The sequence below is a fragment of the Nesoenas mayeri genome (assembly GCF_963082525.1).
Source record: "Nesoenas mayeri genome assembly, chromosome: 14".
In the NCBI taxonomy this organism is placed as follows: Eukaryota; Metazoa; Chordata; class Aves; order Columbiformes; family Columbidae; genus Nesoenas; species Nesoenas mayeri.
In genome coordinates this window covers 6,676,120-6,819,384 of record NC_137556.1, presented here as the reverse complement: position 1 = coordinate 6,819,384, position 143,265 = coordinate 6,676,120, and the positions used below count along the sequence as shown (strand labels likewise).

The following is a 143,265-nucleotide window of genomic DNA, read 5'->3' as shown; positions in this document are numbered from 1 at the left end:
TCAAAGCATTCCCTGCCATGGCCGCTCCAGCGATAACAGCCCCGACATCCCTCCGACCAGCGGACCCAGAAAGGGTTTCCATGGGAGCCGACATTCCTCTAGGCCTGAGTCATGGAAGAGCAGAGGGTTGTGGAAGGAGGGGCTTGAAAAAGAGTTTGAAAAGTTTATTTCTCCTCTTTCCCCCTCCCAGCACCGCCCGCATCCCTGCTCCTGCCGATGTGGCAGACAATAGCTTGGCTTTAGCTGCTGCGCAGAACGCGCCAGCCTTTTATTTCCACTTAAAACTCGCCTGATTGACCCTAACAAACAGCTGCGGTTTACTTTTGTCCTTTTGGAGGGTTGCTGAGTTTTTGGGCTGTTTCAAGTTGGTAATAACTGAATGCTGGAATCACTGGTGACCTTCCCAGTGCCTCCGATTTCACTCCAACTTGAAACTGTTGCTTTTCGGTCTGGGTGGGAATTCAGCCCCCATCCTGTTAAGTTTGCTTTTCTTGGCCGGATGCAACAGAGTGGAGGTTTCTCAGAGGAGGGACACAAAGAGCAGAGTTAGGCTACCAGCTCGTCACCCGGACGGGAAGGACAGCGGCTGCCTTTAAAGGAAACAAGCCCTCGGCTCTTCTGCATGGACCTAAGATTGTGCCTGACCAAGCCCAAGTCCTTTAAACTTAAAAACAAAAGAGCTTTGTTCCTCCTCTTCTGCAACCTCCATCTCTCTAACAACTGATCATATGGAGTTAAGCAGACCAAGGCAGCAGGACTTGAAACGGTCTCAAAGCCTGCTTGGAACAAAAAGCTGAGTGTCTTTTTTTTTTTTCCTTTTTAGGAGAAATAAGAGCAGCTGCACTGAAAAAGTAAAAATGCTGGGATGAAGTCAATGGCTCTTTTGTTCTTCCTCTAGGTATTCTGGTGAGTAAAACATCACCTGCCAACGCACCTCAGGCTGGGGCTGGTCTGTAACTAGATCTGATTTGCTCTGCAGGTTGGTTTGATGTGCCCAGATGTCAATCTCATGCATCTAGCTAAGGAAATACCCCACAACTGAAAACCCAGAGGGGAAAAAGGGAGGAGAGAGAAAAATTACGGCAGATTAAAGCTTTACAGTCAGATGACACTAAAGCGTTAAAGCCGGTAAGCAGTGAAATGCACTAACAGACTCAGTTTAGGAGCGAAGATGCTGCAAAGAGGAGAAAGAGCAGAAGTCAGGAGAGGTCTCTAAATGCATCACTCGGGGTGGGGAGGCAGATGCTGTGGGACTCCAAACAATGCGTTACTGAGCACCAGATGCACCCCACGGCTCCTGGGCCGGGGACCCCCACGAGTGTGGCTATAGAGACCCCTACGCCAGGAGAAACAGCACAGCAAAGGCAAACACGAAGGTCTCGGGCCATACCTCGCAGTCCCGGCAGCAGGGCTGAGGAAACTTCAGGAGCTTGGACAGGCTGGAGGAATTTGCAGGTTTTAGAAGGAGGCAGGAGGAAGCCAAAGGGTGGGCTGGGTTTCCCGCTGCCTCTCCTCCTCCTCCTCCTCGCTATCTTTCCAAATCGGTCTCTTCCTCTCCCTCTCTCCCCAGTGGGCAGTCCCACCCACCCCAGAGACAGGCTGAGGCACAGCCTGGGTCCAAAGGACAGACCAGAGAAATCAAGCGGGGCTGGAGATCTAGGGGGTCTTTGCCAGGGACAGGTCAGCCCCCAGCACCACCTTCCCAGCGGAGCCGTTGTCAGAGCAGCTGCCTGAACTGCTGCAGTAAGTTTGCCAGTTCTTTGGCTCTTGAATTACCAGCACTGGGGAGCAGGGAGGAACAGCATCTCTCTGCTTGGTTTGTGCACCCCCTGGCACCTGGCACATTAAGATGTTAAATGCTGTCATTTCACAGGGGAGTAGTTCAGTCCCTGAGCTGGTGTTTCGCATGCTCAGGGGACGCAGAGGAAAGCAGGAGTGCCCTCGCCCCTCCATCCTCTCTCCTAACACTTCAGCCGTTTGGGATTGCCTTGTGGGGAGGGAGAGGAAAGAATGATGCAGAGAATGTGGAGAGTTATGACACGTCTGAAATATGCTCGAAATAGGCAGAGAAGTGCTGGGCTGGGAGATGTGACGCTCAGCAGATTGGTCTCTGCCGTAATTATCATCCAGCAGATCTGAACTGACCGAGCAAAGCCCACAGTCAAAATTGCTGGTCAGTTGAATCCGATGGTCTCTTCAGACATCACTCAGTATTTTGACCTCACAGATCATAACTCTGCTGGAGCAGCTGCCCAGCCAGAGGCAGCCAGACAGCAGAGCTGTTTGGAGATGACTTTTCCCATCTGTTTCTCTCAATGCTTAGGGTGAAAACCCAGCTCCTCTTTCCTAGCATCTCACCATGACTGAGAGGATTTAAGGTTCATCTGCTCCCCTGGCAGAACCAGACAGCGTACCTTTATGCACAAAGCAAAACCAGCAGCCAAAAACAGAGACTATTGAATTACTGGAATTTGGGTATCCCTGAGGAGTACTTTCCTGAGCACTGCAGATAGTCCAGCTATTTGCAGCTTGTGATCCACCCATGGCACCAACCCTCACCCCAGCCAGGGTGATGTGATGTTGCTTTCCAGGGGCTGCTGGAAAGAGGGTGGCTGGTGCAGCCAGAGGGACTGAGGAGAAGTCATCTGGGCACCAGCAGCCTGATTGCAGATTCTGGGTGAAGGATACCCACAACCATAACAAAATGCAACATTATGTTTTGTCTTGGCTGCCTGGGGTTTGGGGCCATTGCTCATGATGACACACTATCTTTGTGAGGGGCTGAGGCACCAGTCTGGGTGCTTAATTCTTCCCACTGATGTTGCTGAGGATTTAGATGTCAACATAGGAACTGGCCTGTCCCAACGTGCTGGGCCGTGCTGGCTCCTGCTCTGTAGGGCTCCTGTTACTTTGTGGTTTGTGATTCTTTATCAGCACACTGCTCCTTTATCAGCTCACTCCTCATCTGGCTTTGTAGCACTTCTGCTGCATGTGAAAGAAACAGATGTAAGACTAAACATCCATATGACCAACAGAAACAAAAAATAAAACAGGAAAGGAAAGGGGAGGGGAAAGATAGGGAACCGTGAGAAACCATCATCACTTCCCAGTGAGATGGCTGATCTCAGGAGGCTGGTGGCAAAGAACAAGAGAAGGAAGTCTTCTCTACCCCTTTCTTTACTTGACTACGCAGCATTCAAAAGCCACCTCTGAGTGCTGATATGTGGATGTTGATATCACCCACAGAGACATCCATAAATACCCTGCACAACCCTCTCAGGTCCATGTGGAGGCCAGCATAGGTCCTTCTAATGCAGCAAACCACTTGTGGCAGCTGGAGCATCTTCTCCTCCCACAAGTGTCCATAGCTCTAACATACAGCTCAGTGCCACTCGCAGGTCCAGGTGGGCTCCAGAGGTCACACGTCCCCTAAGCCCATGTTACATGTGCTTGATTCACACCCTGAGGAGTTGAATACTGGAGTTGAATGCTCTCTGCGGTGGATTAGTCACGGCTCGCATTGAAATCATACAGCTGCTGGTACTTCTCCTAAGGAAAAAAAAAAAAAAGACATCTGGAAAAAATTTTAGGGAGGAAAAAAAATGAAGAAAAAAGAAACCACGTCTTTTCTAGCTGACAACGTGGCAATTGCTCAGTGGTCTTCACCGTAGCCTGAAGCTAAGCCCTCTTCTAAGGGCTTAGACAAATGACAGTGCGAGAAAGATAATTATAACAGGGACTTCTTTACATACGTGGCAGCTTAAACCCTGGTTTTGAGCCAAAGCAAAAAGCAGCCTGCTGTAGTGATGCAGTCACATCTGGAAACAGCCCCTGAACAGGGTGGTGAGCCCTGGGTGGGTGGGAGCAAGGGGTCCTCACGATCCTCCTGCCTGCTCAGGGTTACCCTGGACAGGAAAGGAGCGCTAATTCCTAATTTGCTTTGCACATGGTGGGGACAGCTGGGTCCTGTGTTTTGCGCGGGGCACGCTGCCAGGCCCGAGTGTTCTCAGCCCTGGGATGGACGAGAATCACATGGAGAAGGAAACAAGAGCCTGGAGCAACTGGTTTACTGCTCAATTTCAGCAGTTTTAAGAGGCTCCGTAAATGACTGGGAGCTTGCAAAGGAAGTCCTGAAAAGTCCTCTCCACACAAATAAGGCTTAGCGGAACTATCAAAGAGATTTTGGAGTCAGGCTGCCAGGGAGAAAACTGGACCTCACACATGCTTTGAAGGTTGTCTTATGCCATCTGGGGCACCGGTGCGGCAGGAGGTGGCCCAAGTGGCCTCATCAGTCCCAGAGTCCAGCTCGGGCTCTCCAACCACATGCCAGCAAGGTGGTTTGTGCAAAGCTGATGCTCCTGGCACTTGATCCCAGCTCAAGTGACCACACAAACTCCAGCAGAAACAGGACAAGACCCCTTAAGGCTTGAACTCAGTTTACAGCAAAGCCAAGAGGTTTGCAGGGCTGGGGTTTGAACTCCAGCTAACCCCAGTTCAAAATCCAAATTTCTTCATCCCGTCTTAAGCCTGGTTGGGCAGATCTGGGCTGGCACAGTTGAGAAAACCCCGGTGCTCCTCAAGAGGAGAAATATTGTGCTGCAGGAAAAGGAGAGAATCAGGAGTGAGCAGCTTGGGGGAAGCGATACAAGTGGGATTAATAATCCTGCTGTCTCCTGCTCACAAATCTGTCAGTCTAAGGAGCCTTGTCTTCTCTTTGCTCTGGGAGGGATTCTCTAATGAGTTTTTCTGGAGAGGATGTTTCTGCCTTAATCGCTGGTGGATACTGCTGTGAAACAATGAACCAAAAGTGCATATAAATAAACAGGATGCCCTGGAACCACTGCAGGAATGTCACTTACTAAGTCTTCATCACAGGGTGTGTGGCTGGAGCCTGGGTTCCTCACAGGCACAGGGCAGTGTGAGGAAAAGCAACTCAAAAAAAGGCAAGTGAGACAAGTAGCTACAGATCAGACAAGAATCTTCAGATCCCAGGAATGTCACAGCTCACCTGCTGTCTGAGAGTCTGTCAGCAGGTCCTGCAGAAGGATTTATTGGATTTTTTTTCCATATCAGAGGCAGAAAGGCTGTGATCTGTACACCTGCACTAAGCAGTTGCTTGGCCACTGGATGCACTGTCTGCACGGGACAGGATGAACCCAAACTGCCCAGGGAACCTGCCCGAGGGTGATTGTCTTTGTCACATATGGGGCAGGGACTTCTTCCCTGAAGGGTGGGACTATCCCTCTGTGCTCAGCAGTAGGACTGGTCTAGATGGAGCAGACTGATACCCCCCAAGGTCTCTTCCAGTGCTGGACCCAGAGAACCTGAGCCTCAGTGTTGTACGGGTGGACTGGAAGTGAGCTGGCTCAATGGGGCAATGCAGGCAAACAGGGTACAGGCTCTGTCAGAAGCAGATGGAGAAGAAGCAGTGGATGTCATTGCAGGTTTTCAGCTGTAAACCAGAGGTCTGCAGGGCGCCGGGGGGGGAAGGGGGGGAGAAATGCAGCTGTGCATGGCTCTATGGTGAGTCATGGCCTGGGAGCAGGCTCAGCTGCTGGGCTGGGAGGCAGGACGTGTTTGCTAGGGGATGGCTTGCTCTTGCTGTGGTGTGCCTGGGGTCTCACAGCTGTCCCCTGGGATCTTCCGTGGGTGGAACTTCCCATGCATCATGGGAGGGATGTCTCTCCTGCCTCTTTCAAACTACCCCTGCAATAATTGTCTCACTTGCTTGGAAACGTGTGGGGCTGCAGGCTTGGAAGAAGTGTATCTGTCCTTCCTGAAACCAAACTGAGCCCAAAGACGCAGGAAAAAAAGAAAAATCCCTCATCTTCCTGAGCCATGGTGCAAGCAGGGAGCTCTGTGTGCCGCAGCTGCCCCTACACTTCTCTGGATGCCTCAGGACTGAACATGGCAATTGTGCCTGTCCTCAGCTGCATCCAGAGCGGGTGACAGATATAACCCCTCTGGCCACAGCCTCCCTGCAGCAGAGACCCCTCAGTGCTGTCCAGAGCCGTCACACCAGGTGCCAGCGGATGGGACAAGTCTTCAGCTGCTTTTTGAAGCTTTCGCGCATGGTCTGGGCACATCCAGACTGGCTGGGCTTTGTCCCAGGCCAGTGCCTCCAATATCTGAAGGACCTCTTTGCCCTTCCTAAATGATTTCTCCCTTGCTGCAAGGGTTTGTTCTCTATTCATGCCGAACATGAGGATGTTATGTGCCTGAATTACAGTCTGATGTCTCAGCCTAACTTCACTTTTGCTTGAGACCTTGTGCTGCAGATGTGCCTATGACTTGCAGAAAATGGAATAAAGTTTCCAAGGGAGAACTGCAGCAAACGCTGCTAACTCTGGGCAGTCCCACCTTGCTCCTGGTGTTTACCTAAGGTGCACTTTTGAGTCCTCTTGGGCCTGATAGATGCGGCTTGGCAGCTTTTGAAGGCTATGAATAGAGCTGCTTGAGGAAATAAACAAGAATCCACCTTCAAGCCCCTGGACATGCGGGGAGAAGGAAGCTCCTGGGCTGCAGTGGCAGTTGTTTAGCATGGATAACCACAGCTTAAAAGTCCCTCCTGAAAGGCAGCCTTGATGAGAGTACCCAGGTGAAGCTGTGCCAGCTCCAGGACATCCAAATGCCATCTGGAAAGCAGTGGCAAAACCCACAGTCCAGGAAAAGACCCAGAAGGCAAATGCCAGAGTTCACAAGGCTTTCTGGGGCCAGCTACCTCTGTTTTATTTTGAGTCATGAGCATGAGGTCCTCTTAGAAAAGCTTACTTGTCAGGTGAGTTGGATGCATACTCCACAATCACTGATAACCACCCCCCTTTCAATATAATTTATTCAGCTCAACCTTATATCTTGGGAGTGAAAGCAGCAGTTTTCCTGGGCCATGTCTTTGCTGGGACCTCCTTGCTGGGACCTCAATTTGCTGTCTGTGGGAGCATGGGAGCTGAGAATGTGGGCTGTAAATGATGTCTGCCTTCGCTCCAGGCTTGTGCACAGCTGGAGGTGAGGAGAGGGATGGTCTTGGAGAGGGCAAGGCACACTGGTGACAGGGAGGCTGGACTGCTCATTAAATTAAACTCTGGAAAGTTTAGCAGTTCCCTGTGGAGGCTGAAGAACAGGACTTTATTGTCCTCCTATTAACCATCCTTGCTGGCAAAACTCTATCAAAATATCCCCCCTCCCGGCCAGCCCTGTCCCTCAGTGATTCAGTCTGTGTATGGCTGGGTGCTCCCAGCACCATCCCCTGCCAGCTGTACAGCCCAGCCGTCCTGCTGTTGCATAAGCCAAAACCCACAGCTTTGTGCCATGCAGAGGGATCCCAAGAAGCCACATCCCCTCTAGCACCTCTCATGGATGAGCTATTACAGCATCCCTGGGTGGGAATCGGACTGTGCTGGAGCAACAGGGGGTGCCTGGTGTGCTCAGGCCACCCCCAACTGATCCTGCACATATACACCCTGAGAATCCACATTTTTCAATCTATTGCTCTGACGTGTTCTGCTTGAGCTGAACTCCCTTCAGAACAAGCCCTGGCTTGAGATGTACCAGGTGAACAAGCCAGGCTGCTGGATGCAGGAGGGTCTGTAAACAGGGTGTCCCTTAAAGGACTTAAAATGGGATTGATTTTTGGCAACATGCATTTAGGGGGATCCCACATAGAGGAAAAAGCGAGTCACAGGCGAGGTCAGAAGCAAGCCAGGAATATACAGAGGAGACAGTAGTAAATGACTTTTGACAGCAAGGCTTTGGAGCAGGATGTCTTGGGAGACTGAGCCACCCCTGCTGTGCAGCAGCCTCATGAAGGGCTGTTGGGTGAGGGGAGGTCAGGCTGGTAGGGGCAGCGCTGACAACTGCTCGAGGATTTTAGCATCTCATGGTGCTGCGATTTACAAATACAGCCGGTCCAGGCCAACACCAAGGGTGAAAGCGCTGACCTCCCTGCTGTGTCTGCTTGCTGGCTTCCTCCAGGTCGTCTCCAAATGTGCTTCTGGGCCCCTGTAAACTCCCCTGCCCAGACTGGATTTTAACCTGGGGTGTTCAAGTCCCTTAAAATCTTCCTACATTGGGCAATTCAGATTTTAATGGCCATGCATGAATATTCAGTGAAGGAATAATTTGTTTCACCTGTCTGGAGTTTGATGGAATTTCATTGATCAGGAGGTAAAAGAAACCCAAGAGGACACAACCCCTTTAGCTGGATGAAAACACAGCTGCCATATGAGGGCATATGTAGAAAACAGCTTGTCCGTCATTGGCTCAGTGTGATGAGTTCTGGGGATCTCAATTTAGCCCTGAAACATGTTTACTTCCCTTCAGAAACCACTATCCTGTTTGGCCAGGGTTTGGCAGGAGCCGGCGCTGCGGGCAGGAATAGCTGGGCTTTGGGAAGGCTTGGAGCTGATGCTGCACCACGTCTGTGGGCTTGGGGCAAGGTGGGACGTGGTCAGCCCCAAAATAGCGAGGTCGTGCAGGGTTCTGAGCGAAAGCTGTGACTTTCCATCCCGTGCCTGGCCCAGAGCTGGGTCCTTCCTTTGGGACCTTCTGCTAAAATTAGCATTTCCCCATGCCGTATGCCCTGTGTCTGTTATCAGCAGCTGTTTAAGGAGATGGAGGGACCAGAACCACAGTTTAAAAAAACATCAGATTTGGAGAACTCCCTTTTAAGATTCTCTTTTATGGGAAAAACTGAGGGGAAAAAATTCTTGCCTGAAATAGAGCTCTGTGGAGAGACCCCTGGACCCTTTTTGCTGTGACTGCTAATGAACATTAATTGTATCAAGTATCTGCAAAGAGTAACCAGAAAATTACAGAGGTGAGACATGAGCATTGGTGTTGTCACCTCCCCCAGCCCCTTAATTTCAGACTTGCCAAAAGGTGCGTGGCGCATCCTCTCTCCTGCGCTGACCTGCCCGTGCTGTCCTGCTGAGTGAGCTCACCCAGGATTGATTAACAGAATTAATTGAATGGACTCTTCATGAATCTTCAAACAAAATTCTGTTATTTTCTTGGGAGGAAAAGGTGGAAACTGGGAAATTAGCGAAACACCAGCTTTCTTGACAAGTGGGATGGTGCAGGGAATTGTCCGGGCCTCTCTGCAGATACCCAGCTGCAAAAGAGGAGAGAGCATACTGTGCTTTGGGATTATGGATGGGCAGCTGGCACCACACCTGTATGGGGATGTTCACCTGTTTCCTTCGATACTGCACACAGAGGCTGATGCAGCTGTGGACACCAAGGGCATCCCTGCAGCGAGCGAGGGAGCTTGGTTCCCGCTATGCCCAAGGGCTCCTTTCCTGCTCCTCTCCCCTCTGGTTAACTCTAGAGACTGAAGGTCCTCGCTGCTTCTGGATGGAAAGGGAGTTGCAAAGGCTGGATAAGAAGAGACATCTCTTTCCTCCCCAAATCCTTTTGTGTTCAACCTTTTCCAGAAAGTGCATCCCTCCTCTCAGCTTTGCTAGAGTTCTGTGGAAGAAGGGAAGGACTGAACTAATGGGTGGCAAGATTTCCTCTCCTGGCCCCTTTTTCCCACCTACCTGGAGGGTGGTCCCAGGCTGACATATTGGGGAGTGGGTTTCAGCCGCTTGCCCTTAGCCCAGAGGGCCCATTTCAGCGTGGGATAGGGACACTGTCCCTCCCCTCTCTCCCACGCGCTGTGGGACTGAGCCCCTGCCCAGCCGGGGACAGAGAGATGATGCCAGGCGTGGGGAGCAGCACCTGGCTTTCATTTTCATGCACACACATACAAAGAAGTTTCCTTCTCTGGCAAAAACTGGCAGATCCTCTGTTACATTTGTAAATCTGGAAATAATAGCTGGAGTTTTTCTTTGTTATCCCACTCCAGGGGTGAATTTTAAAACCCTTCTGCACTGGGTTGCATTGGGTTGGGTCTATTGTTTCCCATGGCAAAGAGTGGTTTGTGTCCAGCTCCCCTTGCCTCAAAGTGGCTCCTCCAGCATCTATCCCAAGTGAAGCTCCTGCTGTTTGTTGGAGCACTGGGTGGCTCATGGGGGAATTTTGTTGGCTTCTTGCTGAGCTGCCTGGCGTTCTGCCGGGCACCCCCCGCTCCGCCGGCATGCTGAGACCCTGTCTAGATATGCTGTGGACAGACGGGCTCTGCCAGGATGGAGGGAAGCAAGTGGACAGCAGGAGGGGCTTGGAGACACTCAGCTGAGGTGGTTAGTGAGGTACAGGGCCCTCACCTTTCTGATTTTCCTCTGGACACACCAGGAATTGTCCCCAGCAGGCTCATGGTGAAGGTGGCCCGGGGTGGCCAGTGCTAGTGGCAAAGGATGTAGCCCCTCTTACCTGGGGCTACATATCCCTGTATTCAGTACATGGACCCTTGGTGAAGAGCCAACAGTGCAGAGCCTTTAAAGAGTCAGAGCTAGCCTCTTGGCTTCCTATGCTATTGCTTTCACTATACTTTGATATATTTTGACCTCAGGGCAGGGCAAGCTTGGAGGTCTGCTCCTGAAACTGGAAAGCTAAAAATCCCCCAGCAGTTGTAAAGCCAGCTGGGACGGCTCTGGATGTGCCACATCTCTGCTTTTTTGGCTTCTCCCCTGTCAAAGGACAGGCTGAATTCAGAAAGCAAATGCAGAGGAAACTGTGGAGAAATAAGAGCAGCACTGTGAGTCAAGGACGCTCTGGACTCAGTCCTGTCCTGGTTGCCCTGGAAATGGGATCGTTCCCCCTGAGCTGCCTGCTTTGCTGGCTGCTCCTGGGAGGGCACAAACATTTAGTGCTGCTAAGAGGCAAGGGAAGCAGGGGAGGAAAACATAAAGATGTAAATACTGGCACTGGGGTTTTCTCCGTTGAAGGAATACCCCAAGTTCTTTGCCCCATGCCTTTGCAGGCATGATGTGAAGAATGAGCCCCTGCCAGCTCAGCTGAGACACAAAGGCAAGGCAAAAGCCAAAGGACTGTAGAATCTTTGTAGTTCAGCAGCAAGAGCCTGCAGTGTGGCTCCTGTGCCAAGCCTGGGAGGTCCAGCCCCACGGACACCAGGACTGGTCCCTACACCATCCCAAGCAGGCAGCACCCCTAGCACTCCCCCACTGAGCCCTGTCTGCCCTTGAGACAGCCCCATGTCCCACGCAGACTTCTGATGCAATCAGTGGGATCACCCTGACAATAGCTGTGTGGGTTGGGTTTTTATAAAGCTGTGCACAACAGATTAAGCCAGCGGCCCTGTTGTGATTGCTGGCCATTGTGCTCTGTGCTGACGCTGTCTTCTGTGGGCCAAGCTCTGCCTATGGCTGAGCAGGAGCTTCAGAGGGGAGTGAATTTGGTTCATCTGAAATGGGGGAGGAGGGTGGATTCCTGCTGCATTTATTCGCAAAGGAATGAGCTGCATTAGTTTTGACATTTAGAGAGATGATCCTGCCCTAGGAATTTCATACCAGGTGGGAACTGTGGAGAATTCTGAGATGCTGCAGCATCTTGCTTCTGGCTGTGTCCTGCCCCAGTGAGAGCAGGGCAACCCACTGGCCTGAACTGGTGAGGAGGAAACTTGAACCCAGTTATATAGCACCCAGTAGTCTTCAGGGAGGTCCTCAGGAACAGGCATGATGAGCAGAGGGACAATAGCAGGAAGGGCCAGGCTGAAGGCTCCTGCCTGCACAGACCAGTTTCCCTTGTTCCTTCCAGGTGACTTGGGACAGGTCCATGTAGTAGAACAGTCACAGAGCAGATCTGCTCTCCCCAGAGCAGCCAGGGACTTTATATTGTGTCCTGTGTATCCCACAGCCCCTCTGAGTGAGCTCCTCACCCATGAGATCTGGCCCCGTACCTGCTCCCCATCACTGCCCCAAAATGCCACCGCCTGCAGCAGCTGTTGGGCTGTGAACCTCAGCTCTCCAGAGCCCAGTAAATTAAACCTCAGTCCAAAAGGGGCTCAGGCTGTCTTTTGCAAACAGAGCCAGCACAAAAGCTGCCTTTCTCCCTCTCATTTGACTTTGTTTTCCCTCCCTCCTCATGTGCTTTTAGCCAAATGGTTGAATAGCTTCAGTATATACTGTGGGAGGCTAAAGCCAAAGGCTGGAGGATGCAGAACAGCAGTGCCCTGTGGCCACTGCCTTCCGGAGGGGCTGGGAACTGTTTGCTACCCTTGCTCTGTAATCCAGCCTTGATCACCGTGCTGAACCCCTGTAGAAAGCAGCTCCGAAAGAAAATATTTGTGCTCTGGCTAGCACACATGTGCACACGTCCTGGTTGTGAAGTCCTTTATTAATCTTGTTTTTTGTTTGTTTTTATTTTTTTTTCTATTTATGCTGCCACAGTGTTGGAGGGGGAGTCTGTCAGGTCCCCGCATGTTTTGCTGTTTTGGAAAATGCGATGTGGAAAGATGCCTGTGGTGGTCCCACAGAGAATCTCCGTGTATCAACAGGGGAGTGGGAACCAGCAAGAGCCTTTGGGGTTGCTCTGTATGTCAGCACAGCAATCATCGGGACAGCTCAGCACATCACACGTTACAGAGTGGCCTCAATGCAACAATGAAGACTGGGTCTTTGTAGACCTTATTGACAAGACGCAAGACCAGCACATTCAGTTCAGAGCGACCACCAAGCTTTTTCCAGCGAGCTTGAGAGCTTGAGTCCCTCCAAGGAACCATGTTATCCACCTGTTTCACCACGCTTAGCCTCCATCAGCAGAGATGTACAAGCACTTAGGGTGATGCTCTTGATGCCCAGCCCAGTGCAATGGGGACCTCCAGGTCCGGCTACATGGCTGCAGCTCAAAGAACAGCTGGTCAGGGCAACATTGCAGATGGGAGCCTTGTCCCCAAGAGCTTGGGGGTACGATCCTGCCGGTAAGTCACACATCAGGCTGCTCATCTCCAGCTCTGCCGCTGCTGTGCCTGTGCTGGGAGCAGGCAGGCAAGCAAAGGTGAAAGCCTAAGGCAGATTTTTTCTTACAGCAAACATTTAAAAGCAGAATAAGACTAGAAAACCCCCATCTTTTGATAATGAATCCCCTGCATTAACAGTCTTAACACCCAGACACCACACGCCCGTGGAATTCCTGAGATTGTTGCAAACTGAACCCTTCATTCCCACCCTGAAATTCCACAATTTACCTCTCCAAGCAATCAGGGATCACCATTTGCAGGCACCGAGGGGGATCTCCCATCCCTTGTCTGCTTTCTGCAGCCTGCGGTGCTATTTTGGAAATTCTCTCATTTACTGGGTGGTTCAACTGAGTACAACTGCTCCTTTGGGTAAAATCATCCCCTGCCTGTCATCTGGTAATTAGAAAGCAGCGAAAAGCCAGTGGTGCTTAATGCAGCTCTGGGATAACCAAGGCAGCTTTTTCATTTGTGGATAAAGGACTGGGCTTTGGAGGCTGTAGACTTTTCCACTGAAATCAGATTTTGGTTTAAAAAGTGGGGAAACGTAACACTGGGTGAAAAACAACACCCAGACACACAGCACTACAAGAAGGGCAATGCTGCAAAAGTGATGAGGTGAGTGAGAAAAAGCAAATGCCTTCAGTTGGAAACACCACAGGGGGGAAAGGCAAAGATCATTTTGAGGCAGAGAAATGAAAGAACTTTTAAAGCTGGGCCATCTGGGTTTGCCCAGTTCTTACTGATGCCGCAGTTAGAGGCAGTTCATGGATGCTCACAGTTCAGCTAGAGCTGGGCTGAGAACCTCCTGAAGAAACCAAAGGTGAAATCCCACTGCTTGGAGGACTTTTTCATGGATGGCAATGCAGGGAATTGCATCTCACCAGCCACCTTGTCCTGCAGCTGGAAGGGCTGACATGTCCCTCTTCCAGCAAGTCAGTGGCTTGTCCTGCAGTGTCAGAGTGTCTGGGGTACAGGAAAGCTCTTTTTCCAAGTGCCACCCTTTCCTGTTTGCATTGCAAACTGAGCATTTCCTTGTCTGAAAATGGCCTCGCAGCCTCAGTGTCTGGCCTTTGTTTCCTGTGGAAATTATTGTGATCAAATTATCTCTGCAGGTTTGTTGGGGTCTCTCTCCATGATGCTCAACCTGGGGGCCAACTTCAGGCCAAGCTGATGACTGAAGATTTTGAAGGTCTTAAAGTTGGGCAGTGGTGGATCAAAGAGATGCTACTGAGGTGCTGTCTTATTCTTTTAGACACTATAAAGGAGTTGTTTTTTCTCCCAGAGCTCTTCCATAAGCATCTCAGAGAGCCACTCTGCAGGTCTGCTGCTGTGTTCAGACCTGACCATCCTTCCTTAACTCCCCAGCCCAGCTGCAATGAGCCCAAACCCAGGCCACACACCAAAGCAAGGGCTGTCACAGGGTGTCATTACTTAGCTGTGTGTTGGTGGGAGAGGTGGCCTTTTGTGAGGGACCCTGTGCTCCTGCTTCAGGAGTGCTGGGGCAGAGCCTCCTGCTCTCGCTGTCCTGGAGGCAGGACCAGCAGGTCATCTTCCCCAAACACCTTATCTTATCCCGAGGAAAGTAAAACAGGCAGAAAGAGAGCTTTCTGCAGATTGTCTGGTCTGGTTGAAATGTCCTGTTCCCCTGATAAGCCTGTGAGGTTGGTGGGGGAGCACACACAGTGCTTTCCTGCTGGGCTTTTGGTGGAGAAAACAAGCAGCAGCTTGGGCACCATCCTCCAGCCCTACTCTAACAGGCACCATCCTGGTTCTTTGGTATTTTCATTGAATGTGCCTGGAGTGCTGGGGTTAGCGACCATCACAGCGCTTCACTCTCCTCGGCTGGAGGAGGAGCACTTGTGGCTCCCTTCCCTTTTCCATAAGGCCAGGGTGAGGAAGAGGGATGAGGTGAGGAAGAGGGATGCGATGGGAGGGTCTGAGCACTGAGGCTGCTGAAAGAAGACTGAAGCCGGGCTCACAGGAACCCTTGGTGCTTTCCCAGCTGCTCATTCCCATCAGCATCCTCAGGGTATGGCACCAGCGGTGGCCTATGCAGACATGCCACCCCTCTGTCCCCTCTGCTCTGGGACATGAGTGAGGAGCAGCACGTCAGATGCCATGAGCCATCAGGTATGAAAGCCCACGAACGCTGCACACACGATCTCTAATGGAAATTAAGTGGCAGGGATACCTCAGCAAAGCATCTGTGGCGAGTCCCTGCCGTGCTGTGCCCACAGGGAAATTCTAGGGGCTATAAATGACACAGGGTTGTCGCTAGGATCTAATGGCAGCATGGAGCACAGCACCCTAACGCAATGATTGTGTGCTGTGAGGGACAATTAGAGACATTTCTTAAAGCCCAGGGCAGGGACCAGGAGGGGAAGGGTCCGCATCACTGTTCTGGTGGATGAAGACCAGCTCTGGGCAGGCTCTGTGAAGGGTGGCTCCTCTCTCCTCTGGACAGTGTGTATTCCCACCACACTCTGCAGCCAGCGTAGGATGACCACAGCTCATCACTGCAGCCAAGTTCCACCCAAAGCTGCAATGTCATTTTTTTGCAGCTGGCAGGACCTCACAGAAATGCCCAGCACCTCCATCCATGCTGAACAGTGGAGGGGAGGTCTGGGAGACTGCAGCCCTGCAGATTGGTGCTGAAACTTCAGGTATCTGCATGAACCTCCTGGCTGGCTGTGGGTAGAAACCTTTCTGTGTCTGGCTCAGAGATAAGTGGGCTTTAACCAAAACAGGCTTCAGCAGAGCAGGGAGAGGAGAGCAGAGCAGCTGGGGGAGAGCATAAGCTGCAGCCCAGACATCAAGGACGAGCAGCCTGGTTTACAGCAAGACAGACTGGGAGTTTTTCTCTGTGGGCACCAACATTGCTGGTCCCGCCTGCCCGTTTGGCAGAGAGCAAACGCCACAAGGACTGCTGGCTGCGAGTGCCACCATGAGCCATCCAGCTCCACACCAAACCCACAGCGCACATCCTCCCCCCAGCCCACTGCCCCCAGAGCAAAGCCACTGGGCAACCAGCTGCTGGTGGATGCACTGACCATGCTTGGGAGGAAGCTGAAAGCAATAAATAACTGACATTGGCAGATACTCAGATCAGCAAGGATGGGGGGCCAGGCAGAGATTCACTCACTCGCCTGGGACCCCCGAGGTGTCCTGCCATGCATCTGAGTGCACAGGCACAAGGCAGAAATAGGTTGTGGTTCTGGGCCTTGGCTCTGGAAACTTCCTACCACTGGGAGATTTTAAAGCAAAAAAAACCAATGCAGTGATGTTAGACTTTTATCCTTTAGCTTCCCTTAAACTAAAAAGTTATTAACGGTTATTAACAGTGTCTCCAGCTCCTGCAAGTGCATCTACAGCAATTAAGATCAATGGTAAAGAGGGACTCTGAGGTATTAAGCCTCTCTAGGAAAGAATAAATTGCAACAATGTCAAAAGTAATCTCAGTTTACAAGTGTGAAAAATCTCTTAGAGTAACCTTTTCCTTCAAACTTAAGCTGGCTTTCCTTTCTGTAGTCACAGCTCATATGTAACTGGTAGGTGTGGAAGGTGTCTCCCAGGTGAAACAGGAGACAGCAGACTGGGACGGACACACGCAATCCATTCATTGGGAGGAAACCTGAATTGAATGTAATACTCGTCACTGAGCTGAGAAATAAGAGACCTTGGAGAGAATCCCACATTCCTTCCTCCATCCCTTCTGCATTTCTCATCAGCACAGGGGTTCTCCTCTGTCTGTGGGTGCATGTAGCACTCGGTGATCCTGCCCAGCATCAGGGCCCCATGATGCTATTACTTATTTGGTTTAAATTTTATAGGTGGGCAGGGAAGGAGGCAAGAGGGACTGATCTGGAGTGATTTCTCACATGACATAGGTCATGCAGTGCCCTAAAAAGCACTGTACTAAACCTATGCTGAGTCCATGTTCCCTGTTCCTGCTTGCAATTTTGCTGGCCTTTGAGCTCAAACATGTTGCTGGAGTCCAGTAACTCATGGCCCCATCTAGCCTTAAAGGACACTTGCTTATCCTTGACCTACAGGGGCTATAAGAGTCCCTTCTTCCCAGCACTTGCATCCCAAATGGAAAGTTCACCTGTTTTGCGATGGAAAGACATCTGGCAAGACACAGATTCCCTGCATTTAAGCCATGTTCAAGCTCAGTTCTCCTGAGACGTGTCCCTCAGGCAGAGGTTGCAGTCAGCTTCTAAAGATGGGTGCAATTTCCTGGGAGACCTGTCTTGTGTGTAATGTGTAGCTCCCATCCCTTAGAGCCATCTCTTTTACAGAAAAACCACTTAAAGCATACAAAGACACACAAGACACATAGACATGCACTGAAAGATAGAAGCAGCACCTTGATTTACTGTGGGACTAGAAACAGTATATAACCTCCTTCTCTACATCTCTCTGCTTTTAAAGCCCAAGATACAGCTGTCTCTTCCTGCCAGCCCCCTGCTTTCCAACAGCTGGCAGGGTAGTAAAGGTCAAATGACAGAGCAAGCTGGGAGATATGCAAAAGCTAAGCCATCTTTTTGCTGAAGTCATGTTTGAGTTCCTGCAAAATAAATAAACAAAGAAATATATGTTAAAAATACCAAGGCACAGAGGAGATAACGTTATACAAAGATGCCCTCTGCCGGTCACAAGCCAAAGAAACACCATCCACCTGAGCTCTATGCCAGTGATTTGCAACTTCTGTCCCTACTTTCATAGGTGAACTCCTAAAAATGTTCCCTATGGAGGGAAATGTGGTGTAAAACTTAAATTCAGTGTTTTTTCCAATGACAGATGAAGTGTTCTAGCAGGAAACTACTAGCAAGGGCAGCCCAACCACCCGCCTCCTTTGTTTTGGATCTTATGACTCTTGGGTAAGTCAAATAGCTTTGAGTTAAAATCCAATAGGAAAACAAAAGCATCAAGAGAAACGTTCTGCCAGGTCGGCCACCTGAAATGACTCCCTAGCTGCCTGGATGTAATATTAGGAAAGTGGTGAGATCACAGGGCCAGGGAAAAAAGGGACACATCCCCATTATTAGAACCTAGCTTTGCTGTAATGGTTTACTTTGCAGGCAGCTGAGACACAGTCAAGTCCCTGCAAGTTGAAAACAGCTCTTGCAGTCAATACTATGAGCTGAAAACTATTTGAACCACTAATCAGTTCAGAGCATGTTACTCTCTCTGTTTTAAATAGCAATGTTATTTAATTAAAGCTATGACTTTAAACAATTTCTAAGAAGCACTGGGAGCTTGCTCAAATGATACAAATTGCAGATTTCAGACCTGTTAAGTCTATTAAAACAATGCAGATCTATTGCACATACACACACTAGTATCAGCTCAACTCTTTCTTGTATCAGTATAATTCCTGCTAGTGCAAATCTCTGATTTAATTTACTGACTGGGAATTAAATCAGCATGAACTGGATTCAGTGCATTTGTGCTGGGTATTTGTGATGATCAAAACATTTTGAAACATTTAAAAACAATGTCATTGGATTGGAATTCTCCACTGACAGAAACAAGGTCTTAAGAGACACAATATAATAATCTTGGACACTAAAAAACAGTGTTTGCAGTGAGTGGGTAGCCCTCTCCTTCCACTTCATTCTTTTCCACTGAAAATGAACCCTGTCTGCAAATGAACCCTTCACAGTCAGGGAAGAGCTCTGTACATGTTCTCCTAGTGCTGCGACTCCAGGAGAATTGACAGGCTGCAACAATTAGGTTATCTTTGGGACAGATGTCCTGCTGGCCAGGAACTCTCACCAGGAGCTATGCTGAAAACCAACTTGTCCATGAGGGTGCTGCTCTTATTCCATCCTCAAGTTTAGTGGAGGATTAACAGTGACATCAACAGAATCAAGTGTTGGAGGTTGTGCCAACAACCAACCCCCTGCATCATATACCCACAGGGGTCTTTGTGTCCCATCACCCTCCCTGGTATTGTTAGGGGCCACCGCGTGGTCTGATCAGCTGGTGAATATCTTTGGGATTTATTTTCATCCATGATACGCTCTGGCAACTCTAGGTTCACCTGGGAATGGCACAGAGACTGTGTTCTACCTCTCCACTACAGCCATGGCTGGGATCACACAAGTTTTGTGGAGTAGCTAAGGGGTCCCACACTGAAACGGTGCTGGCTGTACGTGGTCCTGCTGCTTCAGCAATATGAAGGCTTTACTGAAGCTGGACCTGCAGGTCTTTCCTAATTTGTGCTTCCCAGGAAGCAGCCTGTTTTACTGGGAGAGCTGGAAAAAGCTCAGATCTCTCTCTTCAGCATTTCATACACCTGGTATATACCTAGCCGCCTCACACCAGGCAAGGCTACTGCACAGACTTCTCCCCAAGGTAGGAAGCGTTCTTTCCAGTCTTCTTTAGGGTTTCCAATAAGGTGTCAATGTTGTGCTCCGAGTCAATGCACACCTTCTTGTTGGGCAGGTCAATATCAAACTGGACACCTACAAAGGAAAGTAAAATAATTTGGCACAGCTAGAAGCAGCCAAGTGGTGTGAGCACATGGGAAGCTCACCTTCATACATTTGTGCTCCCAAGGCCACCAGACAAATTTATGTGTGCCTGCTGCCAGCAGAGCCTGATGCCACCACCACCCAGCAAAACCAAACTGGCGTCCTGCCAGCAGTGGTAAGAAGGAAGCCAGATCTATAGATCTGCACCAGGCACCACAGCTTCTCAACTGCTTTTGTCTGCTCACACCACCTTGGATCAACACAATCACTCATGCAATAACCAGAATGACTTGGGTTTAAACCAACCACTATAATCTCCAACTAGCTCAGCCTGTGCTGTGGTTTAGCATGGATAGCGACTAATGAGGGAGTTAGCGTAGGGGTTAGGACAGGGTCAGGACAGGTTTCCTCAGTGGTGATACCAGCTAACAGCAGGAGGAAAAAGGCATTCCCCATGTGGATTTCCCAGTAGCTAATAAGGGTGAGCCACTCAGCCCAGTGAAAGGAACTGGACATGAAGTGTCTATCCAGCCACATATTTTCAGAAAACTCATAGGTATGTATCAGCTTTGAGAGCTCTGCCACATCATCACATGAGGCTGATGTTGGCCAGTGTGTTGAAGAGTGATGGAGGTGCTGACAACCACACACAGAAAAAGTAGGATCACCACAGTCTGATCATGGGGTGTGGAAGAAGTTGCAAGACCTTCACCTTGGTGACTGAAAGCTCTTCTCATGTGGTGAGGACAGAGGAGCAGGATGACAGGTCCTCACAACTGGTGAGTACAGGCTAGATCCTTCTCTCGGTAATGCCAGTGTAAAGGAGGCATGGGTTAGAATTTTCCAGGTGGTATTAAAAACAGGCTATGCAGGCAACCACCCAGTGCTCTGCTCAGCAGCTCTTCACTCTGACTGCTGATGACACATCTATGGAAGCACCACAGATACCCCAGGCCTCCTTGGGAACACCGCTCAGCAGGACATCCACCTCCCTTCTGGTAGCCTAAGTGGGGTTTAAGTGTTGTTCCCAGAGGGTTCAGGATGAGGCCCTGCTGAGTCAGAGACACCCGCAGCCATGGCAGCTCCTCTCTCTCTTGACATTCCTCCAAGGGTCACAAGAGTCCTGCTAACAACCAGCGACTCGTTGCTGACTAAGTGGCAGGCTTGGACCAGAGTGGGGAGCAGAGGTTTCCAACCAGCAGCTTTCAGCTTTCATCCACAGCACTACCCAGGGCGGTGACGTCCTCCCTGGAGCTGGCGTTGTTCCGGCAAGCTGGTTGTCACACACCCAGCACTGACTCACCTCCCAGCTTGTGTAGGACGCGGGTGACGGCATTGGAGCAGCCTTCACAGGTCATGTCCACAAAGAACTCGTGTTTCTGAAAAGTGGCAGACGAGGAGTCAGGGAAGGTACAGCTAGCAACATACCATGAGCACTCATCCTCCACGCTTTTTCCTTGAAGTCCTTGAGGTCCTCCCCGACCAAAAGGTCCACACATGCCACTACAGGATCCTCAGCAAAACCAAGAGCTCTTAGTGCTGCTCCCTATGGTGCCCTTGTGCTGTCCCTCACAGCGTAACCCCAGGGGTCTTTGGGGACTGCCTGGCCCCTGCTCAGAGCAGGACCACCATCAGCGCGGGTGGTTGGACTCTGCTGGACTCCCTCCACTTGCCTCCATCCTGACTTAGTCTGCAAGGTTTTTGGTGCTTGCCCATCCCATTCTTCATGTGTATACAAAGCCTCTAGTTCCCAACATAATACACTCATAAAAATACCAACAAAACAAAAAAATTAAGGAACATTAGTGCTGTTTTTTCATTCCTCCACTGGGGCCTCAGTGTTATCTTCATACTTGTGAGAGATACCAGGTCAACATTATGTGTTTGCCTGTAACACTAAGCGTCGCGTTCAACCTTTAGCACCTGATAGATCCTAATTTCCTTTTCTTGCACATGCTTTTTACTTTCCTTAAAAAAGAAAAGCTGTTTGTTTATTTATTTGCTTGTTTGTTACTTGCAGCCGATTATTTTTTTTCAGAACGACCTTTGCCCCCCTGCCCATTGAAACCCTCACTGGCACAATTCACCCTGGAGTTTGGGAGCGGCTCGTTGCCCATAGGATTTTCCAGAGTAATTATAATTTTTCTGATCTTTATTTCACAAATGCCCTGCGTGCTCTGGGGGCTGGTGTGCGGGAAGGGGGCGGCGGGATGGGGCAGGAGGGGTCCCAGCGCAGGGTCCCGCACCCCGGGCCGTCCTGTGCGCCCAAGCCCCGCTGGCTGGGGGACCCCGCCGGCTGCTCCCGGTACGGGCAGCGCCCTCCTGCCCCACCGCCTCCCCCGGCCCCACACAGGCCTCTCCCGGCCCCCAGCCTGCCGCGACGCCCGACCCAGCCGGGCCCAGGCGCTGTCCGGGGCCGGCCGATGGCCGCGATGGGCCGCCCCCGCCCGCGCCCCCCCGGCCCGGCACTCACCGGCATGGCGGAGCGCGGCGGCGGCTCCCGGCTCTCGGCGCGGCGTGGCGCGGAGGAAGGGGCGGGACGCGCCTGGCTCCCGAGCGCCGGCCCCGCACAGCGCCCCCGGGGCCGCGGAGAGCCCGGCAGCCCCGCACCGGCCCCAGCCCCGGGGCACCGCGCCTGCCCCTTCCCGCACAGCAGGGCAGCGGCGGGGCGGACCACGGCCCCTCTCGGGAACTCACACGGGCGGAACCACGCCGGCCGCCTTCATCTCCCACCCCGCGGCTCCAGCCAAGACGGGGTTTCAGGGTTTGCAACGCCACCCGTGGGCTCACCGGGGTGAGCTGCAGAGAAGCCCGGGCAGGGCAGCGAGGCCGGAGGCGGCTGCACAGAGAAGGTTTCAGCACACCAGGAGTTTTGGAGCCGGTGGCTTCTGTTTGCACTGACACGAATTGGCGTCAGCCATGGGATGCGGGTGTTCAGACACTCTTTGGCCTGTTCTTCACACTGGCCAAACTGCTTTTAGTAGCCTTTTGGGAATGGCGTTTAATTTTTAGGAGGGTTTTCTTGCTGAAATGCGGCCCCACTTCTCACGGTTGTGTTTCTCTTCCCATTCTGATCCTAAAATGCCGCCAGTCCTTGTGAGGAGATGCCGCGGGGCTGCGGCTGGACCTGTGCCTCTGGGTGAGGATGAAGCCCGAGGTGGGAGGAGGGCTGAGGCCATTGTAAGGTGTGAGATGCCAGAAAGGGTTAAGGAGAAAGTGGTGGAGGGTTTGTACCCGGTGTGGATCCCCAACTGCTGCCAGCACCTGCCCGTGCTCGGCTGAGGATCAGCACAAAGTGGCAGTGGAAGGTGGGAAGGCTCATAAAGATGGGGCATGAGGCTTGAGGGTTGGCTGGGCTGCTTCAGAAACCTTGTTACTCTCTTGTTTTTCAGGTTTTTGAGATTTACTGGCTTAGGAGAGCTCTGGTAGACTATATTATTGAATGAGGGAGGTTTGGGGGGGGTGTCTCATCTTCAGAGTAGGATGAGAGAAAGGATGGTGGTCCCTGAAGATGTTTGTGTGTCTGCTTTGAGGTGGTTTGTTGTGTTGTTGGTGGTGAAGAGCTCATAGAGCTGCTTGGGTGGTGGTATTTCCTGACCCTATGCTGGGCTTCAGCATCTTTCTATTAAGAAGCCTAATGTGTAGCAGGAAAAATAACTGGGGTGTTTCTGGTTATTTGCTAGCACATCAACTAGAGCTGCATCCTGGGATGTTGGCTGGCCTTGGCTAACCCTTCCCCTCGCACTGAGCTGATGCTGAAGAGGCTGAGCCCCTGCCAGGAACACTAAGCAGAATGGTTTCACATCCTGTAGTATTCTAGCTAGGCTGATGACACTGCTCTGCCTAAGATGGGACACATCTTTAAGGTTCCTAGTGTCTCGTCTCTGACATGGCCATGGCTAAGTTTTAGGGTAGAGATAAGAGAAGTGATGCTGGGTGGCTGTGAACAACATTAAAAGCAATTCTCCTTGTTCTTGATAGGTTTACGGATCATGTTATTGTGCATCCTCTTTTATCTCCAGAGTGCTTTTGGAATAACAAATCTGATGTTTCACTTGCACCTCCTTATCCTTGGGACCAATGTCCTCTTCTCTGATGCTCCAGTTCTGTTGGTCCCTTCTCACTGCAGGGGGCTGGACTAGATGGCCTTTGAAGGTCCCTTCCAACCCAAACTGTTCTATGATTCTATGATGCAAATGCCTTTCCTTCTGTTGCATGGGTGGAACGAGGCCATTCGTTTTCATGCCCATAGGGACCTTTTGTTGTACTGACCTTTTTATAAAAGAGGCATTACCCATTCCTCTGTTGCTCTGGGAAGAGGTGCCTGGGGTCCCCATGGCAAAGTTTATTTTGGACGGCTCTAGTGTTGGGTCACTGGTGTCATGTTAAACTTTGCAAAAGTTTGCGCTACTGATTTATGAACTGGCAGATTGCAATGTGGCTTAGTCTATAAATAGCTGGGGTGTGTGGGGTGAAGGATATTAATGCTGAGCATGGCCCCGTGCCAGTCCACTGTATCTCTAGCTGCAAGGCATAGCCAGGGGGATTTAGGCAGCATGCAGGGATGTGGTGGTGGTGGGGAAGGAAGTCACTTTTATAGGGTGATATACATCTCCGACTGCTTTGTGTCATACATTTGGGATGGGACGTGACACAAACAAAGGGAAAGCCATGGCCTTCTGGGAGCTGGCTGGCTCAAGCAGACTGCCTGAGTCCTGCCCCACATCTCTGCTTGGGCTTCCTAGACCAGCACCTGCTGGCAAGGAAGGATCTGTGACCCTCAAAGCCTTTCTCCTGCTTTGCAGGAACACTTCGGCATTGCAACGTGGGTTAGAAAATGTTCTTGCTTGGCTTGTCTTTCCTCTGAGGCAGATGATCCACCTGTCTGCTCTGCTCAGAAGTTGTGAAGGAAAAGCAGGCTCATGAGCATCCTGGGGATGGGCAGGGGAAGCCAGCCCGTGTTTCTCTAGCCTGGAGATGGTGACCACCATCTTCCACCTTGCATGAGCAGCTGGGCTTGTTCCTGGTGGAGGTGGAGGCGGCCTCAGCTGCAGTCTGCACAGGAGCCCTGTCGTGCGAAAAGCTCCTTTTATCCACCCCCACCGGTGATTTCTCTCAGGTCAGTTGATCAGTTCTGCCAGGACCGTGGCTGCCCTGGCCTCATGCTCAATGAGCACCCGTGGTGCATGTGAGGCTGTGACAGGCTGGAGGAGGCACCGCCATCAAGGGGGAGCCCATGGCCTGTTCACTGTCTCGGGCCTGCAGCCCCCGCCCCATGGGGGGCCGGAGACTGGCTGCCCCATGTTTGGGGATGCAGCAGCATGGTCCGCCACGCCACGCGGCCGCCATGTTGGGGACAGTCCCCTTCTCTCCAGCAGGGGGTGGTGCTGGGCGCGGAACACCGCCCCTCGTGGCGGGCTGCCTGTCCCTTTAAGAACGCTGGAGGTGGCCTGTCCGTCAGGACCCGCCGCGCTCTCCAATTGGCCGCCGCGCTCTGCGCCGCACAGAGGGGGCCGCCCCGATCTATAACGGGGTTTACCAGCACCTTCTCAAGGGCGCTGCCGTGCGGCTCAACCACACTACGGCGTCAGGCCTACCCGCCCTTCGCTCCTGGTAGCGCAGGTACCGTCGTCCTATTGGCTACAGAGAAATCCATCAGGTCTAGTCCCACCCCGGCAGCGGGAGCGCCACCGCCCATTGGTTCTGCTAAGTGTCGATCACTCTCACTGTCCCGCAGAGCCAGGCCGCATGGTTGGTAGGCTGAGCTGCCCCTCAGCTCTCCGCCCGCTGCTTTTCCCGCTGCGGACCAACTAGCATCCGAGTGAAGGCAAACGCCGTTCTCTGATTGGCTCAGCCGTCTCCCGCTGGGGTAGGCTGCGCGCCGGATATATCTAGCCGGCGGCAGAGCACGCCGTTGCGTGAGGTGCCTCTCGTCCGCCGGGCAGGCCTGTGTTGAAGCGACGCCTCTCGCTCTTGTCCCGCTCCGCCCGCAGGTGAGGTGGGGGGGGTCCGCGACCGCAGCGGGGAGCGGGGGGGAGCCCCTGGTGGGGTCGCGTTCTCTTGGGGACGGCTGCGGGTCGCACGCACAGGGCCTTGCCTGAGGTTCCCCCCCCGCGATGGGCCTCGGTCTGTGGGGAGAGGGGGCTGCCGTTGCGCCCCCGCGTTCCCGCTGCCGAGGCGGCTCCCGCTGCCCCAGTCCCGCGTGCGCGGCCTTCCCAGACCCGGTGTTGCTTTGTGACAAGCGCTCTCCCGTCCGAGCCCGGGGACGGGCTTTCACAGCCCCTTGTGGGGCTCTGGAGCGGGGCCCGCAGGCGGGAGGAACCTCCTGGTCCCGTGGCGGCCTCAGAGACTTCCGAGGCGGGCTGGGTCCGATGGCGCTGCTCGGGCAGCGGGTACTGAGGAGGGAGCGTTATTTGCGGGGTGTGGGGGGGTGAGGGGTGGCTGTTCGCGGGCCTTCATTGTGTGAGTGGAAATGTAGAGCTGGGAGCTTTGTTCTCGGCTTTACAGACTGTGGTGGGTTTTATCCGGGTTTTTTTGTTGTTGTTGGGTTTTTTAGGTTTTTTTTTTGGTAGCTGGACGTTAGGTATGAGACGAGCCAAAGCCTGGCGTGTAGCTGAAATAGCCCCTTTCAATAGTTGCAGATGGAGGGAGTAACACTGGGCGCTTACACAGGGAGGTCATCCTACCAGTGTATTAGATCGTAGGTGTCTCCCTTATTCTGGCTTTATAGATGAAGGGAGTTACAATTCGAGCAGAAGGAGAGTATGCATCTTACCCTGACTTACCGCATGACCTTGGCTGGATCCGAGATTAAGCCAAGATTTAAATGCAAAGCAGTGCTTTTATGAAAACTTTCCAGCCTCTTCTAAGGCCGTAGATAAACTTGCTACCCCAAAACACAGAAAAAAATGCCATACATATTTTAATTCTTGATCTGGATGTACTAATGTGTTGTTAATTCTTAACAGGCGTACCCGGTGACCTTTTTTGTTAAGGTTTGCATGCATAGAGTAAGTATTCTTTACAAAGAAAATGTGATTTTTTTTGTTTTCACACTAGGCTGAAAGCAGCCTTTGCAGCAAGCCGCCATGTTTCCAGTGGATACTATTTTTGTCTGGCCTGTGCTCTCACAGTCAGAAGTGACAGCTTTAGGAAATGTGGGCACTGCTATCAAGCTCTGAAAGCTAATGCTTCCAGGTGCCATAAATCAAATGTGGCGTGTGCGTGTTGGATTGTTTTTAGCTAACAAGACTTTTTAGATTGGTGGTTTAAAGAGAAGGGAGTGCAGAAACTGACAGACAAAAACTGCATTTCAAACCTTTTCTGAAATCTTTCCATTGACCAAGTGAAACTTCTCTCATTCCCTTTCTGTAAAGAATAATGATTTTGCTAAAGAGGTAGTTCTGTGATGTCGGTGGGAGGATGTTCACATCCTGTGAACTGAGCTCACCTTTTCCTGAGGTATCTCTGTCAGTAAACTTGATGTTGTGAAGTTGTGAGTCTAGCTTTAAAAAAAAAAAAAAGGCAAAAACCAAAAAGCTTAGTGCTTGGAACATATAGCTAAAGTGAAGCTTAGCTCTAAGTATTTATGTGCCTAAGGTCTTGTATCCTAATATTCACAGAGCATCTTTATGATGATGATCTTGCAACTTTTTTAGTAGCATCAAATGTTCCATGGAGTAGTTTGCCTGAAAGGCAGTGTTAAAACTTGGTAGCGAGTGTCATTGTACAAAACCTGTTAGAATCAAATCAACATTGGAACCTTTGTAATTGTGTATCTTATTTTTAAGTGTAAATCTTTTCTTAATCTTTTTTAAATGATGTAACCATCAGATGCTAACTAGAGATCTCCAGTTCTTGACTTATATGAATTAGGCAACCTCCTTTTTTTGTGATGATGTATTCTTCCAAGTGTGAATGCCTGAAATTGAAGGCCAGAAAACACAGTTAAATGTAAGGTAGGAGACCTGGTGGACAAGATTTCCTTTGTGTATGATGGTGAAGTGTAAATATCAGGATCCTTTTGTAGGTATTCTTCACATTTGCAGTCTAAGAAGGAACAAAAATACACAATAAGAGTTGATTGTACTGTGGTTATATAAGACCACTGCTCCACCGTTCATTTTGCTACTGCCACAACAGCAGCAATAAGTTCAACAAAACTGATACTCTTAAGTTTAAACATTTTAATTTTAAGCATGAAACATTTATGCACCTGATAAAAGAGCAAGTTCTTTGTTTTTTCAGAAAGCTAGTGGTTTTTGCTTTGCAAATTGTAAGGTGAATATATACAGAGGAAAACTTTTTAATGAAAGTAAAAGCAAAGATGGTGTTACTGTAAGAACATTGATATTGATGTTCATTAACAGTAGTGCCTATTGAGAGAGCAATTATAAGATTAGCATAAATGGCCTGTTTGAGTTAGAAAACATTAGAACTTGGACTACTTTGGCTAATGTGATGAGTGAAGAATCAAAGAGGAAATAGCAGTGGAGCAGGGCTGTAGTGGGGTGGTGCTGGTTGTTAGGCTGGCTGTGGTCTGCTGTGCTTGAAACAAACAAAAAGTGAAAACAATAGTTCTGTGTACAGGATACTTTTTTACAGGTGCCTGTATAAAATCTCCAGAGTTGAAGTAATTATTAACTTCTTGCTGAAACTGCTAATAGACTTGATAATCTCCTCCTACCTCATTGAGTAATTTAGAAAAAAAAAAGGAAAAAAGCCTGATCTTCAGCTACTCTAAAATAATCACTAAAACTTTGCAGGCAGTGAATATTATACTTGTCTGAGGTCCTAGTTTTGCAGTATTAGGTCTGGACCTCTTCCAGAAAGACATAGCTGATGGAGTACTACTTTTAAGAGCTAGAAGATTATGAACTGTCAGTTATGTGCAAATAATGGTATGGACCTGATTCCTTGCTGAGGCAAATGTGAAATACTGCATTTTAAAATGCTGGTGGCCATTTGCTGCTTTCATTGCTCTGTACTATTTTCTCTTTTTGCTTATGATTGGTATTAGGCTGACTCTCTGTTTTAAGTAACAATGTAACAAAGCCATGACAGATCAGCCCTTAGTGCTGGGATCCAGGCTATAAATGAGAATTCAGTGTCTTGCGTGGCTAAAATGGGTAGAGGTGAGAGAGCTGAGTCTATTTACAGGAACTGCTGCTTGGCATGCAGAAAATATTTTGTTAAATTTTAATCCTGGGGAATGAGCTTGAATTTCAGTGTAATGCCTATGTAGCTAGGTGTTCTAATCTGCCTCTTCTGACTGCTTATGAGTAACTTTTGCTTTTTACATTAAGAAACTGCAGTGGAGCCAAATGGAAAAATTTCAGACCTAAGAGAAGACTGGACCTGCTGCCAAATTCGAGTTGTTGGAGCAGCTCTTGGATGTCAAAACAAAACCTGTTCTAATGGCAAAATCATAGAGTTTAAGAAGCTACTTTATAATGAAGCAGTCTGAAGAGCAGTATAGGCATAAAGCTAATTGTTATTTTTCATTTAAAAAAATGAGTAAACAAACCATTTGGACCAGCACTTACCCTACCACCCTTTGACGTGGAATTTGCATGGTGAAAATGTAATTTTACAGAAAAACATTACTTCTAATTGTAGGGAAAATGAGGTTGGAATAGGTCCAGTTAGAAATTGGAAAGTCCTTCACCCAGGTGTGGGGAAAAGCCCATTTAGGATGATCTAATTTAGGAATATTAAAGAGTGTAGGAGTATTTCTGTGAATTCTCAAGACTTTGAGTTTTGAGAGAACTCAGTTTTTCAAGAGGAGTTAATTTTGGACTTCTGTCAAATTACAAGGGCCATTTTTTTCTGTAATGCTAATTGCAACATAGCTATCTTTTTGTGATGAGACTACTTAGGCTCAAAGCAGATCATCTTAGTCTAACTGAAGCAGGATATGAGCAATTCCCTGAACTGTTTTAGTCCACAAAGGAGAGGGGATAGGGCATGTTCCATTCATTTTGTAGCTGTTTACCTAACATACCTGGTTACAACTTCTCAGCAGTTGAGAACTTTACGTCTGGAAGTGCACATAGGAGTTTGTGCATGTACAGATTACTGTGACTGTCTTGGGGCAGCCTTTGTTGGAGGATGATCAAATTGTCTATATGTGCTTTAAAAATAAAAATATTGACTGACCTGTATGGCAAGACACACTGCAGGTGAAGCTGTCTCATGAAAAATCCTCAAATAGTGATTTAGCTTCGGGTTGTACTTCTGAGACTGCAGGTCTGTTTTTCATGATGGAGTCCTGGGACAGGAGGAATTTACCAGAGTAGGTATAGGTCCAGGGCTCTCTTGCCTTTTGGGCATCTAGAAGTATAAGAGATTAAGATGTCTAATTTAGTGCTTTGGTATTTTTTGGTTTAAGGCAATAAAGCTTAAATAATGGGTACTTAAATTTGTGTGTTCTAGAGCTTCCACCTTGCTTACTCTCTATCTCCTTTATGTAATGAGTAGGAAACTTCTAGTGACTTGTTGAGAGATGCAAAGCTGTGTTGAGACATCTGAGAAGACAAGCATTTCACTTCCCCTATCATAAATCTGTAGTGTACATTATTGAAACAAAAGTAAGTAATGAACTGCATGTGAAACTCTTATGTTTGTAACATATGAAGTAACTTGGATATGTATCTTCTAAGTTTGTGTATTTTTTTCGTGTGACACAGTACAGCAAAACTCTCTTAAAGGTAATGATGCTAAATACCTTAGCTGCAACCTAATGGGGAACTCCAGCTATTTGGCTACTGAAAGGTGACCCTTGCTGGGTCGTGGGCACACGGCAGCTGTTACAAACATTAACTTACAATAAAACCTGTTCCTTGCTGCTAATTGTAAGCAAGGATGAAAATGCTAACGCTGCTTTTGCAGAAATGCTATCTTCCCTTTGTATGGCTAGTGATTGTGCTGCTGAGTAGAAGTGATGTGTGATACAAAGTAGAAAACTGGAAGCCTGTAGAGACAGCTTTAAAAAGGAAGAAAAAAAATTTAAAAAAACAACCCTAAACCCACACCATAATAGACCCAGCACTTAGGGAAGGCTAAGTGTTTTCAGGGGAGAATCCAAGAAGAACAACTTGGTGAGAAATTCTCGTGATATCACTTACCTTTAATCCCAAATTTTTAAGGTTCTTCCAGGTCAGTTTCTTTTTTTTCTCCCCTTTTAAACAGGACTTTATTTGCCGTTTATTTTTGGATGGTAGATGGACCTTTATGCTGCTAGCTGCAGGAACAATATCTAGTATTTTTTGCCTTCTCTCTTGCTTGACAGAGCTGAGCAGTACAAGAAGCACTAAATTTTGTCTGCAAACTGACAGACTCTGTGGTATCCATCAACTCATGGATCACACTTGGGTTTATTAGCAAAAACATAGGCAGACTTCTAGAATGACAGCTCTTCTGCAGCAATTCATGGTTTATTTGTATTCTTGCAGTGTTTGAAGGGCTGTGCATTGCTGCTGAGTAAGGCTTCCCATCTGCCACTGGCAAGCAGTACTAACATGAGCAGTGTTGAATGTAACTCTGAATTATTTTTTTAATCTTGTAATGAAAGCTGTTTTCTTGTGCTTAAATTTGGATTGATTCCTTGGAAAATAGTTAAGCTTCTAATTTGTTTTTTCTTATCAATCTGTTGGTGTAACTCTAGCTTTTCTGTAGCATTGCTCATTGGTATGTCTCGAAGCTTCAGAAAGGAGTTCAGGTGTTGCTCTGCCGTTCTCCAACATCAGGATAATTTAGTACAGAGAAAACTGTTTGCCCAAGGATGCAGCGTTCCAGTTGCTGCGTGATTATTTTTTTGGTAGGATCCAGCTCCTTGGAACACCTTGAGTACCCCACTGCCTGTCTCTGTAGGTTGCGTGGTTGCCACACAGTAGACACTACTTGCTGTAGTGAGTGGAGAAACAGCTGTGGTAAGTTTGAGGATCCAGATCCATGTTTTGTTAGGTGCTGGTTTTGAAGATTATTAATAAAGGCTCCTTTGTCTGCATATGTCTAGCACTTAGCACTGCTCTGATTTTGGCTGGGGAGTACCTGCTTCTGGAAGTTCCTAGTGAATACATATTTCTTGTGGACTGTCTTAATATTTCCAGGAGATACTGGTTAAGAGTTCAGTGCAGGTAACCTCACAATCTGTTCCAATTTTATTTTCAAATATTTCATTGAATAAGTTATCCCATCATTTAGCTTTCAGGCTCTGAATTACAAGTGTTGTGCCTCTTGTGGAATAGTGCTGCCTTTAAGATATCTTATTTCAGACAATAATTTCCTTCCAAATCTGTCAAAATACAGAAAAGGTGAACTGTCTCTGACTGCTGCATAAAATACAGGCTGCATTGCTGTGATGCTGTTCCCAGTGACATTGTCTGCTTCTGCATCCAGTGGGAGGCAAGTAATGAGACCTGCTTTTTAAAGATTAGTGTTCTGTGACTTGTGTTACCTGTCAATTTGAGGTGCTTTTTCAGCACTTTGTAATTTAGGCTTGGGGTCAACAACTGGCTCTCCTTTTGTTTTCCTCAGTTTAAAGCTGTCTTACACCAAGATCTGAGATACCCTTCTTGTTTTATCTGATATCTTGTAGTGTTTTAAATATGCATTTCTTTCAAGAGGTTTACATTATTCTTCCTACTTGAGCAAGCTGGTATAATGCCATAAATCCCCAGCTGACATGGTCACTGGAATTTCCCTAGTGATGCAAGTTTAGTTTGTTTGGTCTTTGTTGTTCACTCTAATATTTCATATCATACTTCACACAGGAAGTACTTTTTTTTAGTTAGCAGCACTAGCAGATGTTAGTAATGTAAAATGTATGGAAAGTTGGAATTAGCTAGATTGTTTTGCTTCTGTTGTTTAACTTTTAATCTAGATGGTGCCTTTGGAGGCTTATTAAGAGTTTTTTTTTCTTCTCTAGGGCAGCAGTAGTAACTGCTTCTAGTGCTGGTTGCTCCATATAGATAAATGGTTTGTGGATTTGAACGTGCTCACCTGTTGCTAAGCAACTTGAAAAAATCCTAAATGACACTTAATTATACAATCCTATTAACTATTGACCAGACCTTTAATGTCTAGCAAACTTGTTGTCTGCCAGCTTTGCAGTGAGATGTGCTTAGATATGGACACCTCTTTTTCCATATGAGATTCTCACAGTGTTTCTTAAGTTTTCATAAAGCCTTTTTATTTTAAGGACTTAATTGATACCAAAATTACAGAGTAGAGTTGTGTAAAAAGTTTGATCTTCTGGCTTAGAGGGGAAAACATCTTCATGTGGGTAACGCATCAATTGTACTGTCAGAGTTGCTTTTGTATAGTTAAGTTGCAGAAATGAAAGATGTAAATTATATTTCATAGAAGCTAAGGTTGTTGGAAACAATGTAACAGCTGTGAGAATACTTTAGTTAAACCTGTAATTAAAAGGATGGAGGCATGACATGAGTATTTGGTATCCTGTAAACTATCAATTTATAGAGATGCTCAGGAATCTTGTACCAAAGGAGTCACTTTGTAGCACACGAATAGCCAAAAGAGAGTGTGTGAACTGCTGTGAGGTTTTTCCCTGTAACTGCTGTGTAATATTCCAGTCAAACAGAACTATAATGCATTGTAGTAACTTTGGATTTTTTGAAAATGTTTCTTGTATTGAAGTGCAAGTCAAAAATATGGAAATGAAGATGACAGAGAACAAAGGCCTAAGGATAATGGTAAACAAACTGTGGCCTGTTTAGAATATGCTTCAATGTAAATTTTAATTTGTATTTCCATTACTACTGACATTTTTGTTGACAGGAGGTGTTTAAAATTGCCACACACTTTAGGAAGTGAAGTTTGGGATTTTCTGACTTGCACGTTTTATTTCAGTGGAGTCTGGTCCTCTGGCTTGTTATATTAAGCTAAGTGGGTTATGCAGTCACTGTGTGTCCTGAGAAGCTGAACATTGTCTGATGTACACTAAAGAGAGGGGTTTTTTTTTGTTTAGGGAGTCTAGTAGAAAAAGATTAAGACTAAACTCCTTGTCTGCTTTAGAAATAAAAAAAAATTGAGACAGCAAAGTTTAGTTCACTTTCATTATGAGCTTGAGAAAATACTAACCAATGCTAGCTGTTAGGTGTTCTTTTGAGTCCATTTTTCTGAACACTAATATGCTAATGACTTCTGTGGACCTAAATCTGAATTTGCTAACACAGAATTTACATAAATGGCTCTAATTTACATAACCGTACTGTAGAAATTCAGTGCCTGGCATTGATTTTCTGCCAAGTAGGAGCATTGTAACAGATGGTGGAATTTTCCATCAGCCAGGTGATAACCACTGTAAAGGAGGTATTTGTCCTCCCGTAAGTCTCTTGGCTTAAGAAAAGGGCTCAGTTATGTTGCAGAATTGCTCTAATGTATTTGTTATAATTTGAATTATCCAATTTGTTTTACCTATATGGAGTAATATGAATGCACGTTTGAATGAATCTTCAATTATCTGATTTTTCAGATTTTCCTGTCAATTTTTACCCTTTCATCATTATCACAATTGACAGGAAAGTATATAGATAAGCTTTTCTCAGGAGTAATGTAGTGACATTCAAGCATTTGGTTCTATTATGCTCTGTCCAGTTGTAATGCAGTATAGAATATTTGGAGCTATTCTTAAGGAATAGTGGAGTAGTGAGTTGCTCATGAGTGGTAGGGAGGAAATATTCTCTTTGGAGATGCTTGGCTCCTGTTGTTCAGGTTGTGCTGGCTGAGGACAAGAACAGTTGGCAACTGGCAGTGTAGCAGCAGGTGCAGGAGGAGTAAAACCAGATTGTTGTCCTGTGATTAGGTCATGTAAAGGTTTTTCCCATTTATTTTCAGATCCATTTAATGAAAATTGGGTGTTCTATTCCTCTTTCCATTTTAAAAGTTAGTTCTGATTATTTTTTTTTTTACCCTTAGCACTAGGCAAGTCCTCTGATTTTTAGTGTTGTTTTTTATCATGTGAATATGACAGCCACAATCAGCACAAGCCACTTTACTTTCAGTGTGTCTTCAGTATGGTGTTGGCATGGCTCAGAACAGCATTGATCCCATGTGCTAGTGGGTTGATACAGGTGAGGGCTCTCACTGAAGAAGAGAAATCTGAAAGAGTTTAGGTGCATGAGCTGTTGAGATTTGAGTGCTACATACAGGTAAGTTCATCATTATGAGAGGATGTCAAGCTTTTTACGTCTGTATTATAGAAGCAATTGAAAAACTGTCTCAAAAGAGCATGATTCAGCACTTCACAGAATTGAGTAGGAAACCTACCTTTTGACATCTGTAGCAATAAGCTTGAATTCCAGGGGAAACCAGTCTTCACAAAGAAATTAAATGCACCCTCTGCACCTTCCCCACTCTTCCTACACACCTTCCCACCTAAAAAAATAAGCAACATGTATATGGTCTTTATATAGAGCTCTTGTCTTACTCCAAACAGTGATCATGGGGGATGTGGTCAGACTCTTTCTAAATGTAAACTAGCAGCACAGAGGCAAGTTTAACTGATGTGGAGGAATTAGGTGTTACTTTGTCGGTTAAGCTGACTGAATCTAAAAGCACAGGTCTTGTCTGTCTGCTGTTTCTAGTCCCACTGCTTTAGGGTTGTCATGCTCCTTGTAGTGATAAAGCTTCATGAGTGCTTGGCAGGAAACAAAGTTAAATGAGGAAATGGGTAGCGGTACCCACAATTTGGTCTTACTTTACCTGTGATTTTTTTTCTTATTGCTTGATAATATTTTGTGGGGATGTAATTTTACATGTACTAGAAGGCAAACATGTTTGTATCTTTGAGGTTTTTGTCACTTCAGACTGTCCTGGGCCTTAGACATTGCCATTTCTAGTATGTTCTTACTACAATTCAAAGGCTTCTTCAAAACCACAGATAGTGGGAACTTCCTAAAATGAAAGTGGTCTACAGACTCTGAGCAGTTCCTGTGGGCCAGAGCCAACCATGGGACTGTCACCTTCTTTCTACACAGTTAACTCTTGAAAATATCTTCAAACAAATGGAAGCTTCTGAATGTACTGAGGAGCCTTTTTCAGTTCAAGATCAGATTTGGCCTTATCGTTTCTGCAGGTTACCATGTAAATAACATTGCCTTGTGTGGTGGTGATACACTTCCTACTAAAAGAGAAGGCTCTTGTGTGTATGCGTCCTCGAGCCTGTCAGATCTTTCTCCCCTGTGTTTGAACTTAGAAAAAGTGCATTTAAAAAAAACTTCAGTGGGTAAACTTTGCATTAATTTTATTTTTAAACTTAAAAAGTGAAAAAAGTGTGTATGTGTAGTTATGATAAAAACAGAGCAAAACACATTGATGTATGCAAAACTAGCAATTATTGTTGTCATAGTAATAGCATTCTAGTTATGTCTTCTGTTTCAAACTTTAAACTTACCTCCCAGGGTAGGAACTTGTGTACTGTGTCTCCATCTAAGCTGGATGCGGTGTATGCGGACCATTGCTGGGAGTTTAGGTGTTATCACATCCTCAAATATGTTATCTACTGTTTTGCCACTGTGGTTAAACATTGCCTTGTGTCTTTTCATTACAGTGGTGTTAGACCACAATTTGAGACACAAGGAATTTGCCTGATTGATACAGACTTAGCTTTATCCAAAATACCAACTCCCATGTTGTCTTTTTTTGTATGTTATTCTCTTTGGGGTTTGAAGCTTCTGGTTTGCATTTCTGGTACATCCAGCAGTGTGGCTGTAGCTTCCTTTGCAGGCCTGTATACAGCGTGCTTTTGAAACTGTCGCAACACTAACCTGGTAGGTCACCTCTGTCTCTTGAAGCTCTAGTCTGGTGTCAGTTCTTAGCATTTGAAAGACTACTTCTCTGAAATTCAGCAAATATAAAGAAAGTGTCAAACAAGATCCTTGGATGAATTTGGAACAAGGCTTAGTGCAAGTATATGGGCTGCAATCTGTTTTTCTTTTCCTCTTAAACTGCTCAGATGATAGTTGTGGGCTACTCTGTTCACCCAGGATACAGGATGCTGTTATGAACAGTGACAAAAGAAAGCTTGTCCTAATGTTAACTGCCTAGGCCTGAACTTTGCAGACTCTATCTGAATTAGTCTCTGCTAGAGTACTAATTATTTTGACCCAAATTGCTTTTTAGAGGATCAAAGTTAGTAGTGTATTGGTTTTGATTTGCATGACACACCTGAAGTATGTGCATATTGAATTTAAATACCGTGTGTTTAGCAAAGTGACGTGTAGGGGAAGGGATTGGGGGTCCGTAACGGGGAGAAAGTTCTCAGTGGCTACATGTGGACTTTTAATGTCCTTTTGGTGACCATCTGCTTGACTCACTGCAGATAGTACTTTCACTCGCTCTTTATTGTCAGCACTATGGGGCCTGAATAATTGCAGGAAAATTAGTTATCGTACATAGTCTGCGATACATCAACAGCAAAACTGTCTACTAAGCACCTATTCTGCTACCTGTTCGTACAACTGAGTATGAAGCAGGAAATCTATTGTTTCTGTATTATGTAGCAAGAATATGCTACAGTGTTTATCCCTACTGGTTTCAATCTTTTTTTGTATGAGTTTGAACAGTGTGTGTGAGTATTTGAAAGCAAAGAAACATAGGAATCTGCTTTGGCTTTGACTGATCTAGACTGAAAATACATGTTGTATAATCTACCTGCAAAGACTTCCTTTTTGTGACTTACAAATCCATGAAAATTAGGTGGAAAGTACCTAGGTTGATTTGTCCCTGGGCCTAGGTATGGGTGGTACAGTTCCTTTGTCTGGTCTTCTGGATTTAAGTGAGAGGTGACTTGGTAAGTTTGGTGGAAGCAAGGGAAGAGCAGGATGCATTTGTTTGTAGCATAGTAATTTTAATATATGATATGATATTCCTCTGCAGCATTTGTCATTCCCAAGCAAGGAGGGCTGTGCTGCTGATAAAAATAGATTGGACTTGTTCTGACCTTTTAAAAATGGCCCTAATACACTAGCATAGGCTTTGCCTTGGAACATCTGACTTTTAATTCTGATTGTGAAGTCAAGTGAGGTAAGTAGAACTTGGATCGACTGCGAATGACTTAGCCACTTAGCAAATCCTCTTGAAGAACCATACTTGCTTGCTGCCTGCTTTTTACTGAGGGTATGAAGGATAATTAAATGCTGGCATGTTATGAGGTGATCTCCCTTGGCTGTGCAGCCTTTCCCACCACTGGTTTGGTACCCAAAGGTCTTCTCCTCAGCACCAAAAGCAGACTCTGAAAACGCATCGGTTGAACTGTTTACTCTGGCAAAACTGCTAATGAGTTCTGTTGTGTGCTTTCCACTGTGATTATGCTACATGTATGTGAACAGCAATGTGAGATGCTCATGTTTTATGAAGCTTTTGATTTCTCCATAGTTTTCAGTTGACCAAAGAAATGGTGATGGAGAAGCCAAGTCCCCTGCTGGTCGGGCGGGAATTCGTGAGGCAGTACTATACTCTGCTGAACCAAGCACCTGACTACTTGCACAGGTAAAGCTCTGCTTCACTTCATGATCTGTGTTTCTTTGTATATTTCTTAATTTATGTGTTAAAATTGGTGAATGAGCTTATTGCCATGTCTTGGCTTGCTCCCCTGAATAGGGGAGTAACACTGAAAATGATGTATGCTTGTATATTGGTATATTTAAGTCATACCAGCAGCTCTTTCTGCAAGAAAAAATCAGAGGAAGTTAGGAATGTGCAGCAAACCACAATCTGTTAACTAAACAAACTGATCCTGTTTGATTTGACAGGTATCCTACATTTCTAGAACTAAGCTCATTTTTGAAGATATACTGTTTTGCTGTGCTTTGATTAGCTAGACAAGCCATTTCTGAAACCTTCCTTCTTCCAAACTCAGGAATGCTTATTCAGAGTATTTTTGCACTTAGGTGAACAGCTGACCTCGTCCATTTGGGACAGAGGAAAGTTTACAGTGGAATTCGGTTCTAATCTTTTATCTGCTGGCAGAATGCAGGCCCATTATGGTTTATGATAATTTAACCTGTAATCCCTCAGTTACAAAATGGAAGATTTACCTGCAGTACTTTCTTTACTGTAGATTAACAAAGTAGTACCGTTGCTCAACCTTTAAACGAGAACTTGTGGGGAAGCCTTTGGCATCCTGGGTGTTCAGGGTACTGTGTTGCTTTAGGGATGTTGTACAGAAAGGAGAGAATGAGGTTAGATTATCTGGCTCCTATGAGACTCTGGTATTGGCTGTTAGTGCTTGGCTGTCTGACATATCTGAATGCTACAGCTTACACAGGAGAACTTTGCATTTTTCTTTACCAGCAAAACCCTCTACCCTCAAATCACTAACAGGATTGTGGAATCGTTTGGCTGTATTCCAATAGTTCAGAGGGAAGACTGCTTGAGAGTATTTTATTCATAGTGCACTTTAATGTAGAGGCTCAATGTTCTTACATAACACAGGTTAGTGTTAAAATATATCTTTCCAACAGGTTTTATGGAAAGAACTCTTCCTATGTCCATGGTGGCTTGGATTCAAATGGAAAACCAGCTGATGCAGTCTATGGGCAATCTGTAAGTGCTTAAACCCTACTGTTCTTTCTTTTTATCTTCTCACCTCTGGTTGAGAAGAGAGAGATCTGTGATCCATCCCCCTTTGTCCAAGTGCTTTCTGTCAAAAAAAGAGATAAAACTGTCTAACTGTAAACAATAGTTAGGCAAAATATGCTTCCTTTAATAAAAGTTCATGATGTAAAATTGCTTGCTAAGCAAACTTAAAGGGCATGCTGCCCAGCTTTCTCTCCTGAGTTAGAGATTATATTCTGAAATAGTGTTCTATATTTTTTTTCTTTGAGAGCTAACTTAGCAGAAATGGATTCTGCAGTATAATCTGTGTACTGTTGTTTCACAGGATATCCACAAGAAGGTGCTGTCATTAAACTTCAAGGATTGCCACACAAAGATTCGTCATGTGGATGCCCATGCTACTCTCAATGATGGTGTTGTAGTCCAGGTGATGGGAGAGCTCTCCAATAACATGCAGCCCGTGCGCAGATTCATGCAGACGTTTGTACTTGCACCCGAGGTATGCTGTGTTGAGTGCTAGGGTTATTATAGTGCTGCTTATACATCGGGATTCATGAGGCCTTTGTGGTTCAGTGTAAGAATCTGAAGGGTTAGACTGGGAAGGTAGTTTGCCAGAAAATTCAGCAGTAATGTTCTGCAAATTCCTCAGGAAATTACACTACTTTCGTATGGTCATGTATTAACCTTGACTGTCATAATTACCGTTTTAAATATCCAAACTTTTGGCTACTAGGTATGTGCAATACACATTTTTCTTATGAATCGTAGTTGTTTTATCTTTGACTTGCGTTCCTAGCACTGGCCCTCTTAATGAAAAGAACTCATAGAAACAGGAAAATGCTTCTTGCCATTTGAAAACATGGGTTCTGGACTTTCTTGTATGAAGTGCCAACTTAGCATTTGAGGTGGCTTTTCGAAAGAAACCTTCTTGAACAAAACAGTTCACAAAATTGAAAATGATAGTGGAAGAAAGGATTGCAAGATCACTTTATTTTTCAGTTTGGCTTGGATACTTTAGACCCCAGAAAGTTCTCACTCTTCCTTTTTCAGTGTTGTGAGTTATTGGAATTAAAAGAAATAATATGATCATTTCCCATTGTTCTATGCATACTTGACTTGCTAGTATAATGCATCTTCTGTGTCTTCCTCTGAATAACATACGTTTTGGTAAAGGAGGAGAGTTTGAAGGAGGAAATCTTATGTGGGAAGGATGATTTACCTAATCTGTTCTTGTTTTCTCATTATTTCAGTTTTTGCATTGCTGCAATTGAAGTAATTAAATTGGTTCATCCCTTTGATTTGCTTCTAGGGTTCTGTTGCAAACAAGTTTTATGTCCACAATGATATCTTCCGCTATCAAGATGAGGTTTTTGGTGACTCTGACACTGAGCCTCCGGAGGGTAAGTAGCAGGAATTTTTGTATTTGTTTCTGGCTCTGTAATAACACTCCATTCCCAGACCTGAGGAAAGGTTCTTGCTGGAGAAGGCAGATGAACATTAAGCTTTGTTTTTTTCTTTGCCAGTAGTTTCCTTGCACTGCAGCAAGGAGTTGTGACATGCAGATGATGTTATTTTTCTGGTGTATTATTTTTCTATTAAAAGAATTGTAAAGCTTATTTTAGCAGTTGCAGTCAGATTTGTAGGCTATAAATCTGCTTCTCTGAAGTGTTTGGAACATGTTGTTTGAGCTTGGTCGAAAGTGAGTACCCTGAGTGATTGCAGAAGTACAAGGAGATGTCTGTTGCATCATGATAGTGCTTCCTCTGTGCTCTTCAGCGGACTTCACTTGCATGTTGTGGAAGATGACGTGCTTTAAACCAAGTACTAAATATATATGTGGTGTGTTTTCCTTTCTAACTTCATTTAGAATCAGAGGAGGAAGGGGAAGAACCTGAAGAAAGACAGCAGACGCCTGAGGCTGTTCCTGATGATACTGGTGCTTATTATGAGCAGACTGTCAGGTAATATCTTATTAGATGAAATCAGATATTGTGCAATATAGACTGCTTGTAGAACAGGTCAAACACATGTATTACTACTTAGTATTTTCCTCTTTGACAATCTGAAGATTTCTGTTTATTGGACAGCTGAAACCAAAGTGCTGTTAGACTAAATGCAGAGACTTTGAATTTTCAGTAGATGTAATGCTTTTCTGCTCTATAGTGTAACAATGTGAAATTCACATGCTTGTGCAATGTGGCCTTATTTAAACAGATTTGCTGTGTTCTTCATTGTGATGTGCCCAACTTCTGTAGTGGACAAATAGCATTTCTTATGGCCCAGTAATAGAATGAGATATGATACCACCTCTTTTTCTTGCTTTTTGTGGTACTAATAGCAATGACATTGAGGAACACCTGGAAGAGACAGCTGCAGAGGCAGAACCTGAGCCGGAGCCAGAAGCTGAACAGGAGCCTGAACCAGAGGCACAGGAAGAAAAATCTGAGCCAGTATTAGAGGAGTCAGCTCCAGAAGAGACTGTGGAAAAGAGTCCTTCCCCAGCTCCGGCTGATCCAGCTCCTGCAGTGCAAGAGGACTCCAGGGTAATGACAGCGGATGGTTCTTTTCTATGATGTGGTAGTTTCATCAGTATGTTTTACACTCCTGTTGTTTTACAGAGCACGATCCCTTCTATGGCAAGAGGAAAAATATCTGGAATTAAAATGTTTTAAATGCTTTGTAATTTCCCCCCCTGCCCAAATTGCTCTTCTCATCACCAGTTGGCATCCTTCCCATTAGTTACTATACAATAACAGGTAGTTGAAATTCTAGCTGGGAACTAATTCATTAACATATGCAGAGTTAAGGTAAGGCTTTGTATGTTTGATAGGTGTGGGAACTGTGGCAGCAGCCAGGCTCAGATCCTTCATTTATAAACAAAGGTGCTGGAATTCTGAACAGACTGCAACCAACATACTGAATTGGGAAAATAGGTGGAATGTGACTTCTGCCTGGGGATTTTTGTCACTCTTCAGTGTTAAGGGAGGCAAAAGTGGGCAAATGAGTGTTCAGGAAACCAATACTTTGGCTAACCTTGATGTGATCCTTGGTCTTAGACCACTGCTATGTCCTATTTCAACTCTGTGTAGAATTTAAAAATAGGGTGGAGTTGTGACTCTATGGCTGTTACACTGTCTTTTGAATTGAAAAGATTTGAAGGCAATTGTGGGGAAACACTCAGTGGCTGGATCCAGAATTTCAAGTACACATTGTAATTTGTTACTACTATCTTGTGTCTGTTAATGGTACTATCAGTAATGTTTCAGAAGAATAAGTGTCTGGAGTTGAGTTACAATTTTTTTTTTTCAGACATTTTCCTGGGCGTCAGTAACCAGTAAGAACCTCCCTCCCAGTGGAGCTGTTCCAGTATCGGGAATACCACCCCATGTTGTGAAAGTACCAGTCTCGCAGGTAGGAATCCAGAACTTAACGAAGCCTGTTAAATTGACTGACACAAAACTGAGATGGGGCAATATATGGTGAAATCTGCTTGCTTACAATCTGAATTTTCAGAGACTCCAAAGACTTTCATATTCAGTGTTTCATGATGGACTTCATATAAAATTTTATTCCATGACTTTGGGGTTGAAAAAATTGTTTCTTGTGGGGGAAAGCCGGAGAATGTTCATGCAAGTGCTGGATGTAACTGCTATGTAGAATGATTGCACCCTCTTAACAAGAGAGGCAACTTCTCTAATTTTTTTCTGCTGTCCGTGAATGAGGTTTTGTCATGAATGAGTTTGTGCAATACAATCCAGCTGTGTAATTGCAACTGCACTTTGGGCAGGTGCTTTATTGTATATAACTGTGAATGGGTTGACATTGAAAGTCTTAAGTGACATTTGCCCACATGAACTAACATGCATTTTGGCCACAGTTGGAAAGAACTATGGATTTTTTTCCCTTTATTTCCAAGTTAATTTATCAACAACTTGATAGTGAGCTCTTAAAAGCTGAACTCTACTGTTATGTTTGATTCTTTCCTCCTAACTTCTTTTTGAATTTTTACAGCCCCGCCCTGAGGCAAAGCCTGAATCTCAGACCCCACCTCAGAGACCTCAGAGGGATCAGCGAGTGAGAGAGCAGCGAACAAGCATCCCACCACAGAGGGGTCCTAGACCAAGTAAGATAAGCAACAAAGAGTAAACTGTTTTCTGCAATATGATTAAACCTTTTAAAAATCTCATTATTTTGGTTATTAAGTCAATGATTTCTACTTTTGTGGATATGGTTATTTTAGATGATCTTGGCCTGAATGTCCAGCAAGCTTTAGAGCTGAATTTTGCTAGCATTTTGTTGAAGTATCTAGGTTTCTACTCACATGTTTAGCTTCAGTCAGATGATACAAAGCAAGCAGTTACAAACTTGTTAGGGTATAATGCTTACCTTTTACATATATGAATGGATAAATAGTGTGAATTCTGACTTATAAGGTGCTAATTCTGACCATGGCTTGCCTTTTTTGTTCTTTTTTTCAATTATTTGTTGCGGGGACTGGCCATTCTTAAACAAATTTTACTTTTCTGTTCAAGTTCGTGAGGGTGAACAAGGTGATGTGGAAACTAGACGGATTGTGAGATACCCGGACAGTCATCAGTTATTTGTTGGGAACCTTCCTCATGATGTGGATAAATCTGAACTTAAAGACTTTTTCCAAAGTAAGTTAATTGCTTTGCTGTACTCTTGGGGCTTGGGGGTTGGAGCCACAAGCGTGGTCAACAGAGCATTCTAATGTATGACCCAAGAACTTGGCTTTTCTCTTGCAGGCTATGGCAATGTTGTTGAACTCCGTATCAACAGTGGTGGAAAGCTCCCTAATTTTGGGTTTGTGGTGTTTGATGATCCTGAACCAGTTCAGAAGATCCTTAGCAGCAGGGTAAATAAAAATCTAGTCAGCGGTTTTTGGTCTGTGAATAACTGGCCATGTTTTTCTGATTCTTTCTGGTCCCTTTCTTCATCCCTTTGCCCCTTTCTTGAGCATCTTAAAGTAAGTGGGATGTCTTTCTCTCCTGCTACCAAGACTTGTGCAGAGGGGATCTGATATTTTTCATGCCATAAGAAAAATGAACTAGGATTCCGCATGGTGGCAGACTGTGAATTGCCAAGTATTCGTGAAAGCAGGTTACTGTTAATAGTTCAGTTCCTTTTCTGAAAGGTGTCAGAATGCTCAGTGTTAAGCCCCAGATTGCTTTTCAGTGCTACTCTTTTCACATCATCTTCTGTATCTTCTACAGTTGAAGCACAAGACTGGATGCATAGTTTGACTGTTGTCATTTTCTAGTAACCAATAATAAAACACTTTAATTTGCTTTCACGGAAAGGAGGATATGAGACAAGGTTGTTGTAGCAACAATTAAAGAGTTACTGGTGAGTCTTTAATGAAAATACCTTTTCTGCTTTTGTTGCAGCCTATCATGTTCAGGGGAGAAGTGCGCCTGAATGTGGAGGAGAAGAAAACACGAGCTGCCAGGGAGGGCGACCGCAGAGATAACAGACCACGTGGACCTGGAGGCACTCGTGGGGGGCTGGGAGGTGGGATTCGAGGGCCTCCACGTGGAGGAATGTCCCAGAAGCCAGGATTTGGAGCTGGAAGGGGGATCGGGCAACGCCAGTGAATGCATCACGGATGTTGACATGGTGGCGCAAACCCTTTTTCCTGCAGATTTGTGAATTTCAGCCTTGGGTATCTTGGAATGTGGCCCTAGCCTGTTATAGACTGCTACGTTTGATACTATTTTGGCCCCTTTTTTGTTTGTGTTATGGTTTTGTGATTATTTTTTCTAGTCCTTGTCCCAGATTCCAGCTTTGTGGAACAACCTCTTAGGAAAAGTGGATTTTAAAAAGAAAAGAACTGAATTTTCTTGTTCACCTCAAACTTACGGACTGGATTTTTTTTGGTACCAGTGGTCTTTCCTAAAGGAATGTCTCTTGATTTTTTTTTTTTCCTTTTCTTTTTTCTTTCCCCTTTCTACCGAATTTGGGTGCATTTCAGTCAGTGGAATAATATTTCACATGCATGCGTTCAAGAGCCTGTAGGAAAACATAGTACTTGGCAAGAATTTCAAGGGCAGAAAAACAAAACTATCGATTTATCCTTTGAGGGTCATACAAACATCCTCTGGTCTGGAGATATTGCCACTTGAAAAATTGACATTCACCTTTCTCTTTGTGGCACTGTAAAAGTGGAATAATGGGTATCTGTAGAATATTTTCTTTTGATACATGATCAAGGAAAGGAATTCGAACTACTGTTTTACCACTTTGAAATTTTGGATTGTGGGATAGGTTTTAAATGTCTAGAACTTGACTCTTAAAACACTTTTCCTGAACTTGTGAAATTTTTTATTGAAATAGGGAGGTTTTTTTCATGTTTAGTTTGTATTTGTATAAAAAAAAAAGCAAAATTGTTGTGCCTTCTATTTATCTCTCATTCCAGTCTTGGCAAATTGTTTAAAAAATAAAAATAAAAAAGGTCTAGATTTGCTTTATCAAGTCAAGAGTATGTTGGAGTTTTTCCAAGACGAAGAGGTTTTTCAGTCACTAGGTTTATACGGTGTAGAGGTGGTTATAGCTGAAGTTTTTAACACTTGTTCATCAGTTTGGCTGCATTGAAATAATTGAAAACAAGTACTTTTTGGATGCAGAATTTAATAATTTTGAGGCCAGGCAAACCCCATGACAGATGTCACAGAAGTAGAACTGAAGCAGAAGTACTTCTGTCACATCTTTTACGGTTCAAATGACTGTATGTAATGGAGTTATTTTTGCAGTTTGGGCATTAATTTCATCCGCTGCTTCTGCCAGACCTGAAGTGGATGGGTGGCATTTTTGTCAGAAGCACAGAAGATACCTGTCTGTCCTGATATTAAGAAAGGTGTTCAGTGTTCTCCATTGCCTCTGAAAGAAGATGAAATTGAAAATAAAATACAAAGCTGGGTAATTTCAGTCAGAGATCTTGTAAGATTGTACTGCATAAAGCAGCATTAATTCTGTAATAAGAAAATGAGTTTTGAGTCTACACCAGACCTTCAGAGCTCTTAGTAATATGAAAGAGCTGCTTAGTAAGTTTTCTTGTATGTGTGAGGGTTCATCGTTTCTGTTTTCTTGATTTATTAACATAGCTGTTGTGCATACGCACTATCTCTTGACATTTGCTTGCTTTAAAGCTGGAGCAAAGCTGCCCTTGTTCAAAGGACAGGAAGGTATTACCTGTTCCAGAACAGTCACTTTTGCCTTTTACTTGCCAAACCTAATGGTTGAGCCTGGTTATGCTAAATGTCAGAGTTTTGGTTTCTGTTTTATTTTAGCTTCATCTTCGAAGTTGTGTTTCGCTATTCGTCCCTTTCCTCCTTATGAACGTCTCTCAGATTGACTTGCTTCCAATCTGTTCCTGAAGACTAACATATCGTGGTGGATCAGAGGGGAGCTAAGTGTGACAGCAATAGCTGTGGTTATGTGCTCTCACAGCCAGCATACTGGAAGTACATACTGCTTCCTCTTGTGGTGGTAACTGGTATTTTTCTAATAAGTGAAAAATCCTTCTGCATTCTCTCTATCCGAATGACCATGAAGTGAAGATGTGCAATGGAAGTCTTTCTTTGTGACATTTTTTTCTTCTCACTTGTTGGGTTTCTGCTGGTTTTGATGTTAAATCCAAAGCTGCAGTAAGAGGTTGCACTTCAGACTTAATGAAGTGCTATTAATGGAAGCTTTTGTAGCTCTTAACCAAATCTGGAAAAGCACCTGAAAGCCTGAAACACCATTTCTATATGGGAGTTGGAGAGTTCTGGCTTGTTGTCTGTCTTGAGAAAGAGCTGAGGAATGTCAGTGAAGAATTTCAAAGCCTATAAGGTGAAGTGTATGCTTGTTTTCATATGAATCATACTCTCAATATGTTAAATAATGAAAGACCCAGAAAGTTATGTTCTTGTCCAAGATGACAGGCAAAATAAAATATTTACATAAAATTTTCTTGGAATGTCTTGTTAAGAAATACTTCTCAAAAGCCAGTTATATTGACAGCATCTCGAAAAAATGCAGAGTGACAGTATTTGCGTTTTGGTTGTTCTGTGACTAGCTAATAGCAAAGTTTACTGAAAAGACCTGCTTTAAAATGTTGTCGTGTTTGCTTTCTTGTTTAAACTTTCTAGTAGCCTCGAGGCCTTCTGATTTCTGCATTGACTGTGCTGTTAAAGCCTCGGTGTCTCTTGCCTAAGGTCTTCAAGACCTTGCATGCATTAATGGTGAAGATGACTATGGAGAAGTCATGATTTGATTTGCCTCAGCTGGCTGCGCTGAGCTAGAACAGCTACAAGGAGGTTAACCTCTAAAACCCAAGGTGATCTAACTCTTTCTGGAAACAAAAAGGCCACATGGAAGTCTCAAATGAATAGGACTGTGTGTCTCCGTGTTAGCACCTCTCCTTTAATCCAGAGTGATGTGGTGTTTGCTGAAGTGCTCTTGGATGTCCCAGTGCTCTGTGGAGACTGGGAAGCAGAGAAAAGCTGGTCAGATGTGTGTCAGATGTGTCACAGGCTGCTTTAGCACCTACGCAAGACACACAAACAGTATCAGGAACAGCCTTTCATGATACCTTGATGGTCTGCCCTTCTGAGAGCATGGGGTTTCATGTATGACTTGTGTGATCTGGCCTCTATTGACTTCAATAGTGTATGACAAGCAGAAATAAGACTGTTCCATTTACAGTAGTATTTCATACCACCCGAACCAGAACTGGAAGCCATGCTGCCTTTGCTGTGTTTTCTTTGGTTAAGGGCATTGCACAGTTAACTAGGCTTAGTTCTCCCCTTGTGCAGGCTGAAACTCCTCTGGGAGTACTTTTAAGTACCACCTGACTTGCACGGGGCTGTTCTGTAAAGACGAAGTGAAATTTATGTGTGTTGAGCACTGCAGGTGTTTGTTCTGCAGCTGAGGTTTCAGGCAGGGATCATTTGCTCTGCAAGGCCCTCTTTGCAGGTTTCTTTTTTTTTCGGAGGAAGAATTTGCTGAGAGCTGAAGCCATAGTGTCCCAGGCATACACTAACCACGCACAGGCAAGTGTGGAGGTGGTGAGTGTGCTGTTGGAAGTGGGGCTTTGCAGAGATGACTTACCCTTGGAGTAGCAAACAGCCTGCGTGCTAACATGCTGTGTGATAACAGCGAGCTCTGACTTGAATGTGAATGAGAAACATTCTTCAGCAGTGGCAGAGGAATGTCCTTTAGGTCTGGGAGTCCGCTTTCCTTGGTGGAAAGGAGAGCTCTGAGTGCAGGTATGATGGTTATGAGTTGATATCTGCAGCTGCTGATTCTGTGTGTTTTGGAGACATGTAATTTTTTGAATAATATGTGTTGTTTCTCCACACCCTGCTGCCTGGGGCTGAGAGCACATGGCACACAAGCGGTTTCCCAAAGTTGTGTTTGCTTTATCAGGAAGTCATTATCTCTGATTATTTCATTTCCCAGCAGTCCCATTCTTACCCTGGCTGGTAACTTGAAAAACTGCTCACCTGAAATCTTGATAATCTTGTTTGTGTGTTGTGTGGAAGGTGGGGCAAGGGGGCTTGTTAATAGCTTATCTGGTTAGGAGATATGAAACAACCGAGTAAAATTGTTTCAAACTCCATCACTCCTTAAAGACAGCAGATTTTTACAGTAATGGTGTGTTCTCAGAATAGATTTGAAGGGCAGGATGTTGCCCTTCTGTTTTCTGTCACAAAATGCCACTTACCAAGCCAAGTGGGATCTGCTGTTCCACTGATATATCAAACTTGACAAAGCACCTGACTGGAAGGAAAAATACTTTATCGTGTCCATCTTTGAGTTTCAGTGTGAGTGGCAGTCCTTTAGCATGCTGAAATGTTGTCTTGGGTGTCTGCACCAAGGTCGGTTCATCTACCAAAGAACTTCATGTATAAATAATGCTGTGTCCTGCCTTGCAAAGTGGATGTGAATTACCCCTTTTTTATATGGACCCTAGGCTCAGACAGCTAAATTCCTTGCCAGAACCTGTTTCAGCTTGTGTAGGAATTCAAGACTTAGTTTGGCTCTGTTGAGAGTACTGCTGTTTCTTTCTGATTTTAAAATCCAGGATATTGCAAAGACAACGCAAACAGAACTTTCTGTTTGAGTACCCATCGTTGTGGTATGAAAGCCCAGAGGAGCTATGGGGTGTTTCATACAGACAGAGATGTGATACGTCCCTGTTGATCACATGTGTGGAAAACTCATTTCTGCTACCTGGCCTTGATCTCGAATCCTGTGAGAGGAAGGTTCACTGCGTGAGCGAACGGTGTTGGCCTTGCAGAGTCTGAATTCTGTGGCTACAAGGCTGATATTGCTGCTGTTGTACAAATTCTTATGTGGGGTAGAGCTCGGGAGGTCACAGGTGGGAGAGATTATTCTTCAGAATAAAAGGCTTATCAATAAAACTGGGGGTTTTGCCATATTTTCATGAAATTTCATGTTAGCACGAATGTACCAGCGGTATGGGCTGCAGCATGGAACCTCTGCCACTCAAAATCCATGAAGAGTATTTCAGAAAAATCTTTATTTTCTTTTTATTGGAATCAGCATGAATGTATGATTCAATAAATATATTTTTATATACATGTAACAGCAGAAACTTTACATTCCATCTTCAAACTGCTGGAATAGAACATCTGTTTTAAAACTTTTTACAAGCCAGAAAAATAATCTGCCACTGTTTCTGTGTGGTCATGCAAATTGTGTAAGTTACAGGTTTATTTCATCAGGATGTAAAAATGCTGCTCGTAAGGAAGCAGTTGCTTTGCACTCTGACAATGTAGCAAAATATCCTTAAATGGAGTGTAAGGCCATACCAATTTTGTGTATCTATATATTTATATGTATACATAATAAATTTGTATAGAAAAGACAGGGAGGTCCCTCTTTAAGGTGGGTAGGGAGAAGACAGGGGCACTTCATTATTAAGCTAGTTTATTGGTTTTGAAGAATTTTACATGGTAAGTTTCACGTAGGGGCACCACACTTTATATTCTCTAGTCCCTCCTCTATTCTTAAGGGGAGAGTAGCATGAAAATCAACAAGCATTGACTTTTTCCATTTTCTTCAAGACTTTTGTTAATTAACCAGTAGAGGTTCTCAGAGAGCACTTCACTCTTACCTTAACTCCAGTGACTAATTCTTATCCTATGAATATTTTTCCAATTATCTCCTGTGAGATGCTGATATTTTAGCACCCACCTTGCAAGGAAGACAACTAAAGCAGCTGAATATGAACTATTTCAATGGCTGTTTTAAAGAAGCTTATTTGAAGTTGAAAGGAGATGAGTTTTGTTCTCTTAACCCCAGCTGCCTCTTTCCTTTGCTTGAAGGAGCTGATGAAACTGGGGCAGTTTTAATGCTACTTCTTCCCTCTGTGGTCTCGGTAAGATTGAAGAGTGAAAAGAAAATGCTCTGGCTTTGTTGCCTGTCCTCGTTAAAAACAAGATTGAGAAAATATCTGTATCTTGATATCTGTATCTTGACAAACCCCGTGTTTTACTCAGGTAACTGGTGCTGCCACAAACCCTAGTCCAGCTCATTTGTCAGAGCCCTTGGCTGTCCCCAGTATGAACAGCATCAGGACACTGTTATGTCTTGGAACAAATGAGCTTCAGTTAGTCAAGCTTTGGAAACAGATTTTTGTTGGTCTTCATATGGATGGCTTACAGATGGGAGAGATACAGAAAATAGGGACAAAACAATGCCACTACTTCATAGCGGTTTTCTTCTGAAGTTTTTGTGAGGTGTTCTTCCTAGATACCAGATTCTTTGGGGTCTGACCAGCGAGGTGGATGCTTTTGAGAAACTGAGACAACATTATCCAGGCCACAAGGAAAACGCTCTAGGTGCTGAGCTCTTCCCACTTCTGTTTATTTTGTATGCTTTCAATTAGAAAGTATTCTTGCTATTTGTGGGGGTTTGTATCTCCCCTCCAAAGTAAAACCAAATGTGCAATGGTTGTCCTGAAGAGAAGTATCTTAACTATTTTTGTTCTTCTAAAGATAAATTCATTTACAAAATAATGTAAATGCATGTGCGTTTTTACTTAGAAGGGAGAAATTCCTCAGTTCTCCTTGTTTTTAATATAACTTACATGCAAGGTTTTCATTACTCATCTCAGTTTTAATAAGCGTGATATGCTGTATGCTGTGGTGGAATGTGAGTAGATAACACAGTCCATAAAATGTCACTGTCAACAAGGATGTTACACCTGCTTACAGCTGTTGTTTGCTCTTGGCCGGGTGGTTACAAACAGCTGCTTGTGCCTCTTCAGAATTCAAAGGCTGCTTCCAGAATGGCTCTCACTGGTGCTGCAGGGATGGTCAACTGCCATGAAATGCACTGGGACCTTTGCATGTTCAGGCCATTTTTGGGTGAAGTCCTTAGTGTGTTGCTGCTTCTTTATATCTCTCTATAGATATCTTAATTCACTGAAGTTTTATTGTATCTCAAACACATGTGTGAAAGGCTTCTAGCACAATTGCCCTCCGTTTCAGTTCTTTTGAAGCAGTCATCTCTTTCCTGCAGCTCAGCGAGTCCATGAAAGAAGAGTTGAGCTCTGGCCATGACTGGCACTGTCAGGATGTTGTGGCCAGACTCGGGAACCACAAAGACTTATATTTTTTGTGTATCAATTCTATTTCACAGTAGACTTGAGATACTCCAGATGGGTAATTTTTCAGGATACCTAATTCCACATGCATGTGGTGACTTAAGTCACTTGGCCTTTGTGCCTTAATGTCCTTGTCTGTCCCCTCCTAAGTCTGTCTCTGGAGTTGGCCCATCTCTCCTGACCTGCTGCACCAGTCATGGGGAGCATGGATTGTACAGTGAGCTGCTCGGATGTTGCAGTGAGCAGCAACATGGATCTCAAAGGCAGAGTCCAAGCACAACAGATTGCTCTTCCCGGTAAGGGGAAGGAAGATTATATACCCATCTCTCAAATTCTCACATAGCATTACTGTTTGGACCTTCATGCTTTTTTTTTCCTCCCAAATTCCAATTTGCATACTCCCAAAGCTGACAGATCCCCAAATTAACCTGCTGTCTTCACCTGATTTTAAGGGGGAATGTGATCAATCATGGTTTTGAAATGCATGTGTCTGTCAACTGCCCTGTCAAATTCAGTAACGCTGCTCAGTGCTGGAGAACAGTGAAGGAGGCATCAGCCTTGGGGATGGAGGTGCTGGTTTTACAGCTCTCCACTTGAACTAGGTTAATGTGGGGTTTTGTCAACTTGATCCGTGCTGCTCCTGAGCTTATTTTCCGTGCTTATTTCTGACCTAACCTTGGAATTGGAAGAACGCAAGTGTTTTGGACAGAAACAAGAGCAGGTTTGCAAAGAGGGGGGCAGAAAGGAAATAGTACGAGCTCAGTGTAGGCAAAGGCAGAAGCAGGGTGTTTCAAAACCCTTGTTCTGTTGTTTCACCAGCCTAGGCAAGCGTGAGGGAAAGGAACTTGTGCTCCTTTCTGCTATGATTTTGTTGGGTCAGCCTCTAGCTCAGCATTTCTCGTAGAGCTGAGCTCGACTGCTGTGACCAATAGCACAGGTCACAATTACTTAAACAAAATGGTGAAGAAACTATGTATCAATAGCCCAATTCATGAATGGTGTGTGTTTATTTTATTTTTCCTGGAAAAAAAGTGGGATTGATGGAAAGTGGAGATGTATCTGATCAAAGACTTGCCTGGATTGTTCATCATACTCCTGCCTGTGAAGGATGTACCCGTGTCCCTCACCTTAGTGTGCAGTTGTTCAGCAAGATGCATTTCCAGCACTGTTTTTGTTACAGAGGCTGTCCATTCTCCACTTCTTTCCTTTATTTGCTGGTTTCTCATGCTTTGTTTTTAGAGGTGATGTTGCCTGTGCTGTACCACACCTCTTCCTCCATGGGACAAGTCAAGCTTCATTAATTCTTTTTCCAACCCCTCAAAGAACATGCAGCAGTTTTTAAAGGCTCAGCTCCCAGGAGGACCACGTGGACTGGGGTTGCAATTGTGACTGTGCTTACTCCAGTGAGGAGTAAGTACTACAAGCCCCTATGACTTATGAGTCCTGTTCTGCTCTTCCCCTCTCACCTCTGGTCCCTGCTCTCACTCTACTCTTAGGTAAGAAGCTCAAGTTTTAGGACCCCTCTACTTCTACCACTGCAGCCTCAGAGGTGAAGCTGTGGTCCCAACACTCTTGTGTCAGTCTGTGGCACACTACGAGGCCAAGAGCTGACCCTGCTCCTCAGGGACTCATGTGTTGGTTCTTCAGGCCATCACAAGCAACTGTGATGAGGATAGTTTTTAACACACTTCAAGTGCATATCCAGGGGAGGTGGCTAAGGCACTTCCCTTGGCACAATCTGTTTAATATTGCATAGTTTTAGCTTAATAATGGTCAGTGTTTGGGGATTAGGTGCTGAGCGAGAAACAATGAAGCCCAAGCCCCATTTCTGCCGTTGCTGGAAGTCATGGCTTGTTGAGCTCTGCAAGGGCTGTGACAGGGTCATGCTGATTTAAGCAACACCATTGTCAGGCCTTCAGTGTAATTGTGACTCTGAGGGTGTCTTCACTGCAAGGTTGATTCAGGCTTGAACCTCGACCTGTAATTTAGTGCCCAAATTCTGTGCTATGCTCAACCCAGGCCAGCTGGTTTGGCTAGTCTGCAGCCTAAAGCTTGATTCACGTCTTAGTGAGACAAGTAACTCAATGGTGCCCTGGTATCTCCAAGTGCCTAAATGAGGCAGACATGTCCTCCCACAGACCCACTGGGGAAGGTGATTTCAGCCTCCTACAGTGCTAACAGTCCTGGAAGCAGCTCCACAAAAGCCCTAGTACCAAAAGCTCCTCATGATCCCTCAGACCAGGCAGCTCTAGGCCAGCTCTACCTGTCCCTGCTTGTGCCAAGCTTGACTCATCTGCCATAGCAATGACACACACTTGCAGCTCTGAGCCAGAGCACACAGTTTGTGATGATACCTTATGCCTCAGTCAGGCTTAGTCAAAGTGAAGGGGGTGTCCTTGTTTGGCTTAAGCTACTTATGCAATTCAAGTGGCAAATCTATAAATAAAAGCTTATTTCAAGCCAGGCTGATGGCTTGTGGTGTTATCGTGCCCAGGAAAAGATGGATGATTTTATAATGGAAACACCAACCAATCTCAGGCTGGGCATAGGTAATAGGGTTTTGTATCCTCTCTCTTTGCTGAGAACTACCACTGTTGGGAAGCTGCTGAGGTCCTTCTCCCTTGTGCTTTTCATGGATGGCTTCTTACTATTGGTAGGAGTAGCAGCAGCACCAAGCTCAGCCTGCAGGCCCCAGCAGTGATGCTTTGAGTGCTGATGGGATTATTAAGCCAATGTGAAGCCATCCCTGCCTTTCCCCAAAGTGGCAACATGCCCTTGTGCTGAACCTATTCCCAGTATGTGCACTTGTCCTGTGTGTAGCCTGGGTCAAACCCTGGCTAACCCATCTCCAGCACTGCTGGGAGCTGACTCATCCCTGCACACACTTCAGTGCTCCATGATAGACTCAGGAACAGGAATATTGCAAAGATAAGATGCCATTACAACTTCTACTCAGAAGCCCAGCAGTGAAGTGCATGAGGACTGCAACTCAGATTTACTAGGCTTTATGGTCATGATTACTCAATGCAATCTTGTAATTCTTGCTGCCAGATTTGACTCTTGCATCATACCTGCTAGCGCTGTGTGCCTTGAATGCCAGGAGAAGACAGTGATGTGGCAAGCAAACAAATCTCTCCTGTTGCTTTTCCTTCCTCTCTTAGTCTATGCCAGGATCCTCATTTGACAACTTAACTGGTAATTTCTTCTGCTAGGTGCTGAAATCATCCCTCTCTTCATAGACTGCCATGTGGCTTGTGTCCTCTGCCATGTCACAGTATCAGGCGCTTTGGTCCTTCACTGGCAGCATGATGCTGGCCCAATGTGACAGGGTGAGTGAGGGTAGAGATTAACTGAAAGAGCTGCAGACCCTACAAATGCAAAGGTCAGGCTTACTGTGCAGGGGACACCTGCTTCAAGGAAGATCACAGGTTGGGATTCCTCACCTGGCTCAGCCTGTGCTTCCCATTACCCAGCTACCTCCAGTATCTCCAGGCCAGGCTGTGCACTTCAGTCCTCCCTCAGTGTGGGATCACCTGAGGGCATCACCCAAGGGCTGCTCATCCCAGCAGTTCTCAGAGGAGAGTGAATCTCCCCATGGGCTGCAGGCAGAGCCGGGAGCAGCTCCAAGCAGATGCCCTGGGCAAAATGTGCAACAGCTCCTGCATGTTCCCTTGCTCACAACAGCTTATTTCTTTTGGGACCCTTCGCTACACACGACAGCAGGAGATAAGGAATATAAGAACCTAATTTCCACTAAACAGCTGCTATATAGCTGGAAAATGAAAGTTCAGATTGTGAAAGAAGGGAAATGAACACAGAAAAATGTAATATGCTTGATTGAAGTAAGAGTTGTGTAGATTCATTTGAACATGAGAGATGTGCAACTACACTTAAGAAATAATTGTTGGAGAATGAGAAGAGGGGATGGGAAGACTTAAAGAACCTGAAGTAATTTTGAAGGTGAATATTAGCTTCTGCTTTAGTGCTCATATTAGCACCTGGATGAACAATCAAGTATTCTGATTTTCTAATTAAATAATACACTGTCTCCATACAAATGATGGAAACCTATTGAAAAAGGAGCAGCACAAGATACTCCTTACATCTCCCTTCGAGAAGACGACTGGAGAGGTCAGGTTCTTTCTGGCAAGGAAGGGATCAGATATGTCTTTCACTAACTGAGCTCTGTGGGATGCTCCAGCAGGGCAGGATCTGCTGCTTGCAGTTACCCAGATGGGAGATGCACCATGTCCAGCTGGCAGCAGCACCCCCAGACCTGCAACTGTGCTGGTAGGACTGGGTTTTGGGGGAGAATTAGTCCATATTGCTTTATCCACTGCTGCTGGTAGCAAGGTTTTGGAGTACGGAATGGGGTATTGAAATAGATTGTCTTTGGCACAGGGATAAGAACTATGTTTTATTAAGGGATGGTAGTACAATACAAAAATATGATTGTATAAAATCTGAGAAAAATATGGCACCATTTAATAGTCTTTTCTCCTTTCATGTGTTCCTTTCTTTTTTAAAAAAATATAAATTGTAAATACTTCTAATCTTTTTTTCCTCCAGCATTAGAAAACCAAGCAAAAGGTCTTCAAGTTACATTTGAGATGAAGGTCAAGCATTAGTGTAATTTGAATTGTCTTGGATTTGCCTTAAAATTAAAGATCTGATCTTAAGAAGGGGCAGAAGAAAAGAAGTCTGGGGAATGAAAAAAACGTTTTGGTTCAAAACTTGTGAGAATATTCAGCATTTGAAATTGTTTGATACTTTTAGGAGCAATGTCCCCCAGCCCTGACCAGCAAGGGCTTCTAGGACAAGAGGAATGAGGATGCTACCAGACCCATGAAGCGAATTACCCTGCCTGTGTGTTTAGAGGAGAGCTGGTGCTTTGCCAGGGTCAAGGCCAAGCCTTGCAGTCTGTAGCGCAGTACATGCTCACTGCTCTGTCCTGGACCTCCTCAGCACCTCCCTCAGATCTCCATGGTACTGGGATCCTAGATGGAAAGCTGCTTTAATCAGGAATTAAAGTGGGAAAAAATCATCAACCTGACCAAAAACCAGTAAGTTTATCCTACTTGTGTTTCTTTTCCTCAAGTTATGTTCATATATAAGGAAAAATAATACCTCCTCGTGAAGTGATGCATTTCCAACAACAGCTGGAAAGAATATCATTTGGGATAAAGCTACATTTTTCTGAAGAGTCCAAGTGAATCAAGGCCCTATTTTCTCTCTTTACTGCCAACTAACTATCATTTATTTTATTCAGAGGTTTTGCTTCTGAGCCTCATTCTTAACAAGTGCTAACAATTACCAAGTTAAATTCCATCAATGTGCCTAGAAGCTACCCTGCAGTATCAAATCCTGTACATTCTTGCTAATAAATGTAATTTCTGGCACTATTAAAAGTAGCCTACTTTGAAGATGAGCTAAGTTATCAAAGCAAGTTCTGTTGCAATACAGAGACTGAACACAGCCAAGTACAGACGGAGAGAAATGTTTGATTTTGAAAACTGCACAGACTTGCCACGGGCTCCTAGGACAGTCTAAGGTCTTGTCTATGTGGTGAAGCTGTCTGGCAAGAGCTCTGAGCAGCTATCTCAGCACCATCAGACCTTTGCCAAGACCCAGCATATTTCATGTTGGGATGCAAGTGCTGTCACTGTGCCCTGCACAGTGCCCAGCCCTGGGGCTGGAAAATGGCCTGAATGGAAACTGGCTGCTTAACAAAGAGAAAATAACACTGCTTACGGTGAGCATCAAACGTGTCTGGTGGTTGGCAGAGTCGAACTGGATGCAAAGGGAGGCTGGTAAGCATGTAATTCTTATCTCCGTCCTATTCTCATCAGCTCCACTAGCAGTAGAAGTGCTTCCACATGAGCAGGAAATGCGAGCATCTTTCTGATGACTTCTAGTCTCTAGTTTGCCTTCCTCTGGCCTTAGGGGCATAAAGTGACACCGGAGCTCTCGTGAAGCAGTAACTGTGAGCTTATCTGCATCTCCAAGCAGTAGGATGAACATGGGATTTCGCTTTGGTCTTGAGGCCTTTCTATAAGCTAGAGCAGAATGAAGTGAGGTGGGAACATATTCTTCCTTCTTGCTCTGGTCTCACCCTTGGGTTGTAGGATCAAAACTCACTTGGGTGGGAGGATGTTAACAACCTATAGCAGCTCCGGTTAGGAAAGAAACACGCAGCCCTGCAGCTGACTGTGCCCCAGCGGACGTCCCAGGGAGCCTGGGGAGAGCGAGAAGTTGTGTGAACGACAACCAAATTGCCCAACTCCAAAGTACAAGGCCCGGGCATAAGAGGCAAGACCTTCTTTTTGCCCAAATGACAGTGATTTGCAATTGTTCCCCTGCATGAGCGAGGAGCCGCGATGCATGGGCTGCCAAGCCTCTGCCCCGCTGTCGGGCAGGAGGGGAATTCCCTGGATTTGCTCTTTCATCTCAGACAAGGATGCACCGTTTGAAGCGATCGCACAACCCGCAGTTGGCACAACCACCCGTCGTGCATGCAGGGAGAGTTCAATAATTCAGCAAGCAAAACCAGAGCCAGCAGCAGACTTGGGCTCCGGCCAAGGCTCGGAAAGTTGTCCCACAGCGGCTCTGCCCGACAGCCTGAGATCTCCCTGTGTGGGAAAGCTCTGTCTGCCGGGGGAAGGAGAAATCCTCAGCCCGCAGGTTTTCTGCTGCTCCAATAGAGGAAAGGGGGAGAAGGGGCTGATACGCTGGTTCGCACTGGTACCGCGTGCCCTTTCCCTGTCTCAGCAGTGCAAAGAGACTCGGGAACCTATGTGGCCTTTGCCAAAAATGTTAGGAAATGTTGCCATTTACCTTAGTTCACACAGTGCCCGTTGTGGTTTTTTTCTTTTATTTTTTTTCTCCCTTTTTTCCTTGTTGCTCTTACCCTTAGTTTCTTTTTTCTTTTTTTTTTTTTTTTCTGTTTTATTTATTTTTTTTTTAAAGTAAAGTGTATTTAGTGCTGGTGAAAGGTGCTGAATTGGCAGCCTTGGAGATGGGTGTCTCTCTACCCAGCCCAGGAGAACCCCGGTGCTCTCTCTGGGCTTCCTCCTCTTGGCACTGACCCTGTGCTAGGACAGCTCACAGGTCCCCGTGCTCCCCTGCCCTCTCCCATAGCTGCCTCTTGCTGCGCTGGTTGGGACACCCATACCTGAGCATGGGGTCCCAACTTCCCATTCCAGGCTTCGGTGCTGCCCTGGGCCAGGTGGGACTTGACAGCACCAGAGGGCACTTTGCTGGGAGCTGCTCCATCTGCTCTGGAGGTGGCAGCTTCTGCAAGTGGGAACCTCTGTGTTCCTGCAGCAAGCATGGGATCTGCAGCCCAGCTCAGCTGCAGCCCTGTCCTGAGCAGGAGAGGATGGTGGAAGCACCCTTTGGGTGCTGCTTGTCTCTCTGCCTTCATTTAGTGCCTAATGAAGACCTGACCCCAAGTGCTTCAGTGCAGACTGATTGTCTCTTCCTTCACACTCTCTTTAACCCTCCTTGCTAAAGTGCAAATGAACACGACCGAATCACACGGATGCTGCAGCCCAGCTCACACCAGGGTCCCAGCCGGGCAAGTGGGGCATCAAGCCCTTGACTTGCCCATGCCAGCCCCAAGCCAGGCTTTCAAAGAACACCCTGGATGCATTTGATGTGTCCCCCCCACCCCAGCTGCCAACACCAACCTGTGCTACCACGGGGCCAAAGGGAGACCCCCTTGCTCACCCATTCCCACCTCCCTCCCTCCCTTCCCCATCCCCATCCAACTGTGCCAGGCTCCCCTGTGGCAAAGCAGCCCCGCTCCAGCTTCCCGTCCGCGTTAAAGCTAAATGCAGCACCAAAATAGATACAAAAATAGAGTTTCAGAGCTTTGCTATGAATATTACTGCTATGAAATGTCTGAAAATAAGAGCTGCTCTCTCTGTACACACCTTCCCACCCCCCTATCCCTTACTAACAATATTGCCGTTTGCCCGGCCCTGTTGCAACAAGGCATTGAAAATGCCTGGTTTCTCTAAATTTTAAATATAATTTCTGCTTTAACTCAGCCGATGCTTCCATCCTACCCCTATTATAAACAAACCTGGCAAAAGGGAGTTTGGGAAAAACAAATGAGCTGTTTTAAAAACTCTTCATAATTTCTAGTGTTCTGAATCTTATTTCTGACTCCTGGGACTTCAATCCTGCCAGGTCATTTAAAAGGACAGAAGGTACCTGTGATTTCTGATGGGAGCCCTGATGTCCTTTTAACGTTTCCCATTGGATTCTCTCTGATGAGGATGAGAGAGATAACGTATTTGTTTTCCTCTATCCAAAAGTCACAAAGTGTTTGGCAAAACCATGACTAAAAAAAGTAAAAATATAAAATAAACAACAACTCCCAGCCTCTTTCTTAAGTTTCCTCATCTATCCACTTTTCAAAGTGCAGAACCTAGAGAAGCATTTCTTTCTTTTTTTTTTTTTTTTGTCATTTGTTAGGGCTTTTTTTCCCCCACATGCTTGACTAGTATGGCCTTTCTATAGCAAAAATCAGATAAAGCATTTCTGCACATGGAATTATGAATCATTCCAGTGACTTGAGAATCTAAGCTGTTAATAGGCTAAAAAAAAAAAGAATTTTTTTGTTTATATTTTTTGATTGTTTTCTTTTTGCATTATAATTAAGCATGAATATATATTAATATATTACACTGCTTGGATTGCAGCTGGAGCAATCCAAACCTTCCTATGCTGTAAAACTAAAACCCACCCTGAACTCCCTAGGTCAAGAGCTTTTCTCCTCCCTGTGCCAGTCATCCTCAGTTCACATGATTAAAAGTCCCTCCCAGCTCCCCCCCCCCCCCCCCCTTTTTTTAGTAGATATTGCCACATTCTTAAATTCATGCATTGCTGCATTGCTATTGCACATATATAAAGGATTGCTCACTCCCTCCCGGCTGCTCCCCTTCCCTCACTGGTTGTGCACATCCTCTCTGCGGACGATCTTGTAGATGATCCAGTAGAAAATGTTGAAGATGAGGAATGCCATGGGGAAGCCGATGCGTGAGATCTTGTCGATCTTCTTGGCTCGCTGGATGAAGAGCTTTCGCATCTCCTCGGGGGAGCGGGACGGTGGAGGGACCGGGTTGGCCGTGTTGTTGTTGTTGGCACCCTTGACGGAGATGCCATCCTTGGCTTGTAGGCAAGCTGGTCCCATCCCGTAGGCTGTGAAGTTGAACCTGCCCTCACCAGCTTCATCCTCCTGAAACAGATTCAGCATGGGGCTCTACTTAAAATGAGATATAGACCGTGCACCCTCGCTATAAGGCTCTCCGCTTCCTGCTCTGCAAGGGGAAGACGCCACCGTCATGCCCCAACCTCAGCATCCTTTGCCAAACCCTCTGCTCTTGGGAGATCAGCCTTATAGAGGGGTGCCAGCTGTGTGACACACAGATGCAAATCAGGGGATCCAGGCACCCCATGGAGAACAGGTCTGACTTCCACCCCACTGGTGGCTTTGACATACTTGAAGGGTTTATGGTACTGTATTCATTTTTCCAGTTGCATCCCCTGTTTTGCTTCTGCCTCTCCCCCCCAACCCCTGCTCCTATCAGCACCTTCTTTGCTTTGCCTGTGCTGTATCAGCTCGCCCAGAAGGAGTGGGCTCCATGAAACTCAGGTAGTCGAAGCCGCAGAGCGAGACTTCCTACAGAGTTACATGGATGTGCAGGCACTGAGACCTGTCCAGGAAAAGACCTCTGCAAGCAGCCCCCAGCTCACCTGCCCGCGGGACCCCGACCCCCACAGCCCCTCCCCACGAGCCGTCTTCCAGGTGAGGAACAGAAACACCTGTCTATGGGTCAGCAGCAAGACACAGCTGCTTGTGGTAATTCTAATTGCCAAGCAGGGAAAATTCTTTGTTTTTCAGTCTAAAGGCAAATGCTATCGCTGTTTTTCAGTGGAGGCTTTGCAGGCTCTATATTAGTAAACACAGGGACATAATCACAGGGAAAACCAAATTTGGCCCAAGGAATACAACCAGCACTTTGCAGAGGCATGGTCAGAAACCCAAGTCTCTGCTTGTTGAGGCTAATTGCTAGACCAATGACACTAATTATCTGTCACAGAGGCTGATCCACACTCTGTCCCCCAGCACTGACCTACCAGCCCCATCCCTCATAACCTTCCTGCCCCACGAGTCCCGCTGCCCCTTCCCCTCTCCTTTGCAGAGTGTCTTTTCTGGATGGCCCCTGTACCGAGCGGGTAGCTGTGTGGGATGGAGGCACTGTGCTGGGCTCTGGGGCAGAGGAGCAGAACGGAGAGCACGCTGGCATACCTGAGCAAAGCAAAACAGCCACCATTGTCTGGCACATCGAGCTGTGAAGAATGGCTCGTAGGTTGTGATTTGAGCAGACTTAATAAATGTGGGCATGGGCTGGTCCTCTCCCCAGCTGCCTCCACCAGCATGGATTGTTGCAACACCTCACTTGTTTTTAGTCTTGTATGTCATACCTAAACCAGGCAGAGCTAGCCACACAAGTCAGCACAACAGGACAGAGTAATTAGGTTCTTTGGCAGCTGCACTAGGTCATTTGCATATTTGCAGTCAGCTTCTAGTTTTCTGATAAGCTTGCAAACCTTGTTAATTTCGCTTTTTTTTGCTTATGCTTTGTTCCAATTAAATTGCTGTGAGATTGGGCAGGGATTGTAATAGCAGCCTTGTGTTCAATGGAACATCTCTAGCAAATATGTTTTAAACTCATCTTGTTTTATCAACAGACCAATCTGCATACACCAGAGACACCAGATCCAGAGACAGGGTGCCTGAATCTAGATGAAGAGATGAAAGCACTACAAGACACCCATGTTGGGTAGTTTTAGCTTTGGCTCCATTAAGCAGGCTGCACCTTCTCAACCAAAACTGTCTCGCTTGATTTTGAGATGGCAAGATCTTGTTCTGGCCAGACAAAATTGATGCTTGCTGATGGTCTTATCTGTTATTTCTTTTCCCTTGCATTTGTCCAACAATTTTCATCCCTGGTCCTGCTTGTATTGGGGACAAGTGAAGTATTATCTCTGGTTTTGCAGATAGGACAACTGAAGCAGAGAAAGGCTAATCTTCAAAGAGACAGGGATTCCTGCTCCTTAATCCTTGCTGGCTCCTGGAATGGTGGCAGTTCCACAAACACACACTCTGAACTGCTGTAGGACAGATTAGACCCTGGGAAAGACCTCTAATGGCTGGGACACTGTGACAGTGAAGCAATGGAATGGGGGAGTCTCTGGGTGTGATGGATCATGGAGGGTTCTTCAAAATAGAGGGTAGACAAATATGTATGAGAAAAAACTGTAGGCAGATTTAGGTGATCTCCTGGAAGCTGTCTTGAGATTTCCATCAGTTCCCATCAGCAACTTCTGTTTTTTTAAATGCTAGTTTCGGGCTTACTCTCAGGCCTGGTGCTGAAAATTTGATACCACCTACCCAATTCTACTAGTTAATGAAGGGCAATTTTTAAGTGCCTTTGGTATTGTGATCACAGCCACCTTTCTGTTTCCTCCTAGTGCATCCTGTGAAGTGAAATCCTTGCTGTGATACCTCAGCCTAAAAGCTAGAAGGGTCCAGGCTGCAGGGGATGCATGACACATGCATGCTCAGGCTGGCATTAGCCATGGCGAGTGAGCACAGAGCAAGGCCAAGGCTGAGAAGAATGCTCTTCCCTTCTGAGAGAAATTTGCAGTCAGTCTGAGAAGCAGATGCTTTTGAACACAGAGATGACAGAGACAAAAGAAGTGTCACTTACCTCCAGGCCAATGTTGGCTGTCTTGTTGCGAGATACTGTCCTCTGATAGACATCCCTCCCACTGCCCCACCTGCCTCTCCCCCAGCCCTCGCTGTGTCTTCTGTAGAGAACTCAGACCACAACACTGCTGCGTGGAAATTATTCTGTTGAGAATAACCCTTTAGGCTTAGACCATTTGACTAGCTAACAAAAAACACCTGGCTAGACTCCTGGGATCAGCAGACTGTTAGAAGAGACACAATTCACTCAGGTAGCCCTGCTTTTTGATGTGTCACACTCCTTCACACCTGACTATACACTGAGGACTTCCCTGGGAGCCAGTGGCTCAGTTCACTTGACCATGTAGTAATGTTCTGCTGGGACAGGTTTCAGCTGTGTCTTGCATGCCTTGTGTATTACCTTATGATGCCTCCTCTTCCTTCTGAACCTGAGCAGCTCTTTGTGCTGCCGGGACACGAAGTTGACGGCAGCGTATTCTAGAAGTGCAGAGAACACAAACAGCAAGCACACAGCCATCCAGATGTCTATGGCCTTCACATAGGACACCTAGGAGCCAGAGAAAGAGACTGAGATGGGGTGTTTTTTTCCACTCAAATGCCTTTTTGCTTACCATGTTACTCCCACAGTCTTTGGAAGGAGTTGATCAGGCCATGATACAGGTGACATCCCTTACTGGATACCAAAATCTATTTAATTTATTGTGAGTGTATTATCAGGTCACTGTAGCTGCTGCTGGGCTGTTAAGTAGCAGTAGTTCCAGAGTTTTTAATTTATCCAGGTCTTGATTGTGTTTGATTATATGCAAGGAAAATAGTAATCCAATCTGATCATACCAGAAGACTTTAATTGCAAGGAAAGTCAGTAATATTATAAAAATATGACGGTCAAATGAGTAAAAAGCTAGAATGTGTGGTGGTCACACGGGTTTGTAAGGTACAGAGCTGCTGGCTACTGGGAGCTGTGATGAGTCTTGCAGCAAGTGCTGAATCATAGGGCAAGTTTTGCTGCTAGTCATAGAAACTCTGCTAAATCTTTTTTCAGGAGGGGACTGGAATTTGTTCTGCTTGCCCTTAAACTAGAATAGTGCAATGGCAGCAGAGTGCCTCGTGTTGAGCAGGAGGATCTGTGTGGTGACTGACTTATGTGCTGTCCCCAGAAAGTGTACATTTTGCCCCCCTACGAAGATAAGCGTGTTCCTACCTTGGGCAGTGATGCTCGGGAACCGGAACTCTGTGTGGTCATAGTGAGGACTGTGGTGATCCCCAGGCCAACGCGAGCAGGTGCAGCATCCATATTGATCCAGAAGGAGATCCAGGACAGAATGACAATAAGGAGGCTGGGGATGTACATCTGGATCAAGTAATAGCCCATCTGCCGCTCCAGGTGGAAACGAGCTTCTATACAGGTGAACTTGCCTGAGAATGATGTGAGATACATGCAAGATTACTGATAAGGCACGGTTAGCCTCCTGTTTTCAACTCTTGTTTGGGGACTTTCCCTGCATTGCCTAGAACCAGAGTCATGTTAGAGGAGGAAATTAACAGCTGTTGTCCAGTTCTGAAATATGAATGTACAACAACAACATAGCAAAGAAAGCTCTTGGCAGTATGTCCTTCGTCAGTTAAATTTTGCCTGCTCTCTTGCATCAAAGATAAAAGATGCTGGGAGAGAAGTCCAGACCAAACACACTTGAACTGATGCAGATATTACTGGGGACAAGAGGATTCCACACATCTGTATCTGTTAGCTTTTTATTTGCTATATATGTGTATATTTACTGATAACATATCTATGTGTATTTATATATATATTGTCCCTAGCTGTGCAGGACAAGGCTTGTATTACCAGAGTGCCACCAGATGTAGCAAGAGCTTCTGTCAGATGCACAGTCCTGAGTTTCTCTCTAATGAACCCAGCAGCTAAGGGTAAACAGCACTGACCTGTGTTGTAGTGCTTTGTGCAGTATCTCAAGTCTTTTTCTTCTTTGAGGATAAACTGAGGCAAAGTCAAACCATCAGCAACTTGCACGGCTCCTTTTTCTTGCCACTCAAATATGAGATCGTTCATTGTGTAGCCAACTGTTGAGAGGATGGGACAAATACTGCGTGAAACAAAATAAATGCTTATCTGAAAAGGGACAGATTTGTAGAAGAGAGCTATGATTGGAGGCAGGGACTTATCCTGGCCTTCCTTGGCAATGCTGTAATGATTTGATCTGAGTTTAGGCACAACTGCTTATGCATATGGTAAAAGCTGGGCTAGTGGCCTGCACTGCACTGTGTGTAGTGAATTGTCTGCAGCAAATCACATTTTTTATTTAATTTGGCCTGCTAGGCTGTTTGCTATTATTTCAAACTTGACTCCTTTCTCTGAGTGAGGTTGTTCATTGTCTTTCCCTCCTTTGGGATAAACAACATGTACAAGGGGCAAATGTTCATCCAGAGAGAAAAAATCCCATTTGCAACTGAAAGCACTTTCACCTTTCTCCTCCAAAGTGAAAGGCCAATGTAAATACAAGGAAGCCAGAGCTCCTCCTGTGGGATCTTTTAAGGTTTGGCTTCTCTAGAAATGTCACATGTGCTGAGTGAATGCGAAATCCTGACCAAGTGGGTCTTGAGCAAGTCTCCAGTGAAGGCTGAACTGGGAATGGGTTGCAGCTGAGGAAGGAGATGGTAGGTGAAAGGGGAAGGGAAAACACGTCGTCTCCTCTCCAAAATGGAGATGTGCGCAGGACTCACAGCTTTCTAACTGCATGATGCATGTCTGTACGTCCATGGGGAAGTTCTTCAGGTCCATGGGGCAGGCCAGAGTCAGCGTGATCCTGAGGAGAGAAGACAGCACAAGGGAATGCCACATGGTTCGTGGTACCGATGAGGGGGTGAACCCCTTGAACATTCAATGCTGCAAACAGGCTGGTACCTTGCCTGAGACACACTAGCGTGCTGGAGGGAATGACTTCCCTGCCTGTGTTTTCACACGTGGTGTTGGAAAGCATCAGAAATGCTGAGCGTTTAGGTCTGTGATATAATTCCCACCAGAGTCACCTGCTGCAGATGGCTTTTCACTGCAATGTTGTTTTGGACTGTACAGAGCAAAGAGTTCCCACACCAAACAGTTTTGCTGCTTCTGTTTTTAGTTCTTGCCTCATGTTCACAGCAGTCTGGATGAGCAGCAAGCCCAAACCCATCCTCTGGACACCCCAGATGCATTTCTAGACACTGGGACTGTTTGGAAACAGAATATTTCTGAGCCAGGAGTTAAAAAGAAAACAGAGGTTGGTCAAGATCACATGTTGCTGTAGGGGAAAAGAAAGACTCTCGTAGTATCTTCTGCAGGGAAAATGCCCTGTGGTAAGTCAATATGAATCTCTCTATCTTTCTGAAATTGTGCTGTGCCTCTTGAGAGCTCTACTTTTGTTTCTGAAGCTCCATTTTGGACTAAGCGCAGGCTGTATTTTCTGTGGTATTGCTGTGCTGCCCTATGCCATGATCAATGCTCAAAATGTTTGTTTGCTTCAACAAGCTGATACTAAATTATTTGATTCAGAGAGTTAGGCTTGTGTTATTTGGTTTGATAATGCTGAAAATGTTGTGCCCTGAAGTGTTTAGATTTTTCAGCTTTTTGCCTTGATATAGAAATAACGGAATTTCCTGGGAGACAGAAGTTGAATTTTTCTATCATCAGACCTACAAGATACTTAGTAGGAGGGAAAGATATTTTAACTAATCATTATGGTGGACAAAATTCTCTGCTTAAGTTTCGAGGCATGTTGGGACAGAAGACCTGACAGTGGAAAGAATTGACCTGTTCAGGTTCCTTTTTTTATGAAAACAGCTGCGTTTTCTGTATTTAAGAAACACCTTAGCAGAAGAGAGTCACAACTAGCCTTTGCCCACTTTGTTTTCCTCATCACATCTCTGGCAGGGGACCCATCCCTGATCAATCAGAGAAATAAGCTTTCGATTAGGTCTTCAGACAAACCACTTGAGAAGGCTTTACTGTAAATATCTGACAGATGTGAAGCAGGGTTGACTGCAGCTGCAATCAGGCTGTGAGATGCTGAGCGCATGTTGCACAAGTGTGTGCTCAGGGGTGATTTTGGGTGAACCCGGTGCTGCACATGCTGAGTTCTGGGTCCATGGGACAAAGTCCACCTTCTTGTAAGTTCCTTGATTAGAGTTTCACTACTGCAAATAGGAGGAGCAAAGAGCCAGTTAGAAAAGTGGCAGTGCACTTTGGATGGATTTTTTTGTTTGTTTTTAGGGGAAAGACTATTTCTCCTTTTGCAAACTATATACATTGTGCCCTTCCATCATGAATGTCCTCTTTCTTTTTGGTTTTCACAAGAAAATGTACTTAAAAAGAAACCTGTATTTTCATTTGGAGATGATGGAGATAGGAAATTTCTTCCCCTTATTATTTTTTTTATTTATTTTTTCAAAGAAGAACAGAAGGATGAAACATTGGCACAGGCTGCCCACAAAGGCTGTGGGATCTCCATCCATGAAACATTTCAGTTTGACCAGACAAAGTCACAGCTAACCTGAGCTACTGTTATCAATTGTCAGGAGATGGTTGCATGGGAGACCTCTGGAGGTTCCTTCCCACCACGTTGCTATGATGCTGTTAATCAGATGCTCTCCCACTTACAACCTCTCAATTTCTTTTCTTTGCTCAAAGTTCCTACGTTCTCATTTTAGGTTGAACAATGAGAGTTTGGCTTTGCCCTCCTCCACCTTGGTGGAGCTCTCCCCATTGAATCACCTCACCTGATGCTGTAGAGGACATTGCCATTTCTGGAGATTCTCAGAAGCTTGTTGTCTGTGGTAATCTCATGGAAATGGGCCCCTTTCTCATTAGCAAAGAACAAATCAGGCTTCCAGATGGAGTCCAGCATAGAGGGGTCCAGGTCCAGAGAGTCATCGGGGTATTCGTTGTATGCCAGCCGTGGGTCATTCCACTGCTGTCGCAGGAAGATGTTCACCCTATAATCCTGCACGGTGTAAGCAGGGAGCAAAGAAACACAGTTAGTGCTCAGAGCAGGCCGAAAGTCCTGAGAACTGGGGAACAAGTACTAAAATCATACTTGAAAACAAACCATGTCTAGACCTACATTCTCAAGCTTCCCAATGCCTTCTTGGCATAATAGCTCAAGGAGCTGTCATTATTTTTAGCTCTGTAGCTTACAGCTATCTCATAGCATAAGCAGCTGCCTAACCTTCCATCCCTCTGTCACAGCAATCACCAGCTGTGTGTGAAGTGTCGAGACCTCTAGTCTGAACTGCAGGGCTGGAGAAGTGATGTTCAGCTGTGGGGTCGTAAGGGCTGGTGTCAGCAAGTTGACTGTTGCAGAGGATTAAGGGGGAAAGGACTTTGAAACCAATTTCCTTTCAGTGTTGAATGATTCTGCATTGTGACTATCTCTGGTTCCAGATTTGTAAAAAGAACAGGCATAGTGAGACAAGCAGGCCAGAGAAGAGACATTCCCTGTGTGTCCACTAATATAAGGGTAACTGATGAACTGATGGGAACAGCTGTCCTTGATGAGAGTACATGAAGATGGGAGAGATGTGCATGAAGTCTGCTCTCCTAATCCTAAGTGAGTGCTCTCTGGTCTTTAATGTCAAAATGCCATAAACGCTACAGATTTTATGGGATGCAATTTCCTTTAATTGAAGCTAGTCCCCCAGCACTATCCAAAATGGTATTTGCCTCATGACCATGTCTTACAGCTCCCCTGAGTTCCCCAGGCCAAGGCTGGCTGCTGAGGTTGAGCTCAGATGCTGTCCTGGATAATTAAAGGCAATTTCTGTTCTCCCTGTCTGACCAATAGCTTCCCAGGGTGATCTGCATGCCCCTTTTCTGCTGAATTTCACATAAGAAAGTGAGCCAACAAATTGAAATGGGGAGAGGACATGCCAGCTATCAGGAGAGGGATAAAAGCTTCATGTCCAGAAATTAATTGGCATTTTCTAAGTATAGAGGCAGACTGTGTCTGAAGAGCAGCACATAATAAACCAATTTCACTGCCCTGGCCCAAACTAATAGTTGCTACCATGATGAAGGGGTTTTTGATGCCTTTTTAATATTAATGTACTTTGAAGACTTTTATTAACAGACAGTTAATGGAGCATGTCTGACTCGCTTGCTGGTATCTAATACCTGCTGCAGGCACTAGGACCTTTCTTTCAGTGAGAGCATTTGGCACCTCTGAAGGGATCTCCCTGACTCTGCCATCAGGTCTGTTACTTCCATCTGGAGAACACAAAGCTCTGGAGCTGAAGCGTGCATGTGAAAAACAGTCTTTCTGATGTTGCTGCCTCAAATGATGTCTTGCCTATGAACCTACAACCTCTTGTCCAGGAAAACGAGACTCTTGTGGAGTCCAGTCACACTGGAGGCTTTGGAGAGGATTGTGTCTTGGGTGGTTTTGGATGGGGTAGTTCATAGCCAAGCTCATGGTCTAGAATCTGTTTCAATTCATTTAGTGCCATCTGCATCCTTGTAGCACAGAAGCTGCTATTGGCATTAATGATTGTGACAACAACAAATGGACCAAGGACTTGATGCTAAAAGGAGCAGACTTCTGAACATGAAAAAGAGTTGTAACACTCATTCTCCTGATATTCTGAATGTCACCTTCAGAAGTCCTAGTGGGTCCTGCTGAATTGATTATTCATCTCTGTTGATTCTGGATAATGTGTCTTGGGAAAGTCTGAATAGGTATGGACAGCTAGGAACCACGGTCTTAGTGCAGGACTACCCCATCATGAAAACCTGAAAAAAGAAAGCAACCCTCATTTTCCACTTCCCATGGCATCCAGCAGCTCCCTGAACAGATTTGTGTGCTTTCAGTTCTCCCTTTTTTGTATGTAAAGATCTGCAGCCACTGCAGTCAGGGGAAATCGATGTCACTGACCTAATAGGTAAAAAGCAAAAGGTTGTTTTGCTTATTCAGCTACAAATAACGCTGGATGCTAGCAGGTCAGCTCCAGTTGGGGGCTTATGTCATGTACAACACAAATTATACTTGTGTTTGGAAGAAACTTCAGTGGTAGCTGCCCAGAAGTGTTCTCAGCCTGATGGAGTATTGGAAGGGGAGGGGGAAAGGGAGCCAATCTCTCTACAACAGCTTGTGTTGTCACAGATAAGCTTTGTTGTTGGACTAAATTCACTGCCTCATCTCCAAAACTTGCCAAAAGGAAAGAAAAGGGTGAGAAAAGAGGTGTAGTGTGGTTTACATTGCCACGATGGCAGGTATAAGAGGCTATCGACAGAGTGACTGCCATAGTGTTCGTCCATGATGAAGCACCTTAATTACATGTTCGTAGGCCAAATGAAAATTAACTTCTCAGAGCAGATGGCTGTGAGAAGGTTCTTCCCAGCTCATCTCCAGAGACCAAGTGTCCTGTACTCATGTCTCACATGAGAACAGTCCCCAGGCACGTTCTGAATGTGTGGTGTGAGAGACTGCACCACCTCCATCCAGGGCATATCCAGCAGCATGATGAGTAACTCTGGTGTGTCTCCTTTGGAGACAAATGTTTGCAGTGGGTGTTTTTTATTATGGAACATAGACAACTGAGCATTTACATTGTGATATAAAAAAGACAAGGACAAAGAAATATAATACATGCACTGACTGCAATTCTCTGGCTTTGCCCTTTTATGGCATTAGTGTTTTACCTCTGTGTGTATGTTTATGTTTAGGAAGATCTTCCTTCTCAATTGGTTTATTCTGCAGTCCTGGTCTGGCCACTGAGAACACTTGTTTCCTCCCAGATGCCTTTTTCCTTAGCACAGACAGCTGCATTGCACTCTGGTATTGAAGATGCTGAGCAGCCTTTTAGGTTTCTTGTGTCCATGCTTACTTGTATATAAATGTAAAAACAAGCACTGTGACAGTAAACTGGACAGGACACTGTCCGAGGATCCAGTATAAGACACGGAAAGCAAATGGGGTATGTCTGTGGCTTTGATATAGCCTGAGATAAAGGTTATAGTGTTCTGTACCAGATAAAGCACCCTGTGTGTTGAAAGCTTCATGGCTAGGCATTGCAGTCAATGAGAGGTGATGAGCCAAACAACACTCATTCATTGGCTATCTGGAGATATGCAGTGTTTCTCCTGCATGCTATTGTATGAGATCTTAATTAGCATCACCAAGAAGTCCACAGTTATTCCTAAATGACAGACAGAAGGGACCAACTTCTGGTGTGAACTTTCAAATAAACAAAAAAGGTTTCTAGTGGAGCTGCAAACTCAGAAAAAAAGCCCAACAAACTCTTTCTCCATTTCCTTGTCACTTGAACTCCTCATTTGCATGCCAACCACATCCAGGCACTGATCATCTTGTGCAGGCTCAGAAGTGGAGAGCAGCAACTCTGTGTTGTGAAGGTGTTCAGGAGCTTTGCAATTTGGCAAAAAAAGCATTTTAGTCCCAATGGGGAAATGACACAGGGCAGGAAGAAAATAACCAAAGTGATCAAAGTAGTTCAATTCAATAATGCTGGAATGAAATTCTGCTTAGTGGCTTTGCAAAGAGCCAAGGAAACAGAAGATCATTTCACCCCATTCCTTCCCAGGATACCCCAGTCTTGGCATCTGATGATGAGTGAGTTGATGAAAGCACTGGCAGGCTGGAGGTGGTGCTGTGAAAAAGCAGTGGGGACTGTCAGTAAACTCAATAAATTTCAGCTCCTGACTCAGAGGTTCTGTCAGACCAACCTCTACATGGAACAGTTTTGGTGAGAGACTTCACTTTGATAGATTTACTTTTTGCTAATAGGACAAAAAAGAGAAAACAACAGGGGAGTGACTGAACTCCATCAGGAGGGGATTCTGTTATCCCACCTGGACAGCAGAACACAAGGGCCTTTATTGGCATTGCATTAACTCTCCAGAAAGAGAATGAACAAACATTTTTAAGGCTACTTGCCCTGCAAAGAAGCATTAAAACTGGCTGATTGAAAAAACAAACAAACTACAAACAAAAACCCCACAACCACACCACTTTGCAAACAGACCTTGGAAGGGTTAATAAGGGACCTCGTTACCTTGCCAGGGCTGTAGCCAATTTGAAGGTTGGTGTGAAAGCTGCAGCTGTGCCAAGGGGAGGAGGTTGTGAGGTTAGTAGCCGTGTTGGAGGTGCTGCTGAGGAGAAAGCTTGTTTGAGGAAGGTAGGTATGTGGTGAGGGGTGGGAGCAGTACCCTGGCGTTTAATAAGTTTGTGTGGGCTTTTTTTGTGTTGGAACCCAAAGCAGAAAGTGTTTCTGGGTCTCCTTAAAAAAGGAGGAGAAAGTGTATTCCTTTGGACTGCAGATGGAGCTGCTGGGGGGGGGTGCTGGGCAGTAGCAACAATCCTAAGTTTCAAGCTTAGGAGTTCAGTAGTAGGCTCTTGTTCTTTAGCTTGTGTTAGGTTTTTTGGTGTGTCCTTATATTTGAGTTGCACAGTCTCATTTCATGGTGTGGTTGTAGTTTGTTTGTTCATTTCTTTTTTCCACCTCCTTCACTCAGTGCAAAGACAACCCACAGCCAAAACACTGCAGGTCTAACATTAAAACTGCAGTAGGCTGTGAGATGTTGTGAAAACCTTTTCATTTTGCATTGCGTGACTTGATACATGCTTATCATCTCTGTGGGACTGATGACTGGTTTTAAGAATGACTGGCTCAAACCCTAGCCTTTGCTACAGGCTTTGCGTGCTGATACTTGCTTCTATCACTGACCTTGGGTTGAGTGGATACAGTATTAAACGTGACCCATACACTTCATCACTCATATTTGCTATCTGCTGCCCTGTGGCTTGTGAGGCTGGAGTGAATTGCTTAGTTTGTCTTGTGGGATATTTTTTTATCTTATTGGAAAGCTCATGTAAATATATATCTGAGCAAGTATTTAACATTTGGACAGTTGCAGCCTCCAGCTTCTCTTGTCCTTAAGAGATGCTGGGAGACCAGTTGTGGCTTTGTTGCAGTTGCCTGAAGGTTACATTTGGTTTGCTCTTTTCAGATGGCATGAAATCAGCAGAAATAAATTTGCATATATACACTCTATCTAGAGGACCCTGTGCTGGCTGTTTTGTGGTTTTCTTTCCTTTACACTTGTTTGCTCCTTCTTAAAACATGGGACTCGGAGCAGCCATTTTGAGCATTGAGTGTTCCCAACTGCCTAAACTAGTGAGAGATCCATAAAACTGTAGCTTCCATTGGAAGGGGTATCAAGCGCATCACTGAACTCTAAGTTTGCTGTTATAGCTGGAAATTTGTTAGATCGAATGCTTAGATAATCCTACTAGTTGTCCTAAGCTACGAGGAAAAGTCAAAGCTGGTGAAACTGATCAGCTTAAAACCAAGATGTTGCTCTCTAGGTGCCTGACTTCTGATTTCATTTTTTTAATGAAGAATTTGTAGCTCTGCTATAGGTTTATCACTCTGATGTGGCTGGGGGGGAAGGTGTTTATGGCTTGTGGTTGGGTGTGGTGGTGTTTGGTGCTTTTAATGAAAATAAGCACATAGATTGGATGCAACTTGCATTTGTCCTCTGGAATCCCTTGCTGTTGGGTGCACTACTGTAGTAATGCTTTGGGACAGAAGGAAGGTGGCTGTTGTCAGTGGCAGTATCTTTCCCCTCAAAGCACCTGGGTTCACAGGGATGTGTTCCCAGTTACAGATTCCCTTGTCCTCAGAAATGATTGTAAGCAAAGTTGATGGATATAAGCTATGGGCTACAATCTAATGTAAATGTCCCATCAATTATGTGCACAGCTAGAGGCTTTTACATTGGGTGTTTGGCTCTGCAGGATGCTTAAGAGTTCATTTCCCTTGCTCTAAGTCAGCTCTGCTCCAGGGAATCCAGTTTGGTAGATGACTTTGTCTTCCCCCCTCCACCCCCAGCCTTGCAAGAGTTTTTAGGACTCTTTCTTGCCTTGTTCATTTTGAAGATTTATGGAACAGATATCAGCTTTCTCCCCACTTTGGGAAGTCTGTGCCTTCTCTTGGTCCCAACTTAGCTTCACTTCTGAGGTTTGTAGACTGCAGTGGCTGTATAAAATGCCTGGGGTTTTCTTGCATTTTCCTGTATCCTCTTCCTCTGTCTTTCATGATGCCTCAAACTGTAAGTGAGCATTCACCTCCAATCTCTCTCATCCTCTGCATGGTAACCTTGTGATTTGTGAGATTCAGGTAGCGTGAGCTTAGATGGCAATAGTGGTATTTTTCCGTAGGAACTACTAGCCCCATTATAGGGATACTTTAACGGCTTCTCTAATTGCATGTGTGTTATCCATAAAACCCTGTGACTCTTCTCTTGCAGGTAGTAGTCCAATAGTAACCAAATATAAGATGACATAGTACTTGGAACCTGAACCTGGCTAGACTTAGAGTGCCTAGTTATTGTGATTTAAACCATAGTCTTGTTCTTTCTCTTTTGGTGAGTGAAGCAGCTGGGGAAGTGTTACCATCATCAATCTCAAGGGTGTATGATGGAGTACTGCTTTCTTAACGGTAAACACTGAACTGCCTCTCTCCAAACAAAGCTTTTCCCCTCTACAGATCTTTGATTGCTTGTTTGTATTCAGAGGGGAGAGACCAGCTTCTCTGCAGATTAAATCCCAGGTTAGCAAATCCTAAAGTCTGCTCCAACTTGCCAGGCTCACATTTTTAGATGTTTTAGTACCTGTGTCGTTTGTGTTCTCGTCAGCGTTTACAAGCAGAATTGCCGTCCCCAAAGAAGTGCGTTATACGAGCTTGTGTGCAATGCTGCATCAGCCTGACATCTGGACTAGCTTGTCAGAGCTGGCTTGGGTATTTCTAGACAAAGCAATGTGCCCAGAGGGTGCTCTCGGGTTCCCATGGGAATTTTTTCTATGGAAGATAGACTGTGAAATGAGTGGCATCTGGAGAGGACAGCAAGTCCCTGCAGCATGCCTTGGAGGTGAACTGCATCTCTCTCATGCTAGTCTATGTTAATTTTATGGAGCATCCTGCTTGCAGGGATCCTGTGGCATCTTGATATGACTGCTCCAATACATCTCACAGTGGAGGACAGATGGATTGAAAAACATGTCATTGTAACGTGCTCTGCACATTGTGAAGGGTCCTGTGTGGGCCTGCCCATCTCCCCTGCATGCTGTGGATCATCTCTGCTGGATTGTGTAGGAGCAGAGTATTTATTGCCTGTAACACCGAAGGAGGCATCCAATTAAATAGTATATTAGGAACAGACATGTATTTTGGTTCTAGTTCCTTCTCTTTTGCTTTACATACAGATGAATCCATGAATACACTTCTCATCTCTGACATCTATGAGCTCTGACAAATGTTGTAATCCAACTATGAAATGTGTTTCTTTATGCTTGGATGGAGTAACAGGTGTGTGGTGGTGGGTTTTTTTTTTGCCTCTCCACTCTGCTGCTAGAGCTGAACTGCCCCCAACCCCAAACATTTCCAGAACAATAGCATAGTGTCAGAAGAGACTTGCAACCCCTGGTATATAGCTGTTTGCAGCCCCTGGTATATAGCTGTTTGCAGCCCCTGGTATATAGCTGTTTGCAGCCCCTGGTATATAGCTGTTTGCAGCCCCTGGTATATAGCTGTTTGCAGCCCCTGGTATATAGCTGTTTGCAGCCCCTGGTATATAGCTGTTTGCAGCCCCTGGTATATAGCTGTTTGCAGCCCCTGGTATATAGCTGTTTGCAGCCCCTGGTATATAGCTGTTTGCAGCCCCTGGTATATAGCTGTTTGCAGCCCCTGGTATATAGCTGTTTGCAGCCCCTGGTATATAGCTGTTTGCAGCCCCTGGTATATAGCTGTTTGCAGCCCCTGGTATATAGCTGTTTGCAGCCCCTGGTATATAGCTGTTTGCAGCCCCTGGTATATAGCTGTTTGCAGCCCCTGGTATATAGCTGTTTGCAGCCCCTGGTATATAGCTGTTTGCAGCCCCTGGTATATAGCTGTTTGCAGCCCCTGGTATATAGCTGTTTGCAGCCCCTGGTATATAGCTGTTTGCAGCCCCTGGTATATAGCTGTTTGCAGCCCCTGGTATATAGCTGTTTGCAGCCCCTGGTATATAGCTGTTTGCAGCCCCTGGTATATAGCTGTTTGCAGCCCCTGGTATATAGCTGTTTGCAGCCCCTGGTATATAGCTGTTTGCAGCCCCTGGTATATAGCTGTTTGCAGCCCCTGGTATATAGCTGTTTGCAGCCCCTGGTATATAGCTGTTTGCAGCCCCTGGTATATAGCTGTTTGCAGCCCCTGGTATATAGCTGTTTGCAGCCCCTGGTATATAGCTGTTTGCAGCCCCTGGTATATAGCTGTTTGCAGCCCCTGGTATATAGCTGTTTGCAGCCCCTGGTATATAGCTGTTTGCAGCCCCTGGTATATAGCTGTTTGCAGCCCCTGGTATATAGCTGTTTGCAGCCCCTGGTATATAGCTGTTTGCAGCCCCTGGTATATAGCTGTTTGCAGCCCCTGGTATATAGCTGTTTGCAGCCCCTGGTATATAGCTGTTTGCAGCCCCTGGTATATAGCTGTTTGCAGCCCCTGGTATATAGCTGTTTGCAGCCCCTGGTATATAGCTGTTTGCAGCCCCTGGTATATAGCTGTTTGCAGCCCCTGGTATATAGCTGTTTGCAGCCCCTGGTATATAGCTGTTTGCAGCCCCTGGTATATAGCTGTTTGCAGCCCCTGGTATATAGCTGTTTGCAGCCCCTGGTATATAGCTGTTTGCAGCCCCTGGTATATAGCTGTTTGCAGCCCCTGGTATATAGCTGTTTGCAGCCCCTGGTATATAGCTGTTTGCAGCCCCTGGTATATAGCTGTTTGCAGCCCCTGGTATATAGCTGTTTGCAGCCCCTGGTATATAGCTGTTTGCAGCCCCTGGTATATAGCTGTTTGCAGCCCCTGGTATATAGCTGTTTGCAGCCCCTGGTATATAGCTGTTTGCAGCCCCTGGTATATAGCTGTTTGCAGCCCCTGGTATATAGCTGTTTGCAGCCCCTGGTATATAGCTGTTTGCAGCCCCTGGTATATAGCTGTTTGCAGCCCCTGGTATATAGCTGTTTGCAGCCCCTGGTATATAGCTGTTTGCAGCCCCTGGTATATAGCTGTTTGCAGCCCCTGGTATATAGCTGTTTGCAGCCCCTGGTATATAGCTGTTGATCTCTGCTGACGGTGGTGTGCAAGACAAGTAACTTCTTCAAATCAAATAGTGTGATCTATATGTAAATCCTATAACATCCTGCTTAAATGTATGAAGCACCTGAAGCTGGAGTCTGGCATTCTTCATTCAACATTTTTCTAGAAAAAATAATTACCAAAGAGTAATTAAACACCATATTTCTGGATTATTAATTAGCACTGAGGAAAGGCACTGTACCTCCAGAGTTTTCCTTTGCTGTTCACTGATTATGTCACAACCAATCTTTAATAGTTTTCAGATGGAGCAATTATCTCCTGTTCTAGTGATCCTCTGCTCCTAGTGTCTTGCCAATTAGATACAGACTTTAGCAATGTTCACTAATATTGTCTGAAGTGAGCCTTCACTTGCAAATATTGGTTTTGATTTTTTTTTTTAAATTAAAAATAATTGTTTAACAGAAATATGTCTCCAAGAAAATAATCATTTAGTGATTCTCTTAATCTTTGGGAATCTGAAATCTGGTGCAGACCGAATTTGAGTTCAGCTGATTTCCCTTCACTAAAGTGTGGATTCAAACTTCTGGATTTATATGCACCTGGAAACAGTTGTAAATACTTTGTTTTTGAGCTTGGAGCCTTAGGTATGTCTTCAGAAAAGGCTATTTGATTCCTGTTCTGATCCTTATACTTGTCCTGTACAGTGTTTTCATAGAGATGCAGATTTTTCAACTACATGCAGTGTGAGTCTTGTGTACTGACCATCAATTTACTCACACCTTAGGTGAACTCGGAAACATACAGGCAATATTACAAGCAATATTTTCCTCTGGTCACACTAAAGAGAAGGGTGCTGCTGCCTTTGCTGGGAGTGCAATGAGGCTGAGCCAATAGCTGAGCAGCTGTGCTGAGATTTTGGGGTTTTTTTAAACTTACCATCGTTGTTTCTGCAATCGACCCAAAGCTGTTGATGAAAATGTTGCAGCTGACATTCACTGGCGGACCTGCATGACAAATAGAGATTGGAACAGTGGTTCACTGTGTGACAAAGTATTTCCACTCTGTAGTATTAAAACCTATTGTGGGAACAGTGTGACTAAGGGGCAAATATGGGAATAAGGTCTGGGTGACCTGGTTTAGTTTAGTCTTGGTTCTGAAGCCAGTTTGACATCAAACAATGCTCCTGCTTTGTGTCTGTTCCCCTGTTTGGGAGAGTGTTTATATATCTCTTCTGTGAACTGTTTAAAAGGAATCACAGCCAGGCAGGACACTTTCCATGTATCTTGACACCTGCTACCGGTGCTGCCCAGTGTGTGGTGGGGACAGGCAGCCCAGGCAGGGAGCAGAGGACTCTGCCCCTAGAACCATGGTTCCCTTTCAATACTGGGGGAATTAATCTCGTATCATCCCTCTGACAGATGCTTCTGGGGACATAAGATCTGTGGGAGTGGTGAGTGTGAATTTTTAGATTATTCTCCCATCCTTTATGGAGACAGGATGGTGTCTGCATTTCAAACACTGCCTGATGGCTCAGCCTTGCTGAGGGAGTGATGCTTGTCTGCTAAGGCCACATCTGCAGTCTGGCAGCTGCTGCAAAATGAAATACTTGGGAGGTGGGGAATGGCTTTAAGGAGAGGCTTGTGCCTCTAATCACTGCAAACTTCTTCATGTGTGGAAATTAGTGGAAATTCCTTATTACTAAGTAACAGTTGGAATTTGATTTTTCTCCCCTTTGTTTCCCTTTCCTGCTCTCCAGTTTTGTCCTCGTCTGAAACTTTGTGCCTGCCCTCTGCAGGAGTAGGATTGCAGCCATTGCACCTATATCATCTCTATAGCTGGGAGTTTCTTGGTATGAGGAGCAGGCTTCTGTCTAACTAGTTCCCAAACAGCCATTTGCCAGCATAGCAGCAGCTCACATCCTGCTGAATCTATGCAGCTCTTCTTTCAGACTCTTAAACACAGGCGTGAGCTAAAATATCAGGTACAAAACGGTGTCTTTTTTTCTTTTCCTCCTTTAGCAACTCATTTTATCCAAAAGGCTTGTGATGTTTACCCAGCAGCTGAAAGTATGCATTTGATCAGACTCATTTTAAACCTTCTGTAGTGCTCCTCTTGAGCTCAGGAGTAATAGTTTTCTTCTCTGGATCCATTTCATGAACCAGACAGAACGTTCGTGTGCACGTGACTTCTCCTTCCAGAAGGCACAGTGTAAGGAAAACACTGAGCTGACCTCCTGGATGATTGCATGTGCTCATCCCTGAAGATTTTGGCCCTATTCATCCTGGTCCTGTGCTAATATGCTCTGGCTAAGCTGGGTATGGGAGGAGGTTGGCCCAATACACATGAAGATGAATGACTCTTGGGGCAGCACAGCCCTTGCTGAGGCACGATGCTCTTCCTGCTGCATCCAAGAGGAGCTGTTAGCACTTTGCAAGGTTTTTGGTGTGTTTGTTGGGTTGTTGTTGTTGTTTGTTTTGATTTTTTTAGCTTGTGTGAGGCTCTAGAAACTTCCCCACCTACTGCTGAAATGTGCCAACTCTGCAGCTGTGAAGGAATATAGTATTCCAGCAGCAGGGTTATGTGTGCAGCCTGGGCAAGAGGACCCTTGTCCCACATCTGCTGGGTTCAGCTCTGCCCTGCCCAGGTTATTGACTTCATCCTCCAACTTAAACCAAGGCCCAAATGTTGCTGCTTTATTCTCAGAAAGTGGATCTCCAGCTTTTATGGAAAAGCTGCAATCTTCTTTTTGTTAATATTCCCCTCCCCAAAAATCAATCTGATATGGATCTTTGGTATTATTTTCATTCAGATCTAAGCCATTAAAATGCCCTTATGAGTTACTACAGTTAATTTAAATGGCATGCTTTGAGAGCTACAACCCCAAGCTCTGTAAAACACCTCCTATGCCTCCCATATAAATTGGAGCCTGATTTATATGTGGGAGGCTAAGCCAGCAAAACTGCCCTGTGGGGAAGGTGTAGTTCATTGAAATAAAACCAAAATTAAATTATCTCAAATAAAAATGCAATACAGCTGCCTTCAGCAGGAAGATAATGTATACATTTCATTAAATATTAAAGTTTAATTTCTTTTGTGTGTGTGCATAATTTAGAGGTAGGAATGTTTACAGGGTTTATTTTTAACTCTTTGTGGTTTGGATAAAAACAGTAGTGTTTTCTGCTGCCTATTTGATTGCTAGGACTTAACCTTCTCACCTATATTTGGGTTTAAAAACCTAGCATAGAGCTTATTACTTGAAGCTGGATGGCAAGCGTTACCAGTATAATTAATGGGTCCTGGGAGCCCTGTCTTAGCATTGCTTGTGACACTTGGGGTGAGGAGGAATTGGTGGCAGGAAAGAAATACACATTCAAATGGGCTGGACACTGGCTGAGAGGGGGCAGGTCCGATTTCTATCTCTTAGTAAAGGTATTGCAAGCTTGTTTACATCTTGAGTGGAAATCAGATGCCTTTCCAGACATCTACAAGGGATCAATGTGCCAAATCTCTCATTATCATACATATTTCATATGAACACAAAGACAGTTCAAGTATATACAGTTAGGAAGGCATTAATGAGAATTGCATGCAGTTTTTGATCCCAAAATGAAACAAAGGTGAGAAAGCAAGGGGTTTTTCATACCTTTAAAATTTGGCCTGATCCTGGCATCATATCCTGAAGTTCGCCCCATCAACTTATCCAAGAAGTCGGAAGGAGACATGGGCTTGGGGGCAGATCGTGCTGCTGCTTCAGCTTCTTTGGAGGCTGCCAGGCTGTGTGAGTAGAAAGAAAGTGGAGGTTTTAGTGTACATTCCATTCTGAGGAGGGTTTGGGGTCCAGAAACTGAGCAGTCAGCATCTCGTTCCCGTTGTGAGACAGGATGGGTGCTCATGTGAATTCCTAATGAGGCTGGTCTCTGCTAATTTGTTTGCCCAGCCCAAACATCTCTGAATACAGAATCTCAGCTGCCACCAAAGTAGAAGAGAGATGATGAGTGGAGAAAATCCTTTTGTGAGTTTAGGTATATCTCCTTGGCATGCCACTAAATTACAAATGTGAACTCTAGCACTGAGCTCCACAGGAAAAATATACTCTGAGATTAGCCTTGGGCAGCAATTACTGCTTAATTACATGGCAAATAGCAAGGAGCGTATTTGGTTGTCTGACAGCCTAATTTTCCAAAAGGCAGGTAGAATCAGAGCAATCTGGATTTGAGGCTTAAATGAGTGTCATGTGATTGCATAGCTCCTGCAGAGCCTTTGGGACTGTAGGGCATAGATGTATTTTTGCTTCCCACTTGCTGGTCAGTCCAGCATTTGCTATTGGTACCTGCAATGCAGGAGTCTGAGTTGAATACAGCAACTTGGTCTCTGAACTGGGAGGTGTCTGGAGGTGTCTGAAATGATACTCATGTTGGGCTGAGGATGAAAAGAAATGAAATATTTTAGGGACCTCTATGGCTTCTGGGGCAGAAAGAATGAAATTACCCATCTAGCTGTAGAAGACAAAAATCTAAGGCTGGCAACATACCTTCTGACTCTACAGGAGTCCACAAGATCTGCAGGGCAATGATTTGGGCTTAAGAAGTCTCTGTTGTTGCCATTTACACAGGAACTAGAGACCTACGGTACTAGGTGCTCATTCTGAACTTTGCAGGAAGGTTTGATTTCTAAGACAGAAATAGGCACTTCAGTTCCTTTCCTATGGTTATATGGCTTCTGCATGAACACAAATCTGTTCCCAGGCTGAAAATGTGTTGTAAAATTGCCTAGATTAGTGGCATAGGGAACAGAAACCAAAACGAACTGAACAAAAATACCCAAGCCCAAAACTATAGGTGACATGCAATGTGCTTATGGCAAGAGCTGTCTCTGCCTGTAGCTTCAGATGCCTGATGCTGGTTGAAGCCCACGGGCAGTACTGCAATACAAATGTATAATATGCCAAAGAAAGCTGCTTAGGGGGAAGTGGGACCCATTGCTTCACCCTTTGAAAACCTGACTTTTTTTGATTTTTAAGTACAAAGGCTGTGTTGGAACTTTGAGAAACCACTGTGGCAGAGCAGCTGAGAGGCCTAAGCATGTGAACAACCGGCACAAACAATGTAGCTGCATCTGTCCTCACAAATAATGCCGCAGAGTCCTCTCACAGTATAAGGACCTCACCTCAGGAAGTTTTGCATTTCAACGTTGTCTCAAGATACTCTGCAGTAGTCAAACCTGCTGTCTTTCAGAAGAGCAGTACTAAATACTGATGCAAAATCTATTGGGAAGAGCTTCAGGACAGTTACATCGTATGGTGTTCACATGACTCAGCCCTGAAAGACCTCTTCATACAATGCAAGGTTGAGCTGAGACTCTAGACACAAGTGTTATCTAGACAAGGCCTTGACAAGAGCATTTCGAATGACAGAGTTCTCTGGGGACTTAAAAAATGGGCGGAATTCAGAAAGGCTCGGATGCCATAGTTTCAAAGTTGTGAGTCTGTAGTGACCTGTATTGAACTGAGTCTCTTTCCTACTGTTGGCAGCAATAGCTTGCCAAGCCTGTTTTCAGTTTTGCAAACTCACAACTGCAGTCTGGCTGCTTCTGCAACCTAAAACTGCATTAGGATTCTCTGGTTGCTAGGTTTTAACTGTGAAAAATTGTTTAACTTCTGCAATGAAGAGTTGAGAGAAACTTCAGATCACTTCTAGTGAGAGTCTAAAACTAGGATTTAATTTACCCTTTATATCTTCACAATCCGCTTCCAGATAGGACCTCATCTGAACTGGCTGATGTGTGCTGATGCTTGGAGATGATGTGACAAAATGCATATCTAGCTTTTACTATAGCCACCCGCCATTTCTTGCCTTCTGCTCTAACAAGCTATGCAAAGACAAACAAGTGTGTTTCAGGGGTAAATGGAGTTGTAGAATGGGTGATGGCTTTTATTTTTTTTTATCCTGTTTTTTAAAGAGGCTAATAGGATGCAGTAGATTTGCAAACTCAGAGGAAGAAAGCTGGGAGTGGGAGGACAATCAATACTGGGCTTGACTACTTGCATTCCAATAGAGTGTCTGCATGGCAATGAGTCTAGAGAAAAGATTTCAATTAAGCAGCAAATGACTTGGTAACCGAAGACTCCTGCCACTTCAGCAGCAAGATGCCAGATAGTGCAATACACTGATTTCTTCTCATTAACTGTAGACTGGAGGCAGTATATGGAAGTGGGAAAAGTGGGGGCCTGGGTGGAGAGGGGAAGAGGCAATACAAACCTAATAAGCTTTAAGTGCAAAAAGATAATTAGAAAATGCAATTCTGCTGGCATTCATTTAAAAAAAAAAAAAAAAATAGGTGGAAAAGCACAGAAACCAGCATTTGGATTTTCCATAGATCCAGTGCAAAAGCCCATGCTGAATATGTTCCCTCCACTTACAATGAGTGAATCTCCTGGTATTTCTTGGGTGTCATTTTCTGATTCTTTCTGCTTCAAAGTTACAAGTAAATGAATTTCGTGGGCTTGGTTCCTACATGGAAGGATGTACCTAAGACAAATGATTCCCAAAAGCATCTGGGAGAGGACCACAGCCCCACTGCTTTCTGCAGCTTCATGCCCATCCCTATGAGTAGTTTCTGTGAGCACCTTTGGGGATGCGCTGAAACTATCATTATGGTTTCATGCCTTCTGCTGTGTGTTTGGAGCATCTTCCTTATGAGGAAAGACTCAGAGAACTGGGTCTGTTCAGCCTGGAGAAGAGAAGGCTAAGAGGGGATATAATTAATGTTTATAAATATCTCAATGGTGGATGTCAAAAGGATGGACCAGACTCCTTTCAGTGGTGCCCAGTGATAGGATGAGGGACAATGGGCACAGGCTGAAGCACAGGAGGTTCCATCTGAATACGAGGAGAAACTTTTACTTTGAGGTGCCAGAGGCCTTGGAACAGGCTGCCCAGAGAGGTTGTGGAGTCTCCTTCTCTGTAGACATTCAAAACGCACCTGGACACATTCCTGTGAGATCTGCTCTGGTGAACCTGCTTTAGCAGGTGGGTTGGACCAGATGATCTCTAGAGTTCCCTTCCAACCCCAACCACTCTGTGATTCTATGTTTTAGAAACTCTGTTTGGCTGCTGTGTGTTGTTACCCAGGTGACCTAGGAATGATGAGTTCTGGGTTTCTTCCAGTTTCTATTTGGTTACTAAATGCTTTCCTAAAACTAGCTGGTAACAACTTCCCCTCTAGATTTAAGAAGAAAAGGCAAGAAAGAAGAGGGTGAGTGGATAGCAAAGCCCTTCCCGCAGCAGGCTCTGTGGGCAGCAGGCGGATATCTACTCTCTGACTCAAGAGTAATAGTAGAAAACAGCTCTGGGGGCTACAGGGAGGCTGGCCCATCTCATCATGCTTTGAAGGGATGGATTGCATCTAACACAACTCTGAAATAGTCACTCTGGTTGTGATAATTGAGTTTCACTATGGTGGTTGAGCTCAGGCAACATCCAAAAATGCCCTCAGCTTCTGCTCTCTTCCAAGTCTATCTGAGTTATTGCTGTGTGTGCTGCCTTGGGGGCTTTCTGGGATTTTCTTCATCCCTTGGTTCTTAAAGAAGCACTCTTTCAAAGTCCCGTAGCACTGCTCATCTCTTGGCCCAGAAGAGACAAGGAGAGGGAAATTGCCAAGTGATTTGAAAATTATTGATGATAGAAGAGAGCTAGAAATTTAGAGTGGGTTGTTGTGTTGTTCAGAGAGAAAATTTATTCTCCAAACAAACACAGAGGCAAAACATGTAACAAAAACATGGAGGATGTAGTTTGCATTGGTGCAAGAGTGTCTGAGCTGAGAGCATCCTGGTGCATTTTAATAGCAGACAGACAGTGTCTTATTTACGATGGTGTAGCCCCTAGTGTATGTGGCTCAGAAAGTGCCGTCAGGCAGTGATCACAGCAACAACAATGGAAAGGATCTCTTCAAAGGGTCAATGAATTAGCATAACCTTTTGTGATATTAATGCTGGCATGTAAGCAGATACCACCAAGCACCCTGGAGATCCAGCCCATCAGCAGGCATGTGAGGGCGAAAGCTGGTGGAGATGAATGGCCGAGCTGCTCAGGATATCTGAGAAATGCACTCCTTAAAATGGAGCAGTCGGGTCTGGCAGGACACCTATTACTGGTTTCTCACAGCCTATACAGACACTGTTTGCCCGGTCTGCATTATTTTGTTTCAGCAAAACAGATCCTGTAGTTTCATAAGAAGTTATTTTGTTTAGAAAGGGGCTCTTCTGCAGTCAGGATGAGTCAGTTTGCTTGGTTCCCAGCTCCCCAGTTAGCCGTTTCCTTTTCCTCCCTCCATTCGTATGGCCCTTGTGCGATATTTTAATGCCTTTATTTTTTTTTCTTTTGGCTGTGCCCATGGTTGTCCATCTAATTAAATTCAACATCACAAACTGGCCTGTTCTGGTTGAATGCTGATACAGAAAAATATTTTTTAAAATTCCTTTGTGAAGAGGAGAGATGAAGGAATTTAATTAGCACAGGGCCTCTATTCCCCTGTCAAATAATCTAATTGTTAATCATTAATTCTGAGGGTAAAAAATAATGCCTGGCAGCAGAAACACAAACTGTTGCAAAACAAGTGTTTGCAGAGGAAATATATCTCTGCAAAGTGTGGAAGGCTCAGATCCCTGGGAAGGTAAATTGGTGCAACGTCAGTGGCTCAAGAGAACAGCACTGGGTTTATTGCTCTGGTTGGGCTCTCTGCAGGCTGGGGAAACAGAAGATACCTGATCACTCACTCTGGTTCAGTGCTGCCTAGCAAAGGTTTCTGAAGTGGTTTGTTTGTTTTTATTTTTGAAACACAGCATAAGCCAGAAAGCTTGGCAAGGATATGTTTGGAGTGGTGTTCAGGTGAGCTGGCTCACACATTTGTAATGCAAATGTGATGTTTTCGTAAGCAGGTATACCAGGAGAGACGAATATCTGTCAGGTCTTTGAGTCAAGCTGAGGTGACCATTGTAACTGTTTCTACCATTCCCTTCAAAGCCGGGCCTTCCTAGAGCAATGTGGGGTCTTACGGACACAAGAGAATTCACTAGCATGGTTTTATTGCCACCAGCAATTGCCACCACAGTCACAAAGAGAATGTCAGATGGTTGGATGCAGAAATGCATCATGTCATCCATGGTGACTTTCCCCCTGCTCTGCTCGTCTGGGTTTCCTGAACCACCTCCCTGGTTCCTGAGATGCCTCTTGGGCACAGAAGCCCCTGAGCAGAGGTTGGAGCTCAGCAGAGCTCAGCCTGGACTCAGTCTCTGCTGATGCTGGGATTGCCCATCTCCATCTTGTCCTCAGCAGCCCGAGAGAGGACAGACAGATGAGACATTTTCCTGGTGGAAAGGGACAGCCCTGAACTCTGTTCCCAGACTCTTATTTCTGACTGCGCATCAGCATGTTATCTTGCAGGAAATGCTGCCAGATGCTGGCCTGGGAAGGCTTGGCAGAGACTGCAAGCAGACTTTTAAAAAAATGATTAGATTTACTATCGAAATGAATAGCACAATCAATATTGATATGCAATTCAATTAAAAAGGATGAAACTCATTGTCCACATGCTTTTTTCTGTCATGTTGTCTGAATTTCTGGCCTGCAGCAGTAGAGATGGATAGGATAAAAGAAGAGTGGAGGTTTTTGGGGAGAAGAGAGCCCTGATGCTATGTTTTTGGCCTGACATGGTGCAGAGTAGAAGGAGCTCAGAGTGTTACAGGTGTGCTGGTTGCAATCCCTGTGGTCGTGCTCAGCTGCTGGTGATTGCAGTCCATGCAGTGCAGATGTGCGGCATGCTACGGGGTGAATTTGCAAAGCCAGTTCTTGGAGGTGCAGGGGAAATTTGGACTTGCTTGTTTTCTTACTTCAGCTGAGAGCTTACGCAACTGAAGCATGGAGCAGACCAGATGTTGGGACAGGATAGAAAAATAATGGTGTACAGCAAGACTGGTGAAATACAGAATTCAAGAACCTCTTGAAAGAGATTTCACCCTGAGAAAGAACTGGGCAATTTGCTATTATTTATCCCAATTAATGATGGGAGGAGGGGGACAGGAAAGAAAAAGTAGGCTTGTAGAACATTGCTCTCTCTGTCCTGGGTGGTTGTGCTCTGTTGCTGTGAGCTGTTTAAACCAATTCTAGCTTTTGCACCAGAAGTAACTGCATTGCAGTAGTCGCAGGATGTAATCAGTTAAAGTTTTAATCCAGAGGATCCCAAAATGCTCTCAGAGGTCCTGTACAACACATGTTATCACTGGTCCCCATGGCTGTACCGGAGGAGAGGAACTGGGAGGCACTTTTCCATGGGCCTCCGGGAATTAACCCTCTGTATCACTCCCATTCAGGGAAAGACGCAACAACTTTTTTTGGAGAAAAATCTCTTTTTCAGACTGCAGCATTGCAATGTCTCTCTGCTCCACTGCTACGTTCTTGCAGCTCATGTATCCTACCCTATATGGCAAAACACCCTGCCTAAAACTATAAAACATCCCAATTACACTGATTAACTCTATGGAAAGACACCAATACTCAGAATAATTGCTGACGCTGCCTGGGCAGAGCAATAAGAAGATAATAAATGACCAGATGATCAGTGACAGGAGGTAGAAATCTGCATGTTCTATATAGTTGGGATGGGAAGAACACAGCAAGACCAACGAATCACATAGGAATAGTGCTCAATTGTATGGAAGATCCCTGCTCTTACAAGGATGGCATTCAAACTCTCATATGTTGAGTGGTCACTCTTGCTTATTGCGTATTTTAAAAAAAGCATGTGTTAAATTAAGTTTTGAGCCACGGGCATTCTAATGACATTTTAAACTAATCCCTCTTCCAGAAGCATCTACAGCTCTTGGAGCACAAGCAGTGACTTTCTGGAGATGTGTGATCTTAAGCCACTACGACAGGTTTGAAAATGCAACTCGCACAAATCATTAGTAAATGCTCAGCTTTTAATTACTTGTGAAATGAATCCAGCACTAGCGTTGATGCTTACATGTGCATATACTGAAGGGTTTTTAAAAAATTCATAATTGCATTTTTCATGGAAAAACAAAGGAAAAAAAGTCCCTGCAAAGACAAAAGCATGTGTCTAGCATCATACATACTGAATATTCCCTTTAAAGTTGGGGGACTATTTAAAGTTATGCATAAACCACCTTCTCAAATGCACTAAATAAGGGGGAAAACATCTTTTATGAGACAGGGCTTATATTCTAGGTAACAACATTCTCTTCACCGATGTGCTCTTGATTTAGTCTTTGGATGGAGAGAAGTGGGAACCTCAATTGACATCAGAAGGTTTTAGATCACAGACCAGACAAATGTCAGAGAATTATGAGAAATTGTGGATGCTCTTCTATCTATAGCTCTGCAGTCATGCTATCAGTCGTGTTTTCATCAGTTCAAATAGTTTGCTACGGCAGCTTTTTAAAAATTAGTTTTAGTTTAAGGATTTATGTTGCTTGTTAAGATTGGATAAGAATATTGTAACTGCTTTTTTCTTTTTTGATAAATCAGCGGTGATATGAATAGAATTATTTTAAAAGAGAGATAACATGCAGTGCAGAGTGGTGGTGGATTTTTATCTTCTGGAACTTCTTGCTACACATCTTTTGAAAAGGCCTCCTGAGCTAACATGTATTACCTACCCATAAAATTGTGGGTCCTACCCACAGTAAAACTGGGGCTGTGTGTGGTTTGTATTGTGTAAAAGGAGTTGTGTGATAAGAGAGCTCATTTTGATGTTTTCTGATAGGATTAGTTGTTATTGCAATGCAAACACCCTGCTGGAGATGAATGTTCCCTCTATGCTGTCTGTGATTCCTGGTGTAATTTATCAGTTTATTCATGAACCATAATGAAATGTAGCTTGTGAAATGAATGGCTAAGCTCTGGTTCCCCTGCCCAGGAGGGGTCTTCTCCTCCCCACCCCAGATGCCCCACTGAATTCAGTCTCTTCAGCTCCCTAACAAATAAAAGAGAAGCTTTTCAACCCTGGCAGCGCTGCAGGGCCCACGTTGGTGCAGGAGAGCAGGTTGTGTTTGATGAGGCTTGTACTTTGTCAGCCACACTGCTGGGAGATGATTTCTAAGCCCATAGCTCTGTGTCAGGATGTGATGGATGGGGCTGGAAGCTGGAGGATGCTCATGATTCTCAGGCACATGGGGTGGAAGGAGAGGTCGAACACATGTTTTGGTTTGTAAATTGGATATTGTGGGCTCTAGTGCAGGAAAAAGGTCAGTGTGTGTGTATATGCGAGGAACTATTGCCCTGCTCAGCACTGCTTCCAGAGGGTAAAAGCACTGGGAGCAAACAAAGAGACACAATTGTAAAGATAACCCCAAAAAGTCACTTTTTTGTCCACAGCCTGTCTTTGCAGTTCTTACAAGATAAGAAAAAGCTGCCTCACCCAGGAATTCAGATCACCTTACCTCCCTACTCCCAACTGCAGTAATACATGTGGTGCACAGATCCTGCTGTAGTAGGGGACTTGTCCTTTTTCATGTGGGGGCTATTGAACCAACAAAGGCATTTGGAACCCAGGATTTTTTTTAAGGGGTGCTAATAACAACTGACCCTCACATGCTTTTAGGTTTTATACCTTCTCCTTAAGAGAGAGGAGGAGGGACCTGAGCCTGGGGCTTTATACAAAGCATCTTTTTACTTGCATCATCTAAAATAAAAGAAGAAAAAAAATTCAAAGCAAATTGGGTAAAGGTGAGAAGTGATTAATTTTGACTTTCTGCATTATTCCTGGCTCAGCTGCATTTTACTGCTGAACCAAACGCATACGACAGTGGCCTCATCCACTGTTGATCCCGGTTCTGTTGCTATTTATGGATTTGTGAGTTTGGTCCAGCCCTGCTGGGGCTGGAGGGCAGGATCCCCGTCCTGGATGAGTGTTCATAGGCACAGGCATCGCTTGCAGGGCAAGCGCGTGGGGGGAGCTGCCAGCAGCTGCTTTCGTCTGAAGGCAGCGTGTGCGATGATTGATTGCACTGCAAGCCCTGCTGTTCTGTGCATGCGACACTCCTTGTCTTGGCAACCTCGTGGTAGTTTTTTCCCCCCTTTTCACCCACCCTGAACTGTGGCACTGATACAAACAAGAGTGTTCCCTGGATGTCTGTTAAGGCATTTGGGCTTTTTGTCTTGTCTTTGTTTGTTTGTTTGTTTTCCTAATGGGCTGTGAGCCACAGTGGAAGGATGGAGGGAAATCAAAAGGAAAGCAGGTGCAAAAGTCTGATCCTTTGTTTCCCCCTCGCTCTTAAAATCCAAATTTCATAGGATTTGGTAAATTAAGATTTCTCTTGCTTTTCTCAGCTGGCACTTAGATCCAACAGAGATATATTTACAGGATGCCAACTGTGTCTATGTACCAGCCAGATGTGGTGCAGTCCCGAAATCAGCAGCTTACCATGGTGCATTATACGGATGAAATAATTGCCTGCATAATGGGGAGTGCTCGGCGTGTGTAAATGATGGGTGCATCTGTCTCCATCTATTTCCAGTCTCTGCAGGCCCTCTCTTTGCTTTGGCCTTACTGAGAGTACAAAAGCTGTATTTCTGTGTTTTCAGTTTCTGTGCATCAGTCTCCTGAAGTATCAGTAGATATTTAGGAGCAGCTTGGAGGTGTGTTTCTGATCTACAGCACCAGTGTGATCAATGCATACCTCCAGGACCATATCAGCAGTTTGCCCAAAGGTTAAAGGGACTACATTGTTTTCCACTAGCCAATCACCTTAGCTAAGAAATGTCAATCTAAACTGTTTCCCCTGGAGAGAAACAGTCTCTGGCTTTGTAAACACAAATGTGAATTGTTTGGATAACGTGGGGGAAGGGTGACACAAATAAAGAAGAGGCGTTATTTTTTTTTTTTAACTTACTGGCTTCTGTAAGGGGAACTGGCCTACTGAATTAGCAATATTTTGTTATGCTGACTGCAGTGTAAAAGTTGGTCTTTTCTGGGCTGTGCAAGTAGGTCTAGAACACAGCAACCAAACAGCCTGATGTCGAGTTGTCTGGGCATGGCTGCTAACGGTCCTTCCGTTGCCTTGCACTGGAGCAGCAGGGGTGTAACTATACTTCATAAGAATAGAAAACAAGGTGCTCTTGCTGACAGACAAAGGTCAACAGAAAGTATGCAAGGTAACGATAGCAGATCAGAAGGGTGATTTACTGGAAATAGTGAACCCTGATTTAATGTGCCACAACAGTGAGAGCTGATACAAGCAAATAAAACAGATAGAAGTCAAAATGTATCATCAGACTATCTGTTGTCCAAATACTGATCACCTTGGGATTCTTAGAAAAGCTCCACATCATAGAAAATGAGCAAGTGAAACTTGGTGAATAGATTTAGATGATTTGACATATTTAAATGTTGTGGTTTTGATCTGGGTGTTGTGATTTTAAAGCATAGTTTTTTTGTTTTTTTTTTTTTAAATAATTGTCTTTCATCACTACCTAAATAGCAGTTGTATTCATTAGGTTGTCTGACATCTCATTCCCAGTACTGAAATCTGGAGAGCTCTTTTAACCTGCAAGTTAGGATGAAATGAGAACAGGCTTCTCTGCTGGCTTTCTATCACAGACATGATCACTGGTCAGTGCTGGGATAATAAAGTAATTTAATTTCGGATGTTGATTAACATATTAATTCTGATGCTGGCATCCTTTCTTATCCGGGTCAGCTCATGAGGCTTTGGTGAGATGAATGTCACAAGCCAACAAGGAAAGTGTTAGCTCAAGAACAGGGGAACTGCAGTTTGCTGTTGCTTACAAGTGCTTTTTGATTTGAATCACTTGGTCAGTAGCAGAATGAACATTTCAGCCTTTTGTCTGAGCTATTAAATCTGAGACACTTAAAATAGTGAGGGGCCCCTTTGCTGCTTAGAGGCATGTAGTCCAAGTCTTTGCTAAATCATTTCTATTTCCTGGAGAAGCCGACAGAGTTGGCAGAGGCACAACAGGTCATAAGGCACAGCTTCTAGTAGATTTTAGTTAGTGGGAGGAAAATACTCTAACTACTAAGAATTTCTGCTATGTTGCTTAACTTGTGGCTCTGGAAGTCTCTGCCTAGTGCTTCATTCAGTTACCTCTGTAATGCTATCTAGCACTGCAGAGCTATTGCAGAAGGTTTGGAGATAACATGTATGCTATTCTTATTTTCCTTTCTCTGCCTTTTCTTCTGCTATATTTTCAAGGGGCTGAAATCAGCAGCTCTCCAATCACCTACTTGTCAAGTTTGTTTTTGGAAAAAGTCTTTATTTCCACAAAGTTAAGACACCTCATATTCACAATGGCATCTTCTGATTGTTTTAAAAGAGCTCTGTTGCTGAAAGGAGGGAATACAAAAATGCCGGTTAGAGCAAGCCGGTAGGGTTTGAGCCTGGCAGCAACTTTCAGCCTGTGAATCGCTTGGAGCAGGAGCCTTGAGTCGCTCCTGTGACCTGACAGTTTGCTGTTCAGAAGGGGCCAGCTCTGACCTTGACAGTAATGATGCTGGTTCCTGATATACAGAAGTGCAATTAGGATAAGAATCAGGCCCATACAATTTCAAAGCTGCACAGGACAGAGTCCAGTTGAGCAAGGCAACAGTTCTAGGCTTTTATCTCTTAACTTGTACAAGGTACATTCCTACCCCAGGTTTATGCAGTGTTTTTTGCTGGACCACTACATCTATTAAAATGCTGTAGTACAACAGAAAGACCAGGAAAGATCAGCACAGGGTAGAGGTAGCTTTTTGTTCTGCATGAAGGAATTCACGACTGAAGCAGGGTATGAGCAGACAGTGTATGTAGTTAGGCTTTGGGAGAATGTTTGTCTGTGTCTCCACAGAAATAAGCAGGACATCTGGAAGTCCCTGTGTAAATACTACCAGTCTATTTTTATTTTCAAGAAATAGAATTTTGCCTTGCGGACACATGTGTAAGGAAAGCTTGGTCAAGCAGCTTGTCTGTCAGAAGACCCTCTTCATCCCACAGCTCCTCTTCCATCCCTGCCTCATCCCAGGTTCTCAGTGAATGTCTTAGTCACAGCTAAGTGACTGCAGTCCGAGAAGGCAGGTAGTAAAATGGGAAATGCTCTTCCATAAAGGCAGGCATGTCAGAATAAGCCATTTACCATAAATTCCTTCTAAAACACCCCAACTGTAACAGAAGCAAATATCATATTGGCAATACCATAATGTTTGCATTCACACACCAGCTGTTACTCTTTCCCACGGGGTCTTGTTTTTTAAAAGGCTGGTGAAAGACGTTTTTGTTAAGCAACAGATCTAGTCTTATTTCCTATATTGGCTGCTTATTTTCCTTTGGGACTTTGGATTTTTCTTTATTTTTGTGGTGTTTTTGTCCACATATAGTGGATACTGTTTCCAGAATATTTTTGACAGGCTGACAGAGAAGTGTGGTACACCCTGTAATTTGAAGCAATGCATACTCCTCTTATGGATTATTGGATTATCAGCTTGTAGGTTTTTTAAACATTATGTGTGACTGAGTGCTGGAGTAGTTGGCACACTAAATTTATGAATGACTGTTAATGAATAAATTTCACTTACGGAAACTGAAATAGCAAAGCTATTCCTGGACCAGAAAGGCTGGTAGACTTTTGGCCTGTAATAAATTGAACACATAGCACAAAGCAGAAGAAAATAAACATTGCTCAGAGTCAGTTCTGAGCAGGAATTGCTGAGGTTTTTTTCCTTGTTTTGGAAATTATTGCGGTACACAAAACAATTTGGTTTCAACATCTTCCTATAATTGAATTAAAGCATTTTCAAATTTTCTTAATTTCAGAAAGACTGAAACTTCCAGAAATAGTTGTTGTTTTTTTTTAAATACTATATGACACAATCATATATAGTACCTGTAGGTATATGCCTATATATATAATTTATAACAGTGTAAACATTTAGATTAGAACCTGAAGGGACTGGTTTATCAAGGTTCTGAATGCCCATGACTTTCATTGATGTGCTGAGAATCTGTAAGTGCTCACATGTGTTGCATGATTCATGTGCACACTTATGATACGTAAGTGTGCATCATAGAACAGGATTAGCAAGACAAGTATGTATCAATTTCACTTGTTCAGGCAGTTCAGTGTAGAATCTGTCAGGTGCTCTAATGACAGGGCCATAGGAATCTCAAGCCTGGAAATGCATTCTTTTTGTTTGTGTGGCTGTTTTGTTTTCTTTTTACCTTCTAGGTTATTTATGGACAACATTCCAGAGCGTTTGTGTATGGTTTTGGTGGTGTGGTGTTTGTTTTCTTGTTGTTGTTGTTTTAAGTCTCTGTGGTTTAACACGGTTTAACTAAAGAGTTCATTGCACGTAGATATGCTTCCTTTTAGTCCACCCCATTATATTATGCAGTTCTGCTTCACACTTGTGACTAGGATGAGAAAGGATGGCTCTGAAGTATTGGCTGTTGTGCGTTGCTTTTCAGATATTGATGTTTTTAGTTATTTCTAGACATTCTTTCTTGATTTGCCTAACAGATAAACATTAAATGCTTTGAGTTCATGTTACAATTTTGCTGTGATTTTTCTGTGGAATTACAGGAAAAGTAAGGATATTTGTATTTTTATGCCTGGAAAGGTTTTAGTGTTCAAAAGGAAAGAGACCGCTAGCTAGAAAAGTCTAGCCAGTATCAGCGGGTCTGCCGTGATTCATAAAATAATAAGTATTACATCAGTGATGTATATGTAAGCAATGTCTGGTTTTTTCATGTTAAGATGAAATACACAAATGCAGAAGTAAGAGCCACGCAACTGAAATGAAGTCTAAGACTGAGCAAGTTTGGGTAGTGCAAGAAGGGTGTTTTGTTTTTTTTTCAATTGCATGTATATGTCATCTATCACTTGTTACAGGAGGCTGTGTTATTCATGCAAATACAGAAGAGCTTCTACCCTCTAGTATTTATTTTTGTCCATTTAATAAAAACACTGCAAGGGGATATGGACCAGAAACAATTCTTTAAGACTAAAACTGTTCCTTCTCCTACCTTAACCTTAATGAGAAACTGAACACATCTAAACTGGAGTCAAAATACACCTAGTTGATAAGGGTTATGATAGCAAAAAGCTCCCCACACCTACTTTGACTTTAATATAGATTCTACAAGGGAAGGGTCTTGGAAACAACGTGAAAGAAAAACACAGTTGGGAAGGAAGGCGATTCTTTGCTTTGAGTGACTGTAGACATAGCAAGCTGTGGAGGCAGAATGAGCACTCCTTGAAAGAGAGTCTCTCGATTTCTCCAGATAACAGAGCTAAAGCAGTGAGAGCATCCCACGGAACTCACCTTAACCTGCAATCTGAGGATGGGGAAGGGGGCGAGTTGGGAATATTTACCCGGGCAAATTCAAGTGCAGCATTCCCAGCCGCCACTAGTTGTCACTTTGCAACCAGCCGGGGTCGATGTTTTCAGCACTGCGGTTAGCGAGATTGCGGTGCTAATTAAACGGAGTAACTCCCAAAGCCGCGGAAAGTCCCGAGCCCGGGACTGTGCCATAGCCACTCTCGGGTAACCGAGGGGAGGCGAAAAGGCAGCTCGAAAAAGTCAGAATCCCTCTTTCCTAAGTCTGAGGCTTTACCTAGAGGCTGTGCCCTGAGCTTGGGGTGGGCACGGCAGGGCAGCCCAGCAGCACCTGCTGTGCACACACTCCTCCCGTAAAGCCGAGCCTTACCTGAAGAAAACGATCGTCTCCCACACGTAGACTCCAAGCGCGTTGACGTTGCACATTTTTCCAGTTCTCGCAGTTAGTGCGGTCTTTTTTTTTCTTTTTTTTTGTACTCCGTGAGGGTGGGCCGGTGGGGTTGGCCAATAAAGTAACCCGGCACTTGGGGAGAATGGGTGTGGAGAGCGAGCAACCCTCGGCAGGCAGGCTTGGCAGGGGGAAGGCCGGGGGAGGCTCCGGTCGGCACCCCGGGCAGTAACAGGGCGGGCGGCTTGGGTCAGCACCCTGGACAGCGCTACCGGGCGCCCCTCCCGATCAGCACCCTGGACAGCGGCGGAGCGCGGCGCTCCGCGGGCGCCTGCCCAGCGGCCGGCGGCTCCGCTCCGCTCCGCACCGGCGCTGCCTGGGCTCGTCCCGCCTCTCCGCCTGTGCCCCCGCCACCGCCACTGCAGTGGTGCTCGGGGCCGGAGGAGCAGGCTTTCCCGCACCGAAATCTCCCTTCAGCGGGATCCGGCTCCGGACATCAGGCTGGCAAGAGGGGAAGACGCAGGGGGTGTAGGTTTGCCATCAGGGTGGTGAGGGTAGGATGGGGGCGGGGGGGACGACCCTCAACAATAACCCGGGGCTTTAATCTCCGTCGCTAGCCGGGTGTCTTCCTAATTACATCCACAGGAATTTGTCTGTGTGGAGCCGTGCTGCAGTCCCGGTTGTCTCGCTTTCCTGTCCGCCGTGCGGCTGCTGTTGATTCCTGCTTCCTGGGCTGTTTTCCTCCCGAATAAGTTATTGCTGCTGTAGGGAAGGTGTCCCATTGCTCAGGGCTAGAGCAGAGGGAAGTGAAAGGGAAGTTTCTTGGGAAGCACTCCCATTGTGCTCAGAAAGAAAGTGGCTCAGTGTCCTCCTAATGCATCTCATTTCCCCTCTGCCCTCTCCCCCCTGCTAGGACTCGCCAGATCTTGGGAGTTTCTTGCTGCATTAATTTACCAAACTAAAAAAAAAAAAAAAAAAAAAAAAAAAAAAAAAAGAAAAAAAAAAAAGGAGGGGGGAGGTGGAGACGAGGGAAGGCAGAGGGGAGGGGGTAACTCAGCCTCTCCACCATCCCAAGGCCCTCCTCTTAGCTGTGCTCATTGGTCTTGGGGCTAAAAAAAATACTCAGGAACGTGGTTGGATAAACGCATGCTGTTCCGCAGAAGCTGTTAACCTTTGAAGCGCTGATACGTTTTGGTTTATTTCAATTTTTTTAACCCGATTTGCTGTCTTTTTAAGAAGTCTGTGAAATCGTCTCCCTTGACAGGGCAAGCGTAACATGCCTTAAGTCTCCATCTCGTGGAGGACCTGCTTGGCTAGCAGTTGGTCTATGTTGCTGTTGGCTTTTAAGGAACGTCTCTGTGTTGCCTTTTTTTTGTTTGTTTTTGCCTTTTCACTTTTTTTTTCCCCTTATTTTGCATTTGGTTTTGTAAAGAGGTTGGCAAACACCAGAGCCATCAAGGCCAGGGCAGGTAAGAAGCATTTCTTATTGCAGCTCAAACATCCTGGGCTCAGCTGTGCTCACAGGGTGCTGAGTGTGTTGGCTGGGGAGGAATGGGCTTCTTAGTCACTTTGTCAGCGTGTCGCTCTGCTTCTCATCATCTTCTGAGAACTGAATTTAAAATTTAGGTCTCCTCAATCATATAGGATTTCTTTCTTCTCTCTCGCCCCAGTGTAACAGAATTTTTCTTCTCTAAGTTCTGTTTTGTTTACTTGTCCTGTGCTTTTCAAAAATCACTATGGCGAAGAAACAGTCACTTTTAACCCCTTTTTAGCTGTGGAGGTGAAATGGACTGCTTGTTCCACCACTACTGTAGCTCCCCAGGCTAGGTAATAACTAAGTTTTTCTTTTCACTTTGGGTTGTATCTCAAAGGATCTTATTGCTATACTAAAATTCACCTGATGTTTTGACCTGTTTTTATTTATTTTGAAGTAGGATGTTTACTTATTTAATCAGACAGAAATGTCTTTTGGGTTATCATTCAGAAGAAAAGGGAGGAAAGACCTGTTTGGTTTCTAGCCATTGATACACAAGGAGTTTATTCTGATTTACTCCAGCTACTGGGTTTCAACATCTAGCTAGATTAATAACAGGCTCTGATTTCAACTCACAGAGGTTCCTGGGGTTGCAATTCCTTGTAGTCTTTCCTGTCTGCTGCTTGTTGGCACCTCACTATACTTGCTCTCCTGGTATTTATCCCCACATGGATAAGCGGCTGTTACTGTGTTTTTCTAACCCCCAGTGTGTTGACAGACCAGAGGAGGAACTCCAAACTGGCAATGTTAGCAGGACTCACACAATGACAGAGAAATGGTATTTCCCTGCATTTTTACTGGGAAGCACAACAAAGAGCAGGCAGCAGAATAATTTCTTGGCATTTGTGGGTTAAATCTAGAGGCAAGTCAGCCTTCTGGTTCCCTTAGAAATGGGTGTTTTAAGAGATTTGACTGTCTAATATGTTTTCTTCCTTGGTTGTAAGTTTAATATTCTTGATACCGAAGGTATCTGGACTTGTTTCCTTTTGTCCTCACTTGCTCTCCTTGTACTACCTTGGGTCTGGAGAGTAGGGTGGCTGTGCATGAGATCAAGAACAGATGAATCTGTGTGTATCAACACAAAGAAGCCTCACAACTGTTCCTGTCAAAGAGCCTCAGAACTGCCTTTTCCAGGGAAAGATCTGATCTGCTTTGCTGTCATGTATCCTGGTGATGATGGTGACTGAATGATTTGTGTGGGCCTGATGATCGTTCTGCTGAGATTCAAACATTTCTTCTTACTGGAGAGAAATAGGGGTGGTACTTGCTCTATTATTTGGGGAAACAGAGGCAAAAATAGGTTGCAACAGATGTTTGGAGCAGGTCTAGGAATCAAGATGACTTAGATCAGGGAGCAATGTCCAACCAACAGCCAACCAACTCCTATTGAAACCTGTCCATAGGGATATCCATGGTGAAGTTACCCACATTGGTTTGGTACCGTGCCTGATTTTTAGCTGCTTCTTGCTCTCTGAGAAGCTAAGGGCAGATGAACTGAAGATCTAATAATGGCTGGAAGTAAATTTTATCACTGTTACTATAAGTAACCCCAATCATCAGGTGCTGGTTGGCAGAACTCCTCTCCCTGGATCTGTCCTGCCTTGCTCTTCAGTTCAGTTTAGCTCTCTCTGCTTAGTTTTGCTGTAGTGTGTTGTGATTTTTTTTTTTTTAGACTATTTACTTGCCAGGTTTCTTATTTTTTCAAGCAGAATCCAAACGGTTTCGAAAGGCATTTGTCTTTCTTTGGCACTTGTACAAATGACAGAGTTGAAGATAATTTACAGTGATGCCAAGTGAGGGTCTTAATTGAAGCTACTTTTGTTTTCACCTTGTATTTATCAGTTTGTTTCAAAGTGACGAGTCTTATAAAGCTCACTGTAGGTGGAATTGTCTGGGAGGCTTCTGTGTTATCTTCATTCTGGGCTGTGAGTGATGAATTTTGTTCAATGTAAGATACCACAAAGATGGTTTTTGCAGGGTAACTGCTGGAGTAGGATAAAATGTCATCTCATTTAAGAGGTCGGTATTTACATATAAACTTTTAGGAGCTGGTCAATCTTTTAAAAGTTGTGGCCAGCAGTGAAACATCACTGGTGCAACAACCAATGGATTGGACTGAATTCTGTGTAACCAGGAACTAGGGGCCAGAAATGTGTCTACCAACTACTTTTTTTTTTTCTTTCTCTTCTTTTAAGCTGGAGCAAAACTTACCTTGATACTTTGAGCTGAGGAAGGTTTTTACAGCCATGCACATCCACCCACACACACAAGGTGTTGTTACTATATACAACATTTATGTTCTCATAAATGTGTCTAGTAGTCAAGTAGATGTGTCTTGTACAGAATTGCTGAGGCCTCCATATCCTCCTCCTTCCTTACAGGCTGTGCAGGTACTTGTGAAAGAAACCAGCTACATTGTTGTGTGGGGTTTTTTTTCCTGGTATGTTGTGGTGGGTTTTGTTGTTGTTGTTGGTTTTGTTTGTTTGTTTGGTGTGGGGTATTGTGTTTTGTGGGTTTTTTGTTTTTGTTTTTTTGGCTCTTGGCAATGGAAATATTTGCATGTCAGATATCTAAAAGAAAAAAAGAAGCCATGTAAGATCCCTCTTCTTTTAATGAATAAAAAGGGTCTGATCCTCCGTCCACTTCAATTAAGCTTTTTGGCTCTGAAGGGAGGTATGGAACTGCTCTTGTTAACGATCTCAGTTTCCGATGCACCGGGAAGTGCTGATAACAGGGCAGCTTTTCACATCGCATTAGAAGAAGAAAAGGCTTTTCACCCATTGGAGATGCCTTCAGGTTTCATAGCACTGCTGAGATGTAATGTATCAGTAGGGATCTGTCCCTGGTAGAACATGTTTCTTGCTTCAGTATCAGTGTTCTCTTGAATTGTCCAAGTTAGCGGACACACTTTGAGGTTATTTTACTCATGCGGAATGGTAGCTCTGGCTGCTTCATTGCCACCCAAAGCAGTTATTCCCTAGTGTGGTAAGCAGTGATTTTGAGAGGTCATTAGGCAAAAGACTTATTACCAAGCTGCATTTTATTTTATTGTTTGAAACTCTGCCCCTGTGGATTTGCAGAATTTACTTGAGCTTCACTGATATGAGCTACTTGTTTGGCTTTCATAAAAACATCTTGATTTTACCCCTTTGTTTCAGGCAGAGAGCTGATGTAGGGTTGGGCTACTACGGGCACTTCTGCACTAGATTTACTGATAACTATTTTTGAAAACTCTACTGGAGGTGAAAGGTGCCATTTGAAAATCTCAGCTGGTTTGTGTGCAAGTTGAGATGCTTACCTCACCTAAAAACCTTGCCTCAGGTGCCGTATTTCATGCCTCAGGTGAAAGACAGAACAGGGATTTTAATATACTTGCTAAGTAGCTTGTTATTGCCTTGGGCTATATATTTCTTCGCAGGCTGCTGAGTCAAACTCTATGACAGGTACAAGCCCTCTTCCATGCCATCTCTCAGCCAACTATTTGCAAAGGGCTTGCACGAAATTTCATCCACCGAGGAGCTGCAAAGTTTGTTCAGTGTGCTCTGTTGTGTACATTTTGTGTGATATTATTCACCAGCTCATGAAGGGAATTAGACAATGTGGACTAATCATTGGATTCAGCAAAAGGAATTTGGCATAGTCATCTTTGATGACTTGTCTTCTGCCAAATCTGAATGAAGGGAATGCTCCTCTTTGATGCAATCTTGTACACGCTCTACTTGATCACACCACTTGATGAGGCTCCTCCTCTAAATGGCTGCCAGCATCAATGAATGGAATCTCTTGACTTTCCTAAGATACTGATGATTAATGACCTTTCTCTTGCACAGTGAGTATTACTAAAGTCTTATGTTGGAAAAGGACACTGAATCTCCAAATCATAATTCTTTTTGCTTTAACTTTAAGATTTGGGTTTGTTTGGTTTTTTTTTTTGTTTTTGTTTTTGTTTGTTTGTTTGTTTTTTTCCTATCAGAATATGAATTCTCTTCCCTCATAAAAATATTTAAATAATGATGGGTTCTAATGACTCTCAAGGCAGATAGCTTCTCTGTCTACAGTTCAACTAATGCAAGGTCACTAAAGTGCTACAGGTTACAAGTTTTGCAGTATAGTTTTGTCGCTGCCTTTACCTGCTGTGTGCCTGGAATAGTTGAAAGTTGCAAAGCTTTTGCAAATTCCTGCTAAGCATCAGTGACCTGTATTTATTAAAAGGAATAGAATTGTAAAATCTGGGCTGTAAACAGAATGGAAATTTTTTTTGCAAAAATATGCTAGCTCTGATTTCTGTGCCTCCCTCCCCCCCGCAATGCATCAATACATCAATACAATTCTTTACGGTAAAAAAATTGGTGTATTATTATGCATTTCCTTTGGATAAGTGAGAGAAAAGAAACTGAAGTCCATTCATGATGTTGCACCACGCCAGTATTTTTTCTTTTATATACCCTTCCCTCCCCATGAAAATAATTTTGTACCACAGCAATTGAATTGGACGAAAGTGATTTATGTAGGCTGGGCAAAAAGAAAAGGCTTTGTTAGGTTTCAGGGAGGGCATGAAAGACTGAGGGTGAGAAACAGCTTGGCTGAGACATGGGGAATCACAAGCCCCTCATTAAATCTCCATGCCTATGACCAGACACAGCCTCACTTTGCATTTGCTGCTTGATTACTGAATCTACAAAGCTGTCGTCTGGAAACAAAGGCAGTAAATCAAATCAACGGGCATCTTTCAATGGGATCCAAAGAAGCTTGTGATGTTGTACTCTCCTTTAGCTCATTGTCTAAACGTAGCAGATGCTAAAATGTGTCCACACACATTTCTGCTTGCAGATGAAAGTGCAAATATAACTCAGCTTTTTAACTCTTCATGTAATGTGTCATGCTCTTAACACTGGATAGATGGATAGACTCCGCTCTGTGAGAAGCAATCTCCTTTTCTCCCCACAGATAACTTATCTGTGGGAAAAACACTCCCTTCATCTGGTGTAGAATTGGTGTATAATTCTATTTGACAGCATTTTTTTTTTTCTTGAACCATCTTGGGCTGTGATAGGGAAAGTAAAGCAGGGAGTAGTGCTGGTTTGAAGCAGTGTAATTCACTATCAGGGAGAAAGAGAACTGTGGTCGCTATCACCTGACTTGTGTGTGGACAAAAATATTGGAGATATTTCTGATATTGCACTTTTTGTATTCATATTATTTGAAGTGAAAGAACCTGGCAACGAGTCAGAGCTCAGGTACTGAATTAGGTTTTTGAAAGCTTTACTGTACAGACACTAGCTATTCTAATGCACTTTTCTTAGTACTTGAAAGCTGACTGAATTGTCTGCAGAGGAATAATCAAACTATTAGAACATACATATATACACACATAAATAACATAATGTGTTACATGTAAGTGTATGTGTACATGTAATAACCAATAACACCTGCATGGGCTTTCTGGGTAAGAAATATAAGCTGAAACCATAACATCTTTTTTTCTTTCTGACGTGTGTTGTAGAGAATGCAGCGTAAGATCATAGCTCCCAAACCCGTAGTAGCACAGTATGTAATCCATATATATCATCACATAACATGTGGTGTGATAGGTAACCCAGAGAGCAGTTCTGTATGTAGGAACATTCCTGCAGGTTTGGTAGAAGCTTCTACCCTTACTAGTCCGCCAAAAATGGGTTGACACTTTTTGCCTTCCAGAAAGGGATTTCGTTGTATCTCCAAGCTATCCCCTAGAGTCTGTCACAGGGAAAGTTCTTGCAAATCTGGGCTGTGTTGTGTGTCCCACCTCAAGGATATGCATATCCATTTCCAGAAATGTTCAAGAACTCCCAAAGCCTCTTTTTCCCACACGAAGTGCCATCCATCTCTTCAGAAGACATTTTTCACTTCTAGACTTTTAAACCAGGAAACAATTCTGTTCTAAAGTCTGTGACTGCTAGATTGCAGCTGTCCTACTTGTTGAATTCCTCTGGGCAACTACTGGGATAAAGAACCGACATTCAGATTTAAAACACTTTGTGGCTTCCAAAGTTGAGCTGTGACAGTACTTACTTTATCTCACATGCACAGAGTTTTCAGATCCTGGAGATGGGCTGCTTTTCATTTAACTGACATTTCCGGCAAATCCAAGGAATCCTAGAAAAGTCTTTTGCAAGTCTCAGCATTCCAGAAACCCCCAGAAGTCTCATATATGATAACTCAAAGACTGTGCAGGAATGTCTACATCTATGTCTTTGTCCTATGAATGTGCACAAGCAGCTGTCTAATTCCAACTGAGCAGAAATTTGTGAGAACTTCTATGAGGCTATGAGAGCCAAAGCTTTACAAAGGCTCATAACTTGGCTGAAGTTGGACAGGTCTCCTTGGGAAGTGTAAGAGGCACATCTGCCAGCACTACTGAATCTAAATATTCACTCAGAATTACTGGGAACAGGTTAGTGCATATATAAATTAAACAGAGGGATACTTTTTTTAGGACTGCTAAACCAACACGTTTTCCTCTAAAAGCCTGCACTAATTTGGTGGAAAGCTTAGGATAAATCCAGTACAGAAAACGCCACAATAGCAGAAGATAGACGAAGTAATAAATAGATGAAATGGGGTCTTACAATGAATTTTAGGCAGTCTGAAGCACAGACTCTTCTCCTGGCACTGGGTAATACGATGTATTTTCCTGTAAATTCCAGTTAATGCTACATCACCTACCTATAGAGGGTGTGTCTATGCTCATGGATAAAACCTGAGACCTCTGGGAACTTGTCTGTTAAACAGTTTGTTGGCCCAATAAAATGGCTCACGTGGCAGTGCTGTATATTAGAAATCAATACAGCTGCACTTTCCTTGTCCTAGCAGAAGAACGGAAAGCTCAAGGGACTGATTAAGTTCTCTTTGCTGAAAAAGCTGCTGCATCCTGAAACATTTTAAATAAATGCTGTATGTCTACAGGTTGTTCTGCATTAATTCAGATTTTATAAGAGGCTTGCTGTACACTAAATGCATCTTGATTATAAACACCTTATTTACTGTAAACATGTATCCTATAATGAGATTTTAAATACTGTGTTTTAATTATTATGATGAGCTGTCCTAGTGAGTTGTCATTGGCCAGATTTTCTTGATGATGTTGTGTCTGAATTCAGTTATCCATTTGCCATCACAGTCCCATAAATAGTTATTTACTTACAGAGTGTTTTAATAAACCAGATAATGTACATCATTGTACATATGTATAGCCCTCAATGATGCCAGCTGGTCAGACTTTTTCCTGAGGCTGGTGCTTTTAGGAAGGAGAAATCTTGTCTCTCAGTTGTCTCTGGGAAAACAAAAGTGATGCAGGTATGGAGTGCATTTGACAGATTACCAAATTTGTAGGTGGCTGAAGATTTTGATGGTGAATGGGGGTTTTAATGGGGACCAGCACTTCTTGCTCTTTTGGACTTGTGACACCTCTGGACACTACCGTTAGTGAGGAGTCAGATGTAAGGACTTCTGGAGAAGCTTGGCTGTGGTGGGGCATGGGTTTTTGTGTGGCAATGTGTGACGGCGGTATGGGTACTTTCTGCCAGCCCTTGTGATGCTGAATGCAGGTGACATGTATCGATGAGTCAGGTTTGTCCCTAAATGCCTCTTAAGAATCCAGGGTTAAAATATCAGAGAAGACCTAGCTGGGAAGGGAATTAGAGCTGCTTCAGGGCCAACCTGTGTCTGTTTTTCATGTTCCAAGACCCAAACTGGAAGGGTCATGCAAATGGGAATTCATGTGCAAGCTCAGAGTTTTACCTCTATATACTCTAGTATTTTATGTGTGTGTACTTCTCACTGAGTAACATCCCCCCCTCCCTCCCCCCCCCCAAAAAAAAAAAGAGAGAAAGACAAAGATTGTTCTGTTGATTTTATGTTGCCAAGTAAATTACTTGGGTGCAACTTGGTGCACATGATTTGTGTGATCACCTCTTATCATTTCCATAGGAGAAGCAGAAGGAGGGAGAAAAGAGGAACCTGCTTTGTTGCTAAGATGGGAGTTAATAATCAGTTTAATTCACAATCTCTAGCTCTTTGAAGGAGTTGCTAGTAAGTGTTTGTCTTCTCTTTCCCTCCCACTCTTTTTCCCCTAGGAGCTAGTGAGAGAGACAGACAGCACTGATCACAGAAGCAAGATTGTAAAGTAGAGAGAAATCCCCAGTGGAAACTCTTTAATCTGCCTCTGGAAAGGGCAAATTGTGTTAATAGGACAAAACCATAAAGTTTAATATTAATTACACAGATTTGGGGAGGAGCATGTGAAAGATGAGGGCAGAGAATAGACTGAAGGGAAGGAGAGACCTGATTGCAAGTCTCTTGCTGCAGCAGGTAGCAGCAGCCAGCTGAGCTCTGTCTCCTCAATCAGCAAGGGGAAGTTTATCTGGACCTCATACCAGTTGAATTCTGGCAGCAGGAAAGCTTCATGTGTTGCAGGCAGACACAGTTTCGCTGTATATTCCTGATGGGGATGTCAGATTTCTGAGTTTGGTCAGCAAATAATAGGGTGTGTAAAAGATGAGAAGAAATATGTGGATTGAATTTCATGACATGGAAGCCCTTGTTTATTTGGGCCCTGGGGTATCTCACCACACACAATCTTAGCACACTGGAAACTCTCTACTAAGTCCAGCTTTAGCCTAGACTTCTGTCTTAAATCAGGTTTAACAGTGCACGTGGTGCTTGGGCTACCTAGATGCGGCTACATTGTCATGTCCTTCTGAGTGGGAACAGCCTCTTTCAGCACAGAACTACTTCGAGTTTCAATGGACTATTTGAATATGTTAGCCAAACGCTCTGGAAGTTCCAACAATCATGTCTTTCAGTTCAGATCTGAAAATGGAGCACTGATCGGGGAGGGAAACACTCCAGTCTGATATATTCAATATCCTGGAGTTTCTCTTTCGAGTTTGAATCCCTTGGTGGCGTCAGCTCATGCCTACCATGAAAAGCTTGTTTCTGTTGCAGTGCAAACATGTTCCTCTTTGATATAGCTTATCGTAAAAGGATGAAGATTTTTTCATTTAGTAACCTAATACAACAGATGTATAAAAGAGACCTGGTATTTGGTTCCAAGGCCAATCTGAGTGGCTTGTGGGCCCAATGTCAAACAATGGGATGGTGTGGGCAGCTGAACTGGGCTGGTGAAAAACATCGTGGTTGCAGAGCAAAGGAGGAAGAATGTGTCAGTGTAGCAGTAACTTCTCTCATGCTCATCTCTTGCACGCTTGACTTAATGCAGCCCTATCAGTTTCAGCTCCTGCTGCTGCTCATGTGAACACTCCATTTAGTTCCCATTTCTTTTCTCCAAAGTGTGATAAAAAGATGATAGGAGATTTAATTTCCAGAAAGGGACACCCAGGCAGGCAGCAGGATGCCAGCTGTTGGATAGATTAATGTGGGAAGGTTTCCTATCAGACGTTCAGAGTCTCTGTTACAGAGAAGCAATTTTTCTTAAAAAAAAAAAAAAACAAAAAACCCAAAACGTAAAACATATAAATATCTCTTTGCTGATGAAGCATCTTGGTGATGTTCCATTATAAGCAGGATGAGCACGAGTTGGATTTCATCTGACCTTTAAATTACCTCCATTTTATCAGTGCAATTTTATCAGCAGCTCTTTAGAGAATGAGCCCTTACTTGGAATTAATAGGTTCCTTCATTGCAGGAATCTGAGACAGACCTCTGAATAGCCCAGCCAGAGTGTGTTTTTCCAGAAGAGGTCACATCTGGAGCAGACAAGTACACTGGCATGTAGGAAGAATGCTTGGTAGGGTTGATTTTTGCCCTGATTTTGCCTGTATTCCTTATAGAAGAAAGTTCACCACAGGCAAACAGTGGCAGAGGCAAAAATCCTTATTCTTCTCTCTGTACTGCAGACCTCTGGGAGCAGAAGATGGACTACATCCTTAGCAATCAAGAATGAAATAAAATAACATCTTAAAACTAGTTGTGTGGAGCGGCTGGATCTGGAGATTGGTAGGAAATGATACTGGAGGTATTTTTTTCTGTGGTGCCTGGTGTTGACTGATTTCTGTTGCACACTGCCAAGGCTCCCAGCTGCAGTAAGAGTGGCTGGATGCAGAGGCTCTCTCCCTCTTGATCTTTGTTCTGCCTCTTGTTGACACCATTTCTGGGGCATAAACAGCCCCAAGGAAACACTGAGGCTTTGCCACTGCCCTCATACAGCAGTTCCAAGCAGTGGCGGTAATTGCAAGTTTAATTTCACAGACAGATTGTGTCCACAAGATGAGATAATGCAGAGGAACTTGGAAGAACCAAACCTGCTTGCCTGGCCACAGTGGAGTTGAAGATATGTTCTATGTTTGTGCTGATGTTAAATTTCAGGGGTCTCATAAGGGACAGTTTTTGGGACCTGTATGATGCAAAAAGGATACAAGAGGCTGGCATGGGTTTCCAGCAGAAAGCCACCTCATATTTAGCTGAATGCTTTTCCTGACTGACCTTTTGTTCTGTGATTAATCACTGGCATATGCATAGAGAGACGGTTTTTGTTATCTAGACTGTGACATGTCATATCAGTTATTGGCAGCCTCATCTATGTAAAAGTTAAACTTAAAAAAAAAAACCCAAAAGTACTATTAGAAAACTCCAGAGTGAACAATGGTCACAATGGCATGTGTTTTATTTCACCATCATTTTTCACTTGATCCACACATTCTTTTAGCAGGATGTCACCTCTCTCTGTTTGTTCCTCCCACCTTGGATCACCTCAGGGCTGCTTTAAACAATGACTCTCCTACATTTGGTGAGGAAGGTGGAGTTTTATAATGGAGAAATATCCTGTTGATAGTAGTTAATCTCCTTGTTTAAAAAAATAGACCTATTTCATCATCTAATGTAATGATAAATTGCAGTGATTCAGCAGGGAAGGAGGGTGTATTAATAGAGATGATAATAAATAGGCTACGGAGAGAGATATGGGAAAATAGTTTTCTCAAATAAGGAGCTTATGGGAAAAAAATGCGGAGTGAGAAGTCAGAACTGAAATATTCACTGTCATTGTTATCTCTCTGTACCTCACACATCACCACAAAGACCTTCCTTTGTTGTCTTGGACTTGCTATTTTAGGTTAGATTTACACTCTGAATGATCCAAGAAGAGAAACACCCAGGGATGACCTGTATGCTCTTCAGAACAGAGGACATGCCTTTAGATCCAGAACAGTCATAAGAATATTCTGAGTGAAGGCAACTGAAACCGTCTATGAATTTGGGTTGAACTTGTGGAATTGTTTCTGACAAACTTCCAACTAGAAGCTGAGAAACACAAAATACTTAATTTTTAATATGGAGAATGAAATCTGGAACTCTAGGGCCTTGTATCCACTTTGTAGACACAGTCAGCCATGTGGCGATTTCCATCCTGTACCTTTAAGTGGAATGCTTAGATTCAGGTTAATAGTAATTTGTCAAGCTTAACGTCTGTCCATGCAAATGCTGATTAAGTTTGCTGGGGACAAAAACTGGGCATTAGATTTTCACATACTTGCTGACAAGAGTCCTTGTTAGGAAATTTTGTTTAGATGTGAAGATACTGTTCTTTCTCCATGTGGAGGGGAAAAAAATGAATCTGTATTTCTGGCAGGGCTTTTATTGAACACGGAACAGGCAGAAGCTGTTAATCTTCTGAGAACTTTACCCCTTCAAGTTCTTTGCTTCTCCCAGGAGAGACCGAGGTGGAACATTTTTCCTGTAGGCCACTTGAAAGATTTCACTTGGCAGATAAATGAGATGCTTTAAAGTTTTGTTTTGGTGAACAAAAAAGCTAAGTTTTGACAAGATTTGTGTGCTGTCTTTTTCCTGTTTGGGCCAGCAGCTAAACCAGCTCCCAGTGGTTCTGACTGGGCAGGCTCGTAGAAGCCCAGCATTTCTGTCTGCCACTCTTGTGAACTGAAGAGCAATCCTCTTGGTGCTAGTTAATAAACAGTTATTAATCATACTTGCTTTCCATCTCCTCTGACAGAAGGAAAAGGTTGGGAGATGCAGAACTCTGCCTCTCTCCCTCAGAGGAAGGGAGAAGATGGGTCAGGGAGAGGTCTCACCTGCTTGGCATGGAAAGCAACAGGTGTGCGTGATGCTATTTAAGGAAACATAGATTAGAAGAGGAGAGGGAGAGGGAAAATCCCTCTATTAGCGAACTCATTAGTGCTGGGAAAAGTCAAACCAAATTGCTCTTCAGAAAAGCACTGTCTAGCTGGATTTATTATTCTCTGTAATTAGGGCCAAAAAAGGATGGAGTGTGGTACAAGCAGGGGTTGAGAGAGAAAAAGTGGCCTATTCAAAGCCTAATTACTCAAGTTGAGAAGTGGCATTTGCAATAAAGAGGGAATAACATCACAATGTTGTTACATCACCTGGAGAGCCTGTGTTTTGCTTGCAGGCTGTCTGTAGATCAGAAACACTGGGTGGGAGAAGATTTAAAGGGATTTGAGTGTGACAGATGAGAGGTAGGACACTGGGATGTGTTCGTACATTGACACTTAGACTGCACCTGGACCTGCTCTTGTGAGGTGCATATACATCTTCATTAAGTCACGTGGATCTAGCAGCAACACTAACTCTGGGAAACATCTACAGGCTGGCAGGGGTCAGGGTTGGACATACTCAGCAGGGGAATAAAACAACAAAACCACACACACACACAAAACAAAACAAAAACAAACCCAGACCTTGTGTAGAAGTGATGCCAAGCCTCAGCCACAGTTACTGTAGGATATCATATTGCTTTCAAGGGCAGTTTTTCCCTGTTGGGCTTTAGTCAAGTGCTTAGTGCTCTGAGGTTGCTGCCCTGGTACGGAACAGCAAGGGGGAGAGAAGAACCTCCTGTAGCAGGGAACAAGTTTGGGGTTTGTTTGCCTGAGATGAGGAGTCCTGGCTGAGCTGCCAACTAAAAACCATCCTTTGCAGAAACTGATGCAGAAGTGAAAAAAACGGGTTCACCAGGGAAATCTGCTATTTAGTCATGTGTCCAGGAGAGCCTCTGAAGACTGCACTAGTTGCAAAAGCTTTTGTCTCTGCCTCTTCAAACACAGCTGCCTCGAAGGTTTTCTTTGAAAGAGGCTTTTTGGTGTGTTCCTTTCAAGTAGCAGGAGTTGTGTGTTTGAGCTGCAGGTGGCCCGCTTGGAGTCTGAGTGGAGTGTTTGTAGAGGCTGGACAATTTGAAACTCCCCAAGTAGAGAGGAAACATCAGAGGCACGTAAGGCTTATCTGTGCCAGGATGTGGCCCCGATTTCGAAACCACAGTGTAAATTTAAACTGCTTTCATCAAAGAAGCATAAGCCTCTCTGTGAAGAGTCACAGCTGGCTTTAAAAGTAATGTAAGTTATTGATCACAGAATAATCGGCTTAGTTTAGTTTAAGTCTCCTTGAGTTTAGAAGTGTCTGTTTAAAATGTATTTAAAGCAAATAAGGTAATAAAACTTAAGCTGGTATCATTCCTCTTCTAAACCTCCTATTAGTATGCAGTTGTACTCTCCATCTTGCAAATACAGCTCACATTGTCCTTCCATAGGGATGGTTAGAAATTTCTTACACATTTATTTCCAATGTGTTTACTCCTCCATGGAGACTCATCCCAATGGCCAGCTGTGGGTACTACAGTTTGAAAGTTCTGCAAGCTCTCCTGGCCTGTTTGAACATGAGTAGCTGTCCTGAGACTGGTTTGAAATCCCCTGAAGAGCTCTGGTGATTTCTGTTCCTTGGCTGACCCAACAGTAGTAATTCTGAGCCAGAGAAAGGTTCAGCCATGAAATGCTGGTCTCCAACAGTATCAGACATGGATGCTCATGGGAGAGTTGGAAGAACAAGGCAAGGATTTCCTGAAGTTTGCTACTGCTTAAAAAAAAAAAAAAGCTGTGTGAATTTCATGTTTGAGTCTCATTCCTGCACAGAAATTGGATACCTATATCACCCTTCAGTGTCTTCCTAGATGGCGTCAATGCTGCATACATTTCCCTATGGTGCAGTTTCTCTGGATATGTCTGTGCTGCAGCATAGACAGCTTTAAATCAACTTGGATCTTTGTAGCTGTCAGACATTTTGCAGCAGTTTGGAGCTGTTCTCCACGCTGCTGCATTAACAGGACTGCTGTGTGCCAGCTCAGATGCATTTTTGAGTGCCTCTGCCCTATGGCAGATGACGGGACCGTAGCACAGATTCACTGGCTGCCAGTGCACAAGCCTTGTGGGAAGCAGGACTGTGCAACAAAGCTGCACAGACGTTACCTGAGTTCTTGTGGGTCTACATAGCTCAAATGGGTAATGGTGGCAATGAAGACTTCTCAGCATGACAGGTATACTGTGGTCCTTTCAGAGTTGCCCTGTACATGCTTGAAACTGTCCCTTCACTGTCCTCAGGTGGGTTTAACCCTCTGTGTAGGACAGAAAAGGTCATACTTGCAGCCTGGCTGTTGCCCATGGTGAAGTAAGTCAACCTGAAAGATGCTTCTGTGAAGCCATCTCTGTGCTAACCTATAGGTGCTGGGGTGGAGGTGATTTCAAATTTTACACACCTCTGGTATTTCCAGGCTTGAGAGGTGGGAACCCTTCTCTAATACAGTGTTTAACTCTGGTGTTAGTCCAGCACCTGAGCTTGCAGTTCAGTCTTCTTCTTTCTCAGGGTGTCTCATAGCACAGCAAATCTATAAGCAAGGAAAGGCTTTTGTGTCTAACTCTCAACTATTTAATGTTAAGAGGATTTGATGAGACCTGGTTTGCATGGTGGGGGACACATCTTTCCATCTGGAGAGGTGTCTGTGCTGCAGGGATCTGCTGTGCAGGAGGCTTGGCAGGGTGGATTGCTGCATTGTGGAGCTCACCTGGCACTTTGCAGAGTCACTGCTGCAGGGGCTGGGTGCAGCACTAGTTCAGATATCCCACCTGTGTGGTCCTGGGGGAATCGTGCACCTGCCTCCAGCCTCTCCCTCCTCTTCATCCTTGATTTAATACAAAACTTCCTATCAATTTGCTCTCTGAAGTCATGTCTTTCTGCAGCACTGAGCTGTTTCCAGAGCAGCTCTGAGAGTACAGTGAGGGAGAAGAAGAGACCAGTTTCTTATTGATAATAGCTATCTTTAACTCTGCAAATATCCCAGTCTCTGAGGATGTGCCTGAGCTGATGGAAGGAAGGTTTATGTTGATCCAGTTTCTGTGCAACACTTGAAAATTGGCAGGAGAGTAATACAGAAAATTTCTTTTTTTCTCTAGGAAGGCAGAGCATGACTCTGCTTTCTTATACCTTCTTCAGGTAAAATGGGGTTAAGACCTGATTTATACAAAAAGAAAGGATGAGGAAGAAAAAAACCACAAGTGCAATACGAACAAGTCTAAAGTCCTCACATTATGAGATGGTTACACAAACTATCAGGGCAGAGGACAGAAGAAATGGGGTTCTGAACTTCTGTAGAGCTGAATGTCTATCAGGTGACTGTAATTTTTGCTCTTGCACCTACAGGGCTGAGTATCCAAACAGGACATGTCACAGTAGTCAAGGGGCTTGTTTGGGTGAACCAAGACCTACAGCCTTGCAGTGGTACAGACAAGGTTGCCAGGCAGCCACCATCTAAAGAAATCATAAGGGATAGAGCATGACGGCAGGAAACTTATAGCAAAGAAGTAAAACTGTAGAGAGGAAGAAAGTGGTTGAGTTCTGAACTTGTTGGTTTTCTGTAGTATCAGATATCTCTTTTCTGCTTTGGCTGCCAGAGGCAGGGCCCTGAGTTAGAAGCTTTTGACAGATATTGTATGACAGTTGTTATTTCTAATGAAGTTCCTACTGCAGCCCATCAGAGACCAATAGACACCGATTCTCTTCAGTCTCCATTCACATATTTCTTGTACTTGTAGGAATTTGATGGCAAGACTAGTTTATTGTGGGAGGGGGACACTTGTGTATGTAATAAAAATAGGGATAAAATGGGTGTGTAGAGTTAAATCATTACAACCTATAGACTCAATTTTGTTCTCAAAATTTGTAGAGGTAAGCACCTTTTAAAAAACAGTCAATGTACCAAATTGCTAAAATGCGTGCTTCAATTTGACACAGATCCCCAGATTATTTGCAAAGAGTTCTTGTGTTATCTGTTATTCTTGGTGTGCGAGGGGTCATTTAAAGTCTATGGTATCATCAGTGAACCTGGACTGCAAGAAATCCACACTAAATTCTGTCTGGGCAACTATGAAGATGGGGAAAGAAATCGGGCATTTCAGATGGCTTCATGCTATGATAACAATGCTTCTATTTGTGCATTTGTGAGCTCTTTGCTGTCTCTGGGTGTGGGGGGGAGGGGGAAGAAAAACATTTCTGTGCCTGCTTGTGGATGCAGTTCAATAGCACAATATATTTAGACAAGTATCTGCTTTTATTGCTTGTGAATGTTCCTTTTCTTTTTTCCTTTTTTTGGTTTGATTCATTTTTTTTTTTTTTTTTTTGGAACCTTTAGTTCTAAGGAATACATACACACACATATGCTTAAAAGCTCCTTCCCCACTCTATTGCAGTGGAAAAATCCTCATTAATGCACTAATTAATAATCTCCAGCCGGACATTACCCAAGAAGATCTATGTGCTCCGAGTTAACATGTCTGTGGCTAACTCTGCCAAGTGGACATCTATTATTTTCTCACCTCAGCCACAGAAATGGCTCTCCTGACAGAGGCATTTTGCTATACCACAATACCCAGAGATTGCTGAATATTCATTATATCTGACTGCCAAAAGTGCTTTGCCAGCATATGGTATGGGAGCCAAGAAGTTTTATTACCTCTTGTCTTTTGCTTTGCTCAGAGAAAGCGGTGTGGCTTATATTGTCTATTCAGTTAACTTTCTAATCTGAGCTCCTTCACTTGTGCTTTGCTTTGAGAAGGGGAATACAGAGAAAAACTCTGATTTAGCCTCAGTGCTTTGGTTCCATGAAAGTGAAATTTACAGCCCTGTTAGTCTGCTGGAAGATTGATTAAAGAAGACAAGCCTTTGAACTTTGTTTCAAACAAGAGGCGGTTGTAATAACTCTAATATTCTGCTTTATATTTCCCCATGTGAGGGAGGGAGGAACTCCATTTACCTCCCTGTCACAGGGAAAATGAGGGATGTAGGTGGCCTGCATTCAAACAGCAGCAGCCACAGATCCTCTTTGTACCACTGAAAATCACATATGGCCATACTGTGTTGCTTAATAAAACTTATAACTAGCTCACGCTTCTTTATGTGCCTCTAGCCTGATTAAGGGTGAGCAGAAGAAATGACCTCCATGTTGCAGGACCATGGTCTATGAAATCCATCTTCCAGGTGAATGTTAATTCACCGGTATTTCCCAGCCCTTTGTGTTTTCTGCTGATGTACGAACATCAAAATAGCTATACAGATACAGTCTGTGGGTCTAGATGTGCTCAGTATTTTCTGTGGTCAACAGCAAGCAAAAAAAATATTATATTGGACATGTACATAGTGCAAATTCTTCTGTTATGTAGAAATAAATGTCAAAATCCTGTGGCCAAACAGCTGTGTACTCTTACAGGCTCATGCAAATTTACAAAATTTCACTTTTGCCAAAATCCTCTTTTATTCACTGTAAGAAAAGCAAAAAAAAAAAAATGAAATGCATCTTTGATTGTTATATAGTTACTTAAGAATTTATCTTCATATATGTGGAAGATTACTTTTAAAAGCACTTTTTCTTTAGAGGTCCTCTGCCTATGGTTTGAGGGACTTAAGATCAATCCTTTCCTCTGGCTGAATGGGTTCAAACCTGCTTCAATTTTTTTTAACAGAAGTCTTCCCTGCCATTAAGGTCGGTAGGCAGGATTTTCGTGTGTGTGAATGAAGGCATGAACTCCCGCTTCAGTACTTGCACTTCACATGCAATACTTAAATATTCAGCGAGGGAAAGAGCACGTCCCCCGCTGTGTAGAGCAGTCCTGCATATTCTGGGCAGCCCAGACACCATATCTGGTGGGCAAGAACCCTGGAAAATTTGTGGCTTGCTTGTTGATTTGACACATCCTTGAGAAATGTGAATTCAAATACCATTAGGTAGAAGAGGTAACTGAATCCCAGTCCTTTGCTTGCAGTCTAAGGGAGGAAAGAAAACAATGTTTTAACCTTATTGTCTGATATATGCTGTCTGTAATACCTGCCTGAAGCACGTGGCTCAAATCACTGATAACCTGACAGGCTGTGTCCACCTTTGTGTTAATTATTGTCCTTCACAAATTCTTTTTAAATTCAAGAGCGTGGCCAATGGATTTAGTATTTACATTTCCCGAGATACCAAGAAGTATTTAACTATGCAATTGTGAAGGTTCTGTTGCATTGATCAAAGCATTCTTCACTGACGGCATGATGAGACATTGCATTCTACTTTTCCTTGTGCTGCAATTGATATTTTCCTTCAGAAGGAATTTAGAGTAACAGTAAATATGGGAATAGAGTGACAAATACGTTTTATTTCTTGGATACTCTGCAGAAATACCTTCATTCAAACTATTACATGCAAGCAACAGAGGCAGGAAGATGTACACAGAAAATAGTACCAGTGGTGGTAGTTATGTGGAGCTGCTCTTATAATACTAGTTTAGATCGGGGTGGTCTCTATTCAAACTGTCTTGATGTTACTGTTGTAAGATAGTAATTTGGAACAATTAAGCCATATTCTACTCTCTGTAGATCCTAGAGTCAAATGTCCTCCATTCACAAAACCATGTCCTTAAGAACTACCTAACAGGTTGTACACGGAAAATCTGTTCTGGCTATGGAAGCAGAACAGAATAAACTATCTGTGTTTCTGGCTACAGGCATCAGAACTAACAGTGAAAGAATTGGATTTTCTAGTTATTTATTTAATGTTTGCCTCCACTATAGTTAGACCCGCTTTGCAAAATAATAGGTTCATGTACTCTGTTTGCCAACAATATTAATATTTCAATATACCATAGCTAAAATATACTTCTTTATTTGTTTCAGTATTAATTTTTTTTATGCAGGTAAATACTGTCCTTAGCTTCATGGTGCTGGAGATCTGCATTATTGCCCCCTTCCACAATGTATTTGAATTGTTTACATTCATTTTCTGTTTTGTTTTGTCTTTAATTCTCCATTTCCTTTGATGCAAGAAGATACCAGTGGAGGGTTCTCTGTGTATTAAAAGGTTATTTCCCTGAGCATCCTGCCCATGTTCAGTGCATGTCAGTAAAGACCAGGATGTAAGTTTGACATAGTGAGAATATAGAATTGGCTACAGCCCCATGTTTAGGCAGGCTCAGCTACCAGGGTCACTGCCATAGGGTCTCCTGCTTGAAGCAAGATGCTGGGAAACAGAGCAACATTTGGGTGAAGATAGAAACATGTTCTTCGTTACTTGACCAGGTTGAACATGGAGATGGACATGACTGATTAAAGTGTATAAGCCACTCTGTCAAAAAGGAAGACTCTGTACTGCCTGGGGTCAGGTGCTGGGAAATTTAGTCATATTTCAAGTTTCCATTTTAGACAGTTTCCAGCACGGGGAATTTACTGCCATTATGTGGCTTTTAAATTCCAATGTAATTCAGAACTGCACTTAGGACCAAGATGTACCTTCCTTTTTTTCTTTTTTTTTTTTTTTTTTGAGACAAAAATATTTAACTTTAGAGGGAGAAATGCTGTGCTTGTACCTTTCATGTGCCAGTATATTTTTAGCTAAAGCACAATTATGCTATCTCTTTAATTTTTTTCTCTTGTCAAATATAGGATTTTTTCCCTTCAAAACACAATATAATACTAATTTGATAGCATAACTTTGAAAATGGTTTTAGCAAAAGTGTATAGAAATCCTAATGAAAAGAAAAAACAGAGAAATATAGAATGGGGGCAGTTTCCCATAATAAAATCATCACCTTTTAACAGAAAATACCCATTCTGATGCATACACTTATGTTTATGATTCAGAAATTATTTAGGCTTTTATTGCACTCCATACTTTAATGACCAATTGACATTTAACTACCTTGTGATTACTAATGCATTCAATTAAGCTTTTTGTTCCTTCCTTACTTGAACAAAGAAATCCAGGATACAATAACAAAACCATTTCATCTCCTTACAGCAATATTGAGTCTCCTTCTGCTGTATATTAAAAATCAAGTTTATTCAGTGTTCCTATGTGAAATGAAATACAGAATAAATATTTACTAGTTTTTTTAAAAAGTAATTTAGAAACTTTTGCTGCTTCCATCAGCACTCAGGGGATCTGATTTGTGTCTCTCACTGACTTCATGCCGCTGATTCCAGAGGAGTTGCTCCTCTTTCTGTCTACATGCGAGAAAAATTAAGTTGTTCTTGCTTGTGCTAGAGAAAACATCTTTAGATCTAGCCAGCAATGCTCCCTGCTTGTTCCCAGTCTGAGGAAGGTCATTGAGGTGATGAAAGACACGCTCTTAACTCATGGGTTTGGTGTCCTGCATGGTGTATCTGAGGTGCTTCAGGTGCACTTTGCTCTGGAGCCGTTCAGTGCAGCTGCTTGGGTATGGGCAACCACCCAATGCTCTGCCAGCTCACGGAGAGGTTTGCTGACCCCCATACCAGCCTTCTGAGGTCTCGCACAATAGTAGTGATACCAGTATTGGTCCCAGGCTTCAAACCCACCTATTGAAAAAGGGGGATCTTCAAGCTTGCAGATCCCCGTGCATATGTAGCCTCAAACCTGGTCTCTGCACTGCAGTCTGACCTGCAGCCCAGCAGCAGTGTGATTGACACGTAGCTAATAGAGGATTACAACTTCAAAAGGAGACCATGCAGTGGGAATAGGCGAGTGTTTAAATAACAAAGAGGCTCCTTTTTATGCAAATGCCCCAAGCAACAAAAAACAGAGAGAGGATCTCATCTCCTACCCTCTGAGAGTCTGGGAAGTGTAAGGAAATTGCTCCAACATAGAAGCTTTTATTCTCTTTCCTCGCAGCCGTTGTGTGTTCTGCAAGAAAAGCAGAGGAGATAGTGAACACAAGCTTTCCCTGGGATCTGATTCGGAGGCAAGAGAAGCAAAGTAGGAGACCAGGCGAGGACTGGCAATCTACTTCTTTCCAGCCTTCTCTGTCTCCCACTTTTCTTTTGTTAAAGCAGAACTTGATTTATTTGTTCACTTGCTGTCCTGGAGGAGGCTTGCTTGCCTTCAGAATCGGAGAACTGTGTAACTGCAGCAAGAAGCTTCCAAAATCCATAGCAATAATGAAAGAACAGGAAACAGAAAATTGGATTAAAAGACATCTTCCACTTTGGGAAGAGTCCCTTTGATCTCCATTAAACTGAAATAACCACAGTGCAAGAGGAGAGTGAAAGTGTATGAGTGTCAGAACAGAGGACAAAACTCCATGAGCCTTTGTGTCTTTGATAAAGGCTTTTGTGAACAGCGTGACTGACTTGTGCCCATGCTCAGGGCACAGGGCTAATCACACCTGATGTAGCATCCAGGTCATCTTGAGTGGGAGGGTCTGTGATGGAGGAGCAGTGAAAGCTGTGTGTGGACCAATTGGTTAACAAACCTGAAGTCCTCTCATTCTCTAAGGGGCACTGGCTCCCTCATTTCTTTTAGGACTGGTAGAAAATATGTCTCTGAGGTAGCTAAAGCCTGGACTATTGCTAAAAATTTAAGCCAGGATCCATGCACGCAAAAAACTTCTGTCTCAGCTGGGAATGTGCTGCTGCCACCCCCTCCCTTTCAGCATCCCTCCCTTCACCTATGGCAGGAGGAATTTTCTTCTAGGCTCTGTCTATAGCTGCTGGTTTGGGGAAGGAGGGCTGAAGGGTCAGAATAAAAACATAAGGCAAGAGCAAAACTTTCTCTGCCTGACCTCTGGGCATCACAAGTTTGACACTGTTATTCCTCACGTAAGTTTTAATTCTAGCAAGGGGCAGTGCTGTGAGCCACTGTCCTTCCCACACTGCTGCTCGTCATTGGAAAACTCTCTGTACCTCCCCCCGATAGAAAATCTTATCTGACTTGACAACAGCTGATTCATTTACCAGTGACAAAACCAACATCAACATTCTGTTGATGAGAGAGGAGAAGATACTACACTAGGAAGGTGATAGTCTAGAAAGATGTTTTTCTGCACGGAGAATTTTGAGGTTTGATTTTTGGAAAGGAGCAGGAAGAAGTTACTTTCATAGTTGCAGAGGAAGGTCCTGTGAACTGGCTGTTGGAATTTGTGTATATCCTCAGGTGCTTCCAAATTGCAGATTTTCTGCATATTGCTGGTGGGGAATTGTCCCCCCTTACAGGTGTGTACCAGAACTTCTACAACATGCTTTTTTGGAGTGGACCCTCTTATTTACTGTCTGTTTGCAAAGTCTGTAGCACAACAGGATTCTCTGCCAGCTGTCCCGAAGATGTTATCTCTGTAATTATTCTTACTGTTCTGCGTGCGTGCACTTGAAATTATGCCGGGGTGGGAAGAGAAATTAATCAGTCTCAGTAAAATCCATAGGCGGAGATCTTCAGTGCTACCAGTTCCTATGTGCATTCCAATCCCCTGGGCATCTTTGATAATCTCAGCATGTAATTATTATCAGTAAACATTTTGCTGTTGGGAGCAGGTGAGTGCAGCTAGAAGGAACTGGCATGTATCCAAGGAATTTATATGCCACCTTATTATCATAGTAACTGAGTCAGGGAATAGATGGTGTGGGTTTTTTTATTATGTTTCACTACTTCGGCAAGTGAGACACATAAAAGTCCATCATCTAGCCAGAAGTCTCTGCTCATTTGAGAATTCAAATAGAAATGTACCATATTCTCGTCCAGTACCTAAGATACACTTTTCTTCTCTGTTGTTTCTTCTCTCCACCAAGGGAGTGATGGATGATTTCAGTATGTTGTGGGGTTTTTGTGTGTTTGTGTGGGGTTTTTTTGTTTGGATTTTTTTTTTTTTACAATCAAATTTTTCTTACCCTTTTTATATTAATCCATAGTATTTCCAGACATGAATTTGTTTCACTGTGATTTTGATTTGCAATAAACCAGTATTTTAATCTGACCTCATGGTTTGGCCAAAATTATGGTCTTCAATAGAAGTTTTATTTGTAATTGATTTAATGATATGTCCATGTGAAAACAGAAAAGTGGAAGTAAAATAAATGAGTGAAATGTCAATGTTCCAAAATAAAATTAAAAAAAACCCAAAGCACAAATTCCAAAAAAAGATTTTTTTTTTTTGAATGAAACTGATATCATATCACTGAAACATAGAAAAGATTTTTATGCAAATACCTTTCCCAAAGTGAATCTTTTGAGATGAAAAGGTTGCAGTAAGTGCTGTCTGAGACCAGCTAAAACTAAGCTTCCACAAGGTAGACATAAAAAGTAGCAGTAATATTTTTACAGGAATAACTAGAAATCCTCATACAAAGCTGTTGGCATGCAAAAGTTTTGAAACAGATGAATTTAAACAATGAAACTCTGGTATTAGTACTCTTCTCATTTTGCCATCCTCTCACCTTGTAAGCCATTTCCATGAAACCTCATCTCTTCTGTTTTTGCAGCAATGAACCTCATAGGAAAACAGAATGGAAATTAATCTAATATAACATGGGTAATTGTGTCCCATCTCGATTCCTCCACTGTTCTTAGCATTGTGGTGTCTGACTGCCCCCCAGGAGCGCACTGAACAGTGTGACTTGCATCTGACATGTGTTTATTCTCTCATTCCTAACTCAGGGGAAATCATTTTCAGTTGAGTGATTTGTTAGGAACTATTTTTAAACATGTGCACATAGGATGCTAAACATTTGGTAGAAAAAGGCCAGGCCAAACAAATTTCTCTTTGAATGGAGGAAAACTAAGCTTGTGAGGGTTATTATGTCTCGTTAGAGTTAATTCCATAGCGATTAGGCAGAGCAGATTACCTATACACATGATGTAGTGTTGCTGACCACAGCTACAGTGATCACTTCAGGAGGTTCTTGGGTGTCATGGTTGTTTGTCGTTGAACTTGAAGTTAAGGACTAAGATCTGGAGACTGACCTGTGCTGTCAGAGAGAGGCCTTGGATGTGCTCGTGGTAGCCCAGCACTACCAACAGGAGCTGCTGTGGAGGGTTGTGATACTTCAGTTGTGGTGGCAACCAGGAACAATCCATCTGGTCCTCTGCTGGCTTTGGAGTTTTAAAGTGTCATGGTGTTCCCTGTTTCTGCCTTGCTGCATCATTACTTCCCAGTGGCATCAGGACATCACAGCAAATGACGGGGAATTTTTGTGTTAAAATGTTTTGACCATCCTTTGAGCTCCACTTGTTGTTTAACATCTTTCATGAACCATTTCCACACTGGGCCATGGCAATGCACCACCACCAGATATGGGTACATTTTTTTAGAGTAATCAAAATGCTGGAATTAATATTTATTAATGCAGCCTCTGGTACCTCCTTGTAGGGGAGTTAAAGGTCACAGGGATCTCTTGGATTGTGTAGCATGAAGGGATGGTACTGGCTGTCCTTGTTGGGTTCTGTGAAACATTGGATGCCCAACTTTAAAATGATGTCGACTTCTGGGGGCTTTTCCCTAAAACAGGCTTAGTTCCCATTGGATACAAAGTGGACAAGTCATGGGTATATACAGGATTTTGTCTGAGGCTGTTTCTTGTAAGGCTGAATGCTTTCCAAGCTCAAGGGAAAGTGTCAGTCCCTTTCTTTTGCTCTCTGACTTTTATGCATTCACATGGACATCTCTGTTCTTTATCCTGTTTTCCCAGCAGCTGGAAACAGGTGAGGGGGGAAACCAAAATTAGGAGCTTAATCTCAAATGCCCTTTCAATATGACACTTTTCAGTAAAAGCTCTTATAGATGTTATGAACAATAACATATCTTTCTTCAGGCTATTGACTTTCCTAACAAGAGCAATGCAGACCAGTGTCCTTCCTTCAGAAACCTCGGGGGCCATTTAAACACCATCCCCTGGGAGAACCTTGTTCTCATCTGAGCATGATGGTTTTCTGAGTAATTTAAGTTTGTCCTTATTCAGTTTCATTGCTGTCAGGGCTGCTACTCAAAACAGAACTTTTATGTAGCTGAAAGTCTCGATGCTGAACTGGCAAGTTGCAGACTTATGCCAGATATTTTTTAAAAAATTAAAATGAGTTAATTTCAAGACAACATTTCTATATGAAGAGCCTTTCAGGCAAGTAGTTTCTTTTCTGCTTGTGCTCTTCCACCTCTTTCTATATCATCCTGTGCAAGCACCCCTCAAAATTCAGTGTGGCTGGATAATATGTAGTCATTAATTCTGCTTTCAGGTTCAAAGATATCTTCAATGCTGAGGTTGTGGTAACCTCTCTGTGAGGGTTCTAAAAGTAATTTATGACAGTTTAATATGATTAATTTTCTTCTGTTCAGTATTTTTTAAAGGATGGTTTAACAATTTTCTGGTAGTTTTTATAGAGATACTTTGTTTTGTTCTCTGTAAAGTTTATAATATGCTGTATTAGAAAACTTGATGTTTTGTAAAAACTTGACGTTTTGTAGAGAGGCTGATTTGGTTAGAGTCTAAATATATCTCACACTGAAGGTAAAACAGATTCAGGTTGTTAGGAGAAGAGAGGTTATTTTCCTTGCACAACAAAAGTGGCATCTTGAGTAAATTCTGGGACACCCTGAGAGCCCTTCTTGAGCTCAGGGCACCATGGCTTTCCTTGCCCTCTTACTGTCCTTATGGTTTACTATCACTTTTTGGTTGTTGCTCAGCTTGCCTCACTGGTGACATCAAATCCAGCTGCTGCTGAGCTGAGTGTGAAGTCAAGGGAAAAGAATACAACTGGAATAAGTTGTATGATCTGATTAAGCTGTCCCTCGCTAGCAAAGCTCTTATTTTCCTCTGTGGTAAAAGATAGGAGAGTGGAAGACAGAAAAAGCAGTGATAGCTGCAAAGCTGAGTGATTTTCTAAAGGTTTCTGAGAGATCAGCTGCTTTGAGTGAAAAAAAAACAGAGAACAATTTCACAGTAAAACTAACTTAGTTCTGCACACTACCATGAAAAATTGTGATGTACTGTGATAAAAATTGTCAAGTTTGTTTCTTGGTGTGCTTGGCTAGTAATGCACTGTTGTCCGTCCAGTCTGTTGGCTTTGGAGTTTTTGCATCATCCTTAGTAAACGACCTACAATATCCATAAAAATTCCCTGAAACAAACTGGGGATTAACCTGGCTCAGGGAGCGTGTGGGTCAGCAGTGATGTGCACTGTGCAGTGAGAAGGTGCCAGGAGCTGTCTTCCTAATACGTGTCTAATGTGCTGGGCTTGGTTTAAATCTCCAACTAAACTTGTTATGAGGGTCTGGCCCCACTTTCAGGACTGAACCTGCACTGTATTTTCTTTTCAGTGGAAGTATACATAAAGTCTCTTTTCTTTCTGGCCAGTTCTTGTGGGACAAGTCCGATTTGGGTATCTTTGAGATTCTTCCCTTTTGGAATGTGTTTTAGATTACTCAAAATAATTCAGTCTACATGTGGTCAGCCTCTGGCTTCACTAGGAAGCTGTGCCAAAAAAATACCAATGTGCCAGTTTACTTATTTAGCTGAGACCTTGCCTTGTACCTGTGAATCTATTGTGCAGTTGTTCAAATGAAAACTTCCTGCTCTTGCTTTCTAGGCTCTCCATCCTTCTACTCTTGTTGATGCTGTTGACCTGGATTCCTTGTGTGCTCCTCTACATTCTGGCAAGATGCAAAATTTGACTTCTCTATTGTCTCCGATGAGAGGCTTCTCATATCCATGAAAAGATCCCTCCAGTCCTGGTAAGTCTCCTTCCTTTCAGATTCAGATCTTTCTTAAAAAGTCATAATATCTACAAAAGTATATAGGAATATTCCAGGGAAACCTACTTTGGAAATGGTAAAACAAAGTGGTTTTCACTCGTTCAACATTCTCTTTATTGAATTGAAGGGGAAAAATAAAGAGTAGAAGAATTTTTAGCTTCTTGTGTGAAGCTGGAACCAAGTGGAGATGTCTAACTTTAGTGCATTGGAAGTGTGGACTAAAGCTCTAAAGAGCTTGATTAAAATCCAGTGACATTGTGCAAAAGATCAAAGTGAACATGAGAATTGCTTGCAAATCACCTTGTTCCCTTGATGCGCTGGGAAAGCAGCAGTGAGCGCTGCCGTGGAGCAATATCTAGAGGAGCTTGGATGGTCAGGGCTGGCTGAAATGTCAGTTCCCTCCCTCCCTTACACTTTTTCATAAGGTTCACCTCAGAGGGTTACCCAGAAAAGAGCATATAGGCTTCTTCTTAGTGTTGGATGTACAAATACTGACTTGCTGAGGAGAATGTTATATGCTTGATGTCTGAGGCTGGTGTTGGTTTCAGCATATTTTCTTTATGTATGATACACAGAGCTGTAGAGAGCTACTGATGTGAACTGCCTGGGCAGCTGCCACTGAGCTCATATACCTGTCACAGCTTCACATAAATTCTATCAAATATGCCAAACTGTCAGCATTAAAGAATCCCCTGGGCCACCTCTCAGAGGGTCCAGCAATTTCTCTTGGTTTAGGGTTTTGCCTTGCTGATTTCTGAAGATGAGAGTTTTGTTTAAAGATTCTCAGCAACATCTGAAACTCTCTTAAATTGAACAGAAGTGGCAAAGTTATTAACCCTGAGTGGGCAGAATTTGCATTTTAACAAATGAATTAAAATAACATGTTTTGATACATTAAAAAGTTCATGTAATAAAACTGCAGTTTCTGTGCCTGCCAAAGCCAAGAACTGTTCAGGCATGGGGAAGAATGAGAGAAAACAATCATACAACAACCAAACTGATGAACAACCCCCCCTATAAAAATAACCCACCAAAACCAAACCAAACAAAAAAAACCCCAAACCACAAACAGAAATCTAAACCCACACACAAAAACCCCAGTGAAAAACATTCAAGCCTCAACGAAATACTAGAAGAGGTAAAAGACAGCTGTCTAGGATACCTATGAAAAAACTGGTTTTAATCCCCTGCTGGTGCTGTTTCCTTAGAAAGGGAATACATATCTAAAGGAAAGGCTGCATGGATAATGTGTTTGGTTGCTGTAACCCTCAGCTTGGGGCCAAATGCTCACCTTACAGGCAAGAAATAGTGCTTTCTTGCAAATAGCAGGATTTCCTCTATGTCATGCATCTGCAGATCTGCTAGTGCTTTAGTGGAGGAATATCAGCCTCAAATTTTATAGAAATAAGGTAGCAACAATCACAGACAAACATACACAAGGAAGTAGTGTAATGGACCTGGGAATTGTATAGACTTGGGAAAATTTTATAGCTGAGAGAAATCTGTAACTGATGGGAAAAACTAGAAAGAGTTTGGAAATGGTAGCACCAGCTTTGTACTGCTGAGATAAGGTGTGCAATACAGCGGCCTTATGAAAATCTTCAGGATTACAGCATTTGTCCTTATGCAGCAGTATGAGAGCTTGGATGGTGGCCAGGATACCATCTGCAAGGGTCCAACAAAAGTCCCATACACTTCATAGAATAGATCTCACTCTCCCCTCACTCCCCAACAACTGTTCCAGCCAAGTGGGAGTGGAGGAATTTTATAAGATTAGCAGGCTACAAGCAGAGAAGTAACATTGTCTACCTTCAAATGCCAGGGGTATAATCTCTAAATTAAATTTACATGATTTATCACATCTAGGAAGACTTGTGAAACAACCAGAAAAAAATAGAGGAGAGGTGAGGCAAAATGCTAGACCTTGGGCTGGAGGGGATTTTTCTCATCGGGAGTAACATGCAAAACTCAGACCACTGAAAGAGGATTAGTATTGGGTCCCCAGATGAAATTGTTCTGAAACACAAAGGTTTTTAATGTATTCTATCAAAATCCAATATCTCAGGATGGTGACCCATCTGTTATCACAGAGAAATCAGTTGAAAAGAGCATTAGAAGTTGGAATTTGTCCCCAGTGGGAGAACTTCACTGAGTCATGGTGATATATGGGATCTGTGCAAAGAGAAGAGAGAAAATATTCTCCCTGTGATTTATCTATCACATAATCGCCGCCACTTTCCACAGCGTTTCTGTTCTGATGGCTGCAGACGACAGCAAAGAGAAGTTCCTGCTGACTCCTTTGCAGTCTGATTATATTGGGGTTTTAATGGTAGAGGAGCTTTGTCAGGATGGTAGAAATGTGTTTGAAAAGCAAGGGTAAACTAACATATAAGATGAAGGCCAACAGAAGCTGACCTTAGAGAATAGCGGATTTGATACATTTTATTCACTTGATACCTTAATGTACATAGAGGGATGGTTTGGTTAAGCATCTCATGTAGGTTGCTTCTTCACAGCCACCTTTCAGGGAATCTAATGAAAGGCATCATACAAATGCAAATCCATAGAGAACAAACAGGGAATTTGGACTGTGCAAGACCAGGCTGCTTTTGGAACAGCATGGGTGTACAACTGGGTTCATTCTATGGGTCACAAAGAGCTAAAACTACATTTGTCTGTGTGGCTAAAATAAGAACTAGACCTAAGACAGCTGAGTAAAACTAATTTCCAGTAAGAACAAATTCATAGGATAAGGGAAAGCCTGAGAACTCTTTATCCTTTGCTCTTAGCATTGTGGTGTCCAGTAGAAAAGTACAGAGAATGTCTTGCTTACTCTGGGCCCTGAAGCACGATTGTGATGTGCTTTTTTCTGCAATTGCTGAGCCTTTGGTGCTCACAACAAAACTCACTCTGTCTTTCCTTCTGTGATCCCCGATACCGTCACTTTCCACTGCTATTTAGGAATAGAAGGCGGTTTGCCTTCATCCAGCTGTACGCCTCTGGTTTTAATTTGCTGATTTTGAAGTAACATCTACAGCTAAGACAGGAATAAAGCCACATCCTGCAAATTTATCCCACATTTTGCAAAGAGACTGATTAAAACTTTGTTGTTCCTAGGAAATCTGGGCACCTCCTAAGACAGAGATATGAAATGGTTTTCCCTGTTAACTGCTGAGATCTTCTTAGGAATCCTATCATATTTCATTTTTATTATCTGTTACTAGAACTACCCAGGTGGCTTATTGAAAAACACTTGTAAAAAAATATAGCATTGTTCTTTTATCAGGAATAAATTAAATTTATCTCATAACCCAATCACTCCTTCTGAAATTACTATAGATCCATGCAAAGAGGAATCGAAGATAATGTATTTTCTTCATTTATTGCATTTAGCATTCATCATCTTTCTTTGCATTTTTCTATCTTTTTTTCAATACAAAACACAGGTGTTTCAGGGTTAGTAAAGACTGCCTTGGTGGGGTTTTTTGTTTGTTTTGCTGGTTAGCTGAAGTTGACATATAGCCAGCCTCACATACGCATAGTTTCTCTTTAAGCTTGTTGGTGTGGTGCTGCTCCAAGGAGACACCACATTAAATTCATGTTGGCAAATATTTGTCACCTTCTAGGGAGATCTGGGGTGATTAAGGTTTCAATTTTCCTCACTTAACTTCATCCCTCTGAGCACACTTGAGCCAGTTCCTGGCTTCATGTTAACAGGCGCTTTCACAGGTAGCCAGGATTACTTGCCCTCAATGTGCCTTTCTCTTTTTCTACTGTTGAGGGAGCCTGGATGACAAACCTTGGTTACACACGCCATTTTTTGATGTTTAAAATGAGATTAATTCTATCCTCAGTTCGTTCAAAGCTATTTATTTGATATTTTTTTTTCTACCCTGGCTATCTCAGAACAGTTCTCCCCTGCCCAAAGAGATTCTCACTCAGTTCCTCCAAGGCTTGACCTTTCCAGAGATTTTTCATTTATGCCAGCTGCTTCACACTTTTGCCACAATCCTAAATAGTATTGTACCACCTCATGAATTCTCATTAGAGTTATGTTTCACCTTTTACAAATACAGGTCATGTTTGTCCAATGCTTCTGTGTGAGGTGCCAAGCTGCCGAATCAGTCTTGTTTTGCCTAAACTCCTTTCTCACAGCAACATCTTCAGGGCCAAGCTATTGATTGTCTGGAGTGTGACAGTGAGGAAGAGGGAGGACACATGGAAACTCTTTCTTTGGCTGGGACACTGGTACTGGAAGAGCCTTGGTGCAGCTGAATGTCTCTGGAGATACAAAGATGTTGTTGGCTGCTGAAGACAACTCACTCCAGCTTATCCTTTTACTGTCCTGGCCTCTTCTTGAGATCACCAGGCTGAGGTCTGCAGTGCAGTCAATTCATTAGCTCTGTGTGTGCTGTCTGCTCTGCCAGCGCTAGGTGATCTTACACTGAGAAGGGAAAAATATTCACTGTAAACCTCATCCAGAGCATCACTGATCTGGAAGAGCAACTTTCAGGAAGCAGGTGAACAAATGGTTTATCACAAGGCAGTTTTGACCCATGCCAGGGTCTTATTAAATGCCTTATTTCTTTATGTCTGATTGTGCGTAGCACTGAGAAACTGATCACAAGGAATTGATATAATTTTTTTTCCCCGTCTTGCTTTCTATTACCTGGGCCATAGTGAGAAAGTTTCAGTCTTTGAAAAAAATATTAGGGAAAGCCTGAGAGGAAAGAAAATACTCAGTCAGAAAGGTGATGTGCTTTGGTGCAGTGTGGGCTAGGTGGCTCCTGTCAAATAATGGAAATTATTTATTTGGACTCTGTTTTATTTACTTATGGGGCTGATGCAGCTGTGGAGAGTCAACTGGTCCCTCACCAACAACGGACCTGTGTGTAGACAAGTTCTGGTTAGTTCCCACAGAAAGAAGTAAAATACAATAGTTTTTAGTTGGAACACTCATTAGCTGCAGCTCCCTAGGGACAGAAGAGATTCCTTACCCCTTAGAAACTTCTCATCAAAAGCCAATGTCTCACACCTCAGGCTCAGCTCACCAAACTTTGGTCCTGGACCTCCTATATGAGCCTCCAAACAACCTCCCCTCTCAGCCTGAAGAGTGTGAAAAGCACCAGGGCTGTGACCTCAGCGGAGAGAATCGTCCTTTGGAGACATCTCCCTCCTCTAGTGAGGGCCCAGGGTGACTAGTTACCGCTTTCTAATTTCAGCATCCCAGTTAGATCGCTCCATATCTGTAGGGTGAAGCTCTGTCTGGTCTTCCAGTAAAGCTACTGGTAGTTAATGAAGGATGTGGGATTTTGAACATTTTACTGCCACGGGTGGGAAGAGGGAACCTCGTAATTTCCACCTCAAGAAGTTATCCCTGTGTTGTCAGGATAACAGCATGCTTTGTCCCTTAAGGGCTTTAACTTCACGATGGGAAAGTAAGAAAACACTAGATTTTGTCTAAAGGAAAGCTTTGAATCTGCCAAATACTTGTGAGGCAGCAAAACTTGCAAAGGGCCTGGAATAGGGCTGATTTACAACTGCTCTGTGGGTGTAATTTTCTCTGCTTTCTGGTCTTGAGCTTTATTTGCTTTGGGAGAATACCATTGTGTGTGTTTTAGTGTGACATTTACAATTTTCCTCATGCAAATTGGCCCAGCAGCAGCCCAGGGACAGCAGACCATGAGCTTATAAGGGTTGACAGGGAGGGTGTGCAGCGAAGTCAATATGGGGCTGTGATTTCTTCTCCCTGCAGGGAGGGAACTGGATCAGTTGCTGTGGAAAGATGCTGTGGAGATTTGGTGCAGAATTATTTTCTCTTTGCTTCAGTTCCCCATTTTCTCAGTAAAATCAAACTACTATTTTGGGGCTGTGCTGCCCAGCTTCAAGCCTCCAGGTATTTTTTCCACTGAATTATGCTATTTAGTTTATCATTTATTTATCTGTTTGGCTAGTTTTAAGAAAAACTGAGAGAATCCAGATCCTTTCACAAATCTGAAAATCATCTGATATAATTTTGTTTAAAAAAAAGAAAAAAGGAAGAGAAAGCTCATTTTGGAGCAAAACTTCAATGTCTCTCTAGAAAAAAAGAGATTTTGAAAGGAGTGAAAATGAGGTTCTGTAATGGGAATTGATTTTTTTTAAGGTTCACCATGGGATGTACTCTCGAGTCCCCATGGCAGTGCGGGTTAAGAAGATACAAAGGTATTTGGTATTGCACTACTACTGTCTGTGGCGGTGTTAGAAGCAACAAACCCACAGTGCAGCTGCGTGGGTGCAGCATAAGGTGAGATACTGCAATTTTCCAAAGAGGTGGAGATGCTGGTTCTGCCAGTATCTTCAAGAAAGGTAAACTATGCAGCAAGAGCTGGCACAAATTCTGTATTTGGCTACATATGGCACTGATTTATATCGGTAAGGAGTTCTATGCAGTGAAGCACTGTAGGGACACCGTTGCTTGTGATTTACTCATTGTGCCAAACTTGCTTTGAGTGTTATTTTTAAAAATCCCATGTAGTCTCTTTTTTTTCTCTCCCTTCCTCCCCTTCACTGAGCAGCACTAAACGCTGTTTGCCACTGAGGACATTCAAACTAATTTTTCAAAAGTGCTGATGAAGCAGGACACACTTTTATTGCTGTCATAATATCTCTGAAGCTTGCTTCCTTGATTGCGTTTGTAAAACACCAACCTTAATAAGTTAAAACCCCAAGGAACGGTTAGTGCAGACAGTAGCCCCTGAATGACAGCCCATCTGCTTGCGTGTCTTGCAGGCCAAAATGTCTTAATCACAAGGCAGTATTAAGCTGAGTGCAGAGCCTGGCAGGAAAGCTCAGCTTTGCTACATCTACTGCTATGCTCTTGCCCCATTTGATCCCATGGTGCCTGCCAAGGTAATTGGCACACAAGCTGTGTTCCTCCTGCTGGGACACTCTTTCATTACGCAGCATGTTTCCTGCAACCGAGGAAATGTGCTCTTTGCATGTCAGCTTATTTACACGCTGGTGACGGACAGAGCTGGATGGCTGCCTCCTGAGGAAGGGTGCATGGAGTTAGATACAAAGTTTATACAGCAAGGGGAGGCAGGGCTTGGTAAACAAACCACTGTAAAGCAAGAAGACTGCTATCCCTGAAGCCCATCTTTACCTACCTAGGAGACTTCGAAAAGATTTTTCAGCTAGATACCCTCAGTTCTATGACAAGCAAAAACTGCAAGTTTGAGAACCCCACCATAGACCAAATAATCACACATGATGAGTCTGGAAGGCTCCCGAGGCATGTAGACCAACATCCACATGTTACCCAAGAGCGAATGCACACATGTCCTGTTATCCAGCAGACCGGGCTGCCAGTGTCTGGGAACAGCCACCTGACCCCCACCCAAAACAGTCCATATCAGAAGGACTGTCTGGTCTGTCCATTTTGAAGAGGAGGCAATTCTGTAGTCAGGCTCAGAACTACAGCATTTATTCTACTGTCACAGGCAAGACAGATTTCTCTCCCCTTAGCTGAAAAGGGCTTGAGCCCAGTTCTCCCTGTATTTTGATCTCTTGTTCAAGTCTGCAAATACATCTCAGCTCCAGCCTGTGGTGTGTCCTGCAAGTCTAAGTCAGTCTGCAGCTCTGTTACTGTCTTTTGGGTTTGATCTGCAGGTACAGTGCCTCTGACTTCTCTGGCTGGCCTGAAACTGCATGGTCTGTTAATCCCCTAATTCATAGCTCACCCATCCCCTCCGAGATGCTTCTTGCCCTCACAATCCTGCCATTGCACATATCTCCCAGTCACAAACTTCTCTGGGAGCAGAGATCCCTTGGACCAGCCTGCTGGAGTGGTTCATCTCAGTTCTCAGCTGCAGCAGCCTCCCTGTGCACATTTCTGATGGCAGCACGCTCACCACAGCCAGAGGCCATTCTGTTTTGGTCCTGCCCCTTGTTCTGGGAAGGCTGTGGTGGGAGATCATGATATGATTCTGTAATAATGATAAAAGATTGGGTGTGCATGGAGCTGCGTATGCTTATAGCTGATTTAATGGTAGCTAAATAATTTTCCCAGTGTTGTGATTCACTGGGGCAGCATTTTCTGTGTCTGTGGCTAAAATCCTCTCCAGAGTTATATCTTGTCAAAGTCACTGACATGGGATGATATTGGACACACATGTTCTCACCTCATGCTTACGCTCTCTAATTGCTGCTTCCTGATCCTCTGTATACTTTCTGGGTCGGAATGAATATGGAAGTTACCTATGATTGAAAATAATTGACCCTACTAAGTCTTGCTGAGGTTTTAGTGTTAAGTATTTCCCGACTTATATGCTGCTTCTCCCTCTTGCTGCATCTTGGTTAGGATGTTGTGCCTACAAAACATGCCTTGATGAGAATCAGAGTGGGTACTGAGTCCTGCTGGGGAATCAGTAGCCTGGGATAGTGACTGAAGCTTTTTGGCAATTTGCTTTCAAATGTCTTGGCAACAGGAGTAATTTAGGTCTAATGAAATAGATGAAGAGGAGAGAGGAGGTCATCTCTCAGGCTAGAAAAGTCAACTTATGTCATTTACTCAAGACTGGCTTTAAGACAGTCCAGTTGTCCCAGAGCCGAAAATCCTGTGGTTTCCTTCTCCTTTCTTTGATGTTGGCACTCACTTGGGAAACATGGGCTGCTAGAGGTGTTGAGGCATATGTATGCTCTCAGGCTGAGTGGGGGTCTGCTGGGCCTGAATAATTGAGGATGAAAAACCCACCCTGGTGGCACAGACCATCTTTCTTTGCCTTTGAAAAAGCAGCAAAACAGTAAAAGCCATGTATTTGTTTGCAGAGTGATTGCGCTATTTACGTGTGTGGTTTTTGGAGTACTTTAACATGTCTCTAGATGGGTTAAAAATCTGTTTCTTCCCTGGTGTGACTCACTTTCCTCTCTTTTATGCTATATGCAGTAAGATACCAAACATCTCCATTTTGCAGCAATAGCTATCAATACAACAGCATAAGTGTGAGCAATCCTGGGAGCAGTGGATGGCCTGTCTGAACTTTTTCCATCCTCGCCAGAGCCCAGCTGGTGCACTGTTTCCGATCTTATTTGGCTAAGGAAGCACAGGATCAATGTTTTTGACTTGTCAATATTCTCATCTAGCCTCTTTTTTTAAAAAGAAAAAAAAAGTCCTCCTCACCCTTATTGCTCTCTCCATTGCACTTGTTTTAGTTTTGATTCTCTTGCTTTCCACCTCTGCTCCTTTGTGGCACAACCTTTCTTCAAGTTCATAGCCCTTGTTCTGTGTGTTTCATACAGTTTTAAGTAGCTTTGTAGTTTCTTTTCCCTCCTCAGTCCCTCCAGAATTGATACTGCTCAGTCAGGTCATATTTTTTTTCCTCCTATGGATTCTAGCTCCATTTCTCTATCCTGCTGTTGTAACTAAGGTCTCTCAGTCCCAAACTAGCTCACTGCATCCCTGTCACAGCTTCTGCATGTCTTTCTAATGATCCTTTGTTAGACTGTTGTCAGCAGCTAGATGCATTTTCAAATGTTCTCCCTCTCTGTCTGCTGTTGCCGAAGCTTTGATTAATTCAACCTCGTGTATTGGACCTCTGAACAAGGAGAACAAGGACTTTCCCATCCCTATCTCTGACCCCAGGGAAAAGGCTTGGTGAGAAATGGAGATGGGAATTAGGTGCTGATTTCTGTAGTGTCAAAAGCATGATCATGAGACAGTCTCTGCTGCAGCATTTGGAAGGAGGCAAGAGCCACAGCAGGTGCTCATTTACTGTATTTTGGGTTGTGCCCTTTGCCAGTTTTCCAGACTCTGGCACCACTGAGAAGAGTTTGGCTTTGTCATCTTTGCTTTTTCCGTCAGGTATTGATACACGTAGATAAGGTCTCCCTATGTGTTCTCTTCTCCAGGCTCTCAGCTTTTCCTTGTACATCAGGTGCTCCAATCCCTTAGTCATCTTTGTGCCCCTTTGCTGGACTCCCTCCAGCATGTCCCAGTCTCTTGTGTCCTGGGGAGCCCAGCAGTAGTCACAGGACTCCAGAAGATGCTCACCAGTGCTGAGTAGAAGTGAACAACCTCACCTCTCTCAGTTTTCTCTCAGCCCTCTGCCCAGTACAGCCTATGATGTTGCTGGCCTGCTTTGCCATGGTGGGACATTACTGGCTCATATTCAACTTTTCCACCAGGACAGTGATGTGCACTGCATGTTTCAGTGTCTTTCTATTTAATTTGCGGTGTTAGTGTTTCTTCTGGCTGCTGGAGCCATTTATGTTTGTATTAGAGTGTTCCAGTTTGTACTGAGTATTATCAGATTGCAATTTGATGTGAAATGGGCAAAAGCTGATTGAAGGGCCAAGGCAATTCTCTCCCTCATCATCTTCCAGAATAAGCACTGCTGTTGTAAGCTCCAAAAACACCTGTGAATGAAAGAATGTTCTTAAATTCTTGGATGACTTCCAGCATCTGTCTGTGGGGAGGATAATCTTTCTGTGAAGAAAGGATGAAAGCCTGTGTATATATGAGGGTGACATTAAACTGAGCTACCCTTCCACTCACATTTGTTAATAATCCATTGCATATGTTTCAGAGGCTTAAAGGCCCAGTGTGAACTTCTTGGGAAAAGGAGCCTTGTACAATATGGTTTTTTCAACCCTAGAGATGAGCAAATCTTCCTCAAATATTTTGAATCATTGATGGGTATTTGTACCCAGCTTTAATCATCTCTGTCATACCAGTGTCATTTTTACCCAGGTGACTGTTTCTTGTTCAGGAGGGTGAGACAGTGGCAAATTCACATCAGAATGGGGATGTCTCTGCACAGCAGGGAGTCCCTAAGGCTTCCCTGGGAGCAGCTTGGATGCTCTGCACAGTGATGAGATCATAACAGAGTCTGACTCTGTAGTAGCAAAAAGCGCTTCACAAGCTCCTTCAGAGACCTGTCTGTTCATTCAGATGACTGCCATACAATGTGGCAATCGTTTCCCTGAGTAAAATTTCAGGGAACTGCAGCCTCTTTGGTGATCCCTTCTCTCTCATGTTGTCATTGATAACCGGCTGTGCAGCAGGTGTGGAAAATACTGCCCAGCCTTTTTCTTCTACCCATGGCAATCCTTAGGTGCTCTCATATCTTCTTCTCCCAGCACCACCAGAAAGAGCCTGTGTTGTTATCAAATGAAAAAAAATCCCACCTAGCAACATAAAAGTGTATTGCTCTGGAGGGTCAGCAGTAGGTGGATTACACCCTGAAAATCCCCTGGCAGTTCTTGGAAAATAGGATTTAGATCTTTGTACAAAGGCAACTTTTATTAAGCAAACTGCCATCCAGTTGGCTCCCTGGAGTGCTGAGCTAGGTGAATTTAGGAAGCTTTTAGCCAGGAAATTGGAGGGACGTGGTTATCTGTCACAGATTTTAAAACCCTGCCAGTGGCCCCAGGGATGATGTTTCGATACAGATGCAGGAAAAAAGGTATGTGGCCAAAGCAGTAAGGAGAGTGGCTACTGGGTGAGAATATTTCCATTTAAAATCAAATGGAAACTCCCCAATTTATTGCTTCTTCAGAGATCAACTAAGAGGACCTGAGGCCTTTAAACACTGCAACCTTATTTACATATATGGTAGTTTTGTTTGTCATGATTGCTTTCCAAAATGTTGAGAATAAGGTATTATTAGTAGGTTTAAGAACAAAATGGGCAACAGCCTTGTTTCTGAGGGCAGAAGTGAAGAAGGTATGTCCAATGCTCTGATAAAATCTATACATGTGCATGCATATACCTTGCATGCTATAGTACAATTATCTGTGGCTGAGACACAGAGAGCTGCTCAGGAAGACAATGTGGCCTTTGGGCTTTGTCTGGACTGATTGTATTCCTCAGGGTAATTTGAAAAACCTGAAGGTAGTTGTCTTCTGCTAGCTGCCAATAGCTTCAGTGGCCTAGCTGGATATGTGACAACTCTGGGGCATGGCACACTTGGCTCCTTTAATGTCATCATGTTTGCCTGTGCTCACTACACAGAATATGGCATTAAGAGCTACTGTATTGGCATAAGTCTAATTAGAGTTTTTTTTTTATGGTTGTGTTTCTCTAATGGAGCTGAGAGTTGCTTCCCAGGGTGAGTAGTAGTGAACTGGCCCTGGAAAGCTTGAATATCATGGATAAAGTCAGCAGAGGGTAAAGACTTCTCCAGAATTGAAGCCCAAGTCCCAGACAAAGATCACCTGAGATCAAGGAGATCTACTTGGAGAAATAATATGTGCCCTTATTCCTGAATAACCTGCAAATTTTTTTTTGGCTATTTGCTGTGGGTTGTTTTGTTGTTGTTATTATTGTATATGCTTTTTTTTTGTTTGTTTTGTTCTTCCCCCTCCTCCATGTGGTATCTCAGCCTCTGTGCCCTTGTCCAGAGGAAAAGGCACTGTGGAGAGACAGGATATCAGTGATGTATCTGCTTCACTGCCTGGCATGTGGGGCTGGTGGGGACTAGTGGCCAGCACTGAGGCCACAGCAGCATTGCAGTCACCTCCCATCTATGTAATAGGAGCAGACAGGGACCAAACGGGTCATAAATGTGCCCCTAAGCTGCAGGGGAGGTGCACCCTGTGATGCACCCTAAGGGGTTTGTCCTCGGATCATGGATCATCTGGATGGGGGGACCTGTTGGACGCCTGACATGGCGTCAGGGAATGGCTTAGGCAGACAGACTTGTATCTGGCTGCTGAGATATGCCTTTGGGTCTCACAGCTCAGACACAACCAGTGACACCCCGTCTCCTCTCATCCCCATGCAGAGACGATGCTCGACAGAGCCACAGCGGGCAAAGCCTGTGTTGCTTTCCCAGGCCCCCACATCTCCCCAGGCCATTACAGCTTGCAAACAATAATTGCACATTAACACCTCCCTGCAGAGGTGTAGCAAGGCTGGATGTTGCCCTTAGTGTACAGAGAAGATGGGTAGCAGGTAATTGAGTTAATGAGACCGTTCAGAAACAAAGCTCTCTTAGCAAAGATAATATACCCCCCTCTTTCCTTTCTCCTACCCCTCCCCCAGGGCTCCCTTATTCCTATTCCAGGTGCTTCTGCTTATGGAAGGACATTTATCATTTCTCCATCTTTGACGGCAGGTTTTTTTCCCTCTCTTGCTCTCTCGTTTTATCTTGCCCAAGGGGTCTGTGCTACCTTTTATTAGCTGACACTTCACTTCTGCAGATGGAAATGACACTAATGGAATGTGGCTGAGGCTTTATTACAGAAATGCTGTTTGCCCTGCACAAGCAAACCTCCAAATAATGCTGTAGGAAAGAAACAGACCTTGAAGGTAGATGGAGGAGCTGCAGATGAAAAAGAAGCCAGGAGAGAGGCTGATGGGTTAGGGAAGCAAAAGGAAATAGAGAAGAGGAAGAAACAGGCTAGGGCATATCCCTCTGTGTCCAAAAAGAGAGGACAGGCAGTTTAACTGAGAACCAGCTGAATTTTGTATTCAGATTACTGGCAGAGGTTTCTAGGTGAGAAGATGAGGTGGTGGCAGGCCTCTGCCTGGTTGGCATTCCTGTCATTGCCCCAGCTTCTTGTCTAAAAGCTGTGCCACTAAAATAGCTGTTAAGGATGGTAGATGCTGTTCTGGAAGCTTTGGTGTTGTTTCTGTGAGTGAGCACGGGGCTTTCAAACTGAAGGTATGTCTCTCCAGACATGGCTGTGCTAACCCAAGCTGACAGGCATGATGCTTTTTGCTTTTCCTGAGCATGAAAACCTGCACAAGACATACTGAGAGGTAAACGTCGCTGTGTCCCTGCTCTCTGCCCTCTCTCTTCCTGCCTATAGCAAGGCTAGAGCACCCCCCTGCACGGTGAGAAGATGTCAGCACTTGCAAAAGACACCTGAGGAGCTACTTGTGGATCTCACCCTTTGGCTGATGTGAACTCTAAACCCCAAGACAGGATAACTACCAAATGATTGCAGAGAGCAAGCACTGGAAGCAAGTCAGACAATAAGCACCTGGGGAGGGAGGAGGGCAGCTGGCTGGGAAGACTTGGAGGGTGTGAGAAAAGTGGCATTCCGTTAACAGCAGTCTCTCTGGCTGTTTTTCTGCATTACTGATGCTTGCTTTTCCCTCCCTCTTTTATTTTCATGGTGTGTCTGTTACATCTATGGCTCATTAGGCAACAAGATGCTATTACTGTCTGTAAAACCGCAGGATAGATGCCCTCCCCCTCCTCTGTTTTCTCTGTGCCTTTTTTTTAAAATTAAGTATCTGTTTTAGTTTTTTGTTTCCTCTCCATGTCATTATCTTCCCCTGGCTCCCTTCATTCACATTGAAGCTCCAAGGAGAATAATTTCAAGAGTTGGAAACTGTCTTTGGTCTTTCCCCTGCTTTAAGAATTTCTTTCACCTCTTGAACCAGTTAACACTATTTTTAAAAAAGCAGTTGGTGACATGTTGAGAGATGTTACACTGGGGAATTAATCTGGCAGTAGCTGCCTGTGTATTGACTGGTTTGAATGGGCAGAAGCCCCAGATGAGGGACAAGAGTTAGTTAAACCAGTCAGCTCAGGACTCAAAGATGTCATGGAAACAGAAACATTTATGCCAATGCACAGCAGAAAAGACAACATGGACAGTGTGTTTGTGGCTGGGGCTCCCTGTTCATTTGTTGGATCTCAGTCTGGTTGGCTTTTGGACTGATACAAAAGAAGTTTTGTGGGAAGAAAAGTTTTTGGGCTGGAGCATCAAGGGAGCTGCCAGATCAAATGGGCACGTCAGAGATCATCAAATATTGCTGTGTTTCACTTTCCCTGAAGATCCCTTCTCAGTGGCTGAAAGGCTATTTCTGTATGGGAGCACAAGTCAAATGATTCTCTTGTTTTGAAAAAGAAAATGGGTGGGGAGGTATGACAGCAATCTTCAAACACATGAATTGGAACTGTAGGGAGGAAGGCTGGCACCATTCCTCATTTCTGCTAGGTACAGGGCAATCTGAAATGGGTTGAAATGACAGCAAGGAAGGCAGTAGTTAGTAGGAAAACTGGTATTGTGAGACCAGTGCTGGAACAGAACATCTAACACGGCTGTGCTGCCATCCCTGCAAGTCTTTAAAGTCACTTTAAAGAACCATCCATCACACTATTGAGTCTTGCCTTGCTGTGCAGTGGATGTTACTTTCCCTTCATTTATCCTTCTGGCTCTAGTCTGGAGGATGCTATGTAGATTTTTATGAGGGAATCCCCCTAATAAGTAACTTATTGTGGAAATAAGTCACTGCCAAATACACTCATCTCTACAATGACCCTGTTTTATTCCAGTGCAGCTACCACCCAATGGAGGAATTACCTGTAGGTAAATGTGTGCAATCACCTCCACACATCCATCATTTATGTGCTTTTGATCATAGAAGAGGATTTTATTTATAGCACAACCTTTCTTTCTTCCTTCACCAAAGCACTTAAGGGTGTTGTACATCATCATAATAAAACCCATTACAATAAAATGCTACCTCCAGAATCTTTGAAAATGGAAGCCAGCCACAGGAAATCCAGAGATAGTGGGGAAACAAAGGGCAGGCAGAGAGAATGAGCAGTTTACGCTGTTGAGGTGCGAGAATGACCATATTGCAGCTAGAGCCTGGGGACCATAAAAAGGTCTTGACAGTCTTTGCAGAAATGGAGTGAGACAGAAGCAGACAATGCTTATTAAAAATGGAGGCAATGGCAGGGACTGGTTAGCTATGTTGATGATGCACCCTATATCTCAGAATACTTTGGAGGAATGGCTGGTGCTCAGAGAGAGACTGTACCTTTTCTGCAACCTTCTTCCCAGCTTTGACCAATAAATTCTTTCTTGTGGGAGCAGCTGAGATGGGTTTGAGGAGGAAGCTTGCATCTTTTTCATGCTCAGGAGCCTCCATAATAGAACTGGCTGCAGATCTGCATTATGACGGTGGTATATGTGAACAGATGGGGACTAGACCTGGCCCAGACCACCTTCTTCATTTTTTTTTCCTACTATTCTTTTTTTCCTACTTTCCTCTTCCCTCTCTTTCTTGAAATCTTTTGTGGATGAAAGAAATCTTTCATTTTCTGTTCTTAGAGCTATTCTTTGGTGTAGTTAAGGCTCTTTTGCACATCTCCCTAGAGCAACATGTATTTGTGTTTCTTTTTCATGCTCAAAGACACAGAGGCAGCTTAGTCTCCCTTGTCCTCTTCTCCCATTCTTTTCAAATGTTTCTTCGTAAAGCCTAACACTGTTCTCTTGATCATTTAGAGTAGCCAAATTTTGTCTGTCCTGTGGGAGGGCTGTAGATCTATGACTGGACTCTCCCCACAGCAGAGACAGTGCTTGTTCATTGTGCAGTCACGAAGAGACATCAGGGAATATGCTGACCTTGTTGTAATTAATGAATAGTGGGGTAATGGTTCTCTGTGACGCATTAGATGCAGAAAGAGGATCCAACACTTCTACATTTAGGATAATTGAAATTCTGAGATACTTATTATTTTGGGCACACTACAGTAACTTGGGTCTTTAAATCTTTAATTATTTCAGACATTTACAGGAAGAAAACAAAGACTGAAGAATAAGGGAGATTCAAACAGTCCATTGACTGACCATCCCAAGGAAGGGCTTTACTGTTGTGTTCTGTTCTCTGTCTGAAGGTGAGAGTGACTTTGGGAACTAATATTGGATCAGCGAACCATGGACTCTTCCTAAGCAGTGGAGTGTCCTGGCCAAAGGCTCTTCAGGCAGTAAAATGCTCCATGGGACAATGTCTGAGGAGAAGGTGCATCAAAAAAATACATGGGCTGAGGAACCAGCCACTGATCCTTGCCAGATCCCAGAGCTGTGACTCAGACAATTGCTTTTTAAATTCTCTTGAGTGCATGGCTTAAAGGAGAGCAGAACTCATGGGCCATGTGGTGTCAAAGGTGATGGACTGCAGCAGAGTCTTCCACAGTTTAAATCTGGTACTGTGATATGGGGTGGGTCGTTTCCCCTCTGTTCCCCTTTGCAAAGAGATGAGAGCCTTTTGGGGGACAGGACTGCTCTTCACCAGTGCTGATGGTGATATTTGGGCTGTATCTGTTACAATCCTAAGAGCAATCCCTGGCACTGCTGCTGTATCCCATGCACAGAGCATACAGCCTGGCTGATGCTTCTCCCCCAGCACCTTGGAGGCCTCACAGGGTTTACTCAGGTGAGCAGACACAATTTTCTGTGAGAATAGCTTTGCTAGTTGAGTGCTCTGGACTGTAACAACCTGTCATTACAGGCCTCACCTGTTATTTGTCTACATAGCAGCTTGCACAATTAAGGGGATAGATATGTAATAACCAGCCAGCTAAATAAAGGGATTGGAAACCAGGCTAATAAAATCCATTTCCCTCAGCTGCTCTGTTATAGCAGTGCCCTAGCCAGATCTTTGCTTCACAAACAAGGGTCACATTAATTTTCACTCTATTATTTTAAAGCAAGCAGGCAAACAACTGCTTGCTTCAGCCTCCTCCTCCCACTCATGTGTGAGCATGGGAGGGGGTGGCACAGAGTTTCAAAATAAAACCAATGGGGCAGAGGAAAAAAAAAGACAAATCCAGAGGAAATACAGAAAAGAGCTAGAAAATGTGAAGTTCCTATGAAAGTTACCTTTCAATGCTCTGCTTCATTCCCTGCCTTAGGAGCCTTCCAGTAAAAGATATCAGCTTCCCATGACATATGGGTGCTGCTTATTTTTGATGTGATGACTTTTATGTCCCCACGTGGAAGAGATCCACAGGCTTGAATGGACAGTTAATGCTTTGCTGATGAATTGTGGAGCTCGCTTGTAGAGGATAATGAGAAACATAGTATTTCCTGATACTGTTTAGATTGGCTTCACTAGTACTACAGAGGAGAAGGTGTTGGCTGGTGTTTTGGAGGCACCCCATCCAGTGTCACCTTATTTTGGGTCCAAAGGATCATAGGGCTGTGCTGTTTGTGCTTCTGTTACATTCATGGGGATGGCCAGGAAGAGGTCAGGGAAAGAGGGATACAAGAAAGAAGAGAAAACAGATAGAAGAGAGAGTATAGTGTTATTTTCTCCCAACCTTCCCATAGTTTGCTGTGTACAGTGGACTGTTGATGAGAGTAAGTTTGAGTTTTCTTGAGTAGGAGGAAAGTTAACTAGGAGGGGAGGAAATTAATGGTGGGAGCAGGCAGAATTGAAATATCCAACTCAAGGGTGTGAAACAGTATGCCTAAGCCAGGAGCCTAGGCTTCAGTTATAGTTGTACTGATCTTGAGAGATGTGTCTTTCTCCATTAGCTATAGGGGAAGGCAAAGACTATTGCATATAACCCATAGTGCACAGAAAAGTCCTACCAAAGCTTCCAATTTTTATTTTGTTTGTCTTTTTTTTTTTTTTTAAATTTCAATCCTTAAAGGTATAATCAAAGGATTGTTTTATTCTCCTCAGGATAGTGTGCTTCACTTTTAATTAGATCATTTTCTGCTTTCAGCTGCCATAAACTAGGTTTAAAAATCTCAGCTTTGAAATTAAAACGGTGGTGCACTATCAGAGATGAGTGCTCGTTGACATCTGTGCTGGGTGGAAAAGTCAGAGGGAAAATAAATATAAATAGCAGCATCACGGTGTTCTTGACTGACCATGCACAGGAAAGAGCTTTGGCTACTGCCATTGGCACAGTGGTTTGACAAGAACAAGATTTGCTCCCTCGGTTGCTTCCCATTTCACTGATTTTTCATTCACAATTC

General features: G+C 44.2%; 3 protein-coding genes across 7 annotated transcripts; 1 reads left to right on the top strand and 2 right to left on the bottom strand.

Annotated features, from left to right (window-relative positions):
• Positions 1-19,189: 19,189 nt before the first annotated feature.
• ATOX1 (antioxidant 1 copper chaperone) lies at positions 19,190-21,811 on the bottom strand (the record flags this gene model as incomplete). The annotated part of the gene is made up of 3 exons (XM_080353321.1): positions 19,190-19,323; positions 20,636-20,711; positions 21,806-21,811. The coding sequence occupies 3 exons, from the start codon at positions 21,809-21,811 to the stop codon at positions 19,190-19,192; spliced, it is 216 nt and encodes a 71-aa protein (XP_080209447.1).
• Positions 21,812-24,934: 3,123 nt separating this feature from the next.
• Positions 24,935-45,397, top strand: G3BP1 (G3BP stress granule assembly factor 1). 4 transcript variants are annotated; one of them, XM_080353184.1, is made up of 13 exons: positions 24,991-25,325; positions 26,301-26,342; positions 37,732-37,845; positions 38,820-38,901; positions 39,239-39,412; positions 40,223-40,313; positions 40,781-40,874; positions 41,252-41,456; positions 42,223-42,324; positions 42,925-43,036; positions 43,446-43,571; positions 43,659-43,789; positions 44,322-45,397. In XM_080353184.1, exons 3-13 carry the CDS (start codon positions 37,751-37,753, stop codon positions 44,526-44,528), a joined length of 1,419 nt encoding a protein of 472 aa, XP_080209310.1. In that variant the 5' UTR covers positions 24,991-25,325; positions 26,301-26,342; positions 37,732-37,750; the 3' UTR covers positions 44,529-45,397. The 4 variants fall into 4 exon arrangements, with proteins under 4 accessions (XP_080209311.1, XP_080209310.1, XP_080209312.1 ...); XM_080353185.1 differs by lacking the exons at positions 24,991-25,325; positions 26,301-26,342 and adding an exon at positions 24,935-24,954; XM_080353186.1 differs by lacking the exon at positions 26,301-26,342 and having other exon boundaries at positions 43,680-43,789.
• A 15,106-nt stretch (positions 45,398-60,503) lies between these two features.
• GLRA1 (glycine receptor alpha 1) lies at positions 60,504-96,242 on the bottom strand (the record flags this gene model as incomplete). Of its 2 annotated transcripts, none has more annotated exons than XM_080353181.1 (9): positions 60,504-60,818; positions 63,733-63,879; positions 64,534-64,748; positions 65,274-65,411; positions 66,072-66,154; positions 68,103-68,326; positions 78,405-78,472; positions 81,112-81,242; positions 96,187-96,242. In XM_080353181.1, 9 exons carry the CDS (start codon positions 96,240-96,242, stop codon positions 60,504-60,506), a joined length of 1,377 nt encoding a protein of 458 aa, XP_080209307.1. The 2 variants fall into 2 exon arrangements, with proteins under 2 accessions (XP_080209307.1, XP_080209308.1); XM_080353182.1 differs by having other exon boundaries at positions 60,504-60,794.
• Positions 96,243-143,265: the final 47,023 nt, after the last annotated feature.

Coding starts and splice junctions, on each gene's coding strand:
- G3BP1 (XM_080353185.1), top strand. CDS start 37,751: ATGGTGATGGAGAAGCCAAGTCCCCTGCTGGTCGGGCGGGAATTCGTG. Junction 37,846..38,819: donor GCACCTGACTACTTGCACAG/GTAAAGCTCTGC, acceptor TCTTTCCAACAG/GTTTTATGGAAAGAACTCTT. Junction 43,790..44,321: donor AGAAGATCCTTAGCAGCAGG/GTAAATAAAAAT, acceptor CTTTTGTTGCAG/CCTATCATGTTCAGGGGAGA.